A 144,179-nucleotide genomic window follows, 5' to 3' on the forward strand; every position below is an offset into this window, starting at 1 on the left:
GTGTTTTTGCACTTGACTCAATTAGTCACATCACACTGCAAGTTGAAGTGATTTAGTGTTGATTTCTCGAAGATTAACACTTTCCAATGAAATGATCTTGCGTTTGAAACAGGTTAATGGAAATCACCATCGTATTATAATGAATATCTCTTGTATTATCACCACTGTTTAAATCAATTGAATTACAGCTGCAATTCCAATTGACAAACGTCAAAACCATAAAGCGAAACAAAAATGTGACTATGGCGAACGGCGCAAGCAGCACATTAACCCAAAGATCAAAATTTTATTCGAGCGTAAGTTTCATTGAATCTTTTAAATTAAAATAACAATAAAACGCCTTTCAAGACCCTGAAATCTATTGCATCGATACAGTGACAGAGATCATCTCTAGGATCATCTTGTTATTGAATTAAAAATCTAAAATAAAATAAAAAGGAGAAATCTAAAATAAAAAGAAGTCTCTTGAATTTATTGTGAATTTATATAACTATCCAACTGACCGACATTCCGTATCTCAAACATAAGTATATCAACAAAGATTAACTTAACAACAGAAAATAAAGTGATTTGCGGTTGAATCCATCGTTCTTTGCATTAATATATTTCAAAAGATTTTCATTCAACTCTGAAATGTAAAGCAAGTAGTGCGAATTCAACAGCAAATCACTTAACTTTGACGTGATTTTTATTAACAGTGTAGGTCGAGTTGGCGCGAAATTCGTCTACATCATCCAATCTTTTGTCTTAACTACTCACCACTAGGTGGACATTTGGCACAGGAAAAAGATTATTAACGCTAACGCTTCATTTGCAGTTGCCAGATCAATTTTTTACCAATAAGACAATCTTAAAGAGGTCATTCATTTTACCACGGACGGCATCAAGCAGTGAATATAGCGGACACAACGAATAGGTAGGCCAAAAAATATCAAAGCAAACCAAAAGACACAATTAATTACACAGTTTTTTGTCGTCAACGTAAACGATTCCAAATACTCCCAAAACCAATCAAACTTCAATAAATGTTTATGAAATCTGGCAGCTCTGTATAAAATAGATGGCTATGAAGTGAGGGGGTAAAAGATTGACGTTGCATTGCATTAGTATGTGAAGAGTGAAAGCATAACCAGCGCAACAAGCGTTAACGTTTTTCGTACTGAAGCAAAACGACCGTTTATTATATTAAAGATTTACGTTTATTTATTCGAATTAAGAATGGCTACGAAACGGGCATTTCATATCCTCGAGCAGCGAAATACCAACGAAAATCAACATGTCGGCAGTAAGTAAAATGTGTTTAAAGACGCCATTCAGAGACGATGCAATTTGTTCCATTGTTCTTTTCAGAAACTCCATTGGCAGGTAAAAACGAAGCTCGTTTCCCGCTTAAACTAGCCCTAAAAGATCTTACCAACAACTCATCTTCGCGTTCTAACTTGGTCAGTAAAACTCCGCTAAATTTAAATACCAAAAAGGGCGTCAAGCCGAAGTCTTTCACTTCCTCAACTTCGAGTCAGAAAAAGTTGTCGGATAGTGGTCCGAAGCAGCAAACAATTACCGGTAAAAAAGAATCATCCGCGGCGGCTTTCAATATTTTTACACCTCAAGACGCGGAATATAGACTTTCGGAGAGGTCTTGTCTGCGGGAGGATCTACTGGAGCAGATGATCGAATTCAGAGGAGAAGTATACCGTCCAACTATTAAACCAATGAGACAACTGCGAATTGAACCGATAGATCTGCCGGAATTGGATGTTCCGCAGGTAAGGAAAGAACGTCCACCAGCTTCAATTTCCCGAAACCTATTGTTTGATCTACCCGAGGTGGAATTACCTGATCTTGACTTTATGTTTTAAATACGAACCCGACCGGTGATCGTGACATAAGACTACATCCGTCTGTTTTTAAGGTTTTCTGTAATTATATCTATTTTCTCTCTCGATTCATCAATTATCGTTTGTAATTGAATAAATATATGTTCCTGGATTTAATAAACTATTTCGTTTTATAGCAAAATAGAAAGTTGTTCTTGAAATACTTATTCATAATAAATTCAAATAAATTGATAATGTTATATCCTTAACCATTTGTAATGAACAAAGGATAATTCATTTCAAACCACTTCTAACAAGTATTGCTAACCAAATCAATGAAAATCAATTATTAAAACTTGTTGCATTTAATATCTAAAACTAGGATTCTGCCATATTATGTTCAAACTAATAAATCGTTTCAGTGCATCCATGACATGTTCGGTTAGATTGAAGAAAACTGCTCATCGTTTCGACGAACGTAATTCAATGGGATTTGCAACTGCTTGGACTCCATTGTTTTCTATTACCTTATTATTTCAATGGCTTTCTGCGAAGCATACACGTTTTACCCGTCTCTTCTCTTTTGATAGCACAACAGAGAGAAGGCAAACATTATATACTTATTGTTGGACTTTAAATAGACTCGGTTTAGTGTTTGTTATTCTACAACCTGTTGATCAATTCTAAACCTAGCGAAAGTTCCGTGACGGGCAAAAATGTCGCTGACCGAGGTTGGAAGCTCACTGGCCGGTTTTATAGAAATTCATCCTGGTTTAAAGTTACTAACCGACCGCAATTGTGTCATTCGGGCTGACAATGATCCAGCGGATGGCAAGGTTAAGTTAATATCTGGTGGAGGGAGCGGCCACGAACCAGCCCATATCGGATATGTGGGTAAAGGAATGCTAACTGGTGCCGTTTGTGGGGATATCTTCAGCTCACCCTCTGTGACTGCTATAGTGGATTGCATCAAGGCCGTAACAACGCGAGGCAGCTGTGCACTTCTGATTGTAAAAAACTACACCGGAGATCGATTGAATTTTGGAATTGCCTTGGAAAAGGTGCGCGCAATTGCTGGGTTGCAAGATATCCGGCTACTGCTAGTCGGAGACGATTGTTCGATCGATGAATGCCACATTAGAAAGTCTGTTGGAAGAAGAGGGCTGGCCGGAGTTATACTGGTTCACAAGCTACTTGGAGCTATGGCGGAAATGGGCTGCAATATAGAGGATATTTTGGCTTTTGGTGAAGGTTTAGTTCAGTGTTGCAATCTAGCTACTATTGGCTTTACGTTTGAGTTAAGAGATTCACAACTTGAGAACATCGAAATTGGCAAAGGGATCCACGGGGAACCAGGCGTCTATACTATGAAAGCATGCAGGGATTTCAATGGTATTATAGATTTTATTCTCCCTAAATTACTTGCAAATGTGAAACAAGGTTCTGAGATACTACTATTGATAAATAACCTTGGAGGGACTTCTGAATTTTTGATGGGGACATTCATGAATAGTTTGATGAGCAAGATGAATTCATGTTATACTGTGAAACGTATACATGCAGGAACCTTTTTGTCTTCTCTTGACCAAGCTGGGATATCAGTGACTATTCTGAATCTGGGATATTCATCAATGTTGCAAGAATTGTTGGATTTTCAAGCAAACGTTCCGGTGGCACTTTTTGGAAAACAAGTAGGGGACATGCTAGCGAAATCAAGTGCCATTCAATGCAGTTTGGAGGAAGCATTTGTCCCGACTAACCTGAATGCAATGTGTGCGATCAATGAAAGTTTTGGAGTGAAACTAACTTCTACTATAATCGCTTATATTTGTGGAGCGCTAGTCTCTTGTACTGTTATGTTAAACACAATCGATAAAGAAGCTGGGGATGGAGATACAGGAAGCACTATTGGCAAGGGAGCTACTGCTATTCTGGAACACCTTAATGAAAACAAACTAGACTTGTTACATCCGGCGCTGCTGCTTCAACAGATCAGTGATATCTTGCAGCAAGATATGGGTGGATCATCTGGTGCTTTGTACAGTTTGTTTTTCCAGGGAGCTTCAACAGTCTTCACAAACATGGGCGAAGGCCAACCAAGCGTTTCCATACGACAATGGAGCCAAGCCATAAGCAAGGGGAACGACACCATCGCCAAATATGCCCTTACAGAAATCGGTGATCGTACAATGTTCGATCCACTAAAAGCAGGCGAGAGAAGTTTAACGGAAGCCATAAACCAAAATCTCCCGGTTCTTGATTGTGTGGAAAGCTTCACTAAAGCATGCGAGGAGACCGCAAGGGCTACGAAGCTGATGCAAGCGAAGGCCGGGCGAGCCTCGTACGCTGCATCAATGGGCAGCACGTCATCCGTTTCCTATCAACATCCGGATCCAGGAGCACATGCCGTATCGATTTGGGCACGAGCCCTGTTCGAAGCTTGTAAGCAGGTTATTGTAACATGATCAAGTTTAAACGATATTTGTGATTAAGGAAATAGAATAGAATTTACAAAATAAATTAAAGGTTTGAAACCAAATTGAAATTGAAAATTTCATTTGTTATTGTCCCATAGACAAAACATTGCCGAATACGTTTTTTCCGAAACAAACTATAATGTGAATATGTTGCAGTTATTTCATAGATAATCACTAATACGTTTCTCATATTTTCCACAACTATGATAACTGCCACTATCTACATTAAACGGTCTTTATTGAAGCGTATTTTGCTTTGGAACTCCTTAATATACTTGTACTCTGCGCATTTGTCGCAGATTATGACGCCCTTCGAGATCATATCATGAATACTTTTATCGTGGCATACAATGTGAACCAGCTTTAGGTTCCCGAGCGTAAAAAGCTCTATAAAATAAGTTATCACAGAAAGTTTGGTGCCCTTCCGATTGTGAATCTTACAGATTGCGTTAGCCTCATCCGCAAGAACGCGTGCCACATTTTCTACTATAGACGGCAGCACAGTGCGGCTTATTTCAACCTGATGATCTAAGTTCCAAACTTGGAACAGAATCATATTTTCCCGGCTGGCATATGGATTAATAACATGTGCACCGTATCTACATTGCTTTTCGTTCCACAGTCCCATACAACGAAATTCACCAGTGCGATTGCAAAGTGCCACCTTGTACTTATCGATAGCATTGCCATCCTCCTCCAGGGTTTTTTGGATTGCTAACTTCATGCGCTTGGGCATTATCCGTTGGGCGTCGACTTCGTCCTGATCCTGGTGGTTGTAACCATCCGGGAATCGCTGCGGATGGCTTCGGTCGAATATACAGCTAAAATAATCAAAACCAATCAACAGTTGACGAAAAAGTTCCAGCATTTCGTCGATCAGTTCTTTAGCCACCATGTTCTTACGATAGAGACCGCACTTAGTAAGTTCGTCCTTCGTTTTGTAGTAGTACCCCCGAATTCGATCCTGTCCCCGGCGTTGCATTACATACTCTTTGGTTTGACCCGCTTTGTCATCGATTCCTAAGTTAAGGAGAGAATTCATTAAATGGTAGAAATCATGATCAAGTTCAGTTTTTACAACGTGCTACCAGGAGCAGATATTGGAAATAACATTAGGTGGTTTTTATTATTATTTGATAGAAAATCAAATCATTCATATAACTGATAGCTTTTTAGATTATATATTATAGCTGCCATTGAAACTATGATACAAATTTAGAATTTATATTTACTTCTGGATGGCTGGTGTTGGAATCGTTTTTATAAGTATGGTTTACCAAAAAACCAAGATTCAAGATCTATCTACATATAAAATTAAAGCATATAGACTGTTATAGTTGAAACAGAAATTTGAATAAGATGTTCTAATGGAAATAGTTGGAAACAATTACTTTAAATGTAATGAGTATCATTCTATTATTATTAAAATGTAATTTATAGCATTCAAGCATGAAAGCATAATTTCATCCATTTTTTAAGCTGCGCGAATGAAACCGCGAAAAACAAAAAACAACTCTATTGAATAAAATATAGGTATGCAATTTGCCATTACCGAATAATTTAGAAAATATTTTTTTGATCGGAGAGGTACCCATAAATACCCTTGTGCGACTGAACAAACTATTTAGCAAACCTTCAAACCACTCCTGATGCTCACTGCGTAAACTTTTCACTGTCTGCTCATCCTGTGATCGCCGAGCGTCCTGCAGCAGCCTGGCGATCTCGCTCTGATTATTGCCAACGAACTCCTTAGCCAAGGTGCCGGCCTGCAGCAACTCGCTATGTGAGGATTTGATTGCGTCGTACATTAGCTCGAAATCTGAGTGCAAGAGAAATTTTATGAACCCTATCAATTAAAATGAAAGAACGCAGCACAACTGAGATTAGCAATCGGAAAGTTTTACCCGTTTTTACGATTATGTCCCGTTCTGCTACCACAAACAGTATTTGCGCCGGGAGTGTATGAAAATAGTCTTCATCTAGCACTTCGACACCATCCTGTGCCAAATAAACCCGACAGTGCTGCAACTGAAAAATGTACGATAGAAAGAAGAGTATGAAGTTAAATTTAATTTTGTAAACGGTGAACTAATTTGGTTTGTAAATAACATTTAAAGCTGTAGAGCAGTTGTTCGCTAACTCGTTATTTAGATTTACATTTTATCCTGAGGCTTTCATGAAATTATAAACGTATCTAATCAGTACACCATAAATGACTACCTACGGAATATGTCTAAATAAAGACAAAATTAGATTTTACGAAGAGTTATTTGTTATAAGATTATCACGAAAGTTGCGAAGGCAAGGCACATATTCGAGCTTATTTTCAAATAGGAGGTATCGGTCCTTTAATTGAATGTAAGACTGAAATTGTTTCCCTGAGAATTAATGATTATCGTCAGCATTTTGAGTACAAGGCACCTTACCTTTGCAACGTACCAATTCCACAATCATTATAAAGAACAATGATTATTGTTGGATACTTTTTTACCTGCCCGAAGCCAACCGAAACTAATTTGAGTTCTCTTCTTCCCAATGTCACTATTCCCTAGCCTCTGTAGGCGTATCCCTAGGCTTGAATCAAACCACCAGACGAAGTACATTCAACCAGGTCAATGTCATTGTCCTTCCCAGTTGCATTGTGTAAGCATCTATATCTTGCTTTTTTCCATGTGCAACTGCACTTGCGCTCACATTACATCCGAGTGAAGCAATTGCCCTTATAAAGATATGCTGCACGAGCAATGCCCACACAAGGCTTGAGGATGCAATAGTAAGCAAAGCAAAAGGATGCAAAAGTGAGCGAAATTTGCGTTGATATAAACATACTACTCAATTAAAACTCAGAAACCTAAGTTCGGTTTTTTCACAATCATGAAGGAGTTCCCTGAAATCCTGATTCACCGAAAACGTTGATCTAGGTCATTCACCTTGAATTTTTCGGAAGCTTTCGTTTTCAGCATCCGAAGCGAATCAGCGGCCACGCCGTACTTCTTGTTTCTTTCAACGTTGGTAATTTTGTACCCTCGCAGCGGACCAGCACTGGACGATTTTTTCGCTGACAAAAAATTCAACATTATCACTGAATGTATTTTTCCGCCTGCCCAAGTACACTCTAAATGCAGATAACAAAAACTCGAGGTCACACAACCGCAAGGTCGAATTCGATATTTCGCGCTAAGTTGCAACCACTCGGAGCCAGCCGCGACAAACGAATAGTTCCGCGATAAGAAGTATCATATGTGCGAACGGAGTTTGTTTACGAGAAAAAATTTCAGCGTTTGATTTGCAATCCGCAGCTGCGCGCTTGAAGAAAACAAGCAAGGCTTGCAAATACAGCAAATACCAACACATACGAACCGCAGAAAACCTCCATTCATCGATTTTTTGACGTTTCTTTTCTTTACACGAGTTCGAGGCAGGTATGCACTATATACCAAAACTGAAATAAATTACATAAAATTGAATCGTTTGATGAGCTCAGAGCATCCTAACCTGAAAAAATGCTTCACGTGTAAATATAACTTAACTTTTTGATAATTCAATTAGTTTGCGTTGAAAGTTTGAAAAATCAAAATAATCATATGTAGTATTATTAGGGCATCCTCAACAGTGCGCTACTATTTGAGTTGTTATCGCGACTGTGTACAGCGCGGTTATTTTACGCACTCACCCGTTTTCACACCGGTCGTTATATAGCTATATCACATGTCGTTTTCGTTTTCGCGGTGTAGCTACACTCAAACGACACTTTTGACACCGAAAATATTGTATTTGATTTTTCGTGCTACCCTTTTTCTGTCTCTCCCTACACTTTTTCTGTCACTGATGAAACCCGAAAAAAGCAGAGTGTACTGTAGGAAGTTACCAACACATTCACACGTATGTGACAAAACTGGTTTGTTTTGGTTTTCGTTCCACGTGGTCAGAGCCGGATTTAAGTGGGGGCCCAGGGGGCCCGGGCCCCGGGCCCCCACATTTTTGGGGCCCCCACAAAACGAGAAAAAGTTCTTTTCTCTATCAAAAATGAGATTCAATCAAAAGTTCAATTCACAGTAAGAAAATTTGAACAGACCATTTCAATCTGAAACTTTCCTTCAGTGTTATTTTTTCGCGAGCGCCAATATCACAACCACATCCATAAGATTTCACCTTCGATTCTCTTGGAATGACACACATTAACACACCATTTGAATCGAACCAGCGCGCATGGGAAATCAAGCAGGAAAGAAGATAATCCACAAGTTTTTTTAATACATTGCTGTTGATTCCAAAAATAAGTTTACCTATCCGAATCAGGGATACTAGATTTGCGTTGCAAAATGCAGATTTTCAGAGTTCGTGTGCAGATTTTATTGACTTGCAGAAGTGTGTAGGGGTAAACAGGGTAAGACCGCCCTGCGGGGTAAGACCGCCCTCTGTAGTTTTACTACCAAGTTATAAAATAATTGAAAAATTTCTTTAATGTGTCTATCACAGTATAATTACATAACATTTTGCACGTTTTTCTGTTTTGATAGTGCGCGAACGGTCGCAGAAATAATCAAAAACAACCTTTCAGCTGGCAACCAGTCAATGCGCTATTGTTTTGCGGCAACGGGACTTAAGGTTTTTCAGTCTAAAAATCTATTGTTTTGTTCGTGAATATACGTTTAATCGCTTGCCTGAATCTATCTTCTTTTGGGAATATCGAAGGCCGTGAGTAATCTTGTAATTTTGACTACTTTTTCGGTCAAATATGAAAATGTTCCACTGGGGGTAAAGTCGCCCACTATACAAGGGGTAAAACCGCCACGTATCCAACTGCTTGTTGTTTTACTTCAAGACCCAGATGCCTCGACACTACAAAGGGAATATTTACAGGATCAGTAAAGCAACTTCAAGCCACATAAGACATCGATGTTAATCGACCATTTTCGATTTGGTTGAAGCTTTTCTAGTAATATATTTTAACAAGACTTATTTTTGAAAAAAGTAAACCTGTGTGAAAATGGTGTTAATGAACCAAAATAATTTTAGAGCCATGACGGTTTGTTTGATTGGTATGACGTCTCCGGCAGAATTGAAAATAGTAGTTTTTTACTTCCGAAAAAAATACACACACTAAAAAAATTAAAGAAAAGATATAAAAATAGAATTAAAAATATATTTTTTTCAAATTTATTTGAAAAAATATATTTTTGCCTGTAAAATCTACAAAAGGTAAGCTGAAATTTTATGGTTGTTGGATCATGGAGTAATAGAAATATTAATAGCTAAATTTTTGTGAAGAATTTTTTTTTTTTGACGGTTTGTTTGGTGTATAGAGTCGTTGATAATTTTGTTCTTCGAAAAAAAAAATAGAAAATTGAAAATATAAATAAACGAAAGAATAATTATTAGTATTTTTCTATACATAATAAGTCTTCAAAAGAATCATACAGACAGGTTAAATGAGTTTTAATTTTTAGCTTAAAGATAGGTATATTATGAATTCAATATCTTGAAAACCCCCAATTCTGAAAAATCTATTTATTTTGAAAACCAAAAAGGTTACCTAAACATTGATCTGAACTTGAATAATCAGAAAACAAAATAAGTTGAAACTTAGAAATTTTTTTTTCAGATATTTTACAGTGTATATTTTATTTAAAAAGAAAAAAAATACCATCCACAACTTTGTCAGAGACACTATACCGATAAAATTAACCGTTTTGGCCCTAAAAATATTGTTTATCCTCAAAAAATGGTGGGCGATCTTACCCCGCTGGTGGGCGGGCTTACCCCGCATAAAAAAGATCTGCACATTTTCAATGAATTTTTAAAAATTGAAAAAAAAAACTGGAAAATGAACAAAAATATTTCAGTTCTTATTTTTTAAATGCGGGTATTGAATAGAAGATCCTCTTAGCGAGGAAAAAATGAAATTGCAGCCGCAACTTTTTTTTCTATAAACAGAATTGCTTAAGGGGGCGGTCTTACCCCGCTTACCCCTAGTTTTTTCCTAAGTTCTGTAGATTATTGCCAGCGTAGCCTTATATTTGCGCAGTCTTTCTCAAATTGTGTGCAAATTTTTGCTTGCGGATCGCATTTATTCGAATTGCGGTAGGTTTTTATTTTTCAGATATCAAGAAAAAAATTCCGGATTTCGAGCAGTTGCATACATTTATTTATTTGAGCCTAATGATCTCGAACGCAACTGGAGAAAGGTCTTTATCGAAGATGAAACTGATTGAAAATAGGTTGCGTACGACTATAAAGAGTGAAAGGCTGTCAAACTTAGCATTGTTAAGTTGAGAGTACAATATTCTGAAGGAGCTGAATGTTGATTATTCAATCAATAAGTTCTCTGCAAAATAAAACTCGTAAGAAAAAATTCTAGCAAAATTTTGGTAACTTTTCAATGAGAAATAAGTGTTTTTAACTCGTACGATAAAAAAACGGGTTTGTTTTATTCTGGGGCCCCCACTGTAAACTGGGCCCCGGGCCCCCACAATCGTAAATCCGGCTCTGCACGTGGTAAAGTGTCAGGTAAATTTTTTCTCAGCACATTTGCGAGATGGACATATGAAATAGAAACGAGACAAAATGACGAATGTGATAATGACCAAAACAAAACGAATTGACAGCTATCCCATTATTACGCATACCAATGCAATGACACTGAAAATGTTTTATTTGAAGCTGCAAAGTATAGCACGGAAAAAGGGTAGCTACACCGCGAAAGCGAAAACGACAACAGACAGGCGTCCAAGCAAGAACTAGAGACTGTGTTATAAAGAGATACGCAAAGAGAAAAGCAGTAAATATGGCAACCCTTTGCAAATATTTTATTCCAAACAATTCTGGCAACCACATTTAATTTCGCATGACTTTTCATACGCACTAGAAAGTGTAATGAAATTCCGAAACTTTCTAAGGATACATAACTGAGTTTCAAAGCTTGTTTATACTTTTGTTTCAATTTTCAATGCATCACTCATAATACAAGCGTTAACAAACACAATTTCCGTTCAAACCATAATTGCACGTGGTTCACAACAATTATACTGATTACAATACACATTCTGTACGAAAAGTAACACTCCTGAGTTTGTTTACTTTGCTCACTTGGAGCCTCGATTTGACGGTTCACTTGGAGTTTTCGACCTCACTCTTTGCGTATCTGTTCATAACACCGTCTGTAGCAAGAACAACATTGATCGAAAATTCCTTGAGAATTTTCAAAGAGAATTGCCCAACAAACAATTTTATTGGTCTACAGCTTAATAAGCTATTATTCAGTGGATTTCGACTGAACTATAGCTTAACAAGCCGTTATCCAACAACGTTGTTTGTTGGGTTGCGTTATAAATCACTTGTACACTAGCGCTGCCTGGTGACCTTATCGCTACAAGACATTTTTTTCCGCTGGTGTACAAGGTTGGAGTCACTGGTAGCGCTATCTGGTTACGAATTGCTACTACAAAAAAAAATTACATAAGTTTGGAACTCATCTTGGACGTCTGCCTGCGGCTATATGTTTGTCGGCTTAACCTGCGATCAGTTCTCCTGTGAAGAGATTGTAACATTTCGGAGAGTAATCGGTCAACTCTCCGTCTACGCTAATCTGCTCTAACATAGACAACCTATGCGAACACTCGAATGGAACAACTTTCATGAAAAATTAACTATTGTGTCTGGACATATAGCACATGCAGGGTTGATATTTGTTGACACTCTTGAGTGAAAGTGAAAAAAAGCATCCATAAACGTTATTTTTTTTTTTTTTCAATCCTTTCAGAGTTCTCCTTTCCCGCTTTTTGCATGAAAGTGAACTGTCAAAACACCTCCTTATATTTCATGCGATGAAAGCAAGACAACAAAATCAGTTTATCAGTTAACGAAGATTGTCAAGGCATCGGTCAGTGTCAGTGAAAAAGTGTTTCGGTGAGGTTTATTTTGGTTGAGTGGACTGTTTGTTTTTCTTTTTCGCTTTGAAGTGAAGATCATTTGGTTGGATTTGTCGTCAAATTTTATTCCGTAACCGTGAACAATGCGCGCGATCTATTTCATCTGAGTATAACAGCACGTTACTAGGACGAAAATCTAGTGTATCTGAAAGAGTGCTGCGATCATTGGAAGTGAAAATTGAAAATGATTGGCTGTAATTTTCGAAGAATTTTGCTGGTGAAAATAACTTTTATCAGCACTGAGCACATGGGTCCTTTTCACATGTTTATAACTTTATAACTTTATAACTTTGTACCGAAAGAAGATAGGATTTTCATTTGCTCAACAAAGTTTCATATTTTTGAATCTTCTACAACTTTGCTGAACAAACTATTCTTCTATCTCTTAACACAAAAAAGTTAATTTTTTATTTTTAGTATAGTAAACTTCTCATACTTTTTGTCAATTTACTATTATGCGGGTCATTCATACATACAGTTGTTCCGAAGACACTTTTAAGCTAGGATGAAGGTAAAAGGCGCCACTTTTTGCCTTATTGGACCACTGTGCATTGGTCAAAGAGTGTAATACTGGCTTTAAATAGTATAAAATATTATAGCATGGATTTCGTTTCATCGATTTATCGACGAACCAGAGGAATCATTATTGATCCAGTTAGACCATTTTTCTGCTTGATGGGAGAAAATTTTCATTGTTTTGTTTTTATCCTTCTTTATTCATTATTCCATTGTAGTAATTGCAACAATGTTAGTTACTGACATTTGCAATTTGCGAAAACCGTGCAGGAATTAATCATCTCAGATAAGAAATGAAAACAACCATTGAAACACTGGTCTTATTTCAGTACAGTATAACTTACGAACGGCGAAATACTGAACTCTGTGTCCGTTTGCAAAGCTTTAACTGAATAAAACAATCAGTTATTCATGGAAAAGTTTCGAAAGTGAATTTTACTGAAAGTTCTTCAAAGAAAACAACATCTGCGAATCTAGGAACGGACCTTTTACAAACTCGGCGATTCTGGAAATCGCGACGAGGGATGAATGTTGAATTGCGTGATTTTGAATTCAGTGATTCAGAGACAGATTTGCTTATCGAATCTACTAATAGTGGTCGTTCGTCCAACCGAGTGACTTATAGTGGGCGATCAGTGCGTGGAAGAAGAAACCAGCCATTTAAAATGGGAAATTTTTTAAAAAATATTTTCTGGTAAGTACAATAATCATCCTGTTCCACTGACCTTTATCGATTGAACGACTACAAATTTGATAACAGCAAACCCTCTTTGCTATAAGTCCAAAAATTGATTATGTTTCAAATGAAATTATATTAAATGGCTTCAAGCGTTAGAACGGTTTGAGTTTATTACTCATCATTGCGTTATCTGCTAATTGATAATAATTCACTCGGCAAAGCACCTAAAAGATCAGCTTCGCGCTACATTAGCACATTAAACTCAGTTTTCAAAGCGTCCTTAAATTAGCAAATAACTAGTCTATCTTATTTGTTCGTTTACTACAACTACGTCTTACTTTAGTAAGATAGCATGTTGTAAAAATCGTAACGAAAAAAGCTGTAACTAAATGAGTAAAACCTCGCATTCTGTAATTAAAAACGAATGTTATCATAGTATCATAGTTAAAAACAGTTTTCTAAATAGATATAAAACTTTCCTACTACTAAATGGGTTTCGAACATCAATGTAGTCTTGATAGTTACAATGTTCCCCAAGCTTGTGACTTGGTGATTAGCATACCTTTCGAATAGTATGACTGATATTCAACCAAGCTGAACCAAACTCAAATATCCCCTATTTATTGTTTATGCGTGAGCATTGTCAAACCTTGTCTCTTCCGACCGAGATTCGAACATACGACGTCTGGTTTGTTAGTGCAGTATCGTACCTCTTCCACACAAGTTTTGCGTAAAATGTTTTCCTAAGATTTAATTATTTCATTAGCTTATGTATTGCATGTATAGATACACTTGCGTTTACAAAAATATCGTTTCAGCCAGATCGAGAAAATAGTTCTTGAGTTATGGTAAAAAAACATTTTTGGAGAAATAAGTTTTCGATATAATCGAATATAAGATTTCGCCTCACATAGGGCTTTGTAACGAAAGTTGCAATCCACCGATCTTATCAAAAATTTGAAATAAGAATTTCTCATTTTCTGCCCAACATTTAAAACAATATCGCACGCTTAGCCTTGGGGCTAATAGCGGTCTCGATCAACTAGATTAGTTGAGAGAATTCGTTATCGATATTGTTTTTGACACATTTTGCATGTGTAGGATAAAAGTACAACGATACACCGTGCCCCAGTGCTGAGTCGAGAAAATTTCCAGCTCGAAAAGGTCCTCGACTCGATCGGGAATCAAACCCGATATCACAACCGTGTGGGAGAGCTAGCCGACAGACATCGCTAATCACAGAACCACGGGGACCACATTTATAAACAACATTTTTAGTTCATAAACCGTTGTATCATAAAAAACGTTGTATTGATCCTTGTTTGTTTTCATGACGAAACGTTTCGAATAATTACTGAACAATGATGGCCCTTGCGTTTTTTTTCGCGTAAATGTATATTTTTTTTATTATTATATACCAAAATGTTTCAATGTGCTTTAAATAACATTTGAACTTAAAGACTATCTCAATTATAATTTGTTCTATGTTGATTCAAATAAAAAACCATAAGCACTTTATATAATTGAAAGGAATATAAATTTTTACTCTTATTATTTTTGGTGTTAAATATTATCTTATGATCGACCTTATGGTTTATCATAATCGAGAATATTTTTTTCTGACGTAATTCACACGCACTTTTTCTGTTAAATTCGAATTTGTAAAATATCACTGTAGGTCAATCCCCACATTCATTGATTTTTATGTCCAAGAGCAAGGTAAACAACGCAATATACACAACATTACTCCGGCAAACTTCACCTGTCATCACACCGTTTTGATTCCCCATTCATATCCAGCCTATCCAGCACAGTTTTATAGTATATATGTAGTTGTGTAGCAGACTGCGAATGGTGGAAACAGTGATATACGGTAAATACCGTTTCTATTTTCTTGATATTCTTATTCGTCTTCAGAAACGTCATTCAGACAGACTGACTAGATAAAAAAAAACAGTTTGATTCCATTCACCGAAGTGCTACTTATTGTTGGCACTGTTTTCTTTCGTTTTAAATCCAAAACAAATCAAAAATCTTCCAAAATTCATGAGCTACAAGTAATTCGCGCGATGGAGGACTCATCGCAACCCGTTCCATCGACGGCAGTGACCACCACCAAGGAAACGATTCCTCTGATCGAAAAAGATCGCAGAAGACGTCTCTGGCTGAGGTAGGTGTAATTCACAAAATAAGCTCAACCTCCGCAAAAGATGACGAATCAATGATGGCGATTCGCTTCAAATATGTAGAAACGAAACGAATTGTTTTAATAACGCGTCTAGGAAGATGCAATTTACAACTTGTACTCTGCGTGTAGAAAGTTTGCTACTGATAGAGCTTGATAATAAAAATAGCGCTGTGCTAATAATACGCATAACAACACAATTGTATTGATTTTTATCTGTGATTTGTTTTTGCTTTACCAAGTGATGTCATTATTAGTAAATAATCGATAAACTCCGCCATTCATTAGGTTTTTTCCTTTGAAGTTAATTATGGCATTGCGGTTTACATGGAAGTTTTTGCAAATGCGAAATATTTATTTATTGGAGCGTAAATTGTCAGTAGGTGCTCAAAAGAAAACAAATCAATGAGTATCGCAATCTAATATAAGTGGAAAAATATAAAGTACCTACAAACTCTCAGCTACAAACATTGTTTTTTCTTAGCAAATGACATTGATACATAAAAAATACATGAAAAGACTGACTGTACTGGAGTAGACACATAATTGTTAGCTCCCCATTTCCTTGTGTTGAAGTAACCCCAATTTGTTTGACACTAATGCGTCCAATACTTAGCCCTTTATCACTAGTAAATACTTTGATTAGACCCAAAAGGCATTTTTGACAGACATAATAATAATCGCCACACTCAATAATCTTTCATATTATTTGCAGTTGCTGGTGCTGGGCTTGGCGAAAATGGTGCGCTTCCAAGGAGCTGAAACCCCGGACGATTCTAATCGGAAAACCGTCTACGGAAAAGTTTCCTCCGAACGAGATCCGTAACCAAAAGTACAACATCTTCACCTTCCTCCCCCTAGTACTGTTCGAACAGTTTAGGTTCTTCCTAAATCTGTATTTTCTAATCATGGCCGTTAGTCAATTCATTCCGGATGTTCGGATCGGTTATTTGTACACATACTGGGGTCCGCTTGGGTTCGTACTGGCGGTTACTATCTGTCGCGAGGCAGTCGACGATTTACGCCGACACAAGCGAGACCGCGAAGTTAACTCGCAAAAATATAAACGATTCAACAACGTTGATAAACCACCCGAGCTGGTTTCCTCGTCGAAATTGAAAGTGGGTGACATTATTATGGTAGAGAAGGACGAGCGTGTTCCAGCCGATTTAATACTGCTACGAACCAGCGATAAAAGTGGAGCAGTTTTCGTGAGGACCGATATGTTGGACGGTAGGTTTCTCAAGTCTACAACATACGTGTAACTCGGATGCATTATATTTTTTTTCCCCTAGGTGAAACGGACTGGAAACTCCGCTTGGCTGTTCCTGCCACACAGAAATTAGCATCTCACAGCGACTTATTCAGTATTGGAGCTTCACTGTATGTTGAAAAACCGCAACGGGACATTCATACTTTCATTGGAACCTACTCAAAGGTACTTTTTGATGGCCACAGTGTTTTCAATCGGCACAGTGCTATATTGATATTTTTATTTCCAGCTGGAAGGTTCCGAAGACGAAGGTTTAAATGTGGAAAACACTCTTTGGGCCAATACGGTAGTGGCCTCCGGTACTGCTGTTGGTATTGTGATCTACACTGGGGCTGAAACGCGAAGCGTAATGAATAATTCACAGCCTCGGTCTAAAGTGGGTCTGCTGGATTTAGAAATCAACGGCTTGACGAAAGTGCTGTTCTGTGCAGTCATTGGTCTTTCTTTCGCAATGATGTGTCTGAAGGGATTCAACGGACCTTGGTATCGATACATGTTCCGATTTGTGCTGCTGTTCTCCTACATTATCCCGATCAGTTTACGAGTTAACTTGGATATGGGAAAAGCATTTTATTCGTGGCAAATTCAAAATGATGAAGAAATTCAGGGAACAGTAGTACGATCTACAACAATCCCGGAAGAATTGGGGCGAATATCATATTTGTTGTCAGATAAAACTGGAACATTGACTCAAAACGAAATGATTTTTAAGAAGATCCACGTTGGAACGGCAGCTTACGGAAGAGATACATTTCCGATGGTGTCAGCAGCAATTCAGTCAGTGTACAGTAGTATCTCAGTGCAAGGTGACGGCTCACCTACAAAGCCAACCGGATATCAACCTAGACTAAGGAAACCAGACGGCTGGCGAATATGGGAGTCGGTTAAGGCGCTCGCTCTGTGTCACAATGTAACACCCGTGTATGATAATGGTAATGGAGGTCTCGGCATTAACGGTTCGGACCGTAGGAATTCTCCTTCCAGATCGATATCAATAGAAGCACAGGAAGCAGTAAAGCTGCCAGAGAAAACATATCAAGCTTCAAGCCCGGATGAAATTGCTTTAGTCAAATGGACTGAGTCAGTTGGGCTGACCTTGATCAATCGAGACTTAAATCATATGACGTTACAGGTATTTTCACAATCGTCGTGATTTTCTAGTATAATTTCTAACCTTTCTTTTTGTTTTCTAGATCCGAGATAAAGATGCACCGGTTAGTTCAATGAATGAAAATGCATCGATAAATACCACAGTTACAAACTTGTCCGGGAATTCTAAAACAGACCTCAACTCACCATCAAGTTCAGGTAGCGCGGTGTCGCTAAGTTCCCTCACGGGAGGTATTATGAAGTATCAAATCCTCCAAACATTTCCTTTTACTAGTGAAAACAAACGGATGGGGATAATCGTAAAGGAGCTAAACAGTGGAGAAATCACCTTTTATTTGAAAGGAGCAGACGTTGTCATGTCCGCTATCGTGCAGTATAACGATTGGCTCGCTGAGGAAAGTGGTAATATGGCTCGCGAGGGTCTCCGTACGTTAGTTGTTGCGAAGAAAGTACTTAGTGAAGATCAGTACAGTGATTTTGAAACGCGTTACAATGCGGCAAAAGTCAGTGTTACAGATCGTGTGGCTAAAGTATCTGCTGTAATCGAAAGCCTCGAAAGAGAGATGGAACTATTGTGCTTAACTGGTGTAGAAGATAGATTACAGGAGCGTGTGAGACCCACTCTTGAGCTGTTACGTAATGCCGGTATTAAAATCTGGATGCTGACTGGAGATAAACTAGAAACGGCTACTTGTATCGCAAAGAGCTCGCATCTAGTGGGACGAAATCAAAACGTTCACGTACTGAAAAGTGTTTTAACACGAACTGATGCTCATTTGGAGCTTAACCAATTCCGTAGAAAGCAGGATTGTGCACTGGTAGTATCTGGAGAAAGTTTGGAAATTTGCCTTCAGTATTATCAGCCTGAGTTCATGGAATTAGCAACCGCTTGTCCAGCTGTGGTCTGCTGCAGGTGTAGTCCAACTCAAAAAGCGCAGGTTGTATCACTCATACAGAAATACTCAGGTAAACGAACATGCGCCGTTGGAGACGGAGGAAACGATGTTAGCATGATCCAACAGGCAGACGCAGGCATTGGCATTGAGGGTCGCGAAGGCAAGCAGGCTTCCCTAGCAGGCGACTTTAGCATACCTCAATTCTCGCACATAGCCAAACTGCTGATAGTGCACGGACGGCGCTCTTACAAGCGATCTGCCGCGCTCTCACAGTTCGTCATACATCGAGGTTTGATCATATCAACCATGCAGGCTGTTTTCTCAGCGGTTTTTTATCTTTCCTCCGTTGCCTTATACCAAGGATTTCTAATGGTCGGTTATGCAACGCTGTACACCATGTTCCCGGTTTTCTCACTTGTGCTGGACCAGGATATTAGCTCGAACATTGCACTCACCTATCCAGAATTATATAAAGAGTTATCCAAAGGGAGGAGCCTGAGTTACAAAACATTTTTCATGTGGGTGTTAATCAGCATTTATCAAGGTAACGATTTGTTTCGAATGTAATGTGGGGCATAGCATAAAATATTTTGTTTCCAGGTGGTGTGATTATGTATGGAGCATTGATCCTTTTCGAAGACGAATTCATTCATATAGTTGCGATCAGTTTTTCGGCACTGATTTTAACTGAACTTATAATGGTTGCATTGACGATCAGAACATGGCACAAGTATTAACTCAATATATTCTAATGAACTCATTTTAATACCGCATTTTTCACAGATTAATGGTATTGGCAGAACTGTTTAGTTTGGTGCTTTATATAATCTCGCTTGCCGTGCTTCACGAATACTTTGGTAAGTATCAACACAAATAGCCACATACAAACTCACATACAATAGTCTGTGATTTTTTTCTCATTTTTTGTAACAGACTGGGAGTTTATCTGGTCATGGGAATTCCTATGGAAAGTCCTAGTGATAACGCTGGTCTCCTGTCTGCCACTGTACATTTTAAAATTCTTGCGGAAGAAATTTTCTCCCCCGTCGTACTCGAAATTATCCTAAGACACCTTATTGACTCTCACGACAGCGAACAGAAATCAAAAAGTTCGCCTGCATACTGCAACGATAACTGTTTTCTAATAATAATTGTTACATATAATTTATGAGTCCTTTGGTGGTGATCCGTTGATTTTCGCACCCTCACCTCAATTTCTACTTCTAGAAACACATCTAATTTAATATCAGTCTGATTTCGCAATCTTAGTAATCACCAAAGTATTATACAACCCATTTATGATTTACCCTGCAATATCATTTCAACATTTTAATCTGAACGATGTGTGCATTATTATCATCTACTTTATTGTATTGGGAAGGATTTTCCTTTCTCGATCTATTGTGATGTCAATACTATGAATGTTCGTGATATAATTTATGTAGCACTTTATATTTCTGCACATTCTAATCAGCGAATTTATTTACGATTCTGAAATTGATGTTGCTATTCGAAGTATAATTGCATAATGTTTCTACTTAATCTTCGATAGCTTTCCAGTTAAAGCAAGCAAAAAATCTATTTTGTCATTATAACGTTCAAAAACTTACAGAATATCGTTAATGTAGCATTTTATATAAAAAAAAGTTCTTAGTTGATTATACGCAAAACGACGATAATGTAAGGGACGGGAAATTATAGCATAGCATGATTTGAAAGGTTAAGTGAATACAGTGCACAAAAGCGCTACAGCATCCGGAAAATGACCGAAAAGAAGAGACTACGATGACTATTAGAAAAAAGAACAATAAATCAACAGTTTTACCGAATCAACTTAGAAGACTTTTCCTTAGAAAGAATTCAATTCCTGTTTCAATCCGAACTACCAAAAAAATTGGTTAATACAAAGGTGTATCGGCTTTTCGTCCCTTGCTCTTCTATAGTATTATTCATTGCTAGGATTGGGAATTGAAAAAAAACTAAACCCAGTGGATAGACAATGCCCAAGTAACAATCCTAATGCGATTTAGTTTTATTTATATTTCATGGTAGTTTTATCAAAACATTACTGAATATATCAAGTTTTATCACAAAGTTGTTTAAGAACTTGTGGTTTTTATTTATCAGCAGTTTCCAAGAGTAATTAACGAACACTTGAAGAGTCCTCCATAAAATTTCTTCATCAATAAGTCTAATGAACCTTAGGAGCAGTTTTTAAACCTACTTAATATCCCTTTTAAAATACCTATGAGAATTTTCAATAAAACTTCATGACAGTTTTACGATAGTTTTATGTTACTTATCTTAAAGATGAATCTATCTTGAAAATGTGCCCAGAATTTTTTCTTAAGCCCATTTTGTCTCATGAAAGAGAAAACATTCGTGAAAGAAAAGAATCTAGAATAAACAAACATTTTTCAGCTCATTCAAGCAACTAACTCCTTAAGTCAAGTCAACCTACATCATATCAAATCAAGTCATTTAAGCGAGTATACTTTTGTTAAGAATAAGCATCAAACAATGATGTTTATGCCACAGCTTCATGCATTATGTTGCATTTCTTCATTTTGCCCATTCCCTAAAACCGATTTGAGAAATTAAAAACATGTAGAGACATTTGAGAAAATAAAAACATGTAAGAAATTTAGGCAATCAAGCATGGGCTTGGATGCAGCAATCATTCCTGAGTAATGTTTTTATGTTTTTATTTTCTAAATAAATTATTTATTTGGCAGTAATATCATGGCGCGTTGAAAATTACAAACTTTTTTACCACATAACACGTATAAACTGAACTCGGCAATTAAAAATTCTCATATATGAACTTGAAAATACGTGAAGATTTACCTACCTATTTTATTCAACGACTACGCTGACATTCATTTTGAAGAAGGAGTAAGAAGGATGGAGTTTGTTTCCTAAATTGCTCTATGTAAATAATAAATAAATTCTGTTCCAAGCGAAATAAGCTAAAAAGAAGGATCGCGAACCTAATTCATAAAACTCTCGAAATTTGTTATAGCTTTTTCATGGCTGTGAGTAACTCCTAAATGCTATTATGAGTGCATATCGATAAAAATATGGAGTTTTAAGCGAACTTTAGGAACTATTCTCGAGCACCTTTTTTAGTATGGGCCTCCTCGATCTTATGAGGATTTTACGGGCTGATTTGTAGCAGTTTGTGAAAATAATAAGATTTATACACTGTTTTAAAGGACAAGCAATCAAAACTTTTCCAAGTGCATCGTAAAACTGATATTGTTACTTGGGTGGGCACGTATCTTATCGATTACAAGGTTGTTTCCTAGAACTGGACTATAAAAACTAATTGGAAATACCAGAATAAGCTATTTACGAATTAACTCTTTAACGGGCCCAGGCTGAAAAAATGTCATAAAATTTTATTGTTTATTTCTGATCACTGATCATAGCTCGTAATTATGAAGCAAAAAAAAACGAAAGTTGTTGGTGGCAATATAGTTGCCACTCCCTTATAAAGGGTTAAAGTGAAAATGAAAGAGAATGAACTTAGCATTGCTTCTATGTGACATTATTTTGACTGTAAAACAGCCAAAATAATGTTACATAGATATGTTTTTTTGTGTTTCTAAGAACTTTTATCATTGTATTATTGGCATTAATCACCCTAATTCCTGTGTTGTTTTGCATATTGTTTTCTCGTTACCCAATGTATATTCGCACGAAATTCACGATGATTTTCCCGCTAATTTTCTGTCAAGTGGATATCGGGATCCGTCAGGGACGAGACAGAAAGGTGCACAGCGGGAAAGATGGATCGATCAGGTGGAAGACGACCTACGGACCCTACGCATACTGCAGAGCTGGCGAACTACAGCCATGGATCAAGTGGAATGGAGACGACTCTTACGTACATCAAAGGCCACACCACGGCTTGAGGCTGTTTGGTAAGTAAGGATATCGGGATGGCTTTCAAGCAAAAAAATATGAGCGCGGTTGTGAAAGAATAGCAAAGACGGCTGACGGCCTGATGGCAAGAAAGTTGATGGATTATTTCACTAACGCACTCGGTCCATAGCAGCTTGTCTCTGGTTTCTTGAGTGTCCCACATTTCCGAGATCTTGCTCCACTTGGACCAACCACTTAGCTCGTTGCGCGCCTCTACGTGTTATACCGGCTGAATTCGAGACGAACACCATTTTGCGGGATTACTGCCCGGCATTCTTACAACATGCCCCACCCATTGTACCCTTTAAACTTTAGCGACTTTATGGATACTGGGCTCGTTGTTTCGCTAGCTAGTGGTTCATTCTTCGCCTTCATACACCATCCTCGCATACTCCGCCGAAGATGGTTCTAAGTACACGCCGTTCGAAAACAGCTAGTGCTTGCAAATCCTCTTCGAGTATCGTCCATGTCTCGTGCCCGTAGAGGACTACCAGTCTTATGAGCGTCCTGTACATGGTGCACTTGGTACGGGGGCGAAGTTTGTCAAACCTCAACATCTTGTGGAGTTCGTAGTAGGCACGACTAACAGCTACAATACGTTTGTCAATTTCTTTGCTGCAGTTGTTGTATGACGTTACCAATGATCCGAGGTACACCAATTCGTCAAGCACCCGAACTCATCTCCGACGATCATTACGCTGCTGCCTATGCGAGCCTTGACGCGCTCGGCTCCCCCTGCTAGCAGATACTTGGTTTTCGACGTATTCACCTTCAATCCAACCTTTCATGCTTCGCGTTTTAGCTTAGTGTAGCTGTTCAGCAACCGCCTGGAACGTCCTCCCGACAAGTTCCACGTCGTCAGTGAAGCAGATGAACTGGCTGGATCTATTGAAGATCGTACCCCGCATGTTAAAAACCGCACGTTTCATAACACCCTCAGACGCAATGTTGAACAAGAGGCAGGAAAGGCCGTCGCCTTGTCGAACGCTCTTACATGTTTTAAAACGGGTTTGATAACGCCCCCGAAATCTTCACACAGCACTGTATACCATCCATTGTGGCCTTAATCAGTCTTGTCAGTTTCGCGGGGAAGCCATTTTCGTTCATTTCGTTGAGAATCGTGATCGTGGTTCTCACATTCCAACTTGTCGCCCTTTTTGTATATTGGGGATATTATTCTCAACTTCAACCCCTCAGGTAGCTGTTCTGTATCCCAGATCTTGACTATCAGCTGATACAGACAGGAAGCCAACCGGATAGGGCCCAGCTTGATAAACTCTGCTGCGATGCTGTCCTTCCAAGCTGATTTGAGCTAATTGAGAGCATCCTTAACTTCACTTATCGTGGGTGGGCGGTATGTCACTCTTTCAGGGCTTTGCGTGTACTCATTAGCGACTCCGGCGACGGTAGCGGATGTTCTTGACAACCAAAAGTCTTTGGCACGTTTTAACCATCAAGAGATAGTGGTAAGAATCGACGTTTGCGCCACGGTAGGTTCGGACGTCGATGTTATCCGAAAAATGCCTTCCGTCAATCAAAACGCGATTGATTTGTGTTTCAGTCTGTTGTGGTGATCTCCAGGTGTACCGACATGGAAGGCCATGCTGGAAGTAGGTACTACGTATGGTCGTGTTTTGGAGGTGGCGAAGTCTATGAGTCCGAAGGCCGTTTCCGTTCGAAACCGGTATGCGCTGAGCTTTCCAATAACCGGTCTGAATTGCTCCTTCTGGCCAAGCTGAGCATTGAAACTCCGAAAACGATTTTGACGTCATGGTTTTGGGTAGCTATCGTATGCACGCTTTAACTGCGCTTAAAAGGCGTCTTTATAGTCTTCGTTACCTCAAAGGTGAGGGCTGTGCACGTTAATGATGCTAACGTTGAAGAAACGGGTCCTGATCCTCAACTTGTACATTCTATTGTCGACCGTTTTACCATCACAATGAAACCTGTGCCCAGCCCGTGTGTGTTGCCGCAGCCCTAGTAGACCATCTCTGTACGTGTGTAGCCATACCTCCTGCAGCGCTACAATGTCGAACTTGCGAACCCACTATTTGGAAAGAATTCTTCCCAAAAAAATAAAAACTTGCAGTTCCATGATCCGAATTTAAAAGACGTACTTAGTTGAGGAGACGAACTTTGCGGGTACTTCCCAAAAAATAAGAGACTTGCCCTCGTTGCCTATGTCTATGTGATTTACGGTTGACTTGTAAGGCCTGTACCAACCCCCAAACTCACCAGAGAACTGCAGACTGTTTAGAGCCTCACTGGCATCAGGACGTTGATCAGCCTTGGAGAACAGACGCTGTTTTGAGCCGCACCATCTTGGTGAACAGAAACTCGGATTGGTGAAGCATTTCCTCTATCACCAAGATATGGTTACCGGACCAATGATCGCGTTGCAGCTTCTTACTTAGCTATTGTCGGATGATAACCCAGTTGTGTCCATGTATCAGCTGGCAGTTTATTGTGATCATATGACTCGTAGTGATGTGAGATAGGAACTTGTAAAAACCGAAACTAAGTTTGAATTCTATGTCTTTAGGGTAAGAAACCGCTAAATAAGCAAAGCAAAGCCTTGGTGCTAAATTCCGATTCGGAACTCGACCTTCTGTTTATTACACACAGACTTCGCAGCCAACTGTTAAGTGTACAGGACAATTGCGGGGCTAGCGCTACGATCCTATTGACACTAACAGTCTCTCCCGAGTCGAGACTCGAACCTACGACGACTGGCTTAATAGGCCACCATCGTACCTCGAGACCAACTGGGAGGGTCACAGTGATTAAATCCCGTGCCAGTAAGCTGTATCGCGAGAGGTTGGTGAAGCCGAAATGCATCGTAATGGACCACGAGACATACATTAAAGCTAACGCCAAGCAGATCCCTGGCCTGGAGTTTTTCGTCGGCAAGTCCTGCCTGGATGTTCCGAAAGAAGAAGGTCAACAAATTTGTCGAGACTTATTTGGTGTGGCAGACCATCTATGGGTACGGCAAATACAGCAAGACGTATATATCGACCGGCACCATCAACGGCCAAATATATAAAGAAGAATACAGGGTGGCCACTCAATCGGGAAAACGGGAAATGCGGGAAATAGTCGGGAATTGAATGACATCGGGAAAAATGCGGGAAAAAGTCGGGAATTTTTTTATTTAATCGGGATTTTGTTACCAAGATTTTTTTAAAGTATTGTGTATGATGCAATTACAAATGATGGAGAAGTTGGAAGTGCAGGACTGTAAGTTGGTCCCTTAAAAGTCACATTTTTCTTCAGCAGTCAATTTTTTAACCAAAAAGTCACTAAACTTACTTTTTTTTTGACCCGCTGACCAGCTTATCAGTCCTGCTTTTCGAATGAAATAAATGTTGACATCAAATGTCGTAGAATAGCATAAAACGTGTTATCTATAAAAATTGAATGGACTCTGTGGGACTTCTCAAGATGGTAAAGCGAATTGAAACCAGGGTCGAAAACCGGTCCGGAGTCTGGGAATGGAAGTTGCCAGTTTATCGAAAAAAACGTTTTTAGTGAGAGAATCAATCATAAATTCTCATATGTACAATAGAAACTGTTTCAATTTCTAAGAGCAATGCAAAATAAGATTCACTGTACAATCTTAATAACATTACTAGTTACTAGTAGTTATTTGAATTAACAAATTGAGGATTAAATAAGTGACACACAGTTCTGATTCTCCAGTTTTCCAAATAGATTTTTATTTCAGATTGTTCAGATTTTACAAAAACTGCATAATGTAAACTGAACATTGATGATCATGGAGAAATAAAAACTAAAAATTCCTTAGAAAAAATCCTAATAAAAAGGATTTAGGAAAGTTTCAGGAAACATTTTTTTTCTTGAAAAGTTCAAAAGAAATTAAAAATAAATTTGTTTCCTTTTCAACGGTTTCTGCAAGACATGTTCGTGCAGTAAAGGACTTTTAATTTGAAAAAAAAAAAAAATTGAGATCTTTTTTCTGATTTCCAGGTTATCCAGGTTTTTAAGTTTCGAAATCACTTATTTTGAAATGTTGGTCCCCAATATCATTTTTGCTATCAGCTTGACCATTTTGAGCGCTGGATGCAAACAAGTTGAAGATGTTGGCAGATGACCATAGAGATGCAACTTTGATGGACTAACAAATCAAAATGCTGAAAAAGTTGTGAATTCACTTCTGAAAAGTTTTGAATCTATGTAACGCGTGATAAACGAAATACAGTTAAATCGCAGTATTTTTCCTGAACGTAAAATATCATTATCTTTAATTTAAGAAAAGAAAACGCAAATCCATGTCACAAGTTTTGTTCCCTAAATAATCAATTCAATCAAAATATTTTTTACTCTTAGGTTAAGTAGTTTTATTTTCACATTTAACTCGTAAACAAATACCCAGCCGTAAAAATACTCACCTCCATTGACGAGTAATGGAAGATACACAGTTTACGGCTGGGTATTCGTATACGAGCTCGATGTGAAGACCCCTAATGTTTTACGGAGGTGCTTGTTGTTTTGTAACTGGTCTTACGATGCTGGCCTAACTAGTCAGTCGTCGTAGGTTCGTGTCCCGGCTCGAGAGAGACTGTTAGTGTCTGCAGGATCGTAGCGCTAGCCCTGCAATCGCCCTGTGCACTAAACAGTTGGCTACTAAATCTGTGGCCAATAAACAAAAATACTTTGAATATTTCAAAAGCCAAACTAATTAGATTGATTGATGTGATGTTTCCGGCAAAGCTGTAGATAGTAGTTCTGTTAAAAAAAATGGATTGAATATCTCAAAAAGCTTATTTTTTGAATTCTAAGTTGCCAATTGTTACACCGTTGATTATTTGAACACGGAAGAGGTTTAAATATCTGATTTTTTTTTTCGAAACCAGAACGATTTGTTTGATTGGTGCGATGTTTTCGCCAAAGTTGTTGACAGTAGTTGAGTAATGAAAATATTCTAAATTAAACATTCCAAAGAGCTGATTTTTGAAAAATATTGATGTATTTTTTAAAAACTGCATAATGTAAACTGTACATTGATGATCATGGAGAAATAAAAACCAAAAATTCTTTAGAAAATATCCTAATAAAAAGGATTTGGTAAAATTTTAGGAAATATTTTTTATTTTTGAGAAGTTTAAAAGAATTTAAAAATAGATTTGTTTTCTTTTCGACGGTTTCTGCAAGACATGTTCGTGCAGTAAAAGACTTTCAATTTGAAAAATAATAATTTAAGATCGTTTCTCTGATTTTCAGGTTATTTTTTTAAGTTTCGAAACCACTTATTTTGAAATGTTGGTCCCCAAAATCATTTTTTTTATCAGTTCGACCATTTTGAGCGCTGGATGCAAACAAGTTGAATATGTTGGCAGATGACCAGAGAGATGCAACTTTGATGGACTAGATGGACTAACAACCTATGAGGGGAACAACAACAAACAAAACAGCACTTTTCGTACAAAAATTTTTTTCCTTTGCTCAAATCATCGGAAAAAGTCATGGGAAGCTAAGGGTAAACATAAAACTACTAAACCTAAGAGTAAAAAATATTTTGTTTGAATTGATTATTTGGGGAACAAAACTTGTGACATGGATTTGCGTTTTTTTTTTCAAATTAAAGATAATGTTATTTTACGCTCAGGAGAAATACTGCGATTTAACTGTGTTTCGTTCATCACGCGTTACATAGATTCTGAAAACTTTTCAGAAGTGACTTCACAACTTTTTCAGCATTTTGATTCAAATCGGGAATTTCTTGCATTCATGCAGGAAAAAGTCGGGAAAAATGCGGGAATTCGAAAATGTAAAATGAGTGGACACCCTGAGAATACCTCCAGAAGCACCTCCGGTCCACGAAGGTGGCACTATGTTTTGGCCAGATCTAGCATCGTGTCATTATGCAAAACCGATGATGGAGTGGTACGAAGCTAACGATGTTGTTTTGGTGCCGAAGGAGACGAATCAAACTCGTAGAACTTTGACCGATAGAATAATGCTAAGTGATTACGAAGAGCAAGTTCCAGCAAACATGGAAGGCTTTCACAAAACTATCAAAATTTAAAGAGAGAGTGGGTCTGACAGGCGGGTGTAAAGGGCAAGATAGAGTGATAAGTAGACGTACTTTCGATTTGACTATGAGCCGATAACGACTTATCGCCAAAGAAGTAGAGTAAGTAATTAATGCTTGACAGCCTCTTGGGATGTAGGTCTCCTTATTATTAATGTGTATTCAAGAACAAATTCAACTTCGAGGTTTTTTTGTAAAGTCGCTACTAGAGCTAAATTTTTTGATATTTGAATAATAATCGGTACTTTATTTTTAATTTGATTGATTTTATTGGCATTATGATTTTACTTAGACATTCTATTGACATTCTAACTGTACTATTCAATTTTAGATCGTTCATTTCATTCCTACAAAATACTGTTCACATTACACGAATGGCATCAATTACAAGCGTACTAAAATTTAAGCGATTACATTATGGCTCCCCATTATGTTTGATTGGTAGTCTAAACTTTTATGAATTATCTAGAATCATATATGTGTACTGCTCCCACAATCGCCATAATCGATTTTAGTTGTCTTTAATATTTTTCGTAATCCAAGGCATAAAGGACGTAACTCGACTGTATACTCCAGGATACTGACCTTTTCCGCATCCAATACCCCATGAAACAACACCCACCTGGGTCCATCGTCCTTCGTTAACCATCAAAGGACCACCGGAGTCTCCCTACGAAACACAAATTTAATGAAACGATACAATGACTATGTTTTGTTATTGAACTTACACTACAGGAGTCCTTTGCAGCTTGTCCTGCACATAGCATCGATGCTATGATACCACCGGGAGCGGCTGATCCGTATTTCCTGCTGCATTCTTGATTAGTCCAAACCTGAAGGTTCACCTCCTGCAAAATAGCGGGTTGGGGTCCGTCTGAAAGCAATCAATACACTTAAATAACGTGTCATATAATTCGCATTTGATTTGGTACTTTCTCGCAAGCTTCCCCATCCGATAACCGTAGCCATCAGTCCATTGTAAGTTCCAGAACTTTCCCCTGCCGGTAAGCAGACGGGTCGAACAGATTGTGAAAACTGAACGGGTTGATCCATGGTCAGTACTGCAATGTCGTTATACTAAAAAAATGGAAGCTCTGTCAATACAAACGCACTGAACTTCATCGGAAAGTGATTAACATTACCAACGTTCGCGAGTCGAAACCACGATGACGCACGAGTCGTTTAACTTTTCTCTCAACATGCTGTACTTCAGTATTCGATCGAATATTATGATCGCCCAATTTCACCGATAAACGTGCAACATCCCATGAGCTCATGCTGTCAAAAAATATAAATTCCCAACCGATTAGTATGCATTTTCCAACGAATACCACCCTTCAAGTGCACCTACTGAGCCACACAATGGGCAGCGGTTAGGATGTGTATGTTGTCGATCAATGATCCTCCACAGAACTGACGCCCGTTGTTGAATAAGGCAGCAACCCACGGCCATTCGTTTGGATCTGCATTGTGACCTCCCACTATTCGTTCAGTGTCCTATGGAAATAATCCAAAACGAAACAGATTGAGTCACATCTATTCCTAAACTGCCGTGAGATGACAAAGTGACGTAAAGGCCATTTTTTCGAATATGGGTTTTTCATGCCAATTTGTTCATTATTCGATGACCTATCTTTTGGTATCTTCCTTTTCGTTGTTTCTTGTTCGTACGTTGTATAAAATCAAAAAAAAAAACAAAGTGACGTAGGGACTCATTTCAATACAAAAGTGGCGAGAAATTCATTCGTTTTTTGGCCATACTGGAAAACTGATCACTTAGATCTACGTCACAATGTCATATCATGGCAGTAAAGGATACAGTTGAATTGAAACGAGGCAATACAAAATTCAAACTCACCGGATTTCCATTTTTCATGCCGCATCCGCTATTGAAACCGCTACCAGGAGGGTTCACAGAGCCAACGGTGGTTATTTCGATGGAAGGTGCGGGTGGATGTGTAGGTGCTGGTGGGGGCCAAACCATTGGGGGATGTCCCGGCTGGTTGGGCACCGTAGGCCGTGCCGGTTTTGTAGGCCACGTGGTAGTTGCGGGTTTGCTCGTGGTCGGTTGTGTAACCAAACCAGCAACAGTTGAAGAAGTAAACGATGGCGGATGGGTTGCTGCTGTGTGATCCGGAGGATGTGTTGGGATTGGTGGCGGCCAGCTGGGATAGTTGTTATTTTTCGGTGGCTTTTTCTTGGAATCTTCTCCGATTTCATTTCCACTGCCCATAATTGGCGATGTTGCTGTACTTGTCTCCGTGCTGGATTCCGCAGGAGGTAAGGGCATTATTGGATTCGTACAACAAACACCGAAAGCCTGTCGTCCTTGGTCGTTAAAATAGCTACACGTATCATAGTTGCCAAGGACCCATGAATCCCATACGCTGAGATCAGGAATCTTAAAATAGGGGTAACATTTTCGGAATGAAGTACAAACTCCGAGATGTCCTTTCGAAGTAAGGCATGGACTACCATCTCCCAGGGCTTGGGTCCATGTGGTCGTGCGTGCCGCTAACCATATATGGCGGGCTTGGCGTTTAAGCTCATCAGTAGCTGCAAAAAAAAACGTCAACGAAATAATGAAATACATCAAAACAACGAGAACAAGCTATAAATCAGCTTCATAATCTGCATGAGTCACATGAAAGCATCAATCTTAACTCCGTCCAACGATATAACAAAAGTGATTTTGGGGTTCATTCACTCCCTCGTTTCCCCTGCGTTCGTCTGGCATTTATTGGAATAAATTTGCATATAAAGTAGCGATTGGTGTTACCTCTGCTTTGTGTATCGCGAACATAACGATTTGTGTATTAATTGAAGGGAGACGCTTAAATTGTTTATGTATCGAACAATCCAAAAATGCGACTTAAAATATTTCGCAAAGAATGCTGTCTCTGCCGGTGGTTGCCAATGAACTGCATTTACGATGTGATACTGGATTATATTTGGATTTATAGTGTGTTTAGCGTAAATATTAAGGGCATTCATGAAGCACTCGTATACAAATAGACAAGATCTCACCCCAATTTATGGATGGGTTTAGGAGCACGCAGCAAGTTTAATTTGTTGAAATAAGTGACATTTTATCCCTTTTATAGTTCAGGTTTATAGTACGTATGAACTAGACCTTCGCTGCCGAAAGTTTTGAGTCGACGTATGGCCGGAGATATTTTTCGCACCAATGGTTAATTTGTTATTCTTGTTAATTTTCCTTCGATGTTATTTCTGACAATATTGGTCTCGCCATATACATCCATAGATTCTAACAAAGATCTAAAATTTAATAGTCCTACAAATCTACGTATCAGCGCTATCAGGTTTACCCTCTCAGAATATGTCATAAGATATTTTCTCTAAACCAGTCTCTCCAATTTTTTCTCTGTAAACTTTCTCTTTCATCCACTTTTCTTTTGATTTCGTTTTAAAAACTGGAATTTCGGGAAAATATATTCTTAAAAAAGATAATAAATAAAAAATAATAAATATTATAAAAGTAACTTGTTGTGGAGTATTTTTGGTAAGGCTGATACAAATTTCGAATTTTTTTTTATGTCCAAGGTTATCAAAGTTAGCAGAGGGGGTGGCAAAAAATAAATAACACCGAGACGAAAAAAAAGAAATATCTTTGATCAAAGTTTGTGTGCAAGTTATGACGTTTGTAACTTGCACTCAAATAATTGTTTGTTGCTAAATTAAGCATTTATGCTGTCGGAAAACCAATGTAATGAACAAATCGGTTTGAGCTTTTTTTCTTCCCCTTCCAATTTTCAAGATTTTTGAAGGGGGGGGGGCGGTTACCTTAAAATGAAAATAAAATTTGTAACGGCTTAACTGAGGAAAAATATTGTCTGGTAAAAAAATCATCAAAAAAAATTCACGATGTTGGGAAACTGAAAAGTCAGAAAAGGTGTTCGATGCGATTGTTCTATACAACTTCTTGAAAAACCCCAAATAAAAGATTGATGATTTTTATCGTTTTTCAACGTTCTCCTCGAACCAATCATCAAGACTCAATACTTACTGGAACTTTTGTCTGCCGGTTTTAAAATATATACATTTTTACAGATTCCGCTTGTTAGTAGTCTAAGTTAGTTTATCTTAGACTTAAAAATATTTGTATTCTCTTAGTAACGATAAAATCTATTGCAGCCACACATGCAAAAAAGGCGAGCTCGTGACTGGTTCAATGCTGCCTTTTCTAGTTGGTTTTCAACTGAGCTTTATAATTTAGTTTTACATTGTTTTTGATTTTTCATTTTAATTCTGGTTATGTACAGGGTGTTTGGTTTCTTGTGGTTGGTAAATTTTGGTAAGTGCAATCCAACGCCCCGCTGCGATCTATCATCTTTACCGAAGAGAACGTCTTTACGAACTTTAGTGAAGATCGGGTCGGTTGGAGCTTTGGTCGTATGCAAACTGAGAAGAACTTCCGTACGAGTTTGTTTTATATTCATATTGAGCGACGTACAACAGCGTCTGATCTGCAGCGAACGGCTGTTCTGTAACATGTGGTGTCTTGGTGTTTAAGACGGTGGATAGCAGTACGAGAACCTAAAATCGTGACCTTTTTGCATTTACTCTCGTACCACTGTGCGGTGGGCTGTTCGTGGCACTAGTAGAGCAGTATGTCAAGAGTGCCCCGCTACGAACAATCCAGATATAAATACGAATCGGACCAATCGATATCGACTCAGGCCAACGAAAAGGGACAATGGTTGGAAACTCAGAACGTCGAAGCTCTACTTAAACCGGCAAGTTTAAGCATTTTATCCAAAGAACCGCGGAAAATGACGGTAGAGGTCGCAGCCCTCTAAAACTGCGGTGGTCAAAGAGGGTGAACGTGGGTTCCGAACAGTAAATCCTATCGTGGGAACGACTTTCAAATAGTACATAGCCACTGTAATAGACTGCGATACAGGTGAACGTTTCGTCATACGTCATACAAGATCAAGCGTATAATTAGGTGGAGGCCCATCAGTGAGCGATTTTGCGTGGTGAAAATCAAGGACAGCTCCTTCAGTCTGATCAATGAAACATCGACAAAATCGATGGCGTGAAGGAGGATTTCACGGGAAACTTCTATAGGCTTATTTTCTGACCACAAATGTGGCCTAGGTCACCAGATGTACGTAATTTTTCTAAGTTTCGATAGACACTAATTTTCGGATGGTTTTGATAATGAGTTGCCTGGCAAAAATTCTTGTTTCTATCATGAGCATAGCTGAGAGAACCATTCCTGAAACGATTGGTTCATCAAGATTAAAAATCGGCCAAGAACTCGTCGAAAAACGACTGTTTTTCATCTGGAAGTCCATGAAGAAACCTGTAGTAAAGGACTACTAATTTTTTGCATGAAAGTATAGCGTGCGTCGTTCCGGAAGGGAACAATGCAACCTGTATTCAGAAATATGTGTTTTGGAAGATACGCACTCGCAACCCTCAGACAAATGAGCCTGTAGGTACTTTCCAGTTTACCACGATACCTGTTAGTACCTAGCGCTTTGAAACACAATGGGCCCCCATACCTAGATATGGACGAAATCACACTGGTAAGAAGTTTACGCTTGCTGCCATTCACCGCTGAGCTATTCGACATCATTCGAGATAGTGCTGCAATAGCCGTTGAAGCCCTCTTGCAAGCATAGTTGACGTGACTCTTAAATGTAAGCTTATCGTTATTTAAAACCCCCAAGAGCCTCAAAGATCGCTTTGAGGTGATGGTGCAGTCTCCGACTCTGGCCACCGCATGTGGCTCTGATTTGCGGTTATTCACAACCGTGACCTCCGTCTTATGGTGCGCTAACTCCAGTTTCCTGAAGTGCAGCCAGTCTTCGACCTTGCGTATACAATGAGCGGCCGTCAACTCGACCTCCTCGATCAACTCGCCGTAGATCTCTAGCGTTATGTCGTCTGCGAAGCCGATGATCACAACCCCTACAGGGAACTTGAGCTTCAACACCTCGTCATACATGACATTCCACAACACCGGTCCCAGGATAGAAACTTGCGGAACTCATGCGGTAATTGGGACGCACGTCCTCCGTGTTTTAAACAAGTACTCGGTCTATCTTGTACAGCGATACCGGTACATGGATTCTCCTCAGCGCTAGCGCTATGGAGTCCCAACTGGCGCTATTGAACGCATTCTTCACGTCAAGCGTGACGATTGCGCAATAACGTATGCTCCTTCTCTTGCGCTGGAATGCTACCCCCGCCATCTTGGTGACGGAGAGGATAGCATCCAGCGTGAACCTGTCCTTCCGGAAACCAAACTGATTACTTGATAATTCTCTCAAGCACCCTGCCCGCAGTGTCCAGCAGGCAGATAGGTCTGTATGCCGATGGGTCCCCTGGCGGTTTCCCAGCTTTCAGCAGTATGACCAAACTCTGCCGCTTCCACCTGTCCGGGAAGAGGTAGTCATCCAGGCACCTCTGCTTGATTGCCCTAAACAGGCCGGGGGCCGTTTTAATCGCCAGGTTAGGGATTCTATCCGGTCCCGGTGCCTTACTCACCTTTAGAAAGTTGGCGATCACGATGAGTTTCTCATTTGTAACCCTAACCTCTCCCTCGATCTCGACACGGCTGTCGTCGCTCACGGATTGGATTTTCGGCATCCCTGGTCTGTGTCTGAGATACTGGAACGTCGGACGCGAGCCTCGACTACCGCAGGCCAAGGACTAGGCTCGTGGCGTGGAAAGAGATACGCTCCAGCATCGCTGGTGATCGCTCTGCAGGCTCCAGCGCGCCTTTGGTCTTGGCTATTACGATCCTATAGGCCTTATCCCACGGGTTCGTATTGGCACTCGCGCATAGCCTATCGAAGCAGGCCCTCTTGCTTTCCTTAATTGCACTCTTTAACGCCGATCTTGCAGAACCGAATGCTGCGCGGCGCTCAATGCTCTGTTGGTCTGTTTGCGTACGCTGCATCCTCCGTCTTACACGGAGGCACGTACTGCGGAGGTTCGCTATCACATCAGTCCACCAGTAAGCCGGTGGCTTCCCATTCCTAGGTTGGCGGATCCTAGGCATGGTGGCGTCGCACGCACGCGATAGTATGGCAACTAGTTGGTCGGCAGTTGGGCGAAGCCAACTGCCTTCATTGCACTCTTTTCTCATGGCCTCTTCGAATACCTCGGCATCGTCTACCCTCCAGTTCGTGATCAGTCTTGGGCTGGAGAACGTCACATCGATGATCGACTCCGCACCATCTCTGCTAAATGTACATTTGGTACCAACGTTGGCAAGTTCTAAGTTAAGCTTTGCCAAAGCCTCCAACAGGATCTGACCTCTCTGGTTCATAGAGCGACTTCCTCACTCAACAGCCCAAGCGTTGAAGTCACCCGCCACCACCAACGGCGTTAGGCCCGTTAGCTCCATGGACAACTGGACGGCCATCTGGGTGAACCTTTCGGTAGACCAACGTAACGGAGCTAAGCTACTGCAGTAGAACAACCTCCTGAACCGGGAACCTGCTCGTTGTCCATACGGCCGCCATACTGGACTTGTCCACAACCCAGTTACCGTTTCCGGGAAGATGCAGTAGGGGTCCGATACGATGGCAATGTTCGACAGCGACTCAGTGACTGCTTGGTATAGCAGCAGTGGTTCAGGTTTAGTTGCGTTTCCCTTATGCCCGTGGTTTCGCAGCCGGCTTACACGTTCAAAGAACGGTACCCCGCTGCGTCGAAAACGGACATCGTACTTTGTAGATGCCGGATACACCCTCTACAACATCTTGGCACTATTGGATAACAATCAGAACATCAAAACAAATCGCTGCATCGCTGCGTGCGCTTGGCCGGAAGGTCAGTGCAACCGGCCAAACAGTGAAAAAGTGTGAAAACTAAGGAGGAATTTATAAACAAAACGAAGAAAGAACTCAAAAACATGTCTTCACGCATGCTTTCGTCCGCCATGGCGAGTGTTCCCGTTAACCACCGAACGGCCGCTCGCGGTCGTAGATGATTTTGCAAGTAAACTAGTCGTACAAGTCGAGCACTTCGAGGAGGACACTGTTGGATATCCCGAGGCTCTCAGCTGACTGAATTGCTGATGAGTATACTAGGAAAATGAACGGATTGGTGAACCGGTTGGAAACCTGAGTGGCAGCACATCCACGACACGGACGGCAATACAACGCGAAAAGTGTTGGGCACTACCGCAGAAACCACACGAAACACGAGGTTTGATGCTGCGGAGTGTCAAAAGGTGACGGACGAAAAAAAACCAGGCCCGTGCCTACGCTATGGTGTCAGCAAATCGTTCGCCACTGGCGTGGGGTGAGAAAGGAAGTATCGAGAGGCTAGAATGGCTACAAAGAGCATCCGCAACGCTCGAAAAGAGAGCACTGTGAACAATCTTTTGTGGACGGAAGTCTGTGAATGGAAACAGGAACCGGACTGTGCCTATCTCTGCCATGTGCATCAACAGGGAAGGGAACTTGACAATCGATGAGGTGGCCATGCATTGGAAACAAAATTTTCAGGCTTTGAACAACAAAGAGGATAAAGACGTCGACAGACACAGGATAGAAATAAAGGAGGATGGACAAGCTGTGGATACCATCAAGTTGATAAAATACGGCTGGCTACGTAGAACGAATGTCGGAGGAGCGTCCAGCAAAGATAATACTCAGCAGAGAGCCCAAAACAGGTCGGCGACTCCATGATAGACCCCATACTCACTGCATTTGTGGTATGGAGACGTATTCTATAATCGACAGTAGGTCGTTAACGAAAGTAAAGTAAATAACGTAGCTATCCAACCCCAGTCATATAAATTCAGGAAGGGATTTTTAGAATATTAGTTTAATATATCCTGTTACTAGAGACCCCTCTGATTCATCTACAAGTATCATGGGAACAAGCTAGTATTAGTGGGGTTCGCCCCGGGTGTCACCCTCTAGGGGGTGACACCCATGAGGAAAATTTTCATACGTGTCACCTTTAAGGTGAAACCTCATTGAATCCTAAAATGGCCGACTTCGAGACACCACGTCGAATTTTCGAAAGCACAAGACTTAGAAATAGTTAATGCGTTCCCTGTGAAAATGCTATTTTATGTTTGCTGTGGTGAAGCAAACATAAAATAGAATTTTCATAGGGAACGCAATGAGTATTTCCGAGTCTTGTGCTTTTGAAAATTCGAAGTGGTGACTCGAAGTCGGCCATTTTTGGATTTAATGAGGTTTCATCTTAAATTGAAAAAGAACGTGCTAAATCTCACAATTTTTTATAGTAAAATGATTTCACTGCAACCGGGTGGGGGTGACACCCAGGCCCAACTTTTCCGCCCCGAGTGTCACCCGGTCATGCTACGCCACTGACTACAAATAATAATAATTATGCGAAAATCATGAAACAAATAGTAGTTTGACAGTTTGGATGCTTCAAGACCTCATCATTTGATATTCTTTCTAGATCCCTCAGGAAATTTTAAATAAAATACCAAATTATGAAGAAGGTAAGTTTTACCTATGTTTTTTGTAATGAAGATAGCATTTTTAATTCATATTGTCCACCATGCGTTTTAATTGGAAAAAGTTACTGCAGACCCAAGAGAGTGCATCAAAATCATTTTATAATTAAATTTGGAAGCTTTTGAAATGTTTTCTTCCTTGTTAAAAAACAGCTTGACCGAATCGATATAGCAAAACAAATAGCTAGTCTATATTTTTTGGAAATTGAAAGTTTATTATAAAAATAACCCCATTCATCTTGATACCGTTCGGCTTAAAAAAAAGGAGTTCTAGGTAGCAAATTGATTAATTGAGTTTAAGAAGCAATGGGACTGCACCCAAGGTTAAATCATTCAGATTCAGATTTGAATTCTTGTAGACAACCTCCAGAGATCGATCAGTAAGGTTCTTTTTAAAGTTCATTCTATTCATGTTATTGATAAGTGACTTTATGTTGCTAACATTTATTTTCAGATTACGGATCAAGGAGAGCAAACATGGTCGATACCATGGAGCCTCAACTGGCTCTAGCATTGAAGTATTTTTTTTTTTTTTGCATTTCAATTAAGAGGAACGAATATCGCAAGACAATAAAACTTTATCTCGTCAATAGAGTTTATTTGCTTTCATCGCGAAGAAAACCACCAGAAGTGAAATACTGCTAGTTTTGTCCTGTTACAGTTTATTTTATGCCAATTCCATTCTCTAACAAATTAGTTCAATAAACTCATAAAGTTAGCGTAAAGGAAATGTTGATTATTTTCATTTGAGATGCTGTTATCATAACGCGTTCATCGGTGCAAAATCATAAAACACAAGAGCAATAAAAAGCGCTACGATCCATTAAATAGAAAACATTTTAATAAGGCTTTATTGCCGGTCTGCACCTTTTTAGCAGTAGAAAAAAATGACATACAATAAAAACGAAAACGGTGGTTGCATTTTTCGCCGATTGAAATTCCAGAACCTTAGTATTCTAGGTTATGGTGTATTGGTATTCTGTGAAATTGTGAAGGTCAAGAAAGAAAAAAAGTTTTTCAAGAACGTCTTTTGTTTGAGTGTTGGTGACTCAAATCAAAGGTAGTCAGTAGGGCGCCAGTCATCGTATGGAAAAAAGTGACCAGAAAATTTCAAAAAAAAACCCTATATAAAATGTTCACCTGCTCGAAAAAACACCCTGTGCAAAATTTCAGCTCAATCGGACTCAAAATGGGGTGGCGCAAAGCGATTGAAGTTTGGCTTTTTTGAAAACCGAAAAATCACCCAAGGGGGCGGAGGGGTACGTGAAATTTCGGTTTCCGAAAATTTTTTTTTGATGCCAAATGACTTAATATTGCATGAAACGTCGAGAATTGGTGTCATCTGAAAAAAAAATTTTTTTGCAAAATTTTTTCTCTCTGGGACTTAGTCGTTTTTTCGATTGTGGAAGGCGGAGTTCAAAATGTTTAGAATTCATCTTTTGAAATTGATCACTAGTCTCTCGAAATAGCTTGTATAATGATATACACTATAACTAGCATCGGATACATTATGTTTCATTAGGGTGGTTCATTTATTCGACATAGGGTGGTTCATAATATTGTGTAAAAATGAGTATAAAATGAAAAAAATCACTTTTCACTGAATACCAATAGAAAAATTCCTGAAAATATAATATTTGTTATATCATTGTCGTTAGGGTGGCAATGTTGAATTGGAAAAATTATAAGTGAAATGGAAAAATATTACAAAACAAATTTACAAAATGTATCAAACTACTCTGTGCAAAAAAAAATTATCTCAACAAAAATTAAGATTGTGTCTGAAAATGTTGAATGCTTTCATGTCGGAAAATGTTGAATGCTTTCATGTCATTTGCAAAATCACACACGGGAGGTACATGGAGTTTTAATATTTGAAAAATGTTTTCGATTCCAAGTGTATTAAACTTTTAAATGAAACGGTGGAAGCTGATGGAATATGTTATATTACTTTGTTTGAAAAATCAACTCTCTGAGACACTTGCACTCGTCTTTCGAATGTTGTACCAGACAATTTATTTGTTTTATTCACCCCAATAATGTCCTTTGCCAACACTTGATTGAACACACAGTGCTCTGGCTTATATAATCGGACAAAAGACTGTATCGATGTTATTCAGTGATAATGAGAGTATAGGGATCTCAATCAGATACGCAACACAATTGACTCGTTATTTCTGGGTTTGCGTCGTTTTGACAGTTCGACCATGCATTTTCTGTCAAGTTTACATCATCAGAACGTGAACGTGCCCATTGACTGAAACTTTGCATAGACGTTTTTATAGGCAAAAGATGCCATTTTGTGCTATTGGTTTAATTTATTGAAACACAACTCATTTTTGAAAAGCTATTGGAAAATGCTATTTCGGATAGGTTTTTTTTTTATTCTCGCTTATTTTCCGTCGGTCTAGTTCCGCCACTGTTGTGGCCAATCACCGACGCCCAGGGAGGCGACTCCACACCCAGGACCCTAACTCACGACCCGTTTATTAACGGACCGGCGCCAACGGCTTTACTTCCTCATGCGATGGAAGGCGTGATCCCAGAGATTTTTCGCCTCAGAAAATCTCCCGGTGTCGGCTAGGATTGAATATAGACCAGTTGGGTTGGTTGTGAGTGGATCACGCCACCTCACAACCATCGACACCTATGTCGGCGGTGAGATTCGAACCCAGGCGTCGAGCGTGGTTGGCGGAGACGTTACCAACCAAACTAGGCCCCCGCTCACGGATAGGTATTGATGATTACAAAATTTTTCGGCAAAGTTGTAGATAATAGTTTTGTTTAAAAAAAAAATACACTCTGAAAACAAATTACTAATTTTGAAAAAAATAAAAGAAAGTTATAAACTAATTATCGAAAACAGCCCATTTTAAAAAACCCGATTTTTTTATAAAAACTACGAAAGTTTCCCTGAACAACGAAACCGGCCATGGAGAAATCAGAAAAAAAAGTTATATTTTAAAATTTTTTTTTTTCACAAGGTACATTTTTTTTTGAGGAACGAAGTTATTATTTACAACTTTGCCAGATACACTATGCCAATCAAATAAACCGTCGGCAAAGTTGTAGATATATTTTGTCCTTTCAAAAAAAAAAAAGCCTTTTAAAAAAAAAATTAAAAATAATATTTTTTTTAAAAAAATACTTTTTTTTTCAAAAAATGATAACTTATTTTTCTTGATTTCTATATGATCGGACTGGTTTCATTGTTTTGGTAATCTCTCGTAGGTTTTTTTTTAAAAAATCAAGTTTTTAAAAAATGAGCTCTTTTGAATAATTAATTTTTAATCTTTCTTCTAACTTTTGAACGAATAATTTTTTGAGTGTAATTTTTTTTGGAAAGGCCGAATTATTATCTACAAATTTGTCGAAGACGTCACACCAATCAAACGAACCCAAGTGTTTTTTTTTATTTTATACTCATTTTTCACAATATTATGAACCACCCTATGCCGAATAAATGAACCACCCTAATGAAACATAATGTATTCGATGCTAATTATAGTGTATATCATTGTACAAGCTATTTCGAGAGACTAGTGAACAATTTCAAAAGATAAATTCTAATCATTTTGAACTCCGCCTTCCACAATCGAAAAAACGACTAAGTCCCAGAGAGTAAATTTTTGCAAAAAAAAAATTTTTCAGATGACACCAATTCTCGACGTTTCATGCGTTTTTAAGTCATTTGGCATCAAAAAAAAATTTTCGAAAACCGAAATTTCACGCAAAAAATAATAGAGTAATAAAATTTTTTATCGTGGTACAAACTGATTCCTCACAGCGGGAAGTGTGTTAAAGAAGTATCCATCGTTTCCTTATTTCAGGCGCTATCATGGGAATTATTTAGAGTTCTATTATTCTTTTAAATATTGAGTTGCGAATAATAATAAAAATAAGAAGAATATAGTGACACTATTTTTGTAGCGGACCTTATTCATGAATATACTGGAAAAAAACATCAAACTAGAACACACAAAAAACATTTTGTATATTTCTATAGCAGAATCACTGCATTTGGAATGCATCATGTGTCCAACCATTAAGTCACGTCCCGAAAATGGAATTATAGTACCTACCATGACTTTGTTTTTTATTTTGCGTACTTATGAATAGTCTCACACAATATACCCACCCAACTTCCCAGCTGTTAAGTAGCAGTATCCTACTATTGAAGCTACGGTAATTAAACCAGATTTTTCATGTCGCCGTAAACAGCACGGCTATAGCCCAAGTGTCTAGTATGTTCAATTAAACTCGCTTTAATTGACCGCGTTCATCCACGCGCTATTTCCGCGCGTATTTACCAGCACGCCGTTTTTTTCCTGTATCCCGGGTTGCAAGGCATTGGCTGGCACGAATCGAATGCCTGATGCGGAATACTTTAAATTGCATCACGTTCTACTTTCCCGCGGCTTGCTCTGTGGACCACTACAAAGTGCATTGATTGAGGCTAACGTAGAGAATCATCCTGTCGATGTATCGATTTATGACCATATGGAATTCACAGTTATACAGTATGATGTTAAACATTTCCACAACTAGTTGCTACAATTCTTTAATTAACTTAACCGTCGCAAAATTTTTTTCAATAATGTATTTTTCACACAATTTTAAAACGGCACCCAAAACTACCCCTTTCAACTGTACAATAGCTTCGCGTGCCTTGCGGAGTGGCGAATACATGAAAGCTCCAGTTTGGTTTGATGGTTAAATCGGTTCTTGGCGTGGTGCCACGGTAAATTACTCTTCCGTTTAGCATGATGATTAGTTTCGGCAGAAATGCGACGCACGGTTTCGGCAAAGACTGGATCGTGGAAAGTAGTATTCTTCTCGACGCTTCTGGTGTACCTGACTGGAATTCAACATTCGGTAGCCTCCAATTGAAAGTAATATAAAATGTTTTTGGATACAGTCATGCATGTGGACGAAGATTCGTCGCTGGCGATTGACTAATAGTTTGCGATAATGTTTTGTAGAACGGAAATATTTGCACGACACGTCACAGAGTGGAGGTGTGATTGATTTACGACTTTTGCTTATTATTGAACTCCATGTTAATAATAGAATCTCACTCTAGCCGTCGGCTGGAATTTTCAATTATTGCACTGACACCTGTTATTAGTTATTTAGAATTTCATAACCATAAACATGGTACTAAATCAATATCGAAACTTGTGATGTTAGTCGTATACTTTTTATATTACGATACTTTTTTGAAATTGCTTGCAATGCAAGCATTTATCAACATATTGATTTAAGATACAACAGTTTCTTTCTAAAAGCATGTACCTAGGTGTTATTTTAGGTACCAATGTACTGGAAAAATTCGACTTTCAAGTTTCATTCAGCGGTAGAGCTTCAACGTTTTGCCTTCTTGGAAAAGGTTCTCATGCAAAATTTGAGTTTATTTAGCCTTCGGGAGTTTTTGCGCCCATGAAAAAAATTATTTTTAATGCCAAAAGTCTCTCCCATGAAAAAAAAATTTTAATGCCAAAAGATGCACATCAACGTCAGGATCTGATGTTATAAAAAATAAATTTTTATTGAAAATAATCAACTTTCTGGGACTTGCATCTGCAGTGGAACAATATTCTCGCAACACTATTGGAAAAAATATTTGTTTACGCGTACATAGGGACCGCCAAAAAACCGTATTTGAAAATCGTAGCCGTATTTGATGATTGCGATTTAAAAAATACACATGAGAACATTGTAATAGGTACATTTGATTGCCTCATGTAGCTATTGACATCAACAAAAAATTTCAAATATTATCCTTAGCAGAGAGGAATCGTGAAATCCAGTGGTGGGCACCATTCCGCTAATTCGCTAATTAGCGACGCTAAAATTTAGTTAGCGATTTCGCTAATTTTTGAGCTGGTTAGCGAAACTGTTAGCGTCGCTAAAATTTTGGCCTTCGAAACGCTAATCGCTAATTCGCTAAATTTTGTGGAGAAGCGACAATAGAAATATTTAGAAAAACTGTGAATTGCTGATGGCGTACGTTAATTGCTTCGAAAGATGAACATACTTTACTGTGAAAGTTACTTTTGTCAGTTTTTTTACCCTAGAATGGAGTTCCAGTTATCTTACAAGCCACAGGAGCATTTTGAAGAACAAGCACAAGGTCTAGATTGAATTTTTGGCACACCAAGAACTTTGGTAAATTGCAATGCGCTTGAAATTATGACAACTTTGGTTCTACTTTTTCGATTAAGATAATAATTGAATTTTCATGAAAACATTCCTAAGAGTATCTATTTTCAATGCAAGCTAAATAACTTTTGTTATTCTTGTTTTTACAAAATCAAATATGAATACCGTCTCGTGAACCTCTTACTGTAAATAGCTTTAAAAAGTAATTGTTTTCGTTTGTTTAACCAAAAGAGATCAAAGTGGTCCAAATCTTACAAAACACGAGCAATAAATATAGCGATATGACTATTTACATATTAAAAAGTTAGCGATTAGCGATTAGCGAAAGTTCTGCTAATGTGGGTTTAGCGTTTAGCGTTTAGCGATTATCGAGCTAAATTTTCCGGTTAGCGACTTAGCGATTAGCGTCGCTAAATTTTCGGTTAGCGGTGCCCACCACTGGTGAAATCTGGTTCACATAGTAATTGGCTGCTGCAATAAATAACCAAAAAAATCATTGAATACGTTCTCTTTTACATAGCGCAAATGAAAAAAATCGCACAAACGTATATTCGCACAAGAAAAGATCGCAACAAATCGGTTTGACTGTCCTACTACATTTGTCTCAGCAAGTTGTAAGGTTAATATCGTCAATTAAACTCAATACTGGCACAACTCAAAATTCCGCTGTTTTGAGTTTTAAAGTTTTTTTAGCTCAAATATAAAATATCCCATAAAAAACGAAAAACTGAGGTTACAACTCGTATAACTTGCTTTTTATATCCAAATAATAGACTCAAACAGGTTCAATAAAAATGAGTAGTCTTTAAAGTTTCCACGGAAAAAAGAAATTTTCGACGCTAACTATCCAACACGTTTTCCTCTAAGCTAAAAAATTTTGAGTTGTGCCAGTATTGAATTCAACTGACGATATGTAAAGACTGTTCACCCTTCGATGCGACGCAATATTCCTAATACATTTCACAAATATGCCACCTTGGTGTTACAATTTCCGGCATTCATGCGTTAGGCTGACATTAAATGGCAGTCTATTTTTCTATTTTTTTTTCTTTATGATATAATGTGATCCAGATGATCCAGATACCAGATTTAATTAAATATGCAGTAAAATTTAAGCAGTAAACATTTAAATTTTAGACTCACGTTAGTAACTTATCTCTCTAGGGATTCTCCGTTTACGATGGCTCCTAATATGTTTTATGGTGATAACGGGTAATGGAAATGCTTTTTCGAATTTCGTTTAGAAGTAGTGCTCAAAAGTTTCGTCTTCTCTAAAAAAAAGCCTCAATGCAACATTTCAGCCCAATCGGACTTTGGGAACAAATGCCTCAAAGAAGTCAAAGTTTCAATTTTCCGACTAATGAAGAAAAGAACAGGTGGCTATCGAATAAACAGAAGGTCAAATTCCAGAAGGAATGTGGTATCTGGGCCTTGCTTTTTTTCTAAGCAAACTTTCACGGTCAATTTTATTAATACAAGTCATTGTCGCCCTCATGTTCAGTAATAGAGCAATTCCATGGAAAATGTGCCCATTTTATTAATTTTTTCTGTTGTCAATTTTACTTGGGTTGAAACTTTGCACAGGTATTCCTATGGGCCGAAGATGTCAATTTGTGCTATCAGTATTATTAGTATTTATATATTACTAAAAATCAATTTGGAAGAAAACAAATTTTTAATATCTCAAAAGCTTGTTTTTTCTAAAAAGGATGAAAATTATAACTTTCCCGCAGTCATAGAGAGTTTATTTTACGAAGTTAAAATGGATTTATCTTTTATGAACCACTTATTTTCGGACTCTATTCGTTTATTCAATGTTTTATTGAAGCCAGTTTTCACGAACGGACCTGACTTTGTTGTAAAATTTCATTTAAATTTTTTGTCGAGTTGATTTTTTTTCTAACTTTATTATAATAAAAACTTATGTTTTCGTCAGGGTGGTGATGATGTTTTTTTTCTTTCATGTTATTCTTTTATGTTGTAATGTAGTGTCTTCAAAAGTTTAAGCCTCGCAAGCAAAGTTCAGGTGGTAATTAATTCACTTGCAATAAAAATTATTAAAGTTATTCGAAAGTTTGAATAAAAAATATGAATTAGTTGTGGTTAGTCTGGTAGAAGGTCATGAAGATCATGTACTAATTTTGTGTAACTATAGCTTTTCACATTTTAATCGATGTGAATGAAGTAAACAGGTTTCGAAGAAGTTTATATTTTGTTTTGTTATTTTTTATTTTTTATTGGTAAAATCATCTGACACATTGGTGGTCTTAATGATAAAATATCTTAAGGCTAATATTAAAATATTAACAAACAAAGCACTTAGGATTGTTGTCGACGGAGGAGTCGCCTGAACATTATTATCGACATGTTGAAGTCAAATAGTGCTGCTACGTCGTTGAAGCTGGCTGACATAGAGCGTATGGGGTCGTGTTGCCCATATAATGCATTGCGATGTGGCAGAGAGAGAAAGTTCCTTTGTCTTAGTGGCCTTTCCGAAACATACACATTTAGCTGCTGCAAAATTCTCTGGGCATCAGTTTCACCAGTTAAAATTTTGAAAATAAATACAGTCTGTGCTTCGAACCGTCTTTGCCGCAGTGTTTCCATACCTAGAAGTTGGCAGCGATCAGCATACGCCGGTAGATGTTGCGGATCTCGCCACGGGTGAAAACGTAAGGCATAGCGTACAAATTTCCGCTGCACGGATGCTATTCTTGCAATCCAGTTTGCGTTGTAAGGACACCACACTACACAATTAGTTTCCAGAACTGATCGTACCAGTGAGTAGAACAACGAACGAAGACACAGTGGGTCACGAAATTCCGATGGTATCTTGAAGATAAATCCAAGTTGCCGATTTGCCTCCAATATAATTCCATTATAGTGCGGTTTAAACGATAGCGCTGCATCCAGTGTAACACCCAAATCTCGAACCTGATTAACTTTAGTTAAAGTTTGACCAGACATGCTATAACTGTACAGTATTGGGTCATTTTTTCTATTGAATGAGATCACACAACATTTCTGGATACTAACTGTTAGTAAGTTGTTAGAACACCAGTCGTGAAAAATGTCGACTAGTCGCTGGAGCTCTTCACAGTCTGTGATGTTTCATATAATCTTCAACAGCTTAACATCATCCGCGTAAAACATGCGGCAATTTACTGGTAGTACTAACGATGCGTTATTTATATGTAACGAAAAAACCAGTGGTCCCAAATTACTGCCTTGCGGGACACTCGATAAATTTGAGAAACATGCAGATTGCTGTGATCCAATCCCAACGCATAACACATCCCGACGATTTACGAACACCTCCGGCGTTCTTCAAGGGAGTAATCTTGGACCGCTCCTTTTCGTTTTGTTTATAAATGATGTCGCAGCCCGTCTTGGAAGAGGATATAAACTGTTCTATGCTGACGATCTAAAGATATTTATGGTCATTGACAAATTTTCCGATTGCCAAAGACTGCAAGATCTGTTGGATATTTTTGAAGATTGTTGTTAAAAAAAACCTAATGACTATTATCGTCCAGAAATGTGCTGTAATTTCATTTCATCAATGTAGTAATCCTATAAAAGCCACTTATATAATCGGACGTACACCTCTTGCTCGTGTCAATGAAATTGACGACCTTTGGGGTACTACTTGACGATAAATTGACTTTTAGGCCGCTAGGATTTCTTATGAAGGTGTATAAAGATTTCACTAATACCCATTGCCTGATATCTTTAGTTAATCAAATCATGCGGCGTTAGTAAGCTCGATTGTGGAACAACAAGTTCGAATGAGAAAGGCTACTAAATAGGACCTTAACCATTGTACCATAGCTGAATCTGCTCCTAATTTTTCCATCTTAGCAAGTAAAATTTTGTGGTCTACGCGATCAAATACTGCTTTCAAGTCCGTATAAACCGCATGGATTTGAGCACCTTCGGACATATTTTGTAGGCATGTAGCGGTAAATTGATAGAAACCGTGTTGATCTATCGAGATTTACTGTTTGCAGCTAGCGAAGAGAATATCATAGGGTAACCGCTCCTATATTCATCTCAGTACCTATATTCATCTCATCACGCCTTTTTGATCAATATATCGTCATATTTTACCATATTTTCAACGTAAAACTTTTAGCCACTTGAGAAAATCGAGAAGCAAATAGAATTACCTTCAAAAATTCGTAAAAATTTGACGGTAAATTGGACAAATGAGAGAAATAAGATGAATATAGGTGCACCAAGCTGTTGAGATGAATAATGGAGCGATTACCCTAAATGATTATCTCAAACACTTTCGTACAAGCGCAATGAGAAGTTATACCTCTGTAGTTTTGTACATCGCGTTTGTCACCTTTGTTGTGCACGGAAAGCATCACTGACAACTTCCAACTGGTGGGGAAAACACATCATCTAAGCGACAAGTTGAACAATAATCTTGACGGGTGCAAAAATTCAGCTTTCCATTTTTTCAGAACGCAGCAAGGAATGGCATCGGGCCCAGGAGCAAACGAAGAACACATTTTATCAATTGCAGCTTCCACTTGCTGGTTGGTTATCAGAAATGAGCTGAAGTCAATGACATAACTGGGGATACTATTTAGAGCTAAGTCTATCTCTGCAGTTGTAGCAGTGGAGCTACGAAAAATCTGCCGAAAGTGTTGAGCAAATAATTCGCACTTCTCAACTGTCGTGTTACCGTGACGATCACCCAAAAACATGTTTTAGGTAGGCCTTCTTCTTTTCTTTTGCTGTTATTAAACGACCAAAAAAATTGAGGGTTTCGTCTAAGAGAACTCTGCATCCGAAGAGTATACCGTTTGTACAAAATTCGATTATAGATCCGGTAGAAATTACTAGCATTATTGAATGCTCAAAGTTTTTCGCATTCTGGAATATTTGTGCAATGCCGAAGTCGCTTGCCAATGTCGCTTTTAATGCCGCAAGCGAGTGGTAGACCAAGGGGGCTTTGATACCGGTCGGCGAGAAGGGACACAATTAACAAATGCATTTTTGATGGCGTTGGTGAAATAAACTATAGCATCATCAATAGGAGGGTCGCTTTCCAAGATTTGCCAATCAATTTGAGAGATAGTAGTAGCGCTCAGGTTTTCGAAGTCAGCTCTGCGGAAATCTAAACTTGGTTCAGTTGGACGATCCTCGAATTGAACAGGTGCCTTTTGATGTACCGTTATACCTATCTTAAAGTAAAACCAATTCACATTGCTTTACGAACTAATTTCATTTTTGTCATATGACTTACATTTTAAGTTTAGTAAAGCGGGAAATGTATGTAGGCAATGTATGCTGTTTTTCGAGAATGTGAAAATGAACGGGAATAGAAGGTGTGACTTTTAGGGTTAGGAAAAATGTTCCCTCGTCCAGACGGGACCCGAACCCGCAATCTCCGTTGTCTCCGGAAAGGTGTTCCGGCAAGGTGTTCTGGACGAGGGTAAATTTTTTCTAAGCCTAAAAGTCACACCTTCTATTCCCGTTAATTTTCGCATTCTCGAAAAACAGCATACATTGCCCGCTTTACTAAAAACATAAAATGCAATTCACATTGATTTCTCCATGATCGGGCCGGTTTCATTGTTTAGATAATGTTTTGCAGTTTTACCTTTGTTATACCTTTGTTATACTAAACAAAGGTTATAAAATCGGTCGAAAAACGCAAAACAAGGCCCGACGGGCCGAACCGTATATACCATTAGACTCAGCTCGACGAACATTGCCTATATACATATATATATATATATATATATATATATATATATATATATATATATATATATATATATATATATATATATATATATATATATATATATATATATATATATATATATATATATATATATATATATATATATATATATATATATATATATATATATATATATATATATATATATATATATATATATATATATATATATATATATATATATATATATATGTGTGTGTGTGTATGTGTGTATTATGTACGTGTGTAGGTGTAAATATGTTGTTTATCTGTGTGGTGTATCAAACTCGAACAAAGAAAAACGAGAAAAAATCGCACCTTTCTTACAGAACGCATTATCCGCTTTTGGTGTATACAAGTGCAGATGGAAGCTCCAAAGCTCTTTAAAAATCATACTAAGCGAGTTTTTTATTAGTTGCTTTATTGTTAGAATATTTAAAAACAATATTTAAACATGATTTATTTTACATTTTAGATAATTTCTCTCTCTATCTTTCTTTTTTACTTTCTATCTCCCTTTCTCTCGTTCTCTCTTTTTTCAACCGCTATTTATTTCTCAAAAGAAACTAAGAGTAAATAACATCTGTGCTGTGTTTCATACTCTGTGTACTGTGTCCTAGCTGGTGTAAATTAATGAACCTTTTGTTTTTAATAGCTCTTTACTGACAGTTTACAATAATGCATCGAATAATGCATTTGAAATAGAATTAAACTGACAATGAATTCTTTTCGCATTTGATCCTCACAGACTTTATCAAGATTTTCGTTGATTTCTTGAAATAATCACTCGTATGATTCAAGTAATTTTTATATGGTAACAAAGCATGTAACGCGTTACTGTATAATTCTGAACTATAATTTTTTGAGAGCAAGTTTGTAGAACTTTGCTGCAATTCATAGGAAATATTCGATGCTAATTCATAATCTACAATCATTCTGTTCTTTTCTAGATTTTGCGATTTTTGAAAACGAAGCTATTTTTAAAACTCATAAGTTGTTTCTATCCTAGACAGCTTAAAAAAATAGTTTGAGGTCGACAAAATATAACCCAGAGTCCAGTGATGACATTTATAATATTTGTGAAAACGACGTCGAGGTTTGATGCATTTATCGTGTTTAGGTCGTCCTCTAGAAAACAATCTTTTAAATTTAATTTTAAGCGATTTATGGTTTACTGGCATAATAACTTTATATGTAGTAATAGTTAGTATAACAAAGGTTTCTGCGCTGCTAGGTGGATTAATTCAGGTTTTTATAAAAAAATAGGTTTTTAAAAAAATGACCTTTTAAAGATAATTCATTTTTTATTTTTATTTTAACTTTTTTTCACAAAAAAAAGTATTTTTTTTTTAATAGTGTATATTTTGCTGTAAAGACAAAATTGTCATCTACAACTTTGCCAAAAACATCATACCGATCAAACAAACCGTTTTGACCCTAAAAATATTTGTCATCATCAATACCTTCCCAAAATAGCATTTTTCAATAGCTTTTCAAAAATAAGTCGTGTTCAAAAAAATTAAGCAAATAGCACAAAATGGTATCGTTTGCCTATAGGCACATCAATGGAACATCTAAAATTTTAAAAACAACTTAATTTTAATTTACAAAATAAGAGCTTTTTTGATTTTTTTTTTTTTGGAACTAAAGCTATAACACAACTTCTGAAAAGAGACCAGAATGGAGAAATTAAAAAATAATTTTTAATTAGTAAAAGTAAAAGATTTGAAAAAATATATAGTTTCGACATTTTGGATTTTTTCAACTCCAATGATTTTAAACAATTGAAATAGTCATTTCAAATTTAATAGCTCACAATCACTAACTCCGCGAAAGCATTTGTTTTCAAGTTGCTTGGAATTTAGTTTGAGAGAACTAAAAAATAAATGTTAAATAAACAATAAATCAATAAAGGATACTATTTCCCCTCAAAATAATTTAATATCGAAACATTGAAACATTCAGTTGATTAAAATCATGGACATTTTCCCAACCTTTTGATAGAAAGTTCTGGATGAAGAAATGTAAGATGCAACGTAACGTAATTTTTTCTTCATTTTCTATTTTGTTATTTTTGGCAGAATTTTTCTTTTAAAATTTTTCGTCTTATTACTATTTTATATATTTTTTCAAAGTTTTCCATGTTATTAGTATATCATTATTTCCACTTCATCGTTTTACCGTGTTTTTCACATATTTTGAAATGTGTACTATGATGATATGTTTTTTTTTCTATTTCTTCGTTTGTGAAAATATGAAATCATAGCAAAACCTTTGGACCACAATGGAGAAATGTAAGATTTTTTTCAAGAAGGGTAATCTTTGTGCAGTCCAAGAGTTAATTACACTGGTCGACAAAAGCGAAAACAAATTCGCCCTAAGCTCAAACTAGTTGTCCAAAACCGATTATAGCCTTTTAACTCGTCTTGTGAATGTTGGTGCTCATAGTAAATGCAGAAATGCGTCAAGAGGCCGCAGCGTAATTGCTCGCCGGGTTTGTCGCTTTCAAACAATCACTTTCATTCTCAACGCTTGCCTTTTAGTAGTGAAAATCACAAAAATAATAAATTATTTTCAAAGCTGGTAAGTGCAGCGAGTTTTTTTTGCGAATTTGTGAATATTTTCTGTATTTTCTACAGACATGAACCTCATGGAGTTGTATAAACAACTTTTCTCCTCATACGAAATGACAAATTCGGCACAGCAGAAAACATTTCTGTAGAGCACAGTCAACATTATTAGAAATTTGGTCACAAATGCATGAGTGATAAATAAATTGAATTTGACACGATAATTTTGTTTCAGAAAAAAAATTTTTTATAAATATAACAGCTTGTTTTTTTATACGTTTTTGTTTTTAACCAGGAGGGGATGTCATCCAATGCTACGTTTTTATCTGTATGTACGAATACAAATTTTTTGCCTTTCTCCTAGAAAGGTATAGCAATCACTTGCAAAACCGTGTGTGTGCGTTTGTGTGTGTGTATGTGTGTGTGTGAGTGTGCGTGTGTGTGTATGAGTGTGTGTGTGTGTGAGTGTGTGTATGTGTGAGTGTGTGTGTGTGAGTGTGTGTGTGTGTGTGTGTGTGTGTGTGTGTGTGTGTGTGTGTGTGTGTGAGTGTGCGTGTGTGTGTGTGTGTGTGTATGTGCAGATTTTTATTCTCACTCACTTTTCCCAGAGATGGATGGACCGATTTTCAGGAAATTAATTGCAAATGAAAGCTCTTGTTGTCCCATTAGACCCTATTCAATTTAAATGTAATCGGATTTTTAGTTTAGGGGTTATGTATCAAAATGTAAAAATCATGAAACATCATTATCTCGAAAACTACACAACCGATTTGAACAAAATTGGAACGGGCTACCTGAAATACCCTTAACTTTTGAATTTTATAAAGATTGAACTTGTGGTTCAAAAGTTATGAAAAGAAACGTGTTCTGAAAGCTGTTTAATCTCACTCATGTTTCTCAGAGATGGCTGAACCGATTTTCATAAAATCAGTGTCAAATGAAAGGTCTAGTTGCCCCATAAGACCCTATTGATTTGTTTTGCAATCGGACTATTATTTTGCCTGTTGTGTTTAAAAATGTGAAATCCAGCTATGAATAGGAACATATTCCGAAGACTTCTTGAACTCACTCACTTTTCTCTGAGATGGCTGACACGATTTCCACAAAATTAGTGTTAATTAATAAGTCTAGCTGCCTCATAACACACTATTGAGTTTTACTGTAATCGGACTGTAACTGCGTCTGTAATGAACCGAAACGTGAAAATCACGAAACTTCATTATCTCAGAAACTATACAACCGATTTGATCAATATTATTATCAGATGAGCGGGCTAGTTAAGGGTAAACTGATGAATTATGTTTGAACACTTGGCTTCAAAGTTTGGTTGCCCTATACGTTCCCATTTCATTTGATTATAATCGAACTTAAGCAACCGTTATGTAATAAATTGTTAATTTAACAACGAAAGTCTCAAAGATTACATGACTTATTTGAACAAAACTAGTGTTATACGAACGAGTCATCTCTCAAACATACAAAAAACAAACTTCATAACAATTTGATATATGGCTCAAAAGTTATGGAAAGAAAAGAATTCAAAGACTTTTTGAAACTATACCTGCTTTGATCGATATATGTGGCCTCAACATAATTTAAATGTGGTATCGTACTATTTGAACTTTCCAAATTCATTGATTTCTTACGATGTGTTTAAAGTCTGCAAACGCACGACGAATCGGTCATAGGATATGATCAAAGTCAAATAACAAATCGTTTGAAATGATTGGTTTTATCGAAATGACAACATCCTCGACTTCTGGCTTCTGGACATCATCTCAATTCTGAATATATTCTTATTGGGTGGTATTCGGTCATTTTCAGCAGATTTTCTGGCATCAATCTGACAACGGAAATACCCATATTGGGAGGTATTTAGTTATTTTGGTTGTTTTCCAGAAACTAAAAGTGGTCGTCTTTAAATTCAAAATGGTGTCTAGGGTCAATGTTTGGTTTCTATGCATCATCTCGATTACGGAATTTTTTCCTGTTTCCTAGAAGTTGCCATTTAGCAATTCAAAATGATGCCTGAGGTCAATTGTTAGCTCATTACATCATTCTGGTTCCAGAGATACTTATATTGGATGGTATTTGGTTATTTTAGACTTGTTTTCGCCAACCGGTAGTTGCCATCTTGGATTTCAAAATGGTATTTAAGATAATTTCTAGTCTCTGAGCGTCATTCTGGTTGAAGAAACAACCATATTGGGTGTTATTCGATCATTTTCGGCTATTTCCCAGGAACCGGAAGTCGCCAACCTAGAATCTGAAATGGGGTCTGTGGTCGATTTCAGCTGCTGTGTATCATTCTAGATCCGGAGACACTCATGTTAGACGGAAATCGGCCATTCTGGCTGTTTTCCAGAAACCAGAAGTTACCATTCTACAATTCATGATAGTGTCTGAAGTCAATTTTTAGCTTCTTGCAACATTCTGGCTCTGGAGATACTCATATTGGGTGGTATTTGGTCACTGTCTGTCATCTGGGAGTGATTCTGGCTCCGAAAACACTCATATTGAATGGTATTTGGTCATTTCCGGCTGTTTGCGAGACACTGGAAGTCACCATCTTAAAATTCAAGATTGTGTCTGTGATCAATTTCTAGATTCTCTGCAGCTCTCTGGTTCCGGAGATACTTATATTTAATGGGAATCGTCCATTTCAGGCTGTTTTCTAGAAACCGGACGTTGCCATCTTACAATTCAAAATGTTGTCTGAAGTCGATTTTTGGCTCCAGTGCATCATTATGATTCCGGAATACCAATATTGGGTGGAATTTGGTCGTTTGTTGCTTTTTTCCGAAACGGGAAGTGGCCAAACAATTTCTGGGTTTTGAATGCCTTTCTGGTTAAAGAAAAACTCATGTTGGGTGGTATTTGGTCATATTTGTTACCACTAAAAACATTGACACAACTCCGCCTGTTACGATTCTCTTGGTTCAGTTTAGCCTTTACGAATAGACTTGAATTATTGAGAACTGTAGCAGAGGGTCCAAAGCCCCTGTAAAGGAGGATGGTTGCAACAGCTCTTAACCATGGCTGTTGCGTAAAATCCAATGGTTAAAACCCCTAAGCTAAGGTGTTATGCGACCCGTGCCGATGGATGACGTGGTGGGGGGGGTTTAAGAAATACCCAGCCTCTAACGGAGCCTGTGGAGTACCAGGGCACCCTTCACAGTAATTAGCCCTTACTGCATCACGCGGGTCACTGATGCAGCGGACTCTTCTTTACCCAGCGACTCGTGGGAATTTTATGAACGACAAAACTTCACAAAATTCGGCCACCGGCAGCCTTTCTTTGCCGGAACCCATGGACTCATCGGAGCGTAGTCCAATAAAAACAAACGCACCGGGCAGAACGGAGGAGATGGAGCATGAGGATGATTTCAACCTCGACAGCGAATCGCTGGACGGAGGACCCTCGGCTTCATCCTTAATCCTACTTTCTCCACAAGGGAATGACGAAAGTCAAATGGACTTAGTTCCCGGTCCACAGACAAGGCCCGATGACGAAGGGAAACCCGAATCATCGGCACCCCTTGTCAAGCGACTTTCAAATGCGCAAAGGCGGCGACTGAGCAAAAATCTTCGCTCCGGTCTCTCGTACGAAGAAGCCAGGAAGCTGGCCCTCCTTCCAACAGAGCAGCCTGCTCAATCGAACCAAGTTGCCGTCAAGCGACAGCGGTCGGACGACTTGGTGTCACCAAACACCAGTACTAAGTGTCCACAGCCTAAAAAACTGCGGAACGGCACTGGTTTGGGGTCATCGGGTTCGAAGCCGCTCCCGAAGGCCACATATAGGGACATGGTGGGAGCTATAAGCCTTGCGGTTACTTCTGCTACCCACCCCAGCTCCCTACTCACAACGGACCAGCTTCAGGCTGTCCGGACCTCCATCCTCGATCACATTGCGGACCAGGAAAATCCAACCACCAAGCCCAAGTTTAACGGTTGCCATCTAAAAAATGGCTTCCTGCAACTTGCCTGTGCCGACAACGACACAGTGCAGTGGTTGGAAAGGGAGGTACCTTCTCTCGTACCATGGGAGGGAGCACAACTTCGTGTATACCACATGAAGGATCTGCCGCAGGCCAGACGGTATGTCGGTTACTTCGCGGACAGTGCGAACTCTCCGGACGAGAAGATTCTTCGTTCACTCCAGAATCAGAACGACCATCTCTCTACCAAAATGTGGCGAGTCTGTAACCGCAAATTGGTAAAGACCTTGGTCGAACTAGTTTTGGATATTGACGAAGAATCGGCCAAACTCGTTGAGAGTAGAAATTATGAACTGCACTACGGTTTCGGCAAAGCACGCATCCGAAAGGTAAGCGGAAGGCCGAACGTCACAGGCGGGAAAGACTCCGTCGCAATGTCAGGGAAGGTACGTGCGGGTAACTCCTCCGGGAGTACTCTGCCACCACCCAGGCAAAACGATCCTGCGAATGGGCTAAAGGTTCGCGTGGGAAACTCCTCCGGGAGTGCCCCACAACCACCCAAACGCAACCCTGCGATTGGGAAGGTACGCGCAGGATGCTCCCCCGTGAGTGCCCTGTCACCACCCAAAAAACGCAACCCCGCGGCTGCTCGGACGGTTCCGCCGAAGACTCGCAAGAGTGTGAAGCATCAACCACCGAAAAGTCGCACCCCCCGGAGTCAAAAACCGCCACAGTGTGCGCGACGACCTTCTGTTGCCAATCGACTGCTGCAACCGAAGCCGAACAGTGAGGAAGAGCAACTTCCATCAACCAGCCAAACCGCTGTTGGCAGCCGTCAGCCAATACCAGGATCATCTTCCGATCCGGACAAAGACGGCAACTTCACTGCAAAGTGAGCAGCCTTCGCTGCGTTCAAGCGAATCTCCATCACGCAAAAGGCGCCTCGGGTGTTCTTTGCAGGAGATTCGCCAAAGAGCAGCTAGCGGCTGCTTTCATCCAGGAGCCGTGGATCAACGAATCCAAAGTTCTCGGACTTAACGCTCCTAACGGTAGGTTAATCTACTGTGACACGCAGTCCAAACCAAGGACTGCAATTCTGCTAAATAGAGAACTAAAATTTTTACCTATTACAGAATTTATCCAACGCGACGTCGTTGCCGTCACGGTTGAAGTACCGACAACCAGAGGAAAGCAGGAAATGGTTGTCGCGTCGGCCTACTTCCCGGGCGACCAAGGTGATATACCGCCACCCGAAGTTGCTGCGCTCGTGCGGTACTGCAAGGCCATCAACAAGCCGTTTCTGATCGGCTGCGATGCCAACGCTCACCACACGATCTGGGGCAGCTCGGACACCAACACAAGGGGTGAGTACCTACTTGAATACCTTACTTCTAACTATGTCAATGTATGTAATGTAGGGAATAACCCCACGTTTATCAACGCTATTAGACAGGAGGTCCTTGATCTCACTCTGTGTAGCGCCTCTATTTCTGAAAGGATTAAAAGTTGGCATGTCTCCGATGAAACTAGTTTGTCGGACCACAGACACATCGTTTTTAATATAGAGGCTAACCCTCTGAAAAGAGAGCTGTTCAGAAATCCTAAGAATACAGATTGGGAATCCTTTAAGGAACGCCTGATCGATTCACGAACTTTCAGTTACAGCAACATTCGAAATTCTGTTGACCTGAATTCGGCAGCAAATGATCTACAAAACAGAATCATGGATGCTTTCGACGCTAACTGTCCACTAACACAGCGGTCAGTATGCCGTGACGTACCCTGGTGGAATGATCAACTTAGTGACCTTCGTCGGGAAACTAGGCGGTTGTTCAACAGGGCAAAAGTCACGTCTAACTGGGACGACTACAGGGCGTCCCTCACTAAATACAACGCCGAGCTACGCAAGGCTAAACGGAAATCCAGAGTTAGTTTCTGTGAAAGAATCCAAACTCTGCCGGAAGCTCCAAAAGGCGATGTCCAAAGACCATACTAACGGTTTAGGACAGGTGAGGAAAGAGGATGGATGCCTCACTGTCACTACCAAGGAAACGCTGGAGGTTCTTATAAACACCCACTTTCCTGGATCGACAGAGACCGAAGAACTGAATAGTGATGGGTCACGACAGGACAATTCGAGACATATGGCGTCTCGGGAGTCCATCCTGCTGGCCCGTCGACTGTTCACGGAAGCTTCAATAGGTTGGGCTCTAAGCTCATTCGACCCTATGAAGTCTCCTGGTCCAGACGGCATACTACCCATCTTTCTACAAAAATCGGCCGCAGTTATCATGTCCGAACTCATCAACCTCTTCAGAGCCAGCTTTATCCTGGGCCATATTCCGGATAACTGGCTGAAGGTGAAGGTAGTGTTTATCCCCAAAGTTGGAAGAAAGGACAAAACCCTACCTAAAACTTTCAGACCCATAAGTCTGACTTCATCGCTTCTCAAGTTGATGGAGAAAATAATGGATAAATATATCCGTGATGAGTTTCTTAAAGACTCCCCGCTGAACAGGAACCAACATGCCTATCAAAGCGGCAAGTCAACAGAAACTGCTCTTCACAGCTTAGTGACGTTGATTGAAAAGCCCCTAAGTTATCAGGAGACGGCGCTATGTGCCTTTCTTGATATTGAAGGGGCCTTCGATAACACGTCCTTTGCATCAATCGATACGGCTCTTTCTCATAAGGGAATCGACCAAACTTCAAGGAACTGGATACACTCAATGCTCTCTAGCAGAGTGATCACAGCAACCTTGGGAGATTCGTCTGTAACAATGTCAGTGATCAAGGGGTGTCCGCAAGGAGGAGTTCTCTCGCCCTTGTTATGGTCACTAGTTGTCGACGCACTTCTCAACAAGCTTTCACAGCTTGGTTACGAGGTCATTGGATACGCCGATGACATCGTCCTCATCGTCAGAGGTAAAGATGACGCAACTCTGTCGAGCCGAATGCAAACGGCTCTGAATACCACCATGTCATGGTGTTTACAGGAGGGTCTAAACATAAACCCCTTAAAAACAGTCCTAATTCCATTCGGCAGACGAAGGACGATCTCCATCACTCCTCCAATACTGAGTGGAGTTAGACTGGGCTTCAGCAATGAAGTCAAATATCTCGGAATTATTCTGGACAAGAAACTGAACTGGTCTGCACAACTGGATCATGCCGCTAAGAAAGCGATCTCAGCGATCTGGGCCTGCAGAACTCTCTTCGGTAAGACCTGGGGACTGAAACCAGACTTGGCACTCTGGTCTTACAAGACCATTGCCCGACCAAGAATCACCTATGCTGCCCTAGTGTGGTGGCCTAAGGTGAACGAAGTGACTGCGCAAGCCAAACTCAAAAAAGTTCAAAGACTTGCATGTCTTTCGGTTACCAGCGCTATGCGAACAACTCCAACTGCAGCCATGGAAGCTATGCTTTGCCTACTACCTCTACATCTTCATGTGAAAAAGGAAGCAGAGCTTGGCGCTCTAAGGTTGCAAAGGAGGAAAACCATACTTGAAGGGGACCAAATCGGCCACCTTCGCATACTTAGGGAGTTCAAACTAACTCCGCTATCAACCACAGTCTCCGACTCGATGGACGTTAGGTCCAACATGGATATTCCATATAGAGTGATTGAAACAAACCGCTCTATGTGGAACAATGGAGGGCCTAATCTTCCACCTGGCATCGTCAATTTTTATACGGACGGCTCGAAAATGGGATCCCTAACGGGATCTGGTATATACGGACCCGGTATCAGGGAAACGTTTTCCCTGGGAAAATGGCCCACCGTTTTTCAAGCAGAGGTATATGCCATATATATCTGCGCAAAAATATGTCTGCAACGCAACTACAGACATGCGAAAATCGGTATATTCTCGGACAGTCAAGCAGCACTACTAGCACTTAAGTCCGTCAAATGCGCTTCCAAACTTGTTTGGGAATGCATTGAAACTCTACGGGAACTTTCCCGACAGAATTCAGTTTTTCTGTTTTGGGTGCCCGGACACTGCGGAGTCGAGGGTAATGAACACGCTGACTACCTAGCAAGACAGGGATCAGCTCAGCGGTTTATTGGTCCCGAGCCGTTTCTGGGTACGTCCATTTCCGCTATCAAAAGCGAACTATTAACTTGGGAAAGGCTAGAAATAGTATCCCAATGGCAACAGGCACAGGGTTGTAGACAAGGCAAACAGTTTATCTATCCGAACCCTGGAACCGCCAGAAAGCTACTTAGTCTAAATCGTAGTGACCTACGGATAATCACGGGACGCCTCACCGGACACTGTCCCGCTTTTAATCATTTGAAGAAAATCGGCGTAGTGTTGAACGACACCTGCCGATTCTGCAAATCTGAACCAGAGAGTTCAGAGCATTTGCTTTGCTCTTGCGAAGCTCTTGCTTCCTCTAGGTACAACTTCTTAGGAAGTTACCTTTTAACTCCATACCAAGCATGGAGCTCCAATCCCAAGCAGGTCATTAGTTTCATCAACTATGTTGTACCTAATTGGGGTACAGGTTTACAACAAAACAGTTCTACTCCATCAATGAGTACGAACAATCCGTAACCTGTGCACAGCAATCGGGGCCCGCCACAAAAGACAATCAGCAAGAATGTCGCAGTGGCATTTCAGTACCCAGTGCCCTTCAGGCATACAGAGGAAAAAAAAAAAAAAACATTGACACACCAAATTTGGTTGTATTTTCTTGATTGGTTCTTGAGCTGTGCGAAATTTGTGTTTTGCTTGTATTGAACTCCTCCCTAAAAGAAAACGGGGGGGGGGGGGTCAAACCATTATGCACATATTTGTTACCTCTAAAAATATTCATTACTTGGTTAGTTCTCGAGATGTGCAGAAATTTGTGTTTTATTTGTATGAAACCCCTCCCTTCCAGGAAAAGGAGGGGCGTCCAACTATTATTATATATTATATTTGTTACCCCATAAAACATCCACATATTTGTTACCCCATAAAACATCCACATGCCAAATTCGGTTTCATTTGCTTGGTTTGTTCTTGAGTTGTGCAGAAATTTATGTTTCATTTGTATGGGACCCCTCCCTTCCAGAAGAGGGAGGGTCTCAAACTATCATAGGAACCTTAATCGGCACAAAAACCCCTACATACAAATTTTCACGTCGATCGTTTTGGTAGTTTTCGAGCCTATATGGATCAGACGGACAGACCGGACTGCATTTTTATATGTATAGATTACAACATCAATATTTTAGAGTTGAGTGAATATACTTACATACTAAATAAATATACTAAAGAGTGAATATACATTTATTGGATTGAAGCGTTCATGTAAATCTATTTTTATAAATAAAAGTTTGAATGAGAAAGGCTGGATCCGACTGCTAGGTGGATTAATTTAGGTTTTTTATATTGTTAAGATTTCTAGGAATCGATAGTGCTTGTTAATGAATATACTTTTTCTTATAAAATAAAATAGTCGAACTAAAAACTCTCACACCTGAATTGGTATTTTTCCAACATTTCAAATCGTTTATTTATTACTACAAGTTTCGAATTCCGGCAACACTAGAACTTGTTTCTGACGATTGTCCAGTTTTTTTTTCAAATTTGCTAATTCACTTTTTTCGAATTATTTTTTATTTTTAACAACGGCTTTTACCCGGTAACATTCAAATTCATTATGGCAGACAATATGTGCAGCAGGGGAAGCGAACTGCTGCACATATTGTCTGCCTTTTGCTAATACACTGCCAATAAGAAAAATCAAAACTCAGTCCCACCAGTTGAATTATTGTTTATTTATTGAATTTATGTAACCCAAGATCACAAACGCTTCGTTTGAGCACTGTAAAGATCTAGTTATTCATGCATTCTAAAAAGTCCGCTACACTATTTCATTATATTATTATTATTTTTCATTTTTTTAGTTGTTCATTTACCTTCAACTACCACCGAATCGTTGGCTATTGCATCCGTTTGAGTTGTGGCCACAATTTCCAACAGCAACAATACTACTGATATTCCAGCGTAAATTTTCATGTTTCACACGTTCACTGCAGTGTTACGGTACGTCTTGAAAATTAATCCGGCATCAATGATAGGTAATTGAAGCGCTATCCTTTGCGCAGAACAAAATTATTCCCGATCGAGCTTTCCTTCTGTGTCACAGCGCCACTTGTATCCGACCGAACAGCTTCGTTAGCTAGATTACTCACTAATAAGCATGTTTATTTGCCACTACGCACTAACTAAACCACCTATGATCTCAAGCTGCGGGCGGCGATTGCTCACCAGTGCCAATGTACCGCGCAAAAAGGAACCAAGACCTACCAAGAACGTCCGACCGCGACACTGACTCGGAACCGTTTGAAAACAAACTGTAAAGTGAATTGGATATTGATGATGTATTTATATATTCCCGGGACGTCTCCACCTGGATTCAGCCCAGTTCGAGCTACCTCGGCAAGCTTCCCTGCGCCGCGGCCGCTAAGGCTACTTGTTTTGGGATACTCGCCTCGCCTTTCCCGTTCCTTGAGTTTAGACAACGTACGATGATCGTTGCTGCTAGGGTGGACTAATTCAGTGTTGCCTTTCTTTGCACTGAACCGATTACCGCCTATCGTTACTTATCTTTATGTATACCATTATTGAGAAACTTGAATCGGTAAGGATGTGTGTCTGCTGGAGCCAATTACTCATTTGTAAAACATGCGCGATGTACAAAATATGTTAACTATATTTTTAATATGTGAGACTAAAACGGTATGTAGTAGTTATTGACGATCGGTAGACAGGTTGTGGTTGCATATTTTACCTTGCTACCTTTTTTATTGGTCGAACTATAATCTTGGTGTTATAGTTTTGTACATGGCATTTAGTCAATTCTGAGATAATTAAAAATCATTCCACATTACTATTATGAATTCATTGTAGTTAACCAATTTTATCAATTAATTTATTAAAAAGTAATGACGCAAAATTGTTTTTTGCTAGAAGCGTCTTCTACTATGTCACTATGCAAATAACCATGCGTCCTCAAGATTGAGTAATTTCAATGTGATTCAGAGACGAACTTCATTTTACTTGAATTTATGGAATTTCAGCATAAACGTAAAATCAAACTACATGTAATAGACTGAGATTCTAAATTCTGGACTTTGCCATTGCCCAATTCATTTTTCCACAAACAAACAAAATTCACATGGTTAAGCTATTGAATCCGGTTTTTATTGGCTTCAGTTGGCTTTGCGTTTAAAACATCAGCACCACCTTTTTCTTTTATTGTACGAATGTGTACTAGTCTAATATTCGGGACTCGGGTATCAATTTAGGAATGATTAAAGGTCTGGCGAATTTAAAAGTTTGTTCCTCCTCATCTAGATTCCACATCCAACGACTTGCGACAGCCAAACTGGTTAATCAATTTCATATGGCCTTTATCGATCCACCATTTCAAGGTATACGTACTTTCTGATATTTATCAAGAGTATCAACGCTTTTATAACCCTTTTTTATTTTATTGTGACAAAACATAAAAGAAAAATTATATTTAATCAAAATCTAAGTTTTGTGAAAATATTCTGTCTGGAACCTATCATTTTTTACGACACAAATTTTGAAGGTGAATATACAGCTTTCTCAACAAGTCAAATAAGATCACACAGAAAGCTACTAGCCTTGACATACGGAATGAACAACGGGCGCTTATTATTACGGTTGACGATGCGTGTCGAAACAAAGCAAAAAACAGGCCAAACTAATCCTGGCTCTCGGGCCAGAACGGTGGTTGAACTTTTAGGATATATTCTTCATTCCACAAAAGTGTGCGTCAATTGTGGTTTGCGTTATGAAAGCGTGGATAAATCTGCGGGTTTTGATAGATGATGTTCAACTATGATACTGAACAAGGTGGGAAAAACCCATGCGTGGTGAGTAATTGGGCGCTGGTATAGACCGTTCCGATAATTATAAATACACTTACGATCAACCGTCATTTCAAATAACGTGCAGCATTCAACCAAACGTTGGCTGCGTCCTGTTGTTTACATCCAAAAGAAACAGATGCTGTCATTTTTTCTAACATTTAGTGCGAAATTTTGAAAATGCGTGGCCTTTCTCCCGAGCAAAGAAAGCGAATTGTGCACAAATGGGGCACCGTGAGTGGTCTTTCTATAAGAAAATTAGCCAGAGAAGAAGGTATAAGTGTCGGAGCAGTTCAAACCGCATTGCGGAAGTATTGCGAAGAGTGCACATTTACTGATGCCCCAAGACGTGGTAGAAAACCCGGGCCTGTTGATCCCACAATGGACAAAAAGGTTAAGGAATACTACAAGCGGCATCATTCAGTATGAGTACGAGATGTGGCGAGAAAGCTTGGAACCTTGGCGAGTAACGTTATGCGTGCCAAGGGAAGAATGGGTCTGCAGACCCGTCGGAAGCAGAAGCAGCCAAAACGAAATCCAAAACAAGCTGAATCTGTGAAACCGAGAGCTCGGAAGCTTTATGACAAACTTCTGACCAAAAAAATGGGGTGTGTTATCATGGATGACGAAACCTACATAAAACTGGACTATAAGACTCTGCCAGGACCGCAATTTTATACATCACCGAAGGGAAAGGATGTCCCTGGACCAGTGAAAGCCATTTACACCGAAAAATTTGGCAAGAAGGTAATGGTTTGGCAGGCCATTTGTGAATGTGGGAAAATATCTCGTCCATTCATTACGAATGACACAATGAATGGTTTGAAAGAATGAATTTACGTGAAAGAGTGTTTGCAGAAAAGGTTGTTACCCATGGTTAAGCAGCCTAACAATCCTCCAATCTTTTGGCCCGATTTTGCTTCCTGCCATTACTCTAAGGATGCACTAGGGTGGTATGAAACAAATAATGTCACATGTGTCCCAAAGGAGATGAATCCTCCAAACTGCCCTGAAATATGCCCTATTGAAACTTTTTGGGCTTTGACCAAGGCAAAGCTGAGAAAATATGTCAAACCAGCGGACAATGTTGGAAAATTTAAAAAAGATTGGCTTAAAGTGGTAAAAATGGTCGGAGAACACACTGTGCAAAAGCTTATGAGTAGTGTTAAGAGAAAAGTTAGAGAACTCGCGTATCCTACGAAAAATAATCCCAACTTGAATTGAAACTGGAAATAAAACACTTATTATCTATATTTCAGAATAAAATGACCCGAAAAATCCTATATTTTTTGTTTTATTCAAGAGAGAAGATGTATTTATAATTTTCGGAACAGTCTATACAGCTTTCGAAATTTCGCTGTCACCCACAACGTTGCATACCGCATGGACATTATAAATATGTATATGAACAGTTTTGTCCTAAGCCTCAAATTGTAAAAAATGAAAAATTATAGTTTTTAACCCGAATTTTGTGTCTCTAGCAAAGATAACTTTTTCAAAAATTTAAATGAGTTTTCCCGTAAACAAACGTAAAAGCGACGAACTCCGCGAGCAATTATTCTGCGGCCTCTCAGCGCACTCCTGCATTTACTAGGGCGCCAAAATTCACAGAAATGGTTGAAAAGTTATAATCTTTTTAGGGCAACTATATTTGCTTTTATCGACCTGTGTAATTGATCATACACAAATACGCCCGAAGTTAAGCTAAAAAACTATCCCAGAAGTTCAGAGTTTTAACCATTTTTTTTTTCAGATAACATCAGTTCTTGACGTTTCATACACTTCTAAGATATTTGACGTAAAGAAAAAGTTTTTTTATTAATCGGCAAAGTAAAACTTTGACCGCTCTGAAACACGACATCCCGAAATCCGATTGCAAAGGCTTAATTTTTTAGACCAGGAATTCGTATTGATTTTTTAAACAAATTTTACTCAACCTTAACCTACTGAAAAACCGAGTGAAATAATTCTCGTTTCCGATTGTTCTTGCTGTTTTTTCAGCCTTTTAATTCTTGGCTTTGTTTCTATCACTTCTAGTTTCCAAGAAAGCAAAACCTTGTAGCCACTTTTTTAATTGCCTACTCCCAGTCATGGAGAAAATAATAAATACACTAGCAGTGTTGAATAATTTTTCATATTTGCGCAGTGATTTTAACTGTTGTATGATGTTATGTTAGGCCAGTACGAGCTGCAGACACTCTTTTCAAAAGAGGAACGGAGAAATAACTGGAGAAATTTCTTTGTCGGTGATTCCGAAAATTTTTTGTGTGAGTTAGTGTTTTTAAAGTGGCGAAAAAAATAAATACACTATTGAAATACAGGTAAGTTCCGTTTTTGGCATGTTCCGTTTTTGGCACCTTCCGATTTTGGCAACTTTTGGTTCCGTTTTTGGCAACACATTTTTTTTTCTAATATTTTCTAATCTTTTACTGATTGGCGGCTCAAAACTAATCCTCATTATTCTCTACATGACACATTTTTGGCCAACTCGACTGAGAGGCTGGCAACATTCTCTCAGAATTTAATGAACATTTGTGAGCGCATATTTTTTCATTGAAAATTCATCTAGACTAACATTTGAAAAGGTCTAAAGTTTGAACCTCTCTTCCATATATCGATATATCTAAATGAAGACGAGAGATAGAGAATAGTTGTCAATGGATGACTTCTAAAGAATTGTCTGAACTTTCATTCAATGCATTAAACAAACTATATTAGAAATCGTACACTGAGAAATTTGTTTTAAAAACAAAAAAAGATTTGAAAATAGGTCATTTCAGATTTTTTCAACACTCGTTTTTAGATAGACTATTTACACTCTTAAGGAGAAAAGGTTTTTTAAATCGTATGCAATTTTTTGCGAATAAAAAATAATTCCCATGTTTAATTTTTTGTTTATATGAATAATGAAAGTTTTGTCTCCAACTTTAGAAACATATTTCACTTAACAAAATGTTAAACAAGAGAAAGAAAGTACTGTTCTCCGAAATATTTTTAATTGACAAAGTGAGCTATAAAATATTCGTTACAACCAAATTTTTACAATTTCGAATGAAGTGAGGGACTTCCAAAAAAAAGCAACATTGATGCGTTTAAGGGTTCTAGCAGCACCATATATCAGCTGTTGCTTGTTTTCTCTTCACTCGTGCATTGAACAAAATCTTGTGCATTTAATTTGAAATGGAGCGTATCTTTACGAAAATACAAAGATTGTTTTCTTCACATTTTATTTGGTGAATAATATTTCTTATATGGAGAAAATGGAATAGCTTGACTAAAAAGTTAGAACAAATTATCAATAATGGCTTATTGAGCGATTTTTCTAAAATATTGTTAATTTTGTGAAAACTAAAATGCTACTAAAAAGCACTGTTTTTCCACGTTGTTGTCTTGTTATATTTTTTGGACGCTGTTCCGTGGAACCTTCGGATGAACGCCTTCGATTACAAATTACTTGAAGAGAATATTTACTATTTATTAGACAACAATACTTTTTTCACAAAGATACCTCTTCCAAACGTAATTGAACACAACACTCAATAATACCCAATGACTCTTCAGCAATAGAACAAGAAGAAGAAAAATATATGAGACAAACCCTTTGTTGCGCCTTAAGTGATCAGTTGCATTCTCACTCATAAGACAAAATTTAAGGCACTTTAGGGTGAATGTAATGTCCAATTAATATTTAAATGTTGTTTACCAATATTCAAAATGATAAAAAACAAAAAATTCTCAGAAAAAAATGTTCCATTTTTGGCACTGTTCCATATTTGGCAACTGAAAATCGAGGAGCGTGTTGCCAAAAACGGAACTTACCTGTATATATACAAAAGAATCCAAATTAGCTTTATTTCTCTACATATCGTTAGCAATGTGACCTTTAACGTTACAAAACTCACTTTCAATATTATGTGGGTTGTCCTTTGTTTTATAAAACCATGTTCAATCTTCGTGGTATGTTTATCGCCAGGTTTTCACGAGTAGAAGCTGTACTAGCAATTCACGCTGCCTGTCCGACGTTCCATAAGTCTGTTTCATTCTTTGGATGATGCTTTGCAACCTAGACTTTCCCAATCATCCATAGAATTCTTAAAGGATTTAAATTAGGAGTCTGCGCTGGTCAAACTAATAATTTTATATTTTCGTTTGAAAATCATTTTCGTGCTTTCAATACTGTATGTTCAGGATCGTTATACGGCATAGAGATCCAGTAAAGTGGCTAGTTTTCTTCGGCATACACGCAAAACTCTTCCTTATTACTTTAGAAGCAATAGCGCAAAATTGCCTTTTAGGTAACAAATCCATTACTTAAAAGGCAATAAAATTCTTCCCCAGTCAAGTAACAACACATACTTTCATATATTTAGCACGTGTTACGGGAGTACGACTATCTAATAATGGTCGTTTCAACCACATGCAAATTTTTTTCTGTCGATAAATGCTCCCTTTCCGTCTCAGGTAGAAGAAAAATCACACACCGTCGCATATGTTGCACATGTTACAAGTATCTAAGCTCGTTGTATGCATACGGAGTAGCGAAATAATATGACAAGAGCTGCCAAGCAGCATTTTCCCCGTTATAGAGTATGCAAACGTTGATGATTTCAAAGACTTGAAATGCGCCTTAAAATGACATCACGATCTGTAAACTGCGTTAGAGAAAAACAAAAACATTCGCTTTCTTGCAAGCTATCTACAGCACATAATCATTGGTTCATGGAAACTCGTTTGGACCTGTTTGAAAATATAAGACTTGTGCCCATCCAGAACAATATTCGCAACTTTGGCAACTCTGGTCAGACAGTATTACATATTTCCATTTCAAGTAAACACTGGGGGATGAAACGAAAGTGTTTCTTATTAGACATTTGAGGTTGACGGTTGAGATTCTTATTATGTGTGAATGAAGGGGACAAAAATGAACCAGATCGTTGCATTAATACAAATGCAGCGAGTGAAGTCATTGCGGTGCTTGGCTGTATGTCCTCCTGCAGAAACACATACAAGCGTGTTACTTTTTGTGTATAATGCGCAGTCATAAGACACAAAAAGTAATGAAAAAATGCCCTGAAGTAATAAAATGTTCCCCGTCGCGTTGGGTGTACGGAAGCAAAATCGACTTCAAAAGCCACACATTTTGGCAAGAACTGAATTTAAAAAAAAATGTTTGATTAGGGTGCAACTAAATGGCACATCATGTTTTAGTCGGATGAGTCGAAATTTAACCTTTTTGGTCCAAACGGTCAGCATCTGGTCAGAAGACCGGTGAATATTGCCTTTAACGCACAATTAACCAAGAAAGTAGTGAAATTTGGAAGTGACCACAAAACGGTGTGGTGCTGTTTTCTGATTCTGGTGTGGAACCCATTCATTTTATAACATAGACTAGGAATAGTAACGACTATGTAGATATTTTACATAACCTGATGCTTCCGTATGCCAAAGAAAACATGCCTCTTCGTTGGAGGGTAACGATCCTAAACATACAGCTTTGAAAACACGAAAATGATTTTCAGAGGAAAATATATAATTGTTGGATTGGCCAGCATAGTCTCCTAACCTAACCCGTATCAAAAATCAAATCGTATCTTGTTAAGTCCTACGTTCCAAAGCATCATCTAAAGAATGAAACAGACTTATGTAACGTCGTAAATGCAGCGTGAAAAGCTAGCCCGTGGTTGTTAGCATACCACGTAGAAAAAATATGGTTTTAAAAAACAAAGGACCTTTGTTTAAAAAACAAAGGACCTTTTTTTCAAGGTGGCGGTGAAATCTGCTCACAGACACTGCCATAGAAGAGAACTCAGGGAGTGGGCTTGAATTTGAACGGGCCCACCAAAACCTTGGTCCTTATCTTTCCGAAACGATGGTTAACCATAACGTCGGAAAATGACTTTTTGTGCTTCATTCATCTTCTTAACTCCTATACCCCATAGCTAACTACCTGGAGACTGGCAATTAGCTACTACTGGCGTGTTGGTGGTTGACGAACTATCTGAGAGGCGGCTGCACAAACCGGAACTCAAGGACCATCTCACCAGTGCGAAATCAATGTACGCCTAGCACATCCTTTTCCAAATTCTTGAGCTGGATTTCGCCTCCTATTTTCCGGAAGACTTCGGAGTACTTGGACCCCCCCCCCCTCCTCCCTCCTGTTTCACGTTTTCTCGACCTTCTGTGTCTTCCTGGTCCTCACCACTTTCTCAGCCTGCTCCGCACGAGCCACTAGTTCTGCGTGCTCTTTTTTTGCCTCATCTATGATGGCCCCGTGTCCATCAATTGTTCGGCGGCCTTGACTAACATGGGACCGTCTACCGATATACTCTATTATGTTTTTGCCCTTCCACCACCGGATTTAGACGCATTCATCTACGCTTTTTTTCGCGAGGACCATTGGATGCAACCACCTATCTGTCGAACCCTGCCCCTAAACTTTTGACCATGTTTCATGAAAAAAAAAAAATGTTTTGATTCCACCCGATTATTTTTAGCATTACGATAAGATTTTACATTATCCAATGACAAAGATTCGTGCTTTATTATTTCGTAAATAACTTTTTTATAGATCATCAATATTCAATTTTCACCCTTGAAGCTCCAGTAAATTTAGTAACTTTACATTATTATTCAGAAATGCCAAAAAGCTTACATAGTATATTTTAGTAATTCTCGACACTTTTCAGGCTCCTAGGTCTGCAGAAGGTGTTTTAAACTTGATATAAATGCGCTTATTTGTTCAGAAGTAGTAAAAAAACTTGTCAAAAAAAACTAATTTTTTTAATACAGTGTATATTTTTTTGAAGGTTGGCGAATGGTTGGACACGTGTCACTTGAGATCCTATTGTGGTCATTCACCTCTGTCCAGCAACTCCTATCCCAACCTCCACGTGGTGCCGACCGGGATACGAGTAACCTTAGCGGAGATCGGGTAACCAACCCCGGTGAAAACTTTGGTCGTATGCTGACTGGGAAGGGGGAACGTACGCGGCTGTTTCCCCATGTTAGGGTCGGCGTACAACAGCGTCTGATCCGGAGCGGGCGGCTGAATCATGAAACGCGGTGTCTCGCCAGCTATATCAAAGACGGCAGCCCCGTCGCGAGACTAGGTATCGCAGCCCTAGTAAGGCAGCATTCTGAATATTAAATACTACGAACAATCCAGATATAAATACGGAACGGAATAATCGGCATGGATCTAGGCGAACGAAAAAAGACAACGGTTATTGGAAACTCGGTTCTTGGAATGTAAGGACTCTACTCGAACCGGTTAGCGCAAGTATCCTGGCTAGAAAGCTGCGGAAAGTGAATGTGGAGTTTGCAGCTTTCCAAGAGGTGCGGTGGCGGAAATCGGGAGAACGCGGATTCCGGGTAATAGATCCTACTGCGGACACTTCATTCAAGTACCACATCTACTATAGCGGCGGCGTGAAAGCAGAAAGAGGAGTCGGTTTTGTGCTAATTGGAAAACAGATGAAGCGTGTCATTAGATGGAGGCCGATCAGTGACCGTATATGCGTGTTGAGAATTAGGGGCAAATTCTTCAACTACAGCCTAATAAATGTGTACGCAACGACCAACGAGAAACCCGATGACGAAAAGGAGGAGTTCTATTAGCTCCTGGAAAAGACATACAATGAATGCCCAGGACACGATATAAAGATTGTCATCGGAGATGCAAATGCACAGGTTGGGCTGGAAGACTTCTTTCGCCCCGTAACTGGTAGGGAAAGCTTTCACTCTACTACGAACGACAATGGCCTGAGGCTTGTTAATTTCGCTGCAGCTAGGCGGATGGCTATCTGTAGCACTTATTTTGCACGCCGGAACATACGTAAGCACACCTAGATGCACCCGAATGGAGAGCTTTGCTCTCAAATTGACCACGTTCTGATTGATGGACGGCAATTCTCAGACGTTACAGACGTGAGGTCGTTCAGAGGACCGAACGTTGACTCGAATCACTATCTCGTAGTAGCCAAAATCCGCGCCCGGCTGTCCAACGTGCTGAAATCCAAGGCAACGAGGAGGATGCAGTTGAACATCCAGGGGCTATCAACTGAAGGAGTGGCTGCAAAGTACTCGCAGAAGGTTGATGAACGGATTGAGGAAAGAGTTGAAGGGAACCTGAATGAACAGTGGAAGCACATCCACAGTTCGATCAGCACTACAGCGCGAGAAGTGTTGGGTACAACTGCGGTAGCTGCGCCCAATGAGTGGTTTGACGCTAAGTGCCAGCGAGTGACGGAGGAGAAGAACCGCGCCAGGGGTCACATGTTGGCCACTGAGCCGCTGAAAAGAGACTCCATCGCCGGAAGAAACGACAGCATTGGGAGCGTATTCTTGCGGAGGCGGAAGGTTGCTTCTCCAGGCACGATGCGAGGAGCTTCTACAAGAAGGTCAACGGAATCAGCAATCGAAACGTATCAGCCCCTGTCATGTGCAACGATAGGGAGGGGAACCTGATAATCGATAAAACAGAGGTGGCCAGGCGGTGGAAGGAACACTTCAGTGTGCTGTTGAACGGTGAGGGAAACAGTGGAGTCGAAAGGAGCAGGATGACTATTGAGAATGATGGTCAAGCTGTGGATCCACCATCCATGGACGAGGTGAAGAAAGCAGTGAAAGAGCTGAGAAACTGCAAGGCAGCCGGGAAAGACGGCATTCCCGCCGAACTCTTCAAAGTCGGGAGCGAACAGCTGTATCGTGCCATCCATCGGATCATGCTGAGAGTGTGGTCTGATGAAGAATTACCCTCGGACTGGTTGGAGGGTCTCATATGCCCGATCTACGCGGTTTTCGAAGGGAACGCTCCACGACGGACCTAATGTAAAAATAAATTTCGAGAATACAACTTGCAGACGCACCATCTGTTCATAGACTTCAGGGCAGCGTACGATTCAGTCAAGAGAAATGAGTTATGACAGATTATGATTGAACATGGCTTCCCAACAACGCTGATTAGGCTGATACGTGCCACCCTTGAAGGTTCTACATCAAGCGTCAGGATAGCCGGTGAGATATCGGACTCGTTCGTGACATGGTTTGAAGCAGGGTGACGGGCTGTCGAACTTATTGTTCAACATCGCATTGGAAGGTGCTATACGGAGGGCTGGTGTGCAGAGAAGCGGCACCATCATTACGAAGTCGCACATGCTTCTCGGTTTTGCGGACGATATCGACATCATTGGTATCAACCGTAGAGCTGTGGAAGAGGCCTTCGGACCTCCCAAGAGGGAAGCTGCGAGATTAGGGCTTGTCATAAACTCTGCCAAAACGAAATACATGGGGGCTGGCAGAGTGCGTGGTAGTCCGTCGGAGGTTGGTGCTGCGGTGGTGCTAGATGGGGAAACATTTGAAGTAGTCGACGAATTTATTTACCTGGGAACATTAGTGACATGTGACAACGAGGTTAGCCGTGAGATAAAGAGGCGGATAGCAGCCGCAAACAGGGCCTTTTACGGACTACGTAACCAGCTAAGGTCCCACAGTCTGCAAATCCGTACTAAACTTGCACTCTATAAAACACTGATTCCTCCGGTGGCTCTCTACGGCCATGAATCATGGACGCTGGAAGAGGCTGATCGGCGAGTTCTTGGTGTTTTTGAGCGTAGGATTTTGCGTTCAATCCTTTACGGCAAACTAGAAAATGGTGTTTGGCGCAGACGCATGAACCATGAAGTGTACCAGGCATACAAATCGGCGGATATAGTCAAGCGGATAAAACACGGCAGGCTTCAGTGGGCTGGGCATGTAGCAAGAATGCCGGATGAGCGTCAAGCGAAGGCTATATTTAGCAGGAATCCCGATAGAGGACGTCGACTTCGGGGTAGACCCCGCACTCGTTGGATGTGTGTTGTCGACGAGGATGCACGCGAAATAGGTGTTAGGGGCGATTGGAGGATAGCAGCCCAAGACCGAGGGACATGGCGATGTATTTTGGATTCGGCACTGGATCGATAATCGGTCTGTCGTTTTAATAGTAAGTAAAGTAGAGTAGTATATTTTTTGAAATCTACAACTTTGCTGAAGACACCATAGCGATTGAACAAACCGTTTGCGGTTTTTTTATCATTAATAGGCACTCGGCGTGGGAAATAACTCTAAATCCCGTATTTTGTGCTGACCAGGCTCCGAAACGATCAGCATTTTCATTTGATCGCGCTTCATTAGCGTGCGTCACAGTAAGCTCTCGCTCGTTAACGTGAAACAATCGTCGTCTCTCTAACAATGAAAAGGAATGTCATTCGACATTCGCGTATCAATGTTAAATCAATATTACAACATATTTCTGTCTACTTCGTTCTATTTATGTTAAAAAATATTATTACAAGATCAATGATATAAATAATTTTCAAAATACCCGCACTCAACGTGCGTAATTCTCATTTCTAAAAAAATTTCAAAATACGTTTGAGGAAAAAAAGTCATGATGGCGGTACCCGTTTGACATGTTTGTTCAAGAATATGTTAAGCCAGCGAGCCTTGGTAGCGTCAGAGGAAGAAGAAGACGACTATCGCAGTGAAAAGTGGTTCTACCGTGACCATTTCGAAGTCTGGTGCTGACATAAATCAAGCGACTTGGACTGTTTCACACTAAAAATTTGACGGCCCAGAGATTTTGATTGCCAGCTCCACATTGGAGGAAGTGTCGGCCGATGTACCGGACTGCTGATGCTACCGCTATTGCACAAAGGCAACGTTTTACTAGATGCAGTGCCGCTGCACATACCACTGACGCTACTGCAACGACCGTCGCTGGTACCCGCTGCTATTCAGTTGGGACCGTCCTAGTCGCCTAGTAAAGCAGAGACAGGCTATTATAGGCCAAAGAATGCATTACCGGTTTACTAGGCATATAGTTTTGTCGACCGTGCTAGGAAAAGCAAACATTAGGCGACCAATTAGAGGTCGAAATCGACATTTCAACAATGCTTGACAATTTTCAATAGTACAATAGTTCAAATAATCAAAATACAATTTTTTGCATTTGCATTTTACATAGATGATTTTCCACTCAATTTCTGCACCGACTTATTAGCATTTGAAATTGAAAATATTTTTCCCTCTTTCTGTTTTTAGATTCTTATTTTACACCCCTATGTGGCCGGAAGTAGTCCTACGTCAAGTAGATAATGTAATCTTTGCTTGTTCAATTTTGTGCTTTTAGGAAACTTAATAACTTTTAGGAAAGTGGAAATTTGCTTTCATTCGAACTATATCCCTGAAAATTATTATGGAATCTACTACAACCAGCACTTTTTTATACAGAAAAATGATAGGGCTTTCATTTGAAGAGATCAAAATTTTGGCCGCCATCTTGGATTATATGAGAAAAATGCGTTTTTGACCATGTTCGCAACTACCGATTTTCATTCAAACTGAGAGAAGCATCGGAAAGCTTAGAAAAGATGCAATGGAAAAATTAAATGAGCATTGATGTCTACCCACCAAGTAAACAGAATTTTCGAACGGAGTCTTAAAATATTCGACGTATACCGCGACATTGCAGGCTGCCTTATCGTTTTGCCTTTCTCCTAGAAAGGTATAGCAATATTCCGCGTCGAACACTCGACAGAAACGGACGTGCAAAGTGGTCGCTCTATTACAATCCGGTCCGTGTGTACGAATAGCCAAACAAAAGAGTGTATTATTCGCGCTAAAGGCCAACTAGATTGTGAGTTGTGTCGCTATGTTCTGTACCCGGCTCGCAACTTTGGCTGGATTGGTGCAAAATACCAGCTGCAGTTTTGATCTGTGCACAGTGAACAGATCTTTCGAGTTCAAGGCCATCAGTTGACAGTCGAGTCGTGTCGCTGTGCTGAGTGATCTCACACCCGGCTCACTGCTGGTGGCTGTATTGGTGCTGCTGTACTGGTGCTGCTGGCTGCTTTGGGTGCAGCTTCGAACGATCGGACAACCACTGCTGGAAGGAAGAAGTAAAGAGGAACGTGTTCTTGTCGGCGCTAGTGCGCTAGTGCGCTACATTTAGCGCGATGGATATAGATCCCTCGCCTCCCGTGCCACCATCCCCGAACCCCCTGACCCTGACCCTTCTGTAACCCCCTCCCCTGTTCATTCTCCAGTCCCCCCTCGCCCCAGGCTTTACCCGGACGGATCTCAACAGGGCAGCTATACTGTTTATTTTCGTCCAAAGGCAGGAGTGAATTCAAAGCGATTAAACATACTGCAAATTTCTAAAGACCTGACGAAGGGGTACAAGGCCGTGACCGAAATTTCCAAGGTCCGACCTAACAAGCTCCGTGTCGTGGTCAGTGATCGGGCACAGGCCAATGCTATCGCTTGCTCTGAGCTCTTCACACGCGAGTATCGCGTTTACATACCCGCACGAGACGTGGAGATCGACGGTGTCATAACCGATTCGAGTCTGTCTGTCGAGTGTATTCTAAAAAGCGCAACCGGTTGCTTCAAAAATACCGAAACACAGGCGAAGATTTTGGATTGTAAGCAATTGCGGTCCATGTCTCTCGTCGGCGGTAAAAAAGTTTACACTCCGTCAGACTCGTTTCGCGTTACGTTTGCCGGATCAGCACTCCCTAGCCACGTCTCGATCGACCGGGTTCGTCTGCCTGTGCGATTGTATGTACCTCGTGTTATGAATTGCACCAATTGCAAGCAGTTAGGCCACACAGCCGCCTACTGCTGCAATAAGGCACGATGTAGCAAGTGTGGGGAGACTCATGCGGAAGATTCTTGCAGTGTTAATGCTGAAAAATGTATTCACTGTGGGGGAAACCAGCATGAGCTCTCCACATGCCCGGTGTACATGCAGCGCAGAGATAAAATCAAGCGGTCACTTAAGAAGCGTTCAAAGCGTTCTTACGCTGAGATGCTGAAGAAGACCGTGACCACTTCTACCATAACATCGAACCCCTTTGATCTGTTGTCCTCTGATGAAACCGATTCTGACGATTCATCAGCGGGAACATCTTATGCCAATCCTGGGGAGTCTAGGAAGAGGAAAAATGTTTCTTCTCCTAAACTTCCCCGTAAAGGTCCTAAGATTTCCCAAAGTGTAATGAAAAGTACGAACAAACCAAACAGTGACCAAGCAGTTGACTGCCCAATGGCCCCTCCTTGCAGCGATTGTATCCTTCGATGCCTAATTCAACTGCGTATATGAAGGATTCTATCTCTGTCTTACAGTGGAATTGTAGAAGTATTTTACCAAAAATTGATTCGTTTAAAGTTTTGATAAATAAAAACAAATGCGATGCATTTTCTCTTTGTGAAACTTGGCTTACTTCAAATATTGATCTCAACTTCCATGATTTTAATATTATTCGCCTTGATCGAGGCACCCCATATGGAGGAGTACTTTTAGGGATTAAAAAGTGCTATTCTTTCTATCGTATTAACCTCCCCTCGATTCCAGGCATCGAAGTTGTCGCATGTCAAATGACAATACAAGGTAAAGAGCTTTGTATTGCCTCAATATATATTCCTCCCAGAGCACAGGTTGGGCAACGGCTGCTCTTTGATTTAATAGAACTTCTTCCCTCGCCACGTTTGATTTTGGGAGACTTCAACTCTCATGGTGTGGCTTGGGGTTCCCCTTACAATGATAACCGCTCCTCTTTAATCTATAACCTTTGCGATGACTTCGACATGACTATTTTAAACAACGGTGAAATGACACGTATCCCGAAACCTCCAGCGCGCCCAAGCGCTTTGGATCTATCCTTATGTTCGACGTCGCTACGGTTGGATTGCACATGGAAGGTAATCCTCGGTCCTCACGGTAGCGACCATTTGCCTATTCTTATTTCAATTAATAACGGGTCAACTCGCATGCGACCAATCGACATTCCGTATGACCTCACACGGAATGTCGATTGGAAGTTATACGAGGAAATGATTTCAAAAGCGGTCGAGTCGATTTAACATCATCCACCACTTGAAGAATACAACCTCCTCGCGGGCTTGATTCTCGACGCCGCGTTGCAAGCCCAAACGAAGAAATATCCCGGCGTAACGATCAAAGAACGGCCTTCCACTCCGTGGTGGGACCAAGAGTGCTCCGATGTCTACACGCAAAGATCCGACGCGTTTTTGGCCTTCCAGAAGGGAGGTGTACCTGGCGACTATTTACGGTATTCGGATCTTGATACCAAGCTTAAAAGTTTGGCTAAAGCAAAGAAACGCGGATATTGGCGTCGGTTCGTGAACGAGACGTCGAGGGAGACATCGATGAGCACTCTTTGGAACACAGCCCGAAAAATGCGGAATCGCGTAACGGTCAACGAAAGCGAGGAGTCTTCAAGTCGGTGGATATTTGATTTTGCCAGGAAAGTATGTCCGGACTCTGTTCCTGAGCAAAACATTGTTCGCGCTGCGTCTCCGGGCCACGACGCGATAGAATCACCTTTTACGATGGCAGAATTTTCAGTTGCCCTCCTGTCCTGTAACAATAACGCGGCTGGGTTAGATGGAATCAAATTCAACTTGTTGAAGAATCTACCCGGCAATGCCAAGAGGCGCTTGTTGAACTTGTTCAATAAGTTCCTGGAGCAAAACATTGTACCGCAGGATTGGAGGCAAGTGAAGGTGATCGCCATCCAAAAACCAGGGAAACCAGCTTCTGATCACAACTCTTATAGGCCGATTGCAATGCTATCCTGTATCCGGAAATTGATGGAAAAAATGATACTCCGTCGTTTAGACCATTGGGTCGTATCAAATGGTCTACTATCAGATACTCAATTTGGCTTCCGCCGTGCCAAAGGGACGAATGATTGTCTTGCGTTGCTTTCAACAGATATTCAGCTGGCGTATGCTCGCAAAGAACAAATGGCGTCTGCGTTCTTGGACATTAAGGGGGCCTTTGATTCCGTTTCTATTGACATTCTTTCGGGTAAACTTCACCGACAAGGATTTTCTCCAATTTTGAACAATTTTTTGCACAATTTGTTGTCCGAAAAGCACATGCATTTTACGCACGGCGATTTGGCAACTTATCGCATAAGCTACATGGGTCTTCCCCAGGGCCCCCTTCTTTACAACTTTTATGTAAATGACATCGACGAATGTCTGGCAAATTCATGCACGATAAGACAACTTGCAGACGACAGTGTAATCTCTGTTACAGGAGCCAAAGCTGCCGATTTGCAAGGACCATTGCAAGATACCTTGGCCAATTTGTCTGCTTGGGCTTTACAGCTAGGTATCGAATTCTCTCCGGAGAAGACTGAGATAGTAGTTTTTTCTAGGCAGCCTGCTCAGCTTCAAACACATGTCCATGTTCCAGTTAGGAGAAAGAAGGAAGAAAAAAACCGTGATCACTCGTTTAACCAGCGATCGGGGGGAGACTTTACAAAACCAGCAAGAGATAGAGCAACATGTCATCCAGTACTTTACCGATCTATATGCATCCGAACCAGCTCTAGCTCACGGAGATGATGACTTGTTCGAATGTGAGCAAATCATACCAATACATGTGGAAGAGATAACAGTGAGCGAAATCAAAAATGCGATAAAATGCTCTCCAAAACGCAAGAGCCCTGGAGCGGACGGTTTGACGGCTGAGTGGATGAGCTGGTCATTTGACATAATTTACAGAGAGTTACACACGGTGATGAACGATTTGTTAACCTCTCCAGTTCCAGCTTTGTTCGTTGAAGGTACTATCGTTCTGGTTAAAAAGAGAGGCCGAAACGAGGAGGACATTTCGTCCTACAGGCCAATAAGCCTCTGCAACACTGACAGTCGTGTCTTCAGCCGAATCATGCGCCGAAGACTAACTGCCCTACTGGAAACACATAACGTACTCACGGCTTCTCAAAAATGTGGGGAAGGACGCTCAATATTCGGAGCGACTCTCACATTAAAAGACAAAATTGCGGCAATGATTGCAAGAAAGACTAAAGGCAAACTGATATCGTTTGATCTGGACCACGCTTATGACAGAGTTTCGTTATCATTTCTCAGGCGCACGATGTTATCTCTTGGAATAAATCCCGATTTTGTCGCTCTATTGGAGCGGTATCAAATGCACACTTGCTCCCGTATAGTTCTCAACGGACACTTATCAGCTCAGTTTCCCATCCAGAGATCAGTGCGGCAAGCCGGCAAGGCGACCCACTCTCAATGCTATTATTTTGCCTGTACATGCATCCGTTGTTGGTAAGGCTTGAGCGTATATGTGCTGGTCAACTGTGCGTTGCATATGCAGACGATGTTACGGTCATAGCAACTTCAACTGCAGTGATCGAAGCAATTTTTGAATTGTTTAGCAATTTTGAAACAGCAGCGGGTGCAAAATTAAACCGGCAAAAACACTGGCGATTGACGTCGGTTGTACTGAAGGAAATCCTCTAGTAGTCCCCTGGCTGCAAACGGTTGAAAAAATAAAAGTTCTGGGTATCATCTTCGTTAATTCAATTCGGCTTATGATCAAGCTTAACTGGGACTTACAGGTCTCAAAAGTAACGCAATTAATTTGGATGCACGCTATGCGTAACCTAACACTCCATCAGAAAGTCATATTACTGAATACTTTCATCACCTCCAAAGTGTGGTATTTAGCGTCAACGCTTCCTCCCTGTCAGGTGCATAAGGCGAAAATAACGGCGACAATGGGAAGATACCTTTTTCGCGGTCTTCCAGCACGGATTCCCATGCAACAACTGGCACGCTGCAAAACAGATGGTGGATTGATGTTGCAGCTACCTGCAATTAAGTGCAAGGCATTGTGCATAAATCGTCATCTACAAGAGATCGAATCCCTTCCCTATTAGAAATCCTTCCTCGATCATAATACTCCCCTTTCAACTGCTCTTCCATGTTTGAAACTCCTTTGCCAACAATTCCCGTCTCTACCCACCCACATCCAACAACACCCCTCCAGCGGTTTAATTCACCGATATTATTTGGAAAACACTGAAAAACCAAGAGTGGAACGAAAGCAGCCCAATCTGAATTGGCGTCAAATATGGACCAACATCTCTTCGCGCAGACTAACCTCAAGTCAGCGAAGTGAGCTTTATATGCTGATAAACGAGAAAACGGAGCACCGAAAACTAATGCACACTATTCAGCGTGCGGATGGGGCCAACTGTCAACATTGTAGAGCCAATGAGGAGAGCTTGAAACATAAATTTTGCGAATGTCCTCGAGTAGAGGCAGCCTGGATTTTTCGCAAACAGAAAATTGAAACGATTGGCGGAGAAAGGCGGAACTTTTCCTTCGATCAACTCATCAGACCGGTGCTAAACGGAATCGGAAGGGAAGAGAAATACATGATTCTTAAAACAATCATCACTTACATCTCTTTTATAAACAACACTGTAACAACAGCAATAGATATAAATGCCTTAGAATTTAATTTAAATATCAATTAGTCACTTAATAATTTATAACAAGAACGACGTCAAAATAAACAATAATATTTTATAAAAAAAAAAAAAGATACCTTGGACAATTTGTCTGCTTGGGCTTTACAGCTAGGTATCGAATTCTCTCCGGAGAAGACTGAGATAGTAGTTTTTTCTAGGAAGCATGAACCTGCTCAGCTTCAAACACAATTAATGGGCAAAACGATTTCTCAGGTTTTGGTACACAAATATCTTGGTGTCTGGTTCGACTCTAAAGGCACCTGGGGTTGTCACGTGAGGTATCTGATGAAAAAATGTCAACAAAGAGTGAATTTTCTTCGTACAATAACCGGACAATGGTGGGGAGCCCACCCTGGAGACCTTATAAGGCTTTACCAAATAACGATACTGTCTGTTATTGAGTACGGGTGTTTCTGCTTCCGCTCCGCAGCAAACACACATTTGATCAAACTGGAGCGAATACAATATCGTTGTTTGCGTATCGCCTTGGGTTGCATGCAATCGACCCATACGATGAGTCTGGAGATCTTAGCTGGAGTTCTACCATTGAAAAACCGCTTCTGGAGCCTGTCTTCTCGTATTCTAATCAAATGTGAGGTCTTGAACCGTCCCGTGATTGAAAATTTTGAAAGGTTAATCGAACTTAATTCTCAAACCCGTTTTATGACATTGTATTTCAATCACATGTCCCAAAATATTAACCCTTCTTCGAATATTCCAAATCGTGTCGACTTATCAAATACTTCTGATTCTACTGTGTTTTTCGATACATCCATGATAGAAGAAACTCGTGGAATCCCGGATCATTTACGCGTGCAGCAGCTCCCTAAAAATTTTTCCAATAAATATCGAAACATCAACTGCGACAATATGTACTACACTAACGGATCACTTCTTGATGGGTCCACTGGCTTCGGTATTTTCAATAACAATTTAACCGTCTCCCATAAGCTCAATAATCCTGCTTCTGTTTACGTCGCAGAATTAGCTGCAATTCAGTACACCCTAGGGATTATCGAAAAAATGCCCACGGACCATTATTTCATCTTTACGGACAGTCTCAGTTCCATTGAGGCTCTCCGATCGATGAAAGATGTTAAGCACTCTCCGTATTTCCTGGGGAAAATACGGGAACATCTGAGTGCTTTATCCGAAAAATCTACTCAGATTACCTTAGCGTGGGTCCCTTCTCACTGCTCGATACCGGGTATTGAGAAAGCGGACTCTTTGGCTAAGGTGGGCGCAACAAACGGTGATATTTATGGAAGACCAATTGCCTTCAATGAATTTTTCGCATTTGTACGTCAGAATACGATCATCAGTTGGCAAAATTCTTGGACCAAGGGGGGACTGGGAAGGTGGTTACGTTCCATAATCCCCAAAGTATCGACGAACCCGTGGTTCAAGGGGTTGGATGTAGGTCGGGATTTCATTTGCGTGATGTCCCGGCTTATGTCCAATCACTATAGATTTGACGCGCATCTCCGTCGTGTTGGGCTCGGGGAGAGTGGTATCTGTGCCTGTGGTGAAGGTTATCACGACATAAAGCACGTTGTTTGGTCATGCCCTGTACACCGTGACGCCAGGTCTAGATTAATAGCTTCCCTGCAGGCCGAAGGTAGGCAGCCGGCTGTTCCTGTTCGTGATGTCTTGGCGAGCCGTGACCTATCCTACATGTCCCTTATATACGTTTTCCTGAAATCCATCCACGCCCCAGTTTAGTCCTATCCCCTTCCGCCTACATCCAACCAAACGACAAGAACACGTTAAGACCCCGGATCCGGAAAGAGCAATCAGACCCGCACGATACTCTCAAGGCCCGATGGAAACAACCCAATATGCCAGTCCGTAATATCTTGGCCCAGCAGCGGAACAAATTTAATATGCTGCTTACCTATGGCAATGAAAACCATCAAACAGCAAACCTGTACTTTTAATGCAAAATATTCTAGCTTTAAGTTAGATTTAGTTTCAACTCGTAGTCGGCAGCGAGGATAAAAAATTTGCTTTTAGTTATTAAAATACTTTAGAAAGTAAGCTACCAGATATAATTGGCGCCGTTAAACATTGAATTGTATTTGTGCCGTGTCAAATAAACTATAGATGAAGAAAAGAGAAAAAAAAAGCTATAGCAATCACTTGCAAAACCGAAAGTATGAAAGTGCTTTAAAGGGCCGATTGGCATATATCACTCGACTCAGCTCGACGAGCTGAGCATTTTCTGTATGTGTGTGTGTATGTGTGTGTGTATGTGCAGATTTTTATTTTCACTCACTTATCTCAGAGATGGCTGGACCGATTTTCATGAAATTAATTGCAAATGAAAGGTCTTGTTGTCCCATAAGACCTTATTGAATTTCATTCTAATCGGATTTTTAGTTTAGAGGTTATGTATCAAAATGTAAAAATCATGAAACATCATTATCTCGAAAACTACACAACCGATTTGAACAAAATTGATTTCAAAAGAACGGGCTATTTGAAATACCCTTAACTTTTGAATTTTATGAAGATTGAACTTGTGGTTCAAAAGTTATGAAAAGAAACGTGTTTTGAAGACCACTTAATCTCACTCATGTTTCTCAGAGATGGCTGGACCGATTTTCATAAAATCAGTGTCAAATCGAAGGTCTAGTTGCCCCATAAGACCTTATTGATTTGTTTTGCAATCGGACTATTACTTTGCCTGTTATGTTTAAAAATGTGAAATCCAGCTATGAAAAGGAACATATTCCGAGGACTACTTGAACTCACTCACATTTCTTAGTGATGGCTGACCCGATTTCCACAAAATTAGTGTCAAACAAAAGGTCTAGCTGTCTCATAACACCCTTTTGAATTTTACTGTAATCGGACTGTAATTTCGTCTGTAATGTACCGAAATATGAAAATCACGAAACTTCATTATCTCAGAAACTACACAACCGATTTGATCAATATTATTATCAGATGAGCAGGCTAGTTAAGGGTTAACTGATGAATTATGATTGAACACGTGGTTCCAAAGTTTGGCTGCTCTATAAGTTCCCATTTCATTTGATTATAATCGAACTTAAGCAACCGTTATACATTAAATTGTTATAAAACAACGAGAGTCTATTATCTCAAAGATTACATGACTTATTTGAATATAACTAGTGTTATACGAATGAGTCATCTCTCAAACTTACAAATAACAAACTTCATAACAATGTGATATGTGACTCAAAGTTTTTGAAACGAAAAGAAATTCAAAGACTATTTAAAACTATACCTGCTTTGATCGATATATGTGGCCTCAACATAATCTTAATGTGGTATCGTACTATTTGAACGTTCCAAATTCATTGATTCCTTGCGATGTGTTCAAAGTCTGCAAATGCACGACGAATCGGCCATAGGATATGATCAAAGTCAAATAACAAATCGTTTGAAATGATTGGTTTTATCGAAATGACAACATCCTCGACTTTTGGCTTCTGTACATCACCTTAATTCTGAATATATTCATATTGGGTAGTATTCGGTCATCTTCAGCTGTCTTTCTGGCATCAATCTGACACCGGAAATACCAATATTGGAAGGTATTTAGTTATTTTGGTTGTTTTCCACAAACTAAAAGTGGTCGTCTTTAAATTTAAAATGGTATCCAGGGTCAATGTTTGGTTTCTATGCATCATCTCGTTTACGGAAATATCCATATTGAGTATTATTCGGTAATTTTCGACTGTTTCCTAGAAGTTGCCATTTAGCAATTCAATGTGATGCCTGAGGTCAATTGTTAGCTCATTGCATCATTCTGGTTCCAGAGATACTCATATTGGATGGTATTTGGTTATTTTAGGCTGTTTTTCACAAACCGGAAGTCGCCATATTGGATTTCAAAATGATATTTAAGATAATTTCTGGCCTCTGATTGTCATTCTGGTTGAGGAAACACTCATATTGGGTGTTATTCGATCATTTTCCGCTGTGTTCCAGGAACCGGAAGTCGCCAACCGAGAATCTAAAATAGGGTTTGTGGTCGATTTCAACTGCTGTGTGTCATTCTAGATCCGGAGATACTCATGTTAGACGAAAATCGGCCATTTTTGGCTGTTTTCTAGAAACCAGATGTTACCATCCTACAATTCATAATGGTGTCTGAGGCCAATTTTTAGCTTCTTGCAACATTCTGGTTCCGAAGAAACCCATATTGGGTGGTATTTGGTCACTTTTTGTCATCTGGGCGTAATTCTGGTTCCGAAAACATTCATATTGAATGGTATTAGGTCATTTCCGGCTGTTTGCCAGATACCGGAAGTCATCATCTTAAAATTCAAGATTGTGTCTGTGATCAATTTTTAGCTTCTGTGCTTCTTTATGGTTCCGGAGATACTCATATTTAATGGGAATTGTCCATTTCAGGCTGTTTTTCAGAAACCGGATATTGCCATCTTACAATTTAAAATGCTGTCTAAGGTCGATTTGTGGCTCCAGTGCATCATTACGATTCCGGAAATACCCATATTGGGCGGTCTTTGGTCGTTTGCCGCTGTTTTTCCGAAACCGGGTGTCCATTTTGGATTTCATAATGGCATTTGGAGACAATTTTTGGATTTTGAACGTCATACTGGTTAAGGGAACACTTATTTTGGGTGGTATTTGGTCATTTACAGCTGTTTTTCAGAAACCGGAGGTCGCCATCGTAGAATTCAAAATGGTATCTGTGGTCGATTTTAGCTCCTGTGTATCATTTTTGATCCGGATATTATTATATTGGGTGGAAATCGGCCATTTTTGGCTGTTTTCCAGAAACCGAAAGTTGCCATCTTACAATCCAAAATGTTGTCTGAGGTCGATTATGGAACATATTTGTTACCACGCAAAACATTCACCTGCCAAATATGGTTCCATTTAGTTGATTAGTTCGCGAGATGAGCAGAAATTTGGGCAGAAATTGTGCTTCCAGATGAGGTAGGGGCGTCGAATCATTATTGACATATTTTTTACCTCTAAAAGCATCCACATACCAAATTTGGTTGTATTTTCTTGATTGGTTCTTGACCTGTGCGAAATTTGTGTTTCATTTGTATGGAACCGCTCCCCTCCAGAAGAGGGAGGCGTCTCAAACTATCATAGAAACCTTTATTGGCACCAAAAACCCCTACATACAAATTTTTACGTCGATCGGTTCGGTAGTTTTCGAGCCTACATATATGCATCAGATAGACCGGACTGCATTTTTTTATATGTATAGACTAGACCTGTGCGCCGACCATATCATCGGCGGCGACGGCGTAGAAAACATTTTACCTCGGCGGCGATCGGCGCGCCGGCGTGACGCCGTTAGCTTTTATCAGCGGCGGCGGCGGCGGCGTGTATCGGCGTGACACTAATTACCACTTATAAAATATTGCGCATAATGTGTGCTTTTGTACTCTCATGTTCGATTTTTTTAATTGAACGTTCACAAATAAAAATGTATGCATTGGAGTTGTAAGAATGTCAAAAATAGAAATAAAATTGGTAAGATATCAAGTAAACAAACAATTGAATAACCAGAAAATAATAAACCAAGCAGAGAAAGTACAAACAAGTGTAAATCCCAAAAAAAATCAACGAGCCCACAACAACAAAAAAACATGGAATACTGTTGCCAGAGACGTTCAATTTAGGAAAAAAGATAGCTGGTTTTTTGATATGTTGATTTCGATTAACCGTAGACCTTTGGGAAAATTCGATAAATCTTACGTTAGAGAGTCGTTTTTAACTTTCATATATTTTGTTAGGTTACCCATGGAATAACTGAAAAAATGGGAAACTCTTTTCAATCGAATAGAGTTCTTCGGTAAACACCACAGTTTCTTCATTTTCTATTGCGACTTTTGGGATAAAACTGACCAGAGGTGAAGCATTAAATCCTCCTCGGGTAATTGTGATTGTGACGCGGTGTTGGTAGAAGCAACGAGGTTTCGTTAAGACTCCTCCCTCTTGACAAAATAAGTCTTTTTTATAATAAAACTGTTCTGAGGAATATTAATCCTCTCCAGGGAATTGTAATTGGCGGTATGGGCACGAGGAACGAGGTTCCGATAAGGTTCCTTCAACTTGACATAATGACCAGATGGGAACGTTAGATGTAGTCTCACTCCTGGGAATTGTAATTTGGCAATATTGGTAGAATAGTAAGAGGCTCGTTATAGTAGAGCAGTAAGCTTGAAACGAAAGGGTAAACTCTCTCACACAAGCACGGATATAAATGAAAAGCGTACATTTACTGCCAATAATATGAAGTGCGGAGTACAGAAAGCACCTGACCAATGTCACAATAGATTTTTTATTTATAACAGGGGTATGTGTGTCCAATCACAAATGGTGACTTCTCAACACTGTTTGTAATTTGTAATTTTAATTGTTAAGATGTGTTTGCTTTCGCAATTAGGACTTATCATTCGTAGGGATTTAAACCTACTTGTCAAGAAAGGAAAGTAAACTTACAACTAACTTAAATGCTAACTTATTGGCTATAAAGAGAGCTTATTGTAGCAATTGAGGATTGCAACGATTTTTGTCGAAAATTGTTAATAATTTAATTTGACATAGCTTCTAATGTTTCAACACCAGTAAGTCTATGTAATTAGAGTGTACCAAACCAAGGAGGACGCTTCAAAATCATTTTCAGAATTTTATTCTGAATCCTTTGGAGCGTTTTCTTCCTTGTTGAACAGCAACTTGACCAGATCGGTACAGCATAAAGCATTGCTGGTCAAAAAATTTGTTTGTAAATCAAAAGTTTGTTCTTCAAACAAAGTTTAGAAATCCTGTTAATGAGAGGATATAAACATCTCGTATATTTGATGCACTTGGCTTGTATACTCTCAATGTGCTCTTTGAAAATAAGCTTTTATGTCACAATAGATCAAATGTCTCTGGTCGCAGTGATGAGTCCGCACAGAGGAAAAAAAATAAAAATTAACGAAAAATCAGCAAAAAATATAGTCGTGCTTGAAAATGTTGACGAAAAAACTATCTACAAAAATGTCTGTTTCAGCGCAACTATTAATTTGCGCAAAATTTTCAGTGAATTCCCGCATTTGGATTTCCAAAAAAAAAACTTTGTATTCTAAAGAAAATTACCATATAATTAATGGAAAAACACTAGTCATTTTTCTTAAATTTTTTGAACATTTTAAGACTGCTCATACGCATAAAAATAAAAAACACATTTGCATAAAAATAAAAAATAAATGTCATGATAACTGAAACAATTTTCTCGAAGCAAACTGACGAAGCAAATCACTGATAATGACATTGATATTTTTGATTTCATTCGATTAAAAAGTCTGAATATTTATTGTCAAATATTGAATCAAATTTCCACAAATTAAAATAATTTACACTTAGGTACATTCGTAAATACACGCTCAGGAGAGGGAAAATACTTAACGAAGTGTTACACTGCGTGAGGCCACCATGCAAAATTGCATTACGTAGGAGTGAAGGGGTGTTGAGAATTTCCAAATTCTGCATTACCTAATACCTATACGAGTGTTCCCTTATCGACTGTGATTTGCGGTATTTCTATAACCAGGAAAAAATCCAGCATACACAATCACTATCGGCGCGATAAAGATTTTCTCGGCGGCGCACCAAAAATTTCTTCGGCGGCGCGCCGAGTCCAAATCATCGGCGGCGGCGGCGTGCGTAAAAGTGTCGGCGGCGGCGGCGCGGCGTGGCGGCGCACAGGACTAGTATAGATTACAACATCAATATTTTAGAACCTAAAGAGTAAATATACATTTATTGGATTGAAGCGTTCTTGTAAATCTTTTTTTACAAATAAAAGTTTGAATGAGAAAGGCTGGGTCTGACCGCTAGGTGGATTAATTTAGGTTTTTTCTAATTATTTCTGAATAACTATGCGCATTTATAATAGCCTGTTTCCAGTAAGAACTGCTCACTTTGAAATATCACCAAAAAAAAACAAATTTTACAAAGTTGATGTATGTTAGCTGGTTTTATTCAGGTTTTGCTGAAGTGAAAAAAAAAATCCCAAAAAAAATAACGCTGAAGATTCCACACTATGTGGTTTATGTTAATGTAGAATTAGTTTTGTCATCGCCATGGAGAACTTGCAAAACCTCCGTGGAGCACGAACGGTGTATTTACCTGACTTAGAAGAATTTTGTGTTTGACGATTTTATATGACTCTATTATACTCTAATACCCAAGATAATTTCTAGACGGGCATCGGTAAAATCACTATGAATCATTATAAACAGTTTTTGAGTACTTATTGCAGCTTTTTAGAGGTTTGACTGAAGCCCGCCGAAAGGCAGCATTGGGCACTAGAGGGTTGAATGATATGAACAAATTGTCTAGATGCATTGTAGAAGGAAAATTGTCAGATTTTTGTTTCACGTAATCATAAAAGTTCTTCGGGCAGGATTTAATTTCTAGTTCAGTCTTTGAATTAAACTCTTCAAATGCATTACTGATGGCAAGATTCCACAGTGGATACCATCATTTTGTTGTCGTGATAATTCAGAACTAAAATTAGTCTAAACAGCCATAAGAACACCACCATTTCTTTGGGAACTCACGAAATTTGCTGTCATCTCAGACTATCGGCGCCTCTAAATTTTTTTTAGCTTTTCACAATAATCGAAAGGACTGAAGACATTTTCTAAAACACACGACATTAAACTTCTAAGACTGCTTTTTGCAGCGGCATTTTCTATACAACATGTTGCTTTCTAGGCAAAACCGAAACCACATAGAATTATTCTCAAATCATGATAATTGTTTTGAAGGATAAATGTCTTCAAAATTGCTATATTCTTTCTGCTGTGGAGTTGTTTGACTTTTGTCAAAATGTTTGGCTCTTGGTCAAAATATCTGGAACATGTGAGGGCTGTGAACCAATAAATAGGCAAAACATTTAAAAAAATTCGACAATTCGATAATCAATCCCCCTCAAAATTAAACCTTTTACGCATCCGAGTTATTTTCAACTGAAAGGGAAAATAATTAATAAATATCCAATTTTAACTAAAAGATAAAATATTTTGCCACTTGGTTAATAGCCAAAATAATCTGCTACTTGAACGTTTGACGCATAAGTTACAACACAAGCTACATTTGGCTGTTTTTACCGTTCTGTAATCACTGTGCGTACGGCAAAAAATGAATGACCAACCCGATAATGTAGGTCTCCATTAGGTATACATTAGCACAATGTCATTCTCGCTTTGTTTATTATTTACTCAACCTCAATCAATCTTTCCAATATTGAAAAGAAGCTCTTATCCCACTATTGCAGGCGTTGTGCAGTAGAGATGGTCGGGTACGGGTATTTTTACCCGAAACCCGTACCCGACCCGTACCCGACGGGTTCGGGTCGGGTTTCGGGTAACGCCAAAAAATATTCTACGGGTTCGGGTCGGGTACGGGTAATTAAAAAACCAAGGCTTCGGGTTCGGGTCGGGTACGGGTTTGAAAAATTCTCAATTGGTCGGGTACGGGTCGGGTACGGGTAATTCAATTTTCGTGCATTGTGAGAATTCAATTTTTATCATTTCAAGCCTGGGTGTTTTCTTAATGTCGATAATCGGTAAGATCGGAGAGAAAATCGCCCATCATCACTCAACGAGAGATCGCCCACTACCTATTCTGACAGTTGTCGGCAGTCTATGCACCAAGGGAATGACATCATGCTATCGCTTTCTAATGTTAGATTGAATAGTTCTTCCTGCAACGGTTTTGATTTAAATGGAGTTTTTGTCGGGCTTTTTTCATAACTGTCAGGAAAACCGCGGAGCATTGCACAGTGGGGCGACTTAATACAAATGCTTGCCAAGTAAAAAAAAGTGTCGATAAATACGACAAAAATATGGTATATACTTAATTTTGGGGTGCTGAACACGAATCTCCATTCCACTTTTTATTTGGAGACTTTCATAAAGCACGTGACTCAATTTGTCATGATTTTTTAGCACTTCTCCCCTAACTTTTTTATTAAACAGAATTATATAATCTTCAAGCACAAGCAACGCCACAGGGCGTCCTCTTTACAAAAACAGCTAACGTAGTTTTTGCACAACTCCTCAAATCAACCAAATTTCGGAAAAAAAATTGTTTTTATAAAAATTTAAACAATATTATATATTATAATAGGTAATAAAAACTAACTACAAATCAACTTTTGCTGCAGAGCGTTTCAAAGTAATGATATATTTATTTTTAAATATGTCAAAAAACGTCAGTATGCCGAGTTTTGAAAAGTTATAAAAAAATCAAATTCTATGATATTGCACCCATATTTTGGACTTAAGCACTTAAATATTTATTTATTTATCTAATACCTGTTTTTTTTCTGATTTTTAGAATTTATCAGTGACACCGAATCTATGCTCAAAATTACAGGTTTTTGGCAAATGCAGTGAATTATCAAATTTTTCTCAAGTTATAAACTATATTAGTTTTGACCTTTTAAAATTCGTTTGACCCTTTAATGTGTTTATAAAACTCGTCGTTTATTTTAAACTTTACCAGGCATGCACTTTTCATAGTGGACCGATTCCTTATAGTGGACCACCCGCCTGAAACTCTGGGTTCATTATCGTTCGTTCACACGCACACTCGGTTCTAGCCTGGCTCCGGCCATCATCTAGAGAAACCACATATGACAATCAGTGCATAAAATGTACGAGGTACCCAGGCATGTTGAACAAAAAAAAAAATAAAAAAAAAACCAGGACGGGTCGGGTACCGGCAATTTCGGCGTTTTTTTCTATCGGGTACGGGTCGGGTACGGGTAGTTAGAATAGATATTTTTCGGGTTCGGGTCGGGTACGGGTATTTTAAACAAACCAGACTTCGGGTTCGGGTCGGGTACGGGTTTGAAAATTTTCGATGAGTCGGGTACGGGTCGGGTACGGGTAACAAATTTCCCATACCCGACCATCTCTATTGTGCAGCTCAGAATGCGCTGACTTGCAGTGGCTGGATACTTGTTTAAAAAAAACACTGGGACGCTGCTGCAAAAGCTGTGAGGATCAGGGTTCGACGCCTTCAGCATTGTGTCATCGTTGAAGTCTACCGTACTGAAAACAGTAGCAGCTGCTGGCTGGTTAGCTTTTCTGGTAGTTCCTCTAAAATGGTTAGAGTGTTCGAGAGGCGCATGTTTTGTGACGAATATGTATGTATAACAAAACAATTGGAGATAATCTTTTTCTTTACATCAAAAAAAAATATACATAAAAAAAAATATACTGAAAATCCAAAATGATCTTCAGCTTTATTTTGATAACAAAAGAGTTTTATACAATCAATAATTACAATGTTATTTTAAAAACTGTCTGAACCTGATTTTGGTAATAGCCGACGGTAGGGAACCCTGTTAAACATCTTGTTGATCACATCCAGCATGATTGGTTCCCACGATCGTCGCGTTTCCGGTAGCATTTGTTTGTAAAGCGAAGGCCAGTATTGGTTGACAAAATCGAGGGCGACTTGATCTGAAAATAATCACTTTTAATTTAGCGCTTTTCAAAATGAAGTTAACAACCCATACTTAGTCCTGCATCTGGAAACAGTCCCGTAGCGTAGATTTTCATATCTCCGACCTCTGGACTCATATCAAATTTATCGATAAGCAGGTACTGCTCGCCATTGCGTTCGCTAGTTTTGCCAGAAATTTTCCATGTGGTCGAGACATCCGCTAATAGTAGACAAATCTATTATTGCTCAATCCGAAATACGGACAACACGAGAGCTCACCTGTCGTTATGTTGAAATAGCCCTTCGACGCGACTTTGATCGTATTAAAACGTCCTTCACCCTTGAATTTGCCCTCTGTGATGAGCTTTGGAAAGCGGACGTCGACCTCCATTTGGAACGAGTCGTCATCGGTGGTTGCACGAACATCTTGAATTTTGGCCTGACTTAATCCGTAGGTTTTGGCGTTCTTGATGTGCATCGAACCTTGAATTTGTTGATTTTGATACTCGAAATAGCTGCTATCCTGAGTGAACGGATCGATGGCTGGGAAGTCAATCGATGGTATGCCTGTCTGTTGAAGACAATAACAACATATTACTTACACATTTATGTGATAAAATAAATTTTATTTGCTGCTTAAATTAGTCATTATAAATTGTTCATGTTTATACATATTAAGCTCGATAACTATGATTAATCAAGCAAAATTATCTTTACAAGGCATGATTATCATCATCAATTTATCTATAATTTCTGTTACGACTATTTTACCGCACAATACGTTATCATTTTCAAGATATTTCAATTCCTTTTTCAATTTAAAGTTGAATTCTAAAATTAGCTCCACTTCAACAGACACACTCGGGTATATTTACCCGCCATCAACTTACATGCAACTCCGGAAGCAACCGTTGAACGGAATCCTTAATGCACCGTCCAAGTTCAGGGTCGTCACGATTGCAAATGCGCATGTATGATGCTGCAAAGAGAGAAAAAAAAGGAAAGAAATAAAAGGCCCTCAATAAAGCTGCCCACTTGCGGCAATACACTGCGACGACGATTGAGGTGAACAACTTGGCATGTCGATCATTGTTGGAACATGTTTCAATACGACACTTTTATTGTCTATTTCATTGCTACTTAGACTTTCTGCCTTTTATTCATAGACGACAAAAATATTCGCCCACTCATAGTTGTTACACCACAGTCACTTTCAACTGACGTAAAAAACAAAACAAAACAAAACAATGTCCACTGCCCTCAACACTTTTGCTCATAGACCAGCAAAATGCAGGAAAACGAATCGTCAAGGCTATATTCAATGCTTTCCTGCCACTGCTCCTTCTGCTGCACTTGCAATATCAGTGAGAGAGCAGTGTGATCTTATTTTGGTGCGACAAAATTATTTCACTGTGAGTCTATTGAGAGGTAAAATGCGCAATACTGTTGCAAACATAGTCTTACGAAGCAGTTCACATTGAACTTGACACACCCCGCTATTAAGGGCGCTAATGCACTCATCCAATGGAAATTATATGGATAACTAGTAGCAGAATTTGCATAAAGGTACATAAATTACATCATTGTGAAGATTCCTGTTTTTATTATTATGTATGATCATATGGAGATCTTGCCTTGTGACTTTTCAGGATTTGGTTCTCTCAGGGCGACACGAAGCTGTTCAATAATGATATGCGCCTCCCAGACCTCCCTCTATGCATATACAGAAGGTGTAATCAAGGGGTGAAAGAGTAATTATTATCAGTCGGTGCTAACGTATTTTTAATGTGACCAGGAGACAGCTTTGAAGTCAAAAATTAAAACATATCAGATTCATACCTCAAATACCTACTTTCAATGATTCAAAAGTTTGACGTTTTCCTAAATAAAATTTTCGGATTATTGTTAACTAATAAATTGCAAATTAAAGATTTCACATTCTCTCAATGAAGCGTTAACGACTGGTGTCTGATGGCTGTGTTAATCGCTATCATTTAAACGTCTTTACTCATTAGTTCTTCAATTTCCATTCTACTAATTCAAAATCCGCCATGAAAAGTTAATAGTCCTCAATATATTTCTATGTTAAGACAATTGCAAACTTTTTAAATAGTTATTACGAGTGTTGGATCAAGCAAAGCCTAGCACAAAGGCGTATCTTAACTCGACTTTCTGTTTATTACACACTGACTTCGCGGCTAACAGTTAATGTACAAGACAATTGACGATCTTATTGACACTAACAGTCTCTCCCGAGTTGGAATTCGAACATACGATGACTAACACATTAGGCTAGCATCGTACCTCGAGACCATTGGAAGGATTGTCCCAGTGTTGGATATCGTTAATCGAAAATTTAGTGCCGCTAATCACTAACCTGTCAAACGCAAAATGTAGTGGCGAAACAACAATCGCTGAACATGATAAGGTTAGCGAACTATCCGCTAATCGTTAACTGTCAATTTACTTATACCTATAGTACTTATTAACATCTACTACATGGACCGGAATATCTTTGTCTGACACAGAAATAGTTTTTCAAATCAGAAATCTGTGGCCGTTATGTAATTATTACTAGTTTTTCGACTGCGTATGTGTTGTTGTTTAATTCAACGTTGGAGTCTAGACAACACAGCCAAATATGGCGAAGAAAAGACGGACCTTCCACTGATTCTGTTCGCGATCCGACCGATAAATTTAGGGAATTGCTCTACGAATTAGCATCGAAGAGGACCGCTACAATATAAGAATTTTTCTAAATCAGAAGTTCCCAGATGCTTTTGTCAAATTCAATTGGTACAGAATGAAAAAAAAATTGGCTCAAGCTTCTTTTATAGCGTACGTGACCTTGCCGAACCTTTCTCTTGACTCCTTCCATCAAGTTTCATACAGCTTTCTTGGTCACGTCATTCGCTACAGAACCCCAATCAGCCTTGAACTACATCTCGTTACTAACTGTCTTTTGTGTCCTTTTCCCATTTTGTATTTGTCTATAGGGCGGAGCTCAGCTGTGTTGGTAGGGTTCATTTCCTTTGGCACCACCTGAACGTTGTTCGCGGCATACCACTCTATGGTCTTTTTACGTGATGGCAAGATTTTTAGCTCGATTCACAGTTGTAGACGATACTCCCAGCTTGCTTGCGACATCTCGAGCGGAAAGGTTGGGATCCCGCTTGAAAGTGCTGGCCACTTTTTTCGTCGTTTGTGCGGCCTTCGGATTTCGATATCTCCCCGATCCGATCTTCCTGACATTCAGCAAACGTTTTCCAAACACTTGTATAACGTTGGTAACGGTTGATTTGGCCACATTCAATAATTTTGCCAACTTAGAGCGAGCAGTTCGGATTTTCGCGATGCGCGAGCAAAATTTTGATGTGTTTCTTCTCTTGCTTCGACGCCATTTCCACAACTGAAGAGTACATGTCAAAATCAAACATAGGGCATGACACTATACACACACATCTTCGAAATGAAGGGTGTAAATGTTGTTTTTTTTTTAATACAAGATAAAAATAATAGGACATGAAGTTAACTAGTTTATGACCGTAACACCATTTGCGCTTAAAAAAGATCTGGTAAACTAAAAGAAGAAAGACTCTGTCCTGCACCCTGTTTTATATACTGACTTTATACCCTAACCGTCTCTTCCGAACCGAGACTCTAAACCCGCAACAACTAGGCAAGCACCGTACCTCGAGACCAACTACAAAGAATCAGTACCATTATCTCGAAGTCCCATAAGCTTCTCGGCATTGCGGAAAATATTGATATCGTCGGTATTAGCCGCAGAGCAGCGAAAAAGACATTAGAGCCTTTCAAAAGGGAAGCAGCGAGAATCGAACTTACAACATGGTGGCTGAAAGTTCGTCGAGTCTTGGTACTGAAATTGAGATAGATGGGGGTATCTATGAAGCCTAGTCGTTGAAGTTGTGAAGCTTAGTATTCTAGTGACATGTGACAATGATGTTAGCCGCGAAGTAAAGAGACAGATAGTAGTCGTAAAGAAGACCTTCTACGCTTACGTAGCAGTATACATGACCGCACAAAATTGGCGCTCTACAGGACGCTCATTCTTTAATCTATCATTCTCTAATCTGCCACCATGAATGGTGGTCAATGAAGCAGGCAGACCGGTGAGCACTTGAAGTCTTAGTGCGTAGAATCCTGCGTTCAATACTTAGCAACAAACAAGAGAATGGAGTGTGGCGCACGCGTATAAGCATACCAACATGTGGATATCATCAAGCTGATAAGAAACGATTGATCAACACGATGATAGATCAAGTGATGTGTGTGGTGGCCCCCGGCATTATGGCAGGGAACCGCACACACTTGTGTCTCCGAGGGGCGCTCCGATCGAGAACCAAGTTGACCATCTACAGGACACTGATGTGGTGAACCAATGCACCCAAGCGACCTTCGGGCAGAAGGTGTTGCATAAATGCATACCATCTTCGGTGGACTGCAGATAGAGAACGAAACGTGGCGAAGGCGAATGGTTACATGAGCTGCTTAGGGAGTCATTTATCGTACACACCGCTAGGAATGACAGGTTACAGTGGGCTGGGCATGTCGTAAGGATGTCAAACGACAACCCTGTGGAGATTGAACGAAGATTGCAGAACTGGAGAACTGTTACCATGTACCGAGTGGAGTGTGGACGACTCTTACGTACAGCAAAGGCCACATCACCGCTTGGGGCTGTTTGATAAGGTAAGTACAGTAGGCTGACCACGTGATACGTATGTCGGTTGAGCGATCAGCGAAGATAATGGGGTCTATTACATAAGGCGAGTCGAGCAACTCGCCTCCTTTTTAAACACTGTCGAGACGAGTAAAATGTTGTATTAGAGAAGGCGTGACTGCTGAGTCACGAACCTTTGAGCAGTCGACTCGGTCGAGTTACTCGTCCAAAATCCAGCCGAATCGCCTTCTGTTTTACCAAAATTGTTCAAGCGAGTAACACGACGCTCACCTTGTCCTCTGTAATAGGCCTCATTACAGACGACTCCATGGTAGACCCCGTACTAATAAAATGAGTGGCAAGCCCAAGTTCGAATAATGTGGAAACGTATTGGAGATTCGTCAGTGAGTCTGTCACTGTAAAAGTAAAGTAAAATAAGTTTTCTTTTTATTAAACGCGGAACACTTGTAAAAGCTTTGCGGAGCACGATTTCGGATTTTTTTTGAAGAGAAGGACAAATTATCATTGTTTCATTGGTAGCCCATAAAGTAATAGGGTGGCAACAAAGAAGTGATACACGTATTCGAGTGCCCCTCGTTCTATTTTCTGTCACAGAACGACAAACATCTGAGCATGTTTTGAAAGAGTGACGTGTTTACTGTTTATTCGGAAATAATACAATCAGTTTTCAGTTGTGCTCTCAAGAAAATTGCAATGGATTCAAACAAAGTATTTGTTCTGGTCTTGCACCTGCAAGGATTGACTAACATCGAGACCAGGAGGAAGCAGTCACATCTGAATTTAAGAGCAAAATCATTTCAAATCGCCTGGAAATACGCGAAAATTTAATCGACCATTTTTGATTTGAATGAAACTTTGCACACGTATTTGGCTTAGCAAACTGAGCATTTTTCACAGGTGGAGAGATTTTTTACACCCATGAGTTACATTCTAAAAGGGCGTATGCCTTTTGGCATAGGTTTTATTCGAAGCATTATAGCCCAGAAACCGTTGGTTGTATAGAAAAACTGTCTGAGAATGAGTTGTAGGGAATTGAAAATGCACCATTAAAAAAATATACACTGCACAAAAAAAATTTTTTTGACCAAAAAAAATTAAAAATAAACATTAAATTTCAATTTAAAAAAAAAAGAGATGAATTTTTTTTCATTTTTTTTAAAGAAACTTGACGTTAATGCGCAACTTTAAAAAAAAGTCCAGGATGGAGAAATGAAAAATGATTTTTTTATGGTAGATTGATTTTTTTATAAAAATTCTAATTTAAACATTTTTCAAATTATTATTATTCTGATGATTTTAAAAGATGCAGAGAGTCATTTTAAATCAAAAAGCTCTTGGTAGTAAACATTCTAAAGGCATTGGTTTTCGAGTTATTTCTAATTTAAGCTCGAAAAATTATAATTATTCAGGAAAATACACGTTTTTCTCAATTTGCCCATGGTTCTCCAGCAAAAATCATACTTTCATTGGAATGCTTGATCAAAAATATACAATTTATTCTTTGACAACAAAACGATTGGGCAAACGGTTCTCAAGAAAACAGTTAAATGTTCTAAGTGATATAAATATATATAAGAATCAAATATTTATTTTCGAGTTTTATTATCTTAGGACCAAGCATGGAAATTTTCACTCACTAGCAATATTTCATGCAAATGTGTTCTTTGATTCATCAGGTATCGTTCAACTATTTCCATTCGCGTACAAGTTTTCCATAGAAACGCTGCTGATTGTTTTTCGCTTCTAAGAGTTCCGAATACTATAGAAGAAGACTGAATGATTCAAACACGATAGTATTAATCGTATCCAAGTTCACTTGCATTCAACGGTATCGCGAGAATCTTTGAGATATTATCGCCAGTGATACAAAATTATGAATCCAAATGAACGTTAGATTGCGTTTAACTATTTGCTTACCGGAGCAAATAGGTATCATCAATGCTTACGGAAATGGTAGTATGGTACATTAGCATGTGATATTTGAAATCACTAAGAATCATCGCGGTATATCACGGTGAAAGCACGACGTGGAGTAACCGAATTACGCCTGCAAGCAACCAACATTTGAAAGAATCGCTGCGATCGCTCGAGTGCATTCGTATACGATTCTTTCGTGAAACACTCACTATATGTTTCTCGCTCCGCCTGAAGCAGGCAATACTGAAACAAAATCATCAAAGAAAGCTACCATATATTTCTTTGCTATAAGTTGTCTCTTGCATGCGTGAGAATGGTAACTTTTAATAGCGATGGTTTGCTGGGATTAAAAGCTTATGAATAGCAAGTTCAGAAATGATACCCGAATGATTGTTATGTGATACGATTTTTTCCATCCTTGCTTAGGAACATATTTTTTTATGACATAGATACTTTACAGAACTAGTTCCACCTTATATTTTATATACATCATAAGTAAATGATTCGTCATATTTTGAAAACAGCTTCGTTTGTATCTTATTTTCCGAAATCGGAACAAAAGAGTAATACTTTTGTGTGGCAGCTATTATTATAGATTTTTTGTAAATATTGCTCCATTCTGTTACTCCTTGTTCATATTCTTCATATGATACCCAACTAAATGACATTTTTGATGAATTCTTATTACTTTTCTGATTAGACCAATCATACAATTCTTTTGCGCTTGTAATGGGATGTTCATGTTCTTTAGCTAAACTTGCATTTCTTGCCATTCGTTTTAATATGCCACCAATTGCATCGCATGGGCCTTTACCATGAGAAGTCGCAATAAAATTCCACTCTGCATCGACGTTATATTTTGTTTTGAACTTGCAAAGACTTGCAAAGTTTTTTTCCTATTTTTATATTGTGAGGCAGCTCCATCAGAAATTAATATCGCTTTTTTCGACTCTATTGTTGTTTTCAAAAAACTCATTAATTTGGCAATAAACACCTGAACCGCAACATTATCATGATGGAGTACATCCGATATTATGATGAAGCTGATATTCTTAAGTGTTCCAGATTCTGAATAGTAAACAACGAAGGAATGAAAGGTGGCTTGACTATCATTCCAATAACTACACGAATCACAAACTGATAAAGACGTATTAAAATGAGTTTGACTGTTCAATATTTTTAATTTTGCAATAACGTTTTCGTTTAATTTGCGTAAGCTTGATGAGCACCGATGATCAGGAAAGGGTTTACAGCACTTGGGCTTGGTGTATTCCATTTTCACTTTATTTATCTTCACAAGATGTAAACTGTCACTAACACATCTGGAGTAGTGCAATCGTATTTATATACGAAAACAGATATTATAGGTAACCCAGTAGTTATTGGTTGCGTACTTTACAAACAGTTATTATTAGTAAACAAGTAGGTAGTGTTGCACGACAAATATATTTTTTTATATAACATTCGGCAAGGGGGAACGTGTAGGTAGGCTAAGGTTTAGCGCTTGAGTTATTTATCCAATCGTTTTGTTGTCAAAGGATGAATTGTATATTTTTGACCAAGCATTCCAATGAACGTATGGTTTTTGATGGAGAACCATGGACAAATTAAGAAAAACGAGTATTTTCCTAAATATTAATAATTTTTCGAGCTTAAATTAGAAATAACTCGAAAACCGATGCCTTTAGAATATTTACTACCAAGAGCTTTTTGATTTAAAATGACTCTCTGCATCTTTTAAAATCATCAGAATAATAATATTTTGAAAAATGTTTAAATTAGAATTTTTATAAAAAAATAAATCTACCATAAAAAAAAACATTTTTCATTTCTCCATCCTGGACTTTTTTTTAAAAGTTGCGTATTAACGTCAAGTTTCTTTAAAAAAAAATAATCAACTCTTTTTTTTAAGTTAAATTTAATGTTTATTTTTAATTTTTTTTGGTCAAAAAAAATTTTTTTTTGTACAGTGTATATTTTTTTTATGATAGATTTTAAATTTCCTACAACTCATTCTCAGACAGTTTTTCTATACAACCAACGGTTTCTGGGCTACAATGCTTCGAATAAAACCTATGCCAAAAGGCATACGCCCTTTTTGAATGTAACTCATGGGTGTAAAAAATCTCTCCATCTGTGAAAAATGCTCAGTTTGCTAAGCCAAAAACGTGTGAAAAGTTTCATTCAAATCAAAAATGGTCGATATTCGACCATAGGTCATTTGGCGCGATCTTGCTCTTAAGCAGATTATCCGTCTACAGGACCATCAAGCGTTTCAAGGATACAGGCACGGTTGCTCCCAGGAAGAAAACTGGTATAAAAAGGAGTGTTGGGGCTCCAGCGGTCATCAAAGCAGTGAAGGAACGTGTTCGGTGAAATCCAGCCCGTTCGGCATGAAAAATGGCGTGTGAAATGAACATGACCCACACTTCCTTGCAAAATGTTATCAAAAAGGACCTTAGATATTTAGTTCTCAAGTAGCATAAAATTCACGGATTAACTCGTAAAAATACTGCCGACAGGGTTGCTAGATCTTGGTTACTGCTGAAGACGCACGCAGTCACAACATTAATTTTAGGGACGAAAAGTTGTTTACACTGGAGGCAAATTGGAACAAGCAAAATGACCGTGTTTATGGAGCATGTCTTCGTGATATAACAGCCGATAAAAGAGCAGTCAAGCGATATCAAAATGCGTCAACTGTGGTGGTTTGAGGAGGTATATCGACCAAAGTGAAAATAAACAAGGAGCACTGCTTGCAACACGTTATCAAAGGCCATTTGTATCCTAATGCCAGAATGCTTTTAGGGAAATACAGTTTTTGCCTTCAACAGGATTCACCACCAGCGCATAAGGCATTGATCGTTAAGAAATGGTGTTAGCAGAATTTGTCTTGTTTCATCAGTTCATCTGAATGGCCTGCATCGACACCGGATTTGAATCCGTTAGACTTCAGTATCTGGGGATACATGCTAGGAAAGTTGGACGACGTTAGGCATTTGAATTTCGACACATTTAAAAAACGTTTGGTGAAGATTCAGGACGAAATGCCGAACGAAGTTGTGCGTGCAGCTTGCAATGACTTCGAAAAGCGTCTACGGATCGTTATCAAAAACAAAGGTGAAAGTTGACTTCAAATCTAAGTACATTGTAATTTTACTACTTATAGATGAAATCGTTTCCGAAGAGAAATAAAAACTGGTTTGAGTTTTATGACATAAATAAAGAGCATCACTTCCATATTGCCACTCTGTAAGTGGTTCTAATGTATTATTGACATTCCATAGTAGAGATGATCGGTTTTGATGCTTTTCGAACCCGAACCCAAACCCGAATTTTTTTCGGCTGAAACCCGAACCCGAAACTTGTTTTTTCGATCAAACCCGAACCCGAAAATTTTCTTTCTATGAAACCCGAACCCGAGATTCTATATATTTTTTTGTCGGGTTTCGGGTTTACAAATCTAAAACCGACCTGAACCCGACATTTTTAAACCCGAACCTAGGGGTGGGCGAAACGGCTCTTTTGCAAGAGCGGCTCTGAACCGCTCACTCACGGTTCTGAACCGACTCACATGAACGGCTCATGGTTCACAATGATTCACGAACGTTGGCAGTTCGTGTTGTCTCGGTAAACTTCGGGTTCGCGCGAACCTAACAGTTTTGGTGCGTTCAAAGAACCGTGGTTCTTTTTTGTGAGCCGTTCGTTCTTTCGCTCTTTTTTAAGAACCGGTTCATATGAACGGCTCGTGAGCCGTTCGCCCATCCCTACCCGAACCCGATTTTTTTTTTTTGACTAATCTCATGTTTTTGTTTATTGTTAATGATTGAATGATGTTTTCGAATGACCTGATTCATGAAAGTGAATCGATCAGGCAATAATTTCTTCAATGGAGTCAGTACCCAACTTATCAGTATTGATTGTTGGTTGCACTGTTTAACGATGCCAACCTTCTGAACATTGGCTGATGTTTTATAAGTGTAGTGGTTTGGAGTTGCGCAATACATTCAAAATAGGCTAGAGCATCAAATTCGTTATGCCCAACGCACATGCGTTCTACTGGTTCCAATTTCAATCAGTATTTACCGTGCTGGATCGAAACCCGTACAGTATCGAAATCCGTACACCTTGATGTTTTTCTTCAATTTTAGGCATTTTAAAAATGAAAATTCATATGATAGTTACATGTACATGTCCGTTGAACTGTTGGCCTTCTGTTAAATTAAACTATGCGCAAGTAGGCCATGAAATAGAAATATTAAAAATAAAAAATCAATCGTGTATCGGTTTCAGTTGTCATTTCGTCACATTGTTAGAGAATTTACTAAGGAAACATTCTTCAGATAAAAACCTTTTTCAAGTGGGATTTAAGTGTTTTACTCTGTAAATCTTTTTGAATTCGATTGAAAAGGTAAGTCTTTGTCATTTTCCAGTTGCATATTGTCTGGTGAATAGTGTAAATTGTATTTATTCATCAAAAACTGTGCCGTACGGATTTTGATCCTTGTTAATCGCTTGAATCAAAATCCGTACAGTGTGTATCATGCATATATTGTTGACCTTTCACTCTTGTTTTCAGCATATTGTGGAAGAAAACCATCATAAATAAACAACAAACAATTTCGAAGAGCTGTGACTGAGGTGCGGGAAGTCGTATCGGGAAGCTTCGAGAGGTTCCGGCGTTCTGGTGACTACGATAAGGGATGCCGTAACGAGTCGCCACGATTCTCAATCAAAGAAAGCTCCACCAACCTTCACTACTGGAGAGGAAGATAGGATCATAAAGTGGGTGCTATGCATGGGCATAGCAATCGGGGGCCCGGGGCATTTGTCCCCCCCCCCCCTGAAATCTGGGCCTGGAAAAAGGTGCCTTGTAGCTGGTTGTTGAGAAAAATTGTATGTTTTCTTTGGTCGAATCATTCACTTGGGATCTGAAGCTATACCAGTTTTTATATATCATTTTAAAAAGCCGCATTTTCTGAGCAAAACGTGGTTTTCAAAAAAGTTTATCGTTTTTCTACGATTTTTAAACTAAGATTAAAAAACTGATCGAAATGTCTTAGATGACAGTTCGCCCATGTAAATCATGTTTTGCACAGAAAATTGCACTATTTCAGCTGATATGAAAAATTAGAAAACCGTGTGAAACTTTCGGAACCAATTGACCCTCGAAATATTTTTATTCGTAAACTTAAGGATATATTGAACAATAAAATTCATTTTTGTACTACTATATCCATACGGATTTCGATTCATTGCTGTACTGACTTTGATTCAGTCTATATAGCGTGCGTGCGGATTTCGATTCGAAAGTGTACGGATTTCGATTCAGACGAAAAACTGCGTACGGATTTAGATTCAAAACATGTTCTGTTCAAACATGATTTTTGGAGTTTCAGAGTGATTTGAATCATTTTGCTTGAAAATAGTGATAAAATATAAGTAGACCTATAAGTAAACATGTCAGTTTAAAGCAATATGTAATTTCTTGATTTTATATTGACCGTCGAAGGTTATCATGTGCTTAGGTGTACGGATTTCGATCCAGCACGGTACTGCGCTAATTTCGCTCATAAATGATCTGGTTACGCACACTCCAACGTTTGCGTGTAGAAAAAGACTAAAATATGATATGTTGCATGTAAATATTACAAGCTAAACCATGAAAATCAAAAGAATTTTTTGTTATGTAAATATCTCTATTAAATCATCGAAGAATATTGTCAAACGATTAAAAAAAGAGATAATCTGACCGTTCGATAATCAAAAAATACACATGAAACATTAAACTAATGTTTCAAGATTTATTGATTTTTATTGCTCAATTTTTTTTTTTATTTTCATATATGTGAAAAACTAAAAATAGAAATATTGCATTACTCAGCCGTTCAACGATTAAGCTCAAGCTTACGCAGAGTTGCCAATGTCTATGATGTTGTCAATTACAAAGGTATCAGAAATCAAGATTTTGTTTGTGAAATATGTTTACAGAAATCGTAGTCCTAACGATATATTGATCATGAACAAAGCTTAGTATCATATTATCTCAGATTGCTCTCATATAAAGAAGAAATGGTCTTGCTGTTAATATCATCTTTCTATATTAACAGCAAGACCATTTCTTCTTTATACACAATATTACAATGGAGATCAAAGTAATTTGGACATGAAGATTCAACAACCACAAACTTTATTTACATGATAACGGATTTTTACTTCCTAGCTACCGTCCAAGTCAAAATATATATTAACCCGCTTTTCTGGAACTTGGTTATGGATAATTTCTTGGGTAAAGTAATTGCTCACGAGCTTTGTTCAACCATGAGGTTTGGTTTGATGCAGAATGCTTTGCATCGTTTAAGACACACAACTTCTAGTCAACTATTAGTGTGAGAACCAATTGCCTAGTCGGGACATGACCATGCGACGGCTTGTTCATCAGTATCCATACATTTTAATTGAAGAAATATGACGTTAGAACAGTCTACGGTGGCGGTCTGTCGTTTGCGGGGCATCCCATGAGGGCCGTTTAGTTTAATGTTAACTCATACCATAATTACACTCATTACCTCACAATCGATCATGGGTTCGGAAAAGGAAGTAGCTTGAGTTGCAGTGCATTGCCAACATGTTATTGCCTGTAGGTCTGTTGATGCAGCTTGTTTTATGTTTGTTTAGTCAATATTAAATTCCCTTGTTAGGTTTTTGATGTTCATCCTACAAAAATTTCAAGTTTTAAATAAATTTAAAAAATATTACAGATGACCACTAAGGAAAGAACGAAGCATGTAATCAATGTACTTCACAGCGCTTGAAAGAAATTATTCGCCGTTTTTTTTTTTTTTTCATTTTAACATACATTTATTGTGATAATCTGAGATTGCTGAAATTGAACTATATCTTACTAGATAAATCCAATGTAACTGCACAACTTCACTAATGAACTAACAAACGTGAATGACAATTTTTGAATACTACATTGTATTCATAATTGAGTATATAAAATCTGTTTAAGTGAATCAAATCAAATTACTTGGCAAAAGCTTGTCCCTAAAACCATCAAAATGTTTAAATAAAATATAGACAGAATGCAACTAAATGGTATCAAGCTTTTTTTAAAAAGTGGATGTGTAAACAGTAAACAGAAACATTTCTAAGCTAATTGAAATTCGACGTGATTCTCTGTTTTTTAATAACCGTGTGTCAAGTTTTTAATTACACACTAAAACGAATTACACATAGTCACTAATACGTGATGTGACGACTTTTAGGCATTGTCATTACTTCAAACGAGTATTTCCTCCGTTTGGATGAGCTGCCCTGATAGTGAAAGTCTGAATGCATGCACAGTAAGTTCATGGCAACACAATTAATCTGCATACCAAAATGTTTCAATCGACCTCACTTTTCTAGTGTTTGATGAAGTTAGAATCACTTGACACTTACGCAGTTGTACATCCGGGTCATCAACGAAATCCGCCAAGACGCCGGATATTACGCCATAGGCGCACAATAGCACAAGCACTTTCATTTTTCGCTTTATAATGGAACACAGTAACAAATCGTTTCAAACTCGCGACGCTTAGAACGTTATCTGGAAGTTGCAGCCAGAGAACCCTTCTATTTATATAAGCTTCAAGCTGACTATCGACTTATTCTCCTTGAAATTGAAATTACTTACCGAGTCGATCTCATCGAACTCTAAGTTCTTAACCACTGCTTTTCCGTTGCATCATATAGTTTAGCCGAATGGTTTAAACCTACCGGTAAGTTGGTTGAGCCTTTTCAGATAGGTTAGAATAGGAAAAGCGGAAGTCAAGCGCGCGAAGATGTAGGTAAACTTGTGGCACCGATCGGTCGCGACAGGTTCAAAGGTGATCTGGGTGTTTTGTCAAGCGTAATTAGAAGCTATTCAATTTGTTGTTTCTTGTATAATCTCACTGGACGTGTGGCAGATGTTTTTATTTTCATTCGATATGCAGCTTTACGTCCACAGTAGTTCGCTGGCGAATTGTTCGATACAGCATTTGAATTGAATTTGTATGATCTGGCATTAGTTTATTGTAAATTATTGTAATGTTCACCGAACGCGAAAAACGTGGTCGGTGATGCGATACAGTAGCGTGACGATGCAAACTGATTGATGTTCGAATGTGATCATTTTTACGCTTCAGTAAATTCTTTGCTATCATCAATTGATGTTTCTTTTCCGTCAGAATTTACATACATGTCACTATCAGGAATTTCCTTCTTGTCCTTACTTTTATAAAAAATGGACACTGTACAGACAATTATGAATGTGACGATGACAACAAAGGTCGTGCCGAGGAACGTTTTGCTGGAAAATATTCTAATCTGGAATGTTCGATCGTTAGACCAATTTGAAAGCTCTAGTGTCTTCGTAAGTTTTATAAAGGTTCATAATAATCCGACGTCCAGTTTTAAAGTTAGATAGGAAAATACAATAAATATTAAATTTTTTATAAGTATTGTAATCGCTTTCAGTTTATCCGGACGAACACATACGATTCGCTTAGATTCCCTAGGATAGATTCATTAGATTCGTGAACGTCCTTGAAAAGGATTCCTGGAAAAAGAATCCTCAGGAATGCCCTGTATATGGTTCTAGGATTCTTGAATAAGAATCCTGAGTGGGAATCCTCCGGATCGTGTTCGCGATTCCTTTCACGATTCCGTCACCGAGTTAAAGGTATCCTGGGGATTCTTACTCAGGATTCTCTGCGTGTTAGTAAGGGTACGAATGAAGGATATCGGTGAAACTCGTGGCTCGAATAATTCCGTAAAAAGCATAAACAAACGAATGTTTAAAAAATTATTTTACCTTCCCGAAACAACCAAATGAGTTGAAACTCTAGTGGAAATAGTCCAAGCCTAGGTACATAAACATGCAGTAAAAGTCATTACATTGTTGCGAAATGTATGCCTGAAGGGCTATGGGACCGAGAGAGTCACTAAGACCGTCTCGTTGATTATCTCTTTGTTGTTGGCTCGGATAGCTGTACACAGATTAAGTACAAGGTGACCGAACTCATTGATGAAGTTGGGTTGGTTGATTGTATGTGTGCTGTGTGTGCTGTGTCCCGATTTGGTATCGCATAGTCGAAGAGAATACCGATCTTTTTTTGGATTGGAATTCTATACATCATATGAGCCGTTGAGAACAAATATGGTACATGTGCCATTAAGTAAATTTTTCAGGAGACGCGATAAACGAAAACACTCAAATAGTAAATTATTTTCAACAATTTTTCCCAACATAACTGCACTAAATCATTGCTGGAAAGGTGTCAAAAGACGGTACATGAAAGGATAACGAGTTCTGGTTGAGAAACTTACACAAACTTCAATGGAAAAACATGTACCACTTTTGTTCTATGGGAAAAATAATGACAACCAGAAAACGTTGAGAGCAAAAGTGGTACATGTCCAGTCTAAGCATGAAGGATGCATTTGCTCGCTAATCTTAAAACATAGAACATTCATGTCTTCAGCAGAGTTGTTCAAGTGATTGAGTACTATAGAATGATGATCTGTTTGTTAAGGAATTCTGTCACTTTGTGGCGCTAGTGTATATGTAACAGAAGACATTTTAAATAATATAGATCGGCTGGGGCCAATTCAAAGGAAAATACCCTGGTATCTTTAGAATTGCTATTTGGTCGATAATAACTACACGATGGACCCAGGTTCAACTTTCGGTAGACTACCGGTTGCCCTCCGGATCTAGAAATACCGTAGAAGAGGAAAACTGAAAATTATTTGGCTATTACTCTGGTATAAGTTATCAGATCTCGGCTTTTCTTTAATATTATGGTATATTTTTGCACGTGATAGTTTCGAAAAAAAAAACACGGAAAATACTAGGACCGGTTCATTAAAGCAGACAGTGTATGTAGTTATAGGAGCGACAAATGAGTGAACTGAAAATATGATACAGCCTTGGAAAAATATACACCGTATCCAGACGGGTCTAGGACCTGTTTTTCAAAATTAATCTCGTTTACGGTAATTCCGGATCTTTTGGAGGGCTATTTGATGGTAAATTTGAGTAACATTCTGTCATGAGATCATTTATTTTCGTCTGGGAGTGGTTTAGAAAAAAAGTGGAACTGTTCTTAAAAATTAATCTCTTTTATGGTAGTACCGGTAGTTCACGTGGTGGCCATCTTGGAGCATATTTCGTTAAAAGATCATTCTCCTTCTAGAATTGGTCTCGAAAAAAACCAGGAAGCTTTAGGAACACTGTTGGAAATTGACATTTTACGCTAGTTCCGGATCTTTCGGTGAAATCATTTCGTTTCTAGTCAATCCCGCAGAAGCAGTTTCGGAAAAATTAGGAAGCTCTAGAATCACTTTAGAAAATTGACCTCAATTACGGTATTTTTGTAACTTCCGGAAGGCTATCGGCGGCCTGCCTAAAGCCAAACCTGGGTCCAGTGTGTAAATATATATCTATATCACAGACCTCAGAGAGTTATCTTCTGAATTGGCCACAGCATACGGGTTGATACTGAAATAGATAAAACTCTTTCTGTTACAAAATAGTTACGGGTACACTAGCGCCACGTAGTTAGAAAATTCCAACTTAACCAACTTTGCTGAACACATGATTGTTCTATATCCTAAGATCTTCGACTTACAATTCATCTAATATTTAATATTCATCTAATATTTAATCTAAATCTAATTCTTGGATATTCTAGTACGTTATTGCGTTCTGCAGCAATTTATGCATGAAACCCAAAAAGTGTAAAAATGGCACATGTACCACTTTTGCTCTCAACGGCTATGGAGTTACAAGGTAACGTCCGAAGAAGTTACGCAAACGCAATGGTTTAACACTGGCAAAGCAGGTAATGAGCTGGGGAGGAGCTTCAATTGCAAGTTTGCAGAAGCTGCAGTTATCACAGTGTTCTTTGATTGGTAGTTCACTACGCTCGAGACCCACAGGTCGTCGCACATCCTTCGGACTAGGTTGCCCGGAGAAGTGCCTGGTCCGTTCGCTGCCATCATGTCGCTCCTCGCACGTACAAAACGAGGGCATACGAAGAAGACTCAGCAGTCTCTACCGTGGCCTGACATTGTACGATACGCACACGCAACTTTCCGGCACATGTAACTGTGGATACTTTTCATTTTACCACAATAGCTGTTAGTACTTAGAGCTTTGAACCATACTGGCTCACCATATCTGAGTATGGACGAAACCACGCTGGCAAAAAGTTTCCGCTTGCTGCCATACACCGCTGAGCTATTCGACATCATACGAGATAGTGCTGCAATAGTCGATGAGACCCTCTTACAGGTATAGTCTAGGAGGCTCCCGAACTTGAACTGGTCGTCGACCATAACCCCCGAGAGCTTCAAAGATCGCTTTGAGGGGATAGTGCAATCTCAGACACTGACTATCGCCTGTCGCTCAGATTTTCGATTATTCACAACCGTGACCATCGTCTTATGTTGCGCTAGCTCCACTTTCCTGGAGTACATCCAGTTTTCCATAAACAGTGCACAACCAGTGCAACTCGACATCATCGATTGACTCGCCGTAGACTTCTAGCGTTATGTCGTCTGCAAAGCCGACGAATCAGGGAACTTGATTCCACAAAACCGGGCCACGGATAGAACCATGCGGAACCTCTACGGTTCTCCATTTTGCTCGCACCCTATTCCCCCTGGTACCGCCATTAGGCATTGCTTCAGGGAGGAGGGGCGAGTGTGCTTTTAATGCACCCCACGACAATTCGATAATATTTTGACTATACTGCTTAGGTGAAGGCAAGGTCGGCCTAGACTGGCATTTCGAATGGTCGGTGGACCATTCCCGCTGCCACCTGGTCATCGAAGCTGATCTTCTGGTGGTCCGTACACCTCTTGTATCACGTTGGTCGAAGCTCTCTACATCCTCTTTGACAATGATACTGATAGGCATCATGCCAGCCAGGACGCATATTTCCTCGTATGACACGGTTCGATACGCGCATGCGACCCTCAGGCACATAAGCCTGTAGGTGCTCTTCGGTTTACCGCGGTAACTGTAAGTACCCAACGCTTACGACCGCACGGGTCCGCCATACCTGCGTATGAACGTTGCCACGCTAGCTAGCAGCTTACGCCTGCTGCTAAATACCGCAGAGCTATTCGACATCATGCGTGATAATGCCGCTATAGTCGTGGAAACTTTCTTGCAGGCGTAGTCGATGTGGCTCCCAAACGTGAACTTGTCATCGACCATCACCCCCAAGAGCTTCAAGGATCACTTCGAGGCGATAGTGCATTCACCGGCACTGATCGCCGCCTTCTTTTCCGATTTGCGGTTGCATACAACGATGACTTCTGTCTTATGATGCGCTAACTCCAGTTTCCTGGAGTGCATCCAATCCTCGACTACGCGTATGGATAACGCGAAACCCCTATGGTGATTGAGACGCTCTACTGACCCTCCTACGTGTTGTAAACTAGTACTTGATTCTGGCAATAATTCTCCAGAATTTTTCACAACGAAATCGCTACATGGATGCTTCTGAGCAGGAATGTTACGGATGTAATTTTTTAGTCATCTGCAGATGTGGATATGGATGTTAATTTTCTTGCGGATGTTCCGCAATTACGAATGCGGATATCCGTAACATCCCTGCTTCTGAGCTAGCTAGCGCTATTGAACGTATTATTCACGTCTAACGAGACGATTGTGCAATAGCGAATATAGGTATTCTTACGATGAAGAACTAAAGCCGTTGTGGAGACGGAAAGAAGAGCATGCAGCGTGAACTTACCCTTCCGGTAGCTGAACTGGTTGCTTGCCAGTCGTTTACACCCTCCATGTACTAGCTATCTGCAATTTTCTTTTTCAACTTCAGAAATGTAGATTTAGGGCTAATAGGACTAAGAGTTTTAGGTATTGTTTTGTCTTTTTTGTAATGTATAAAATGCTATCTGGTTCACTTGACTTTTGGAACTCTAGACCCGATTGATTGAATCTTCCGTAAACAACTTACGAGAGAGCAGAATCGAGTTATTAGACACCGTACGCCTTGTCCTCGGACTTTGCTGTTTCGCCGTCATTTGTTCGTTTGTGTACGTTGACTAAGGCCAGTAATGGTTCATGAGAACCTGTAGTGATTCTCTAGTTCTGGCGATAAGACTGCTGTCGTTTCTTTTGCCTGTTCTATACCATTAGTGTGGTTCATGGACATCGCTTTCTTGAAGTGTGTGGCTTTAGGTGCCAAAACGTCCTCACATAGCTTGATCCGGTGTGGCTAAGCGTTGCACTTAGTGAGCGACGCTCTGTATTCATCCCACATAGATGAGCTTTTCGCCCTGTTGAACACGTGGTCTCTTGGCAGAGGTTATTGAGTATGTTTTACTACCAAGGCATATTGTGGCACCTTTCTCTCCCTTGGGGGGTTGCGAGTGGTTGAGTTATCGAGCTATTTATAGCCGCCTGCTGAACCTAGCGTCCCATTGCAGGGTTGCGTTGAGCAGGTGGTGATAACGGAGCTGGACGTTCCATATGTACATTCTTGTTCGTTGAGGTATTGCGTTGAGTAGGTGATGATGATTGATGCATTCTTCATGTTCCTTCCGTTGCGCTAGCCCCGCATTTATCCTAAACATGAAACAGTTGGCTGCGAAGTCTGTGTATAAGAAACAGAAGGTCAAGTTCTGAGTCGGAATGTAACACCAAAGCTTTGTTTTTTATGTTCGTCGCAAATGAAGCTTGTTTTACTAGTGTGCTCATCCGATGTATGCGAGCATTATCAAGCATATAGTTTGGTAAAAAGAGTTTAATAATTTAGTCGGCGGATTGTTCGTCGATCTCCAGAAACAGTTCGACAGTTTTCCCAGGTTCCTCAGGTTTCCCAGGCGCTACTCCAGTACAGAGGTACCATCGCTCTAATTCTGGTTGTATCGCAGTATCTTCTCGTTCAAGTGTCCATACTGTTGGAAATATAACCTGCGAACAGAATCGCTTGCGGCAATACTGTCGAAAATACGCAGTAATGCTCCTTCCCAGTAACGTAGGTTTGGGATGGTTTCTACCAGTCACACAACTGTTGAGTGATTGGCCCGGGCCTTGTAAAAGTAGCCGTATTTGAAATGGTAACACCTGAACGCAAGCACCTGAGCGGTAGCAAGTCTAGTGCCGCAATCTGAACCAGAATCAAATCGTGCGCAGTCCCAAGTTGCTCTTTGAATAGGAGTTTAGTTGAGTAACCGCCAAGAGTCATGGCGATGTTAATAGCCTCTGCCATTTTTTAGTAGGCTACTTGCACCAAGTGTCTCGGAAACCATGGACCATCCCCATTGCGGACCCTTGACTTTTTAGGCCTCAATACAATGAATACGTTGCGGCTGCGTTTGCGTCAATTTGACAGTTAGCCCATACATTTTTTGTCAAATTACTGTCAACGCAACGCAAACGTATCCATTGTGTTTGAGTCGGGTCTTTGGTCGCCAGACGAATGGCGCTGGTATTTGGTTTGGAGACGTCATTCGATCGTTGCCGCTTAACGGCGGCTGGATCTTGTAGCATTGGTCTGCCGGAAGGTTCGAGAGCGAGCATTCTGTTGAGAACTGTTTGTCCGACCACTTCCTCCATCTACTCTGGATATTATTGGAATTGTTTGTTTAGTTATATCATCCATGTGAATTTTATGAGGAGCTAGGGAAATAGAAATCCACTGCGTCATAGTCACGCTCAATGCAGTAAGGGCAGAAAACCAGTGGAGGGTACCCTTATACTCTACTGGCTTCGTTCGTGGTTAGGTCATTCCATCCATTGGTGGAATTTATTCATTCATTTATTTATTTATTAATTTGCTCTATACCAACATACATTTATTGCTCAAATAGTGACTAGGCTACTACACTAAACATTAATACAGCAATTGTCTAAACATAGTAGTTGACAACGATCCTTACAAGTTTATTCGGTTTATCCATTCGCGTTTTTCGTAATAGCCATGGATAGTAACTATAACAACCATCCTCTTTTACAGAGGTTTTGACCCTCTGCTCTGGTTTTTGATAGTTCAACTCCATTCGAACGTTCACAATTATTTCCATAAAGACCTATGCTATCAGTTTCTGCACATTGTCAAAAATGAGTCAGAGATAATTTGAAACTTTAAAAGTTCGAATAAAAAATGTTTGATAAAATCACAAAAATAAAAATGCTAGTTAATGTTTAAAAAAAATGTTTGCCTACTTACTTTACTTTATTGGCCGACGGACCGTTACCGGTCCAGAGCCGAACGAATTAGAAATGTCCAGCTTCTTCTATCTTGGGCAACCGTTCTCCAGCCACCTCGTACACCAGCAGATCGTGCATCTTCTTCCACCGCGCACATCCACCGAGTGCTACCACAATGTCGACGGCCTCTTCCTGGTTCTCTGCTGAAGGTAGTTTTGGCGGCTCTTTCTTCTTGCATTCTGGCTACATGTCCAGCCCAGTGAAGCCTGCCACGCTGTATTATCTTCACTATATCAGCATATTTGTATACTTGGTACAACTCGTGATTCATACGCTTGCGCCACTCTCCATCTTCTAATTTACCGCTATTGTAAGTATTGATCGCGATTAGTTTCGTCGGCAAACCGTGTTCCAGCATGATCTGCAACAGTTTGTTTCTTTACACTGAGTCGTATTCCGCCTCAAAATCCACGAACAGATGGTAAGTCTGCATGTTATACTCCCGGAACTTATCGAGGATATGTCGCAGGGTGAAAATTTAATCCGTCGTAGAACGCCCCTGCCGAAAACCAGCCTGGTACAATCCAGTCGGTGGCCCATTTTGTAGATCGGGTATATGTGGCTGTTGACGCAAGAAGAGCTGCCAGCCACACTGCCAGAAAGTTTGCGTTCCGAAGGTAGATTGGTGCTACCGGGTGCCCTTCTGGCAACTCATGTAGAGAGGCAATCGTCAGTCATCATTAAACCTTAGTAGCGATCGGACACACTTTGGTCCGCAACAAATTTCACATCAGCCAAAAGTGGTAATAAAAGTTAAAGTTAAAATTTACTTCCTTGTTTGTACTTACCTGTAACCAAGTAGAATAAAGTGACTGAAAAGTGAAACTAAGTTTAATACTTACCTGTGATACTGGATACTGCCTATCTACCGGTAGAGAATTCTGTTTGCTGCCCGCTGTCGTCGTTAGTTTTCTGCTGCTGAGAGGAGTTGTTCGCTGAAGCAGAGCTGCCGCCGTCATCGCCCTAATCAGGACTGGAATTCTGGTTCATCTCCCACATAAAAAAATACACAACGTAGGGTAAGCGCCAACAGAGGCCTTCCAACCAGTCGTTCGGCATTTGTTCATCCGCCCAGATCCTAAGTATGATCTGATGGATCGCATGGTACACCCGCTCGCTTCCCGCTTTTAAAGGTTCAGCCGGAATACCATCCTTTCCAGCCGCCTTTCCGTTTTCCAGCTCCCGAGTCGCCTTTTTGACCTCCTCCCGTGTTAGTGGCTCCACGCTTCTTCGTCACTCGTAATCCTCAACCTGTTCATCCTTCGCTTCTCCTGCCTCTCACCGTTCAATAGCGCATGAAAGTGCTTCTGCAACCGTCGGCTTATTCGTAAGCAGATTTCCGTCCATTACACATGACTGGCACAGGGAAAATTCTACTTCGGAATCTATTGAGTATTCTATAGAAGCCCCGCGCATCGTTCCTAGCAAAATTGTCCTGTGCGCTGGCGAGCACCTGCTACTCATACTCGCGCTTCTTCCGACGGTGGACTTTATTTTCTGCAGCTCTTGCCTCCCGACATATTTCTCTGTTCTAACGCGTAGCCGCAGTGAGCATGTGGCTCCTGGCACTGGCACTTCTTCGACATCAAACCACACGTCATGCCTCGCAGTCGTTTCAATGTCACCGTGAATACTAGCCTCCACAGACATACTCCTTTCGCTCCTCCTATTGCTCTGCGATCCGTTCCCAGCTCTCTAGCGTATTCTTCTGCTCCGCCATCAGCCCTCAACCGCTGTATGTTGCAACGCATCGTCTTTTCTGTGCGAGATTTCAGCACGTTCGACAACCGTGCGCGGATCTTACAAACAACGAGACAATCAGGGTTGCCAATGTTCCAGTTTAAACTGGATTCCTCCAGTTTTTTTCAAGTGATCCAGTCAAACAGTTTATTCCCAAAATCTTCCAGTTTTTTCAGATATTTGCCAGTTTTATCCAGTTTTTATCCACTCAAGCTCTGATTGGTTTTGCGGAAATATTTTCAAAACGTGAATTTTGTAGATTGATAAATTGTTTTGACAATTCCCAACAGCATTTTCAGTTTTCTATCTTCTCGCACGAAACACGGTCGAATTAAAGACTGCATGACATGGTAGTGATAAAACCAAACAAATAGATATTACCAGACCATGAAAATATGCTATTTATTTTCTAGTGCGTAGCACTTCCATAAACGCCGGCGAGAGATTGCCACTCATTGCCTCGTTCATCATTAGATTTATCTCTCGGTGGATAATATCGAACATACGATGGTAAAACACTCTCGGAATACCATCGCAACCGGGGGATTTTCGGGGTGCCCTCGTCTGTATTGCTGTCCAGATTTCTGCCGTCGTAATGTCGTCCGTGCAAGCTTCGTTCAGCCGGTCGTTGGGTGGGATTACACTCGTGCAGTTGAAACTGTTATCATGCTCTTCTCTTACCTCCTTCGAGTACAGTGACGAGAAATAATTGACCATGTGCGTCTCGATCTCCCTGGGCTCTGTTATTGTTTCGTCCCGCTCTGTTTGCAGTTGTGTTATGACGGTTTTATTTCGTCTCCTTTCTCCCAACTGAAACGTTGACATGGGTTCTCCTGCCACGTGCGTTTCATTTTTTTTTCTCTGTGTGGACTCATCACTGCGACCAGAGAAATTTGATCTATTGTGATATTGCCCAGGTGTTTTCTGTACTCCGCACTTCATATTATTGGCAGTATCACTATTGAAGTGAATGATACGCTTTTTTTATTTATATCCGTGCTTGTGTGTGAGAGTTTACCCTTACATTTCAAGCTTATTGCTCTACTATACCGAGCCTCTTTTCTATCCTACCAATATCGCCAAATTACAATTGCCTGAACTGAGGCTACGCCTAACGTTCCTCTCTGGCCAGGTTTATTCTAAGAGGGACTTATTATGTCAAAAGGAAGGAGTCTTATCGAAACCTCGTTCCTCGTGCCAATATCGCCAATTACAATTCCCTGTAGAGGGTAAATATTTCTGAAATCAGTTTTATTATAAGAAGGACTTATTTTGTCAAGAGGAAGGAGTCTTATCGAACCTCGTTCCTCCTACCAACACCGCGTCACAATCACAATTCCTTGAAGAGGCACTCAATGCTACAACTCTGGTCAGGTTTATTATAAGTAGGACTTATATTTTTGTCAAGAGGAAGGAGTCGTATCGAAACCTCGTTCCTCCAGCCAAGACCGCGTCATAATTACAATTCCCTGAAGAGAACTATTATACGTTACTCAGAACAGTTTTATTATAAAAGCGACTTTTTTGTTAGAATGAAAGTCAGCAAGGGTACTATAGAATTCAGCTTCAAGGAAGGGTATGTAGTAGAGAGCCTGAGAATGAACCCATGTTAAAGTCCTTTGACAACCAAATGGCCTGATTCTACTGAGATTCGAACCCACGACCACTCGCTTATCAAAGCGGACTCTGTAACCTTGCGGCGACGAAGCTCTCGTGCGTTTCATTGATTCGTATAAACATGTGTGAGAATCTTCTCTGAAGTGCTAACATCTCAGCTTTTAGCCGGTTGATGGTGGGGATCAACTCTGGATGCTGGATGTAGTTATCATAAGCTTGCCGCAGCTCACCGTAGAGGTGCACGACCATGCTCTTGCCCTAAATTTGGAAGGCAGATTCGAAGTGTCAGCGCTTTGTGGTCGGTGAACGAGCAGACATGGGCAGGTGGTCACGCAAACCGTTGCTGACATAAATGTGATCAAGGCGTGACCTCGCGTTGCGAGAAATATATGTGTATCCCGCGTCACGCGGACATAGTTTCTTACACACGTCATGAAGTTGTAGTTGTTGTACAACTGTTTTAAGAGCACCGCTGGTATTTGGGCTACCTGAATCGGACGTTCAAAGCACGCAGTTAAAATCACCGGCTAAAATCGTATGTGTTGTGCGGTGACGAAGATAGTAGGGAAGCATTTCTCTAAACAAATTCTCCCACGCTGCACGTTGTGCAGAACCAGAAGGAGCATAAAGGTTACATATCGTTGTGTCCTGCACTCGCAGTGCGAGAATTCGACTGTCTAAGCTTCTCTCGACGTGAGTAGCTCGGATGTATTGCTTCAGGGCAATCGCTGTTCCTCTTCTCGCGTGGTCCACGTTAAAGAAAACGACGTATCCAGGCAAAGCTAGCTTCTTGTAAGCATATGATATCGAGATCGTAATTGTTGATGAAAGTCCGAAGTGCGTTCAGTTTCGTGGGGTTCGTTATATTACCGATGTTGATGGACGAAATATTGTAGGATGTGAGAGCCATTTATAGTTGGTAGTTCTCCTCGCTCTCGTCATCGCCGTCGTTCGGTCGTGGTTTTTTTTTACCAGCAGGTCGCCCTCGAGTTCTTCGGCTGCTCGTTGAAGCGGTGGAATCATCGGTTTCGTAGAAATATCTCCAACACTCCCGATAGCTTCCGGTTGTGGTACGGATGTCAGCGGCCCATCATACGCTTTTTTTATAGATTGGTGTGTTGTAGCCAATTCGGCTGTGTGCTGGCTGCTTTCGAGCGTTTTCGGACCTACTGGCTCACTCTGACTAGTGGCACTCTTCGGTAGTTCGGGGAAAGCGGTGGACGAATTCAGTGATGGAGCGGTGGACTTAGGACCCACTGTTTTTACGTTTGTTGGTCTCATGCTTGCTGAGTTCTTAGGCTGGTGGACGGCCGTTGGTTTGTTTTCTGTCCAGGTTGCTTCGCTACGTTCGCGTAGCTTTTCTGGTACAGAAGTTTTTTTCTGGACACACGATAGCCCTTGCTGTGCGCTTGCTCTTTACAGCGGCGGCAGGATTGTAGTTGTTCCTTGTAGACAATTAGCGTTTGCTCTCCGTCGATGGTTACTCACGAGTCGATGTTCCGCTTCACCAACATACGGACAGACCATATGCCGAGCGGTATGCCTTCGGATTCGTTCCCACGCCACTTCGCGAATAGAGATTACTTCTGCAAAATCGTTTAAGAAGTTGACGACCTGTTCTTCCAACACATCTTCGGGGAGGTCGTACACACGCACTTCAAAACTACCATCTTCTAGCGTGATTCGTAACTTGTGTTTCTTCTCTTCACACTCCACGTCATGCTTTCCGTCGTGTTCAGCGACGACTCTCTGAGCGATCGACAGGTCACTGACCTCTATGAACGCACATGATCCACCTCTGTGGCACTGTAGCCGTTTGATTTCTTCTCGCTTCAAACCGAGAACCGAAAAACAAAATCCGTTGAGTTTTTCAACCGACGGCTTTGTGGCGAATTGCGAATAGTCGATCTTAAACGTATTTTCGCGCCTCATCGCGGGTCACTGCAGCACGCGACGCGGCACGGTATATATGGAGAATAAAAATTTTCAACGGTAAATACTTCACTTCTGATAGGCGCAATCTAAAAACACGTCTGCACGTTTTAAAAGTTGAGCGGGTTATGCGTAGCACTTGAAAAATCGTTAGAAGAATTAGATACGAGAAGATAGTTAAGTCAGAAATAATTAAAATTTAAACTTCACTGATGTAACGGAAGAAAATGTTGCGTCAATACTTTTGTTAAAGATAAAAGTGAATGAAAAAGCTCTATTTTCTTAACTTTGAGATAGATTGATTGCGTAATTTAAAATTTTTCCGTTGTTAGAGGAAATTTTTCAGTCCATAATTTTAACAAAATATAAGCTTGAAACAAAACAGTTCTGGTTAAAATGAGTTTTTTTTGCGAAGAGTTATCTCTTTAGTTGCTGTATCCAAATCTGACACTGGATACAATCCCCATAACAGAAAAGCTCTCTCACAATCATGTTTTTGCTTTTATTTTTTCAATTTATTTGGAATCCAGTTTTTTTCCAGAGACAATGGCAATACGTGATCGATCTGGGAGCAGGCTTCTTCGTTTGGATGCCTCTAGGTGTATTTCCGAATATTCAAAGTGAAAAATAGGAGCTACATATGGCAATTCCTCTGGCCGCGACAAAGTTTATCAGTTTCAGGCCGTTTTTTTTGATTGACGAATGAAGGATGTGCCTTCCAATGACCGGGTGGAAGAAATCCTTGCTCCCAACCTGTGCGTTTGCATCTCTGATGACGACTTTTACGTCCCTTATCAGGGTCGCGATACCTACATCCTGCTGATGGGGTTGCCATCTTAGGTGTAGCTGGTGGGATACAGTATTTCATAATTCAGCCGCCCGCATCGGGTCAGACGCTGTTGTACGTCGCCCCTAACATGGGGACATCCGTGTACGACCCCCCATCCCAGTCAGCATACGACCAAATTTTCCACCGGGGGTCCGCTAAGGTTACTCGTAACCCGGTCGGCACCTCGTGGAGGTTGGGAAAAAAGTTGCTGGACAGAGGTGAATGACCACATTAGGGCGTGTCCAGCCGTTTACCAACAAAAAATTTTGCTATTCTCCTGAAATTTCAACTTTCAGAAAAATTTTTTTTTGAAAACTCGACCAGTTTTGAGTTGAAAATATTTGAACAGAGCAAATATGTAAGACTGCATCTTAATTTTTTAGTAATATTGTTTCTTTGTTCTCTTCAAAAATCTGAAAAATGATTTTTCCAGATAAAATAAAACTTCCTGTTAGTTCCAGGTGCTAAACAGACTGTATGTAAGTGAAACGCAACCTAGTATATGGTAGCCAACATGACTACAAAGTTTATAATACACCGTATGGAAGAAGTGTTTACTCTTTTTCAATGCAAACCTTATTGGAGACGCAAAGCAAACACTTTGATTCATACAGTGTTATAAATAGCAATTTTGCTATCTCGCGTAGAAATGCCTCAATCTAACTAGTTGAAATAAAATAAAAAAATTGAAATCGACTACAATACAGTAGCTATGCTAATGATTTCGTGCAGTTATCGATGCAGCTGATAATGAACCACAAGCTGTTATGTTAACTGTATTGCAATCGATCAAACGCATATATGAGACAAGACAACTGCGAAATTCATATATTCATGTTATCTACGTAATTCACAACTGCAAACATTGCGAAAAAGGAAGAACAATAAAAACGAAACAATAGTTACCTGTTTGTCATCCAAAATGTGATCTTATCATCTATGGGCGCAAAAAAACACGAGCAACTAGATTTGAATATTCATTGACGCAGGATTACTTCGGATTAATAATAATCACAACTCAAACTTTGCCATGATTTTATTTGAGCAGATAGTGAGAAAATGTTAGCGAGAAACAAATTAATTTGATTTCTTGCAGAATCAAGATACCATCTGCAATGTATGAAAATAAAGTAAACAGTGAAAACAATATCGTAATGTTTATGAACTGGTACTGATGACGTCGTTGCATGGATGCGACGACGAAGTTTTTTTGTTTTTTTTTTTTTTTTTTTTTGATGCATCGAGAAAAGCAAAAATTAAATGATCTTCGAAAAAAATTGTCATGTATTATTACCAATGTTCGAAAATAGTTCTAAATTGTCTGAAGAAATAAGTTCCGTTTAGTTGTTTATGTTTTCAACATATCCATATTGTTATTTTATGGCATTTTGAGATAGAATTAAGTTTTGCTTCTCTTCGACACAGCAAATTGCTGTTGTTTTTAAATGTTTGTCACTTGTTACTATTGTGTTATATAAATGAATTTCTGTTGTGATGAAATGATTTCCAGTGAAGATATTTTCAGAGACATCAACCAACTTAAAGATAATTCCTTCCCTTCCCTTCAAATATATGTCGATAGAACGTGAAAAATGTTGCACTTTAGGTTTACCGATTCACTCCTGTTCAGTTTCCTTCGCAACATGTTTTCCCATTCATTCGAAGGGAGACAGGCATTGTGTTAGACACATGTTGAATGGAAGGATTATTCCCGATGGTCTTGTGTGATGATTTACTCCCTGTGATATAAGCTGCTAGCTGCTGCTGATGGTGTTACTGCTGCTAGCGGCCGTCGATGATACCTTCTATCTTATAAAAAAGCAACCACTGAATCCTACTTGTACCCATGCCTCTGCCACTCGTGACGCTTTTCACGAGTTTTTAGGAGCATGCGATTCAGAAACGGTGTTCCTTGTAGAGTAATTCCGCGCACAGGAAGTCGATTTACCGTATGAGAGCTCATTTCCTTTTGTAACTGGCGTAGAAACTGACGATTTGTTCAAACTTGACCGGTATTGCCTCCAGAATGCCAATGTACGTTGAGTTATAAAGCTTCTTGTCCTGCAACGGATCGCCTGACAGATAAGTGATAATATCTGCGCTATCTTTGTCGGCGTGATTCGTGACGATGTGATTACAGAACTGGACAATCTGGTAGAACACTGAAGCATCACGGTCTGGAATCAGAAACGTTTAGTCGGTAAAACTGTGTTGAATGTAATGCAAACATAATCCTTATCTTACCGAGTTTTTTTGGAATTCTAATCAATGGCATTGGTAGAACCTCATAATTCTTTTGAGAACGAAGGAACCGATTTCCTTTGCTAAACTCATACTCGAGCCATTTAATAGCATTCCGTGCACCATCACTATGTTTTTTCAATTCGTCCAAATCCGAAAGAACTAAAAGGAGTAATAAAAAATTTTGTTAGTGTATAAACAACAAGAGGCATTTTTGAACGAACAACTTTTTCTTCATGAAAACAACAAAGTATTCAATACATCCAATGCATATCATTGTATAGAAAATGCTACTAATCGTAATAAGTTTAGATTACATGAATGTAATAGTAAAAAGGGATTTCAAAATATCATTTACTTGACTTCAGTTATAAAACTTTATTGTTACTTACCAGCAGTTGGAATCAAAATGACAAATTTCTTAGTTTTCACCAGATTCTTCACAATGTACGTGTATTCCGTCAAACATTTTGAGTCAAGCATCAAATAAGGCGTCAACGTTATATTTACCACTTTTTTAACCTATAAACGGAATCAATTAGTACTTCGAAGAACAAAATGACTCCAACTTTACCTTTGACTCCAATGTTTTTACTTCATTTCTTAACCAGAGCTGTCCCATCAATTCGTTGATATTCTTTTCCTGGTGATAAATTTCTTCAGTTGTCGTATCAGAAATGACACCATTGTCCTTCTGTTGCAGTTTTTTGTAAGGAGCCAAATCCCCATTATACCGTTGCTTAAGGTAACCTTTCTTTGTAATAATGGCTGGCGCTGTTCTGGTGTCAACGTCTTGGCTAGACTTTTGCACATCCATTGTGTCCGTACGGCGGCGTTCATTCTGATTACGATTACGATTCTGGTTACGACGAGTCTTGGCATCACAACGCTGCTCATGCTGGTTGGTCTGTTTTCGTACTTTTGGCTTTTCATCTTGCTCACGGTTACGGATTCGATTACCTCGACTGCGGGTTGTTCCTCGCTCTTTTTTGTTTTGCTTCTGTTTCTTACTGTTCAAACTAAAATCACGAGCTTTCGGACAGAATGCGTAATCGAATTTTTTAGACTTACAAAGTGTGAATCCGAAATCAACCATTTTCATTGCGCGTAGGAAACTTTCTTCCGCAACTGACACCATTAAACGGTAGCTACTCTCCCAGTCTAGTTCTTCTTGGGTTATTTCAAATAATGCAAACTGCTTCATTGCGATATCCTCATCCAACGGAATGGTCCGACGAATTTCGAACAAATTTCGGAAATCATCCCGAATCCCCTCAACAGTGACAATTTCACGCGGAAAATAATACCGGTTAGAGAAGATATCAATGTTGAAATGATTCAACAATTTCATGATGTTATGTATAAATTCTGGATTGGATTGATAGCATCCAAGTAAAATGTCGATGTTAGTCTGTAGCCAATCAAACAGAACCTTCAAGGAACGCATGGTGCGGTCTTGTTTGACAAACTCTATAATAATGTTTGGATTCAGTTTGAGATAACGTTTCTTAAACTTGAGCTGAGTTGTTTGATCAGAAGATTTGGTGTTTTGTTTCTTCTCGTGTTCTTCGGCGCCTTGTGCTTTGTCAGTAACTGATGTTTCAACTACAGAACGATTTTTGAATATATCATCTCGCTGTTCTTCTTCCTCATCCTCATCGGAGAAATCATCATATGATTCAAAGCTTGAAACTGAACTTACGTCATCCGAATCCGAATCCAGCTGAAAATCACTTTGATCATCCTGATCTGAAAGGTCTGATTCCGATTCGTTCGTTAAAACGCGTCGTCGCCTGCGGGCGTGTTTTTTCTTAGCAGCATTTTGCTTGCAACTCGCTTGACTTATTTTGTCATTTTCTTCGTTTTCTTTATTTGAATGATCCTCACTACCGTTGCTCTCTTCAACGCCGGATGACGATTTCTGGTCTTTCGTGCAAATTGCAGTTGTATTCTCCTTCGACGGTTGCCTGGATTTACGTACTTCTTCGTCATAACGCTGATAAAGAGATGAATACATTTCACGAAACTTTTTATCTTCCCGAACATTTTCCACCACATATTTTTCCACTGCCATTGTGCAAAATTCCAATAGCTCTGAGCACAAAGCTACCAAAAACGCATTCAAACTGTGAATTTTGTCCGAATTATTGATTTTAATTTTGTGCATGCAAAAGAACAAGATTGAGACTATCTTGAAAATTATTTCGTCTGTCATGTAGTATTCGTCATCAATCAGCTTTCGAGCTCCAAGCACGTTCTTGAAATCAATCAATACAGAATGACATAGACTGGTAAAATCTGTCACATTCTTATCGTAAAAAAACACATCTACTACCAGCAGAAACTTGGCCATAAATTCACGCACAGCATAGTCTTCCTCCTCTACGTCATCACCGCCATTTTCGGTTTCAAGATAGCGGATATTTTTCTGGAAAATTTTGCTCACATTCAACTCGCTGCAATCAAACGGCATCAAACAACACAAGGAATATAGATAGTGATAAACTGAATCTAAGTTGTAATTTCTTCCGTTGTACAATGTTCCCAACTGATTCTGGGTGATCCCAATTTTGGGATTTAATTTAAACGCTTCCCAGTAGTATTTAGCTGTAACATCTTTAATGTTGCCTATGCCAGTTAAATCAAATTCGCAATAGTAGCGATGCAGATCTCCCAGTGCGGTCAATAGAGAATGGATTGATTCCAATGCAAATGATATTTCCTGTTTAGTGTAGATAACCTTCTTCTCGTCTCCATTGTTTTCTTCATTCAAACCCAAATTTTCATAACAGCTGGATTCACGAACCAACAGATCATCATCGTAATTTTCCAAAAATCCGTAGCTCACCGTATATTGTAGGTTGTTTAGATTGAATATTTGCGCAAGACGTAACACTATCACTTTCAAATGATTCATTCCATCTAGCAGCAGACGTTCAACTCCATATTTCAAAAGCTGTTCTTTGCGCTCCAGAACAGCAACTTCTCCACTAGTAATAAGTTGTTTTCTCTGCTGTTGCAATTGTTGGTAATGTCGCTTGAACACCACGATGAGGTCGTAGTAGCCTTTACGCCAAAGAATTTCTCGAGCCTTCTTGCCAACTGTTTCATAGTCTTCGAAAATTAATGTAACACAACGGCCTACAAGCTGACGATGCTCCTCAAGAAATTCATTAGCCAGCATACCTTCGACGGTTAAAGTTTGCTTGTTCTCATCTTGCTGTTTAACCAGTGTATAGATAGACCTGTCGATAAGGAAAATAATTGTATTAGTTTAAGCCGCCACAAAAAACATGCTATTTCCAACTGTAAATAACACTAATCCGTAGGATTTTGACAAGCATGCGGTCTATTTGTGGAATACAGGGAATACAGTATTCATGTATACGTGAGAATGTCTATCAAAAGGTAAACTGCGTTCTCACTGTGACTCTTATCAATGAGAAATGGACTTCCACGATCAATTTTAGTTGTCACGTATGCAATACTAGGCGTGGATAGAAACATGTTTTGGCTACAGTATTGGAGAAGTTTACGAATTTGGAGTTGCGCAGTTATATAGAACAATCAAATCAAGTATCATATCTCAAAAATTTCTTTTTATATAATTGGACATTCCAAATATCCAATCCAATGTGGCAGAAAAGCTAGTTTTTCAACATGCTCATGCCGAAAATTGATTCTGTTGCTGGCTTCAATCTAGTTTTAAATTGATGCTGTAGTAAGTACTATACGATTTTCCGTACAAAAGTGTGCATGTAGAGAACGTCAACAAAGGATAAATTGACACCTACAGTAAAAATTTTGGCATCTACATGTTTTTTATTTTGCATTATTTAAGCCTTCAATTTGTTCAAGCAAAAGTTAGAAGATTTTGCCAATCACGTGAGCGTTACTAGAAAATCAAAAACGTTTCAAAGTTTCCATTCACATATCTGACATCGACTCAAAACTCATTCAAAACAAGCAGCGCACACGCACAAAAGCGTAATCGTTGTGTTGCGAAATGTAATGAAATAGAGAAGGGAAATCATTATTGCTGTGTTTTTCATCTTTCGTTACGACAGACCCCCACTCGATTAAAAAAAAACTTGTAAGTTGCAAAATTGATTTTGTGTTAATTTTTGTGTCAAATATACATTGAACTTTAATCCCCTTCAACATTACTACCTATTATGACATGAAATGTTGCTTTGTCAAAATACAAAGAAATCCAAATCATAAAACATCTAAGGTTTTTTTTTTTTAATTAATTTCTATTACACGAATTGTTGCACGGGATATTAGTTTATGAAAAAACGTCCTTGAAACAAATCGATGCCAAAATTTTCTAAGGAAAACGAACGTTAGTTTATAACTATGTAGGTACCTTCATGTATGTAAAGTTATATATACAGCTCATAAATGACTCACCTGAATAACTGCTTCACGTCATTACTAGAATATTCCATCGTATCCACACTGCTCCTTTTACTGATATTTAGCAACACAATAACAACTCGATCGAGTGTAAATTATTTCCAACGATGCAGAAACTCAGGAAAATATATGACGTAGCAGCGATAAGCTGAGCTTCTTTTTCTTCAATTCACTGCTTCTTTCGTTTTTTTTTTTTTTTTCAATGGCAAACACTACTATCCTCGGCCAGCTAAATGTGGATACTTTTGTTTTTTTTTAAACGGCTATTAATTTTAGCCACTGCAGTTTAATCCACTTTTCAAAATGAATCACAAATCCCGTCAGGATGTGGTAGAACTTTTAAGAGTGAAATATTTGTCCTCTAGTACAATTTCTCCAACATTGGTTATATATGAGAATGAAGTTTCCATTTTATGAGCATTTTTCGCTGAATTCATCACAAAAGATTCTTTTCACCGGAATTTGAAAACTTTTTGTTATTAGTCTCCTGTCAGCCTTCGATAGCAGATTGTGATACGGGCAAGATATTTCGCGATCTGTCTAAAAATGCTTTAAAAGTTTTAAAACTGCTGAAAAATTACACTTCCTCGAATGTTCAGTAGCGAAACTTAAAATAAAATGCGTGCTCGTCGGATTCATCGACGCTCGACACATAAACTCGAGGTAAAATTTTGACGTTAGGTACTATGCAGTGCTGCCGTTTGATTTGAATTCTGCAATAAAAAACTGAAAGGCTTGTAGAGATATGATGTAACAGAATGTCAAAAATCCGGATCAGACTTCTCCAACAAAATGAAAATAATTTGGTTATTTTAGAAAACAGCCACTGCGCAAAAATTATCGCATATCTAAATTTATCGTTCAGGTGCATTTAAAATATAGTTTCGGCATTTCATAGTTGCCTATTAAAAGTAGTCATGCAAGCACATTACAACTTAAAACACTTAAAAGGAAGGATACCCGGAAAAAATAACATAAAAAACAGGAGGGTTGTGTGCAAAGCCACGACCGCAAGGTTGAAGTAGAATACTTTTACAAGAAAGATAACCTTGCGTGTCAGTCATTTTTTCTAGTAAATAAACGTTGACTAATCAGATCAATCAAATTTTGCGCTTCAACAAGGATTGACAATTTTCAATAGTGTAGTAAGTTGCTTGTCATGGTTGGGGCTTGACAATTTTTAAGTTTTGAGATGAAATTTTTTCGGATGTCGTGCTCATGACTGAAGAAAAAGATTATTCAGTACGGTCTGAGACACGGAAATAAAGTAAAATTTATAACTTTTACAAATTTAAAAATGTAAATTAACTCATTATAAAATATTAGCTCTTTAATCAAGTTTTTTTTATCCTGAAAAGGACAATTTGTTGTTCAATTTAGTATCGGATAAGATGCCGATTACATCTTTGCGTTATCACTGATAGTGCGAACAAAGCATTCGTTGTGATAAAGTAAACAGTGAAATGCTGATATAACACTCAAAACTTGACGGATCACGTGTTGTCAAAATGAGTCAACTTTTCATTGAATGCATTTACTAGTGCCCACTACCGCACAGAGACTGCATTTCACTAAAGTGCCTCACTGCATCAGCCGCTATCGATGCTGAGATCCGCTGCAACTAGTGCGCTATCCATATCCATGCCACAGTTGTGGCCGCTATACGCTGCCATTTGGTATCCGCTGTCCATGCATCAGCTGGCCCAGCTTCTATCGTTGCTGGGATCCGCTGAAAATAGTGCGCTATCCATTCCTACGGCACAGCTGTGGCCGCTATCCGCTATCGCTGGTGCTGCTGCTAAGGGAGGACGACTGCTGTTGTCGCTGTCTAGAACTATTACGAGCGGCTTCGATTGATTGATTGATTTCTTTTGAAGGGACTTCAACCCCAAACGGTCATTCGTCCCTAATATGAGCGGCTTCGACTGAAACAGGCTCTTGTATAGAGATGAAAAGCTTATCGATAGTTATCGATAGGAGTAAGAAATCATAGATAACTATCGATAGCCGCATCAGTCGATATTTCCCATCGTTACTCTTATACTGACAAAGAGCACATTTCAAATTCCAAAGTCTATGTTTTTGTCGACTGTGCTTGGGAAGCAATCATGTTAACGACTAATCAATCAATCAAATTTTGCGCTTCAACAAGGATTGACCATTTTCAATAATATAGTAAGTTGCTTGTCATTATTGGGGCTTGTTTTTCAATTTTGATTATGCGAAGAATTGATTTTTATGCAGATAGTAAAAGTTTCGGCTGTCGTGATCATGACTGAACGAAAAGATAATTCAGTACGGTCTGACACACGGAGAGAAGGTAAAATTTATAGCTTTTACAAATTTGAAAATCCGAATTAACTCATTATAAAATATTAACTCTTCAACCATGTTTTTATCTCATCCTGAAAAGGACAGTTTGTTGTTCATTTTAGTATCGGATGAGATACCGATCACATCTTTGCGTTATCATTGACAGTGCGAATGAAGTGTTCCTTGTGATAAAACAAACAGTGAAAAGCTGATTTAACACTCAAAACTAGACGGCTCACGTGTTGTCAAAATGAGTCAACTTTTCATTGAATGCATTTACTAGTGCCCACTATCGCTCAGAGACTGCATTCCACTAAAGTGCCTCACTGCATCAGCCGCTATCATTGCTGGAATCTGCTGCAACTAGTGCGCTATCCACTGCTACGCCCAGACTTCCTGTGCACGTGCTTTTTTTTTCAAGCGACGAGAGAAATCTTTCTCTCGCTCGTAGAATTTCCATGTATGTGCGACGAGACGAGACACGTCACATGCAATTTGCAGGTTGCTCTTTCGCTTCTCTTTCGCACTACGAACTGAGCGAGACGCCCGTACTGTACATACTTGATACAGCTTGTGCGCTACAGCTCGTGACTCGTGAGACTTTCTCGTGTACACAGACTTCCTGTACACGCGCTTTTTACTCAAGCGACGAGAGTTTTCTTTTCTTTTTTTCGGTAAGAGACTGCGGCGCACCAGACGATGTCTCATAGCTTTACGAACTGAGCGAGACGCCCGTACTGTACCTTAGTGAACTTGTAAATTAGAGATTTGTCAACATCAAAACGGGGGAGCTGTATAATTTTGCATTGCCGTTATCCGTTTTGATGTTGACAGTTGCCTTAACGGAGAGTGTCTCTGCGTCTCTCTGGTGTATAGGATGCCTAACGTACCTACATAAGATATATGCCGTCAGACCCTTCTGTAGGTGTACTAATCAGAAGAATTCACAAAACTATATGACTACGATCAGATTATCACGAACCTTCAGAACCTGATTTGCAATATCTATACACTAAGGTCACTTTTTACGAGGCTTTTTTACGCGGATTCCGGAATTTATTCGGTGTTTTTTACGCGGATTCCGGAATTTAAGCGATACTTTTTTTGTGCGGATTTCGGTTCCTCTTCACTCGGATTGCAGAATTTACGCGGTTTTTTTTACGCGGATTCCGGAATTTACGCGGTTTTTTACGCGGCATGTATTTCCCGCATAAAAAGCGACTTTAGTGTACTCAATTCGAAAATTCTATCCAACATCAACATGTACTAGAAAATATAAACAATTCTAATGGTTTTACTATTTCTAACTCCGGAAAACTTATGTTGTAATTTCAAACCACATTTTTTATTCTTAGAACTACAAAACAGAGTTCTATTATAAGATAGTCAATGACATCTAAACCGACGAAAGAAACACTTCTGTTAACCAACGTAACACACTCTGCATCCGGTGAAAAGAAAAATATTACTCATTTTCGTATCGTTAGCATAATAAGTATAGTAACAAAACGTTCTTAATTCATGTTAACAAAAGTCGAATGAATTAATCATAGAATTTTGAATTGATAAATAAATGAACTAGGTTATATCATTGATAATTCTAACAGTGTTTTGATGCATGCTGCTATAACACCGTAATTAAAAAAACATAAAGTCCCCTGCCTGTATCCTTCTGCGCAAAATTAATTTCCTTCTCGCACCATTTGCGCGAAGCAACATGCAAGGCAAGCTCGCGAGACGAGCTCACGAGATTTTGCACGCAAGCTGTCTCAAGTCGCCCATGCACCGCACTCGTTAAGTTGAGAGACGAGGTATCTTCGTGTACGTCGCAAAAAATTCCCAAGTTTTCTCGCTCGCACGCTGCACACAGCACGTAGCGACTGAATGAGAAACGAGACTTGTAGCGCAAAGCACACTGTCTCTTCTTTGTGCGAGCGAGATTTCAGGAAGTCTGGCTACGCCACAGCTGTGTCCGCTTTCCGCCATCGCTGGTATCCACTGCCCTGCTACTGCTGCTGCTAAGGAATGACTGCTGTTGTCGCTGTCTAGAACTATTATGAGCGGCTTCGACTGAAACAGGCTCTTTTATAGGCCAAATAGCATGTTTAAAATTGCAAGCTATATGATTCTGTCGACCGTGCTTGGGAAGCAATCATATAACGACCAATCAGAGGTCGATTTTTTTGTTTTGACAAGGCTTGACTATTTTCAATAGTACAACAGTGTGAATGATAAAATTACAATTATCTTCTTTTGGGAAGAATCTTAAAAGATTTTCCAATCTATTGCTGCAAGAACGAAGGAAATCCATCGAATACTAACCGATTGATTAGCATTTGAAATTGGACATATTTTTCACTTTTTTCGGTTTTAGTTTTTCATTTAACATCCCTATGTAGCCGAACTTCCTGAGAGAAGTATTCTACTTCAAAAAACCTTAATAGTTACCGTAATTGTACATAGTTATACCACATACATAAGACATACGTAACACTCAGGAAGAAATCTTCCAAAAAAGTTGGTACAAAATGAACTACTCGAAAGTACCAACCTCTGTAAAAAACCTCTGTTTGAGTTGTTTTTGAAGGCAGTGTTCCTGCGCAGCCCTGCATTTGTCTCGTTCCTACTCGAAAAATGCTGCATTGATTTTGTAAATAACTTTTTGACAGTTCCTCATGAGATTTTCTTTGGGGTTCGATAAGGCCGAGAAAAAGAAAATTCATTTTGTTCATTATTTATAGAGCAGTTTGACAGGGCGAGGTACGGAGTACTATGGGGCAACGTGTACCAGAAAAAAACGCCAGTGTTACGTATGTCTTATGTATGTGGTTATACCTAGAACAGGACGTGACAAGAGAAACCAAAAATCACCCAAAGTTCTGTCAAAGTGAAAGCCCTCTCTAATTGGTCGGTTTCACTTAGCGCACTGTTAAATTTACCATAATATACCATAATTTAACTATGTTTTTTCATTGTAAATACATCAATTTTACATTAAATATCATTGTCCGGAACAATTAAGAACATTGTGTTTGTCGTTTAATTTTGAAAAAGGGGGGTTGTTGTGTATCTTGACAACATTTTTTCAGACATTTTTTCCATACATTTTAAAGTCACTGATAATGTTTTTCATAGTAAAATTATTATTATTATTGTTGTTATCAATGTGAATGCTGATAGTTTTCAAGTTACATAAAAATAAACATTCATTTCTCAATATTGAAAACATAAAAATAAACATTCATTTCTCATATTGAACACATTTGAGCGCGTGAGAATAAGTGGAAGCCTAATAGTCGGTTGAATAACCGCACTTGATATAATGTGTCACTGGAAGTTTTGTAAACTTTCAACGGGGACCGTGTTTACAGTTTTTTTATGTATAAAGACATTGTTTTGTGGAGTGCGAAGATATTTGAAAAATGACCTGGCCTCCCTGTGTCATGATTTCTATCCTTTACTTTGCCATCACACTGACGATATCAACGTCCTTCCTGATATCCTGGGCGATATCCTGGGAAATATGACGTCAATAAATTTTATTACAGTGGGATGCCCAAAAATAAATTTTTTGCCGGGCCTCGGTAGCTTATTGCCGAGAACGGTACCACTGAGTGATCGGTTAAAAAAATAATGACAGTTGTCACATTTTATCGTATATCTCGGTTCAACCTAACTGAAATTTATGCACAAAATATTACTACCGAGATTTTGGATAAATAATTTAAAGTGTGTACTTGTTAATCTTTTGCGATATAGCTACAGTGCCTTGCATCCAGTTTTGAGATTCGAATTTTATACAAATGAGCTTATGAGCACATTTATTGGTTACAAATTACCAAGTCTTCGTTTTTTGTCAAGATATTGAATAGACAACAATTTTACACCTCAATTTGAATAGTTCTCTCAGACTGTAAATACCATAACGCTAAATGACACTAACGCTAACACCTAAGACAAGACGCGACAGCTGGCTTCTTATTTTTCTTTTCGTAACGGCCGTCATCCCCGTCGAATTTTTTTTTGAACGTTCCATACCGTTGATGCCAGAATGATTATTTTTAACAACTTCTGCAGGTCAATGAAAATAAAACAAATTAAAATTGCAACATATAGGCGAATAATACTCAATTCTTATTTATTATTTTATGTTCAATAAAGCATACTTCTATTATCAAATTTTTTCTGCCTTAGTTTCTTGGTACCCAAATTTTTTCTTTCTAAGTTTCTTGGACTTCAACCGAAATAGTAATAAACGATTAATCAATGCAATTTTAAAGTTATAACAGTGAAATACATGACTCGGTAATATCATGTACCTTGCATACTTTTGCATCATTATTTATGAACAATTATAATAGCTAAATTATGACTCTCCAGCATCACTGCTTTACAGTGAAAAGTAACCTCGTTGTATTTTCTACGTGACGATTGCGTTATCAAATTCAGCCAATCAGCAGCCGGTTCAAATTGGTTGAATGTAACGGTGACCAGTTGTCACGTCTTGTCTTAGGCCCAAGTATGATGACAGTTCTACAAGGTATGCTACATTTTCGTCTATCCACGCCAGAGATGCCAGATATACAGACAAATCTGTATTATACAGACTTTCTGTGTTGCGATACAGACACGCATAAGCCTACAGATTTTATACAGACATTTAGTATAATACAGATATTACACAGATATCTGACATTCTACATAATGGTTTTACCAGTATACATAAAAAAACGAACACAAAAACCAAAAGTCACTGTAGCCGTTGCTGGAAAAAGTGAACTAGGAACTGAACACTTTGCTAAACATATTTTTCTTGCGTTTTTGAGAGTGAAATCATGACAACGGGAATCGAGTCAGGCTATCGGGGTTTTTATCGGCCCCGTGGGCACTAATCTGCCTGTTTCGCCCCCAGTAACAAACAGCTGATTGTCTCGATCGATTGTCATGCAGGTTATATTGGTAAAAAGACCGTTTGTTCTATTCGGAGCAATATCCAACGTTGAAGAATTGCTTAAAATGTCCCAAACCTTGAAGGTACTATTTTTAAAACCACGAGACTTCTGCCATCATGTATCAGTTTAGCTACATTACGACGAACGACGATTTTTATCACGGGAAAGACTCTTACTCCTATGTGTTACTTAGATTTAAAAGATAAATTAGTTATCGATTAATCGACCAACTATGATAGACTCGAAAAAGAACAATCAAAACAAGCAATAAAACAAAACAATCTGACAGGTCGACAAATAATTAGGTATCAATGTATCGGTAACTTTTTTTCGCAGCGGTATACAGACTTATACAGACATTTTTATGGATTATACAGACCTGCCAAAAAAAAGTCTGGCATCTCTGATCCACGCACACAAACGAATCTCGTTATGAAAAATTTCGCGTTTTGTATGGAATTCAGAACATTTTTGGAAATTTCTCGTTTTATGTTGTTTTATATCTGATTTTTTTAGTTGGAGAGTGAATCTCCAGTTGAAACACACTAGAAATTGATATTAATTTAGATTTAGAGTGAAAAATTGCGACAATATGTCGAAATAAAATATATAAAAATGCTATATTTCTAATAGTTGGAGCATAATCTTAGTCATTGTCATAGCTCATGACTTTTGTTACTGTATGAAACATAAGCAACTCTATTTATAAGCGCTATTAGAGTACAAGGAAAAAAACGAACAATGCAAAAAGGTTACCGGCAAATTGATGAAAAACAGCATATTTTACCTAAACCGCAGCATGTTTATGTATTCCCCACAAATAAAACATGTTTCAACATCATTTCTATAATTTTTCAGGAAAGTATGTTTTATAAGTTTAGTTTAAAATGCAAAATCATTTCAAATTTCATACAAAATTGGAAAAAGTTCATAACGATCACTAATACTAATGCATCGACGTGAATAGCATACCTTGTAGAACTGTCATCATACTTGGGTCTTAGGCTAACACAAATTTCTCACTGTTTTGTCACCAGGAATACCAGATATGCAGATTTATCAGCAAAACGCAGATTTTTAGAATAATTCTTGTGCAAAATCTCTTTGATTAGATATATATTTGCAGTTACTTCATAGTTGCTGCGAGTTTTTGTGTGAGTCTTCATAAATTCGCGTAGACTTTCAGAATGTGTTCAGCTGGTTACCTTTACTTGTACGAGCGTATTTTTCCTAAAATTGAAGATTATTTTTGAGGTTTCAAGCTGAGTTTTCCGGTTTTGAGGCACTGCAAACTTTTCCAAAATCGTTTGGCATCACTGCATGTCACGCAAACCCATCAAAACATTGAACGTAAACGTAATGGCTGCTCCAAGCGTTTAAAAGGCTAACAAACTTGTTACAATTTAGGGTTTTTTGTTCATGTGAAACTTTACTCTAATAATTTGTTACAGTAATTTTCCAAAATGACCTCCGCCCTGTATCTAGAGCATTATCTCGATGGTAAGTAGTCGCCTGATTGTTCATATAATGATATGTCACTAACATATTTCGAAGCAGGTTTGGAACATTTACCGAATGAATTGAAACGTAATTTTACTTTGATGCGGGACTTAGATTCCCGAGCACAAGTTTTAATGAAATCAATCGATGAAAAAGCTAACGAATTCATGAAACAATTGGTAAACACAAAAGAAAACTTTCCGGAAGATGTAAAAAAAGAGAAACTCCGTTCCATTCAGGAATTGTTTAATAAGGCTAAAGAGTATGGAGATGATAAAGTTCAACTAGCTATCCAAACATACGAATTAGTGGACAAACACATCCGTCGCCTGGACTCGGATTTGGCCCGTTTTGAGGGCGAAATTCAGGACAAAACTTTGAACGCTCGTGAAAAATCTGAGGAAACGGTCACAAAGAAAGGTGGCAGAAAAAAAGTGAAAGATGTAAAAAATTCGGCTAAGAAAAAACGGGCACATTCTTCCGAAGATGAGGGCAGGGTGGCCGGTGCTGGTGCTGCCGGCGCAACTGGTAATACTGGCGGAAATGCTAGCGCCAACGGTAAAGGCAAGAACAGCAAGAAGCAGAAGGTAAATCAAGAAAAAGAAGGCCGCAAAGGTCATAAGGTAGGATCATGTTTCATCTCATTAAAGTTTTCGTTTTATACTGTATTCACAACGTTAGTTTAGAAAAGTAGTTACGTAAATGCATATTGCATATTATTTTATATTTGCTTGTACAGTTTTTTATAAATATATATATAACTACCTACATAGACATACATCCATGTCTACAGAAATAGTAAGTTGAGAGAAATAGTTTTGAGCTTTGCTACAAAATTCACAGAAACAACATCCGATTCGATATCGTGTGTGTATATGCATTATTCATTCGTTTATGTAGTTTGCTGGTATTGCAAAATTTCAGCTGTTGAAATAAATGTTTCTGACACGCTTTTTGAGTAGACAACATCTTCAAAAATAAACTCGGCTTATTTATTTTTAAAGCTTAATACCTAAATAATGCATTTTTTTATGTTAATATCGAATGTTCAAGATTTGCTTTGTATATAATTTATTTGCGTAAGTTTAATCATAGAAGTATAATATAGACGTTTTACGGACGCTTGTCAAACTGTTAGGTATTATTGCGAAATAATCGTAATATTACTCAGGAAACTAATAGACAATCTTAATAGTATCCTATTCTTTTCGTATACATCATCTCATCAGGGGCGCATTGCACATCATTATCCTTTCAATCTCATAATTATTCATTCAATCTATCTATCTGTTGTACTTTTCCCTTCTGAAAATAAGCTCATTATCATTCATTAATAAGCGTACGTTCACAATGCGGATTTGAAATATGTATTCAATTAAAACCTTCACTTTACTGTGTTTCTTATCTTACACTTACTAGCAGAGGTCTAGTAGAGCAGTCTTCTACATTATCATTCGTTGCATATGTCATGTAGTATTAACATTATAAACATTAGCATTTCCGGCAGTACGTATTCAACATTTAGGTTTTCTTGATCTCAACCCACAGAAGAATGCTGAGCTGGATGACAGTGCGCAGGATGGCGGTCATGTGACGCCTCATCCGAGTGATGTACTAGACATGCCTGTCGATCCAAATGAACCTACCTACTGTTTATGTCATCAGGTGTCATACGGAGAAATGATTGGTTGCGATAACCCGGATGTAAGCCTTTTCCAAGTCGCTACAAATTTTGATTTTGTTTATAATGTGTATGATTTTTATCCCGCAGTGCCCCATCGAATGGTTCCACTTTGCGTGTGTTGGACTTACAACCAAGCCGAAAGGTAAGTGGTTCTGTCCGAAGTGCTCACAGGATCGGAAAAAGAAGTAAAACTTCCGATTGCGCACGGAGCGCATCGTTGGAAATTACGAAAATCTTTCATGTCATACTTAATCTGTGTAATTTACATTTAGTAAAGTATTGTATGCGCTAAGGAGACTATAGTTTTATTCGAGAACGAATGTTTTGGACGTGAATGTTTGGGAAAATATATTGTCTTACATTTCAATTTTCATTTTATTCTATAAAGACACATGAAAAAATGTATTTAAAAGAGAAAAGTCCTTTCAAGTATCGGGAAGATTACATCTACTTAAACACAAAAACAATAAATATGTTTTCAGTAAAATAAAATAACACTATGATAATTCATGCTAGACTTTATTGTCCGGTCCCTTTGGAATGAGTTTAAAAATTCTAGAAGTGAATAAGCTCGGAAAAAGCTTTAGTTACAAACAAACGAATAAAATTTTTTTCCCTAAATTATGTACATTTAGCAGTCCATCCCTCACACCGCTTCAACAGGCTTGAATTGGCATTTTTTGGCATGTGTTCGCATATTACTGGATTGCGTGAAAGTTTGGCCACAGTTAGGATGCGGACATTTATACGGCTTGTACCCGGTGTGATAGTTGAGATGTGTCTTCAGATGATGCTTTTTGGTAAATGCTTTCGGACATATTGGACATGCGAAAGGTTTAATTCCCGAGTGTAGCCTATGGTGCAGGGTCATGTTGCTTCGATCAGCGAAACTTTTACCGCATACAGAGCACTATAAAAGAATATTTCAGTTAGTCTTGAATTGTCTGTCGGATTGCGGCTTGTCATACCTGATACGGTTTCTCTCCAGAGTGGGTACGCAAGTGCTGCTTTAAAAGCATTTTTCGTGAAAATCTCTTACCGCATTCACTGCATTTGTGTGGTTTAACACCTGTTAAAGAAATTCGATACTTTAAAAATGTTTCATTTATCGCATTTTAACCTACCAGTATGAATCCGAACATGCATGTTGAACGCCACCCGCTGGTTGAATGATTTTGGACAGTGCGGGCACGCGTACTCCTTTTTGTTTCGATGGATTTTCAGATGACTGCTGAGATAACCTTTGTCGTTGAAAACTTTCCCGCACTCCGGGCATTTGGCAGCAAACTCTTTCGTACCGCGGTGGACAGAAATGTGATACTTATAGTTCCGCAACTGGGAAAACCCTTTTCCGCATTCTTCGCACTCAAAGCGGGGCGTCTTATGTGTTTTCTCGTGTAACTGAAAGACATAAAATTTGGATAATATATATCGTTTCTGAAAGAAAGTTTTAATCATCCTCATTCTTGTTCACGTTCGTATCACATTCTTACGAAAGTATCGAAAAATTGTATTCCCATTTTCATTTGAATCAGTTCAAATACTTTTTTACTTGGCTCATCAGGAAAAGGAAATAGCATGTACCAATTCGTTCAATTGGATCTTTTCGTATGAAAGATGGAAAGTGCCATAAAAAAGAATAAAAGCGAATCATGATTTTGATTGTGTTAATGATTTCTAAATTTTTATTCACTCCGAATTCGGAAATGGTTTTTTTTAATTTTGAACATATCAACATCTGAAACACAAATTGGAATGTTTCATTTGAACTCTCTGGTGACGTTAAAAACCTGGAATTTTGTAACAATATCTTAAAGAAACTTTGATCTAAATTTCGCAAGCGTCTGCTTTCCTCGTAGTTATTAATTGTTGCAGTTGTTTTGTTCATGTGAAAAAAAAAACAAAAAAAAATGTAGCAGAGATCATGGGAACATTTCATTATGGCTTTTACCATAATTGATATTTTATTGTTATAACTGTTTAATTTTATAAAAAACTTACTGAGTGAAATTGTGCAAACCCGCAAAAGCGGTTAACTTTCATAGCTTTTTTAAGGGGTCATCCACATACCACCTGGACAGATTTTTAACGATTTAATTATTTCAATTTTTTTTTTTAAAAGGCTGACATAAAATGAAAATAAAGTTTATTATCGGCGTCATTAAATATTTACATATATAATTACAATAATTTATTATGATCAAAGTATTGATCAATTTCTTTTTTTGTTTTTTTTTTTTTTCAATACTGAGTTCAACCATTATTGGCTGATAGGATTAGAAACTGAAGAAGATGGCAAACGTAACGAAAACCTTTATCGGTCGTATTAGGGTGAAACTGGATTCTTTTCACTTGATGATGTCAGCGGTGCAAAAAATATACCAAAGTTTCACACGTAATTTTATTGGTTTTTAAGAAAATTATGTTGTAAATTTCGGGCAAAATTCACCCTAATCATATCTGAGCTATAATTTTTCAATAAGAAATACAATTGGACAAATCATTTAGAAGAATTTCTTTCGAGAAAATAGATATGTAATAACAAGAAAGTAGCAAAATCACGTTTGAATCCGAGCAATAAACAAAATTTAGCGAAAAGCCCGGACTTCAATATTTATACAAGGTTTCGTAGAATCAATCAACTCAATAAATGAATACACAGTTACAATAACTTTCTTTGAAAGATATTTATATTTCCTAAAAGAAGATTTCTGTTCACTCACATTTCTTCACCTTAATATCATTTTTTCATGAAATTTGAAATTAGATTTTTTTTGAGTAAAAAATGACCAAAATCACTTAACGGGTACGGCAGAAATTTTAAATTTTTTCTTCTCCTGTCAAAACAGGTAGATGTAGCTCAATGAAAACTGTTTTTTATAAAGATACATTCGACAAAAAGTTAGCATTAAGGAAGGTTCGTATTCGGCTTTCCGACGGACGTTTTTCATGATGCCGCATCAAAAGCGGCGTACGGCCTCCACGTCTTCTCGAATGCTTCACTTGATTCTATCAATGAACTGTTTGCTCTCCAGTTAATTTTGTACACAAAGGAATTTGAAATCCCACAGGAATTTTCGATTAGACAACACTGAGGCAGATTCATTGGGTTGCATATTATGGGCAGAAATGGGGTCGAATTATTGGCGTAATGTGATGATGCTTTATGACAAAAGACGTACCTGTCAAACGACGTACCTTCAAACGTTGGTTCTGGTACACATCTCGATTGATAGCCAAACCACTGGGATTGAACCATGATGTATACAAGAAGAACGAAGTCCCTTTCTGTCCATCACTTTGCCTGTTTCTTATTAGCTTTCAAGCAAATTATTGTTGAGGTTTGCAGGAATTTTTCAATTTTCTACCAGTTTAGTCAAATAGTGAACTCAAACAGAACCCAAATTTTATGGTTCAGAGGTTTGATAGAATTGATGTTACCGGTGGTGGAGTTGTAAAAGTTATCCAGTGTCGAGTAAAACATCGTCTTTGTGCTATCTTGAAATAAACGTTATTGAAAGTTTGGGAATTGATGATATATGATCAAATCACAACTAAAGAACTTCTTCCTGAATAGGTACAAACTTAAATGAATAATTAAGATCAAAACATAATCAGAAACTTCATAAACATAAGTGCACCAGGGGGATGGGAAGCTCTTTGAGTTTCGCGGTAAGAATTGTTAACAGATACTTTGTGTTAGGGTAGAGCGGAGCTAGTTGGTTACGGGGTAAGTTGGTCAATGAGAATATCTTCGAATATACGTATCAAATAAATCGTGTTATATGGGTGATACGTAGTAGATAACCAGAGAAACTAAATGACAAAATGAAGTACAGTTTTAATTAGGACGTATAATTATTATTATTAATTAATTATAATTATTAATTAATACAGGTTGGTGCCAAATTGGCCATCAATTCTACTCGGTTTTCAAGTTGAAATTTTTTGTCCGAACAAAGCTAGCCAAATTGAAATGAACATGGCTCAACGTATTATAAAAGTCATTTTCGTTAGTTTTAAGTTGTGTATGGCAAACTTTCGCCAAAATTTTATTTTCATATATTTCAAGTAATTTACATGTTTAATAAATGAGGGGCTAGTTGGTCACATACTAGCGGGGCTGGTTGGTCATATGCACATCATAAATAAATTCAAGTAACCAAGTAAATGCAATTTCAGAAACAGTGCATTTCGTGATGCAAACTTAATCCAAGCGAAAACAGCATTTGCTTCGTTTAGCAAAACCGTTTATTTGAAGCGATAAACTATTTGGTAAAAGTTATCTCCATTTCATGGTCATTTTGATGAATATTTTATTGCACAATATTAATGCTGAGTCCTTGATCTAAAATAACTATTACGTACACTAATGCATCGACAAATGCCTTCTACCTGATGAAAATTTCGGCGAAAGCAAGCTTTCAACAAAAAAAACTAATGTAGCTATAGTTTTGTGCTTGCGATTACAGATGCGAATCTAGAATTTGGCTCCGGTTCTCAATTCAATCCTTATTGTATTTGATTTAGTTCTCAACCAAACTATCAGAGAGATTTCAACATATACTTCTCGTCAAGTATGAAAGTGTGACACGATTTTTTTCATGCAATTTTGAGTTACTTTTTTCATGGTTTGGGATTTCGGAAAGCAAACGTATAAACAAAAAACCAGATGCGGTTTGACCTCCGCTGAGACGCTACAGGCTGCCGCAAATGCAGCGAGGAGGAAAACTGAATTGTCCTTCCGAAATATAAACGGTTTGTTTACCTCACACCCTAACCAACTTACCCCAGCTGAGGGGCTAGTTGGCCAATTTGACATCCACTCAAAAAACATAGTATATCCGCTAAATCATGAACTATTCTGTACAGTTTATATTTTTTCTAGATGCTATAGACTTAACAAGACATTTCCATGTAATGAGTCTTTACTATAATATTTCCTACAAAAAGTTACAGAACATTTTGACCAAAAATGATCAACTAGCCCCGCTCTACCCTATCATATTTTCCAACAAAATGGAAAAATGCCAAAGTCACTCCAATTTTAAAACCTGAGCAAATCCCAGCTGAAGCACAATTTTATCGATCAACTTGCTTACTCTCTTCTATAAGTAAACTTTTTGAAAGAATAATTTTTAATAAAATGATATCACATATTAATAAGAAATCTATTTTTGCAAATTGGCAGTTTGGTTTTCGCGGCTATTCTACCACTCATAAGTTGCTTAGAGTAACTGATATCACTCGAACTAATTATTCTGAAGGTTATTCCACTGGAGCTTCTCTTCTAGACATTTAGAGATGGTCGGGTTTGGCTTTTTTCGAACCCGTACCCGAATTTTTTTTTCGGTTGAAACCCGAACCCGAAACTTTTTTCTTCGACCAAACCCGAACCCGAACCGAACCCGAAAATTTTATTTGTGTGTAACCCGAACCCGACCCGAACCCGAGATTTTTTTGGGGGGTTGATTTTTTGTACCAATCTGAGGCTGCCCTGAAGCTTTAAGCTTCGAATAGTATTGGAATGTTAGTGATTTTTACTGTTTCATGAAATAGACAACATTATCTTATAG

At 39.1% G+C, this 144,179-nt stretch overlaps 9 protein-coding genes across 12 annotated transcripts in view; 4 read left to right on the forward strand and 5 right to left on the reverse strand.

Annotated features, from left to right (window-relative positions):
- The first annotated feature begins 940 nt into the window (after window positions 1-940).
- Window positions 941-2,014, forward strand: LOC129733009 (uncharacterized). Its single transcript, XM_055694545.1, has 2 exons — window positions 941-1,285; window positions 1,351-2,014. Exons 1-2 carry the CDS (start codon window positions 1,219-1,221, stop codon window positions 1,857-1,859), a joined length of 576 nt encoding a protein of 191 aa, XP_055550520.1. The 5' UTR covers window positions 941-1,218; the 3' UTR covers window positions 1,860-2,014.
- Window positions 2,015-2,138: 124 nt separating this feature from the next.
- Window positions 2,139-4,921, forward strand: LOC129733005 (triokinase/FMN cyclase-like). Its single transcript, XM_055694540.1, has one exon. The coding sequence runs from the start codon at window positions 2,534-2,536 to the stop codon at window positions 4,280-4,282; it is 1,749 nt and encodes a 582-aa protein (XP_055550515.1). The 5' UTR covers window positions 2,139-2,533; the 3' UTR covers window positions 4,283-4,921.
- LOC129733007 (DNA fragmentation factor subunit beta) lies at window positions 4,498-7,605 on the reverse strand. 2 transcript variants are annotated; one of them, XM_055694543.1, is made up of 4 exons: window positions 7,225-7,605; window positions 6,199-6,322; window positions 5,952-6,113; window positions 4,498-5,314 (listed from the first exon to the last, which is right to left on the reverse strand). In XM_055694543.1, exons 1-4 carry the CDS (start codon window positions 7,369-7,371, stop codon window positions 4,515-4,517), a joined length of 1,233 nt encoding a protein of 410 aa, XP_055550518.1. In that variant the 5' UTR covers window positions 7,372-7,605; the 3' UTR covers window positions 4,498-4,514. The 2 variants fall into 2 exon arrangements, with proteins under 2 accessions (XP_055550518.1, XP_055550517.1); XM_055694542.1 differs by having other exon boundaries at window positions 4,499-5,314; window positions 5,928-6,113; window positions 7,225-7,604.
- Window positions 7,606-12,972: 5,367 nt separating this feature from the next.
- Window positions 12,973-20,717, forward strand: LOC129733004 (probable phospholipid-transporting ATPase IIA). 2 transcript variants are annotated; one of them, XM_055694538.1, is made up of 8 exons: window positions 12,973-13,435; window positions 16,321-16,838; window positions 16,901-17,043; window positions 17,108-18,010; window positions 18,072-19,428; window positions 19,485-19,614; window positions 19,668-19,741; window positions 19,818-20,717. In XM_055694538.1, exons 1-8 carry the CDS (start codon window positions 13,266-13,268, stop codon window positions 19,949-19,951), a joined length of 3,429 nt encoding a protein of 1,142 aa, XP_055550513.1. In that variant the 5' UTR covers window positions 12,973-13,265; the 3' UTR covers window positions 19,952-20,717. The 2 variants fall into 2 exon arrangements, with proteins under 2 accessions (XP_055550513.1, XP_055550514.1); XM_055694539.1 differs by lacking the exon at window positions 12,973-13,435 and adding an exon at window positions 15,334-15,590.
- An 8,511-nt stretch (window positions 20,718-29,228) lies between these two features.
- On the reverse strand, window positions 29,229-63,104 carry LOC129733006 (transmembrane protease serine 9). The gene is made up of 7 exons (XM_055694541.1): window positions 62,678-63,104; window positions 30,725-31,422; window positions 30,218-30,363; window positions 30,009-30,144; window positions 29,799-29,943; window positions 29,595-29,740; window positions 29,229-29,536 (listed from the first exon to the last, which is right to left on the reverse strand). The coding sequence occupies exons 1-7, from the start codon at window positions 62,775-62,777 to the stop codon at window positions 29,378-29,380; spliced, it is 1,530 nt and encodes a 509-aa protein (XP_055550516.1). The 5' UTR covers window positions 62,778-63,104; the 3' UTR covers window positions 29,229-29,377.
- A 30,130-nt stretch (window positions 63,105-93,234) lies between these two features.
- Window positions 93,235-107,698, reverse strand: LOC129733008 (putative beta-carotene-binding protein). The gene is made up of 5 exons (XM_055694544.1): window positions 107,546-107,698; window positions 94,368-94,456; window positions 93,757-94,048; window positions 93,551-93,697; window positions 93,235-93,494 (listed from the first exon to the last, which is right to left on the reverse strand). The coding sequence occupies exons 1-5, from the start codon at window positions 107,628-107,630 to the stop codon at window positions 93,325-93,327; spliced, it is 783 nt and encodes a 260-aa protein (XP_055550519.1). The 5' UTR covers window positions 107,631-107,698; the 3' UTR covers window positions 93,235-93,324.
- Window positions 107,699-122,512: 14,814 nt separating this feature from the next.
- On the reverse strand, window positions 122,513-128,806 carry LOC129730973 (nonsense-mediated mRNA decay factor SMG5). The gene is made up of 5 exons (XM_055690646.1): window positions 128,149-128,806; window positions 124,310-126,980; window positions 124,128-124,257; window positions 123,739-123,897; window positions 122,513-123,671 (listed from the first exon to the last, which is right to left on the reverse strand). Exons 1-5 carry the CDS (start codon window positions 128,184-128,186, stop codon window positions 123,454-123,456), a joined length of 3,216 nt encoding a protein of 1,071 aa, XP_055546621.1. The 5' UTR covers window positions 128,187-128,806; the 3' UTR covers window positions 122,513-123,453.
- Window positions 128,807-136,738: 7,932 nt separating this feature from the next.
- LOC129731903 (inhibitor of growth protein 4) lies at window positions 136,739-138,970 on the forward strand. 2 transcript variants are annotated; one of them, XM_055692271.1, is made up of 4 exons: window positions 136,739-136,919; window positions 136,977-137,506; window positions 138,468-138,623; window positions 138,691-138,970. In XM_055692271.1, the coding sequence occupies exons 1-4, from the start codon at window positions 136,883-136,885 to the stop codon at window positions 138,790-138,792; spliced, it is 825 nt and encodes a 274-aa protein (XP_055548246.1). In that variant the 5' UTR covers window positions 136,739-136,882; the 3' UTR covers window positions 138,793-138,970. The 2 variants fall into 2 exon arrangements, with proteins under 2 accessions (XP_055548246.1, XP_055548245.1); XM_055692270.1 differs by having other exon boundaries at window positions 136,740-136,919; window positions 136,977-137,542.
- Window positions 137,939-144,179, reverse strand: part of LOC129731902 (zinc finger protein 182-like) — a 13,382-nt gene continuing 7,141 nt past the window's right edge. The window contains exons 2-4 of the mRNA XM_055692268.1: window positions 139,728-140,004; window positions 139,572-139,672; window positions 137,939-139,513 (exon numbers count right to left, since the gene is read on the reverse strand). Coding sequence (XP_055548243.1) covers window positions 139,250-139,513; window positions 139,572-139,672; window positions 139,728-140,004 — 642 coding nt within the window. The 3' untranslated portion in view covers window positions 137,939-139,249. The remainder of the gene's footprint in view (window positions 139,514-139,571; window positions 139,673-139,727; window positions 140,005-144,179) is intronic.

Source organism: Wyeomyia smithii, chromosome 3, assembly GCF_029784165.1.
Source record: "Wyeomyia smithii strain HCP4-BCI-WySm-NY-G18 chromosome 3, ASM2978416v1, whole genome shotgun sequence".
NCBI classification, from domain to species: Eukaryota; Metazoa; Arthropoda; class Insecta; order Diptera; family Culicidae; genus Wyeomyia; species Wyeomyia smithii.

Coding starts and splice junctions, on each gene's coding strand:
- LOC129733009 (XM_055694545.1), top strand. CDS start 1,219: ATGGCTACGAAACGGGCATTTCATATCCTCGAGCAGCGAAATACCAAC. Junction 1,286..1,350: donor CGAAAATCAACATGTCGGCA/GTAAGTAAAATG, acceptor TGTTCTTTTCAG/AAACTCCATTGGCAGGTAAA.
- LOC129733005 (XM_055694540.1), top strand. CDS start 2,534: ATGTCGCTGACCGAGGTTGGAAGCTCACTGGCCGGTTTTATAGAAATT.
- LOC129733007 (XM_055694542.1), bottom strand. CDS start 7,371: ATGTTGAATTTTTTGTCAGCGAAAAAATCGTCCAGTGCTGGTCCGCTG. Junction 6,323..7,224: donor AAGCTTCCGAAAAATTCAAG/GTGAATGACCTA, acceptor TACATTTTTCAG/TTGCAGCACTGTCGGGTTTA. Junction 6,114..6,198: donor GGACATAATCGTAAAAACGG/GTAAAACTTTCC, acceptor TCTTGCACTCAG/ATTTCGAGCTAATGTACGAC.
- LOC129733004 (XM_055694538.1), top strand. CDS start 13,266: ATGAATGTTGAATTGCGTGATTTTGAATTCAGTGATTCAGAGACAGAT. Junction 18,011..18,071: donor TAAATCATATGACGTTACAG/GTATTTTCACAA, acceptor TTTGTTTTCTAG/ATCCGAGATAAAGATGCACC. Junction 19,429..19,484: donor GTTAATCAGCATTTATCAAG/GTAACGATTTGT, acceptor TTTTGTTTCCAG/GTGGTGTGATTATGTATGGA.
- LOC129733006 (XM_055694541.1), bottom strand. CDS start 62,777: ATGAAAATTTACGCTGGAATATCAGTAGTATTGTTGCTGTTGGAAATT. Junction 29,741..29,798: donor ATGGGGAAGCTTGCGAGAAA/GTACCAAATCAA, acceptor GATTGCTTTCAG/ACGGACCCCAACCCGCTATT. Junction 29,537..29,594: donor CTGCAAAGGACTCCTGTAGT/GTAAGTTCAATA, acceptor TGTGTTTCGTAG/GGAGACTCCGGTGGTCCTTT.
- LOC129733008 (XM_055694544.1), bottom strand. CDS start 107,630: ATGAAAGTGCTTGTGCTATTGTGCGCCTATGGCGTAATATCCGGCGTC. Junction 94,457..107,545: donor TGACCCGGATGTACAACTGC/GTAAGTGTCAAG, acceptor CTCTCTTTGCAG/CATCATACATGCGCATTTGC. Junction 93,495..93,550: donor GTTTCCAGATGCAGGACTAA/GTATGGGTTGTT, acceptor GATTATTTTCAG/ATCAAGTCGCCCTCGATTTT.
- LOC129730973 (XM_055690646.1), bottom strand. CDS start 128,186: ATGGAATATTCTAGTAATGACGTGAAGCAGTTATTCAG. Junction 126,981..128,148: donor GACGTGAAGCAGTTATTCAG/GTGAGTCATTTA, acceptor CCTTATCGACAG/GTCTATCTATACACTGGTTA. Junction 123,672..123,738: donor TAGAATTCCAAAAAAACTCG/GTAAGATAAGGA, acceptor TTCTGATTCCAG/ACCGTGATGCTTCAGTGTTC.
- LOC129731903 (XM_055692270.1), top strand. CDS start 136,883: ATGACCTCCGCCCTGTATCTAGAGCATTATCTCGATG. Junction 136,920..136,976: donor TCTAGAGCATTATCTCGATG/GTAAGTAGTCGC, acceptor ATTTCGAAGCAG/GTTTGGAACATTTACCGAAT. Junction 137,543..138,467: donor AAGGCCGCAAAGGTCATAAG/GTAGGATCATGT, acceptor CTCAACCCACAG/AAGAATGCTGAGCTGGATGA.